Genomic DNA, 144,179 nt, shown 5'->3' with positions numbered 1-144,179 from the left:
AGAGGGGCCCAAAATAAGCCACTTTACAGAACTGTAAAAACCCTAAAAACAAACATAGATATGGCTAAGCTCTTATGCAAGAAAATGGGCCAAAAGGTGGCCAAAGAGGCAAGTGGTATATGCAATGCCAAAACTGAAAAATTCCCTTCTACAACATTGAAGAGGGACCAAAAATAAGAATATTTACAGAACTGTAAAAATCCAAAAACAGAATAAAAACATGCTAGAAATGCAATGCAAAATGAGGCTCAAAAAGAGGCTATAACATGAAGTATACAAAATATTCCACAAATGGTCAAAGACCCTTAATGAAACATGTTAAGAAGGTCAAAATAATACTATTTCTAGGCCTGTAAAAAGACCAAAAACAGAAGCATGATAGGCTGCCAAAGCATGCAAGAAAATGGCATTCAAGGAGGATATTGAAGCAAGTGCAATATGGAGGGCTCCAACAGGGTCGAGCCCTTAATGAAACAAGAAAATGAGCTCAAAAAAATGGCCTTTTCAGTTTTGGTCGGAGCTCAAATCAATAAGCATGTATGGCTAAGGAAAGATACCAAAATAAGCTCAAAAAAGGAAGAACACTACTTACCCTTGAAGGCTTGACTTTGGTTGCCTCTTGGCTTGAGTTTGTGGTTCCCTTAGGCCTTGGAGAACACCTCCTTGCTGCTGGAAATGGAGTGGTGGTGGCGGAGCTTGGTGTTGTAGAAGAAATGGTGGTGTAGGGCTTGGAGTTTCTTGCTTGAAAGAGAGGGATAGAGAGAGATTTTTGTATGTAAGTTTGAAGATGAATTTTTCCAACCCCTCTCACCAATGCCACCTACTGGTTATATGGACCAAAAGGAGAAGGAGCATGAAAGGAAAGGGTGGGGGAAAAGGACCAAGCCTTTCCCCCACAAAAATATCCCCCCGGATACAGATCTTTTCTAGGGGAAAAGGCTACACAGCTGTAAAGTGTATCACACAAGGAACATGGCCGGCCCATTATTGGACTTGGAAGTGGCCGGCCGGCCACCCCCCCTAGCCGGCCGGCTAGGGGTCAAAAAGGCCAAGTAGAAATAGTAGCCGGCCACCACATATTGGTGGCCTCCCAGGTCTCCTCTTCACAACCCTGTGGTTTGAATTTGGAAACTCTAAAACAGGAGAGAGAACAAGCCATTTTGAGGAGGGGTTCAAAAGGTTCAAATGGAATTAATGGCCGGACATAAACTTTTAGGGTCCTCCCATGTGTGTACAACACAAATATGTAGTTTGGGGTTGAAGAAAGTGGCCCCAAGGTGTTCAACATTGACTCGGAAGTGAGAAAAACGGGCGCCGGAGGGCGAAAATGGAATATAACTGGTTGCTAAGATAATTGCTGGACTCCCACCCTTCTACGGCCTTCCTAGTGATGAAACAGAGGCACCTGCCAAAAATGAACGAAAATCGATGCAAAACGAATGCTCGGGGGCCAAAACACGCAGTTCGGGGTCCCGAAAATGGGCTGTTAAGCACCGAAAGTGGCATTCGGCCACGAAGTGGGTTTCTCAGACCCCAGTGTCCCTCAAAAGGGAGTAGAAAGGAAGTATGCCAAAAATCAGAACAAACGGAGATGGTTAGGCGGTCCTGAACCGAGGCACACGGCCAACGGTCCAAAAAATCGGAAACCGGACTCCGAAATGGGCAAAATGGCCTACGGCCACAAAACGTAGCCCACGGCCACTGAGAGATGGTCTACTGGACCTCTCCCTTCCCTCAGGAAAAGAAACCAAGAAAACCGAGTCTGGTTCGCAAACCGAGGCAAGGCACGGAAGAGGGTTCGGAAGTCCGGAGGCGGGGCTCACGGCCGCGACTCTGAGACTTCTGAACAAGCACAACATGCAATATCACCAAGTGCTCAACTGGCGACGTCTGAGTCTTAAGGTCGGTCAAAAATGGGGTGTCTACAGTTGCCCCTCTTTGACAGAACTCGGAAGTCATAAGTGACGGGAGTGAATGTCAAAGCCCAGAGACGACCCATTTTTGACAAGGCCGAAGACTTAGACAGACATACAAGATAAACAGAGAGGTGCCCGCAGGCATGCCCGCAGGCAGGGGGGGCAAAATGCAACTGACAATGCAGGAAGCCGAAGGTAACTCAATGATCGTGCAGATGCAGCAAGCTGTAATGAAACAAGTATTCGCAAATAGATGCAACAGTTTTAAGCATGAATGTAAAGCAACAACTACATTTCATGCAGTTAAGAATGCGGAGGATTATTCAATCCCCGCCACGTCTCACACGGAGAAGATACGATACCTGCGCGATTCGTCTGGTCGCACCAGCCTCAAATGAACCGTACATACAATATCGTGCCCGATGGTGCTGGGGATCTCTCGCTTCTTCTTGGTTGAACCACAGGTACTAATTTTCTCCCTGACTATGGTTGCAGCTTTCCTTATTCTCCAATAGGGTGACAGACTAGGTTGGATCAGTATCCAGAATTGAGGTGCATACAGATGCTATCTCAATCTACAGGGCTGCCATACAGATTTCAAGCCGAGGATACACCCCTAGGTATTTAAACCAGACTTTAGTCTCGGAAATCCCGAACCTTTGCGTTCTAGGCATAGGCCATTCGAACTCTAGTTTCCACCGTCTCAGTTGGTCTCCTAGGAACTCACTGCAAACACAGGCAGGTGGCTATACCAGTCCACCAGAAGTCGTTCGGGCACGACAAACACCAAAGGAATTGCACCTTTAGAGGATTTGAGGTCTCCTAGACCAGGGAGTGCACAAGACAGTGCGATGCAGAGTGAATGCACAAAACAGTGCTAAACAGATAAGGTGCGCGAGATAGCGCGATACCATGCACTAACAAGTACAGGTGAGATGCGCAAGATAGCGCGATGGAATGCGTGCAAAATGCAAGTAAGGCGCACAAAACAGTGCAATGCGCAAGAAAGCGCGAGTGATTTGAAATGCACAAGACAGTGCGAGTGAGGTGCGTAAAATAGCGCGAAATGTAAACTGCACAAAACAGTGCGATGCCCAAAATGGCGCGAGTGATTTTTGAAATGCACTAAACAGTGCGATACGCTAAACAGCGCGATTGAAATGCACTAAACAGTGTGATACGCTAAACAGCGCGATTGAAATGCACTAAACAGTGCGATACGCAAAACAGCGCGATTGATTTGAAATGCACTAAACAGTGCGATTGAGGTGCGCGAAATAGCGCGAGGAGATGCATGCACAATGCAAGGCTTAGCATACAGCTTACGACATAGCATTCCATTCAATTGGCACACAGCTCACAACACAATATTCTGTTTAATCTGGGCACACAGCTCTTTCGGGCACACAGCTCATTTTGGGCACACAGCTCGTTTTCGGGCACACAGCTCGACTCTGAGCACACAGCTCATTTCGGTTTGCATTTTTGAACACACAACTCAAGCACTTGAATTTCTGAACACGCAACTCAAACATTGATTTTCTAAACACACAGCCCGAATTGAAGGTGAACACGCAGCCCACTCTGATTGAAAGTTGAACACGCAGCCCAAACTCTGATTTTCCGAGCGCGCAGCTCGAATTGATGGCGAACACGCAGCCCACACTGATTGAAAGTTGAACACGCAGCCCAAACTCTGATTTTCCGAGCGCGCAGCTCGAATTGATGGTGAACACGCAGCCCACACTGATTGAAGGTTGAACATGCAGCTCAAACTTTTGATTTTCCGAACACGCAGCTCGAATTGAAGGTGAACACGCAGCCCACTCTGATTGAAAGTTGAACACGCAGCCCAAACTTTTGATTTTCCGAACATGCAGCTCGAATTGATGGTGAACACGCAGCCCACTCTGATTGAAAGTTGAACACGCAGCCCAAACTTTTGATTTTCCGAACACGCAGCTCGAATTGATGGTGAACACGCAGCCCACTCTGATTGAAAGTTGAACACGCAGCCCAAACTTTTGATTTTCCGAACACGCAGCTCGAATTGAAGGTGAACACGCAGCCCACTCTGATTGAAAGTTGAACACGCAGCCCAAACTTTTGATTTTCCAAACACGCAGCTCGAATTGATGGGTGAACACGCAGCCCACAGTTTGAAAGTTGAAAGTTGAACACGCAGCCCAAACTTTAATTTCCTGAACACGCAGCCCAGATTGATAGGTGAACACGCAGCCCACAGTTTGAAAGTTGAAAGTTGAACACGCAGCCCAAACTTTAATTTCCTGAACACGCAGCCCAGATTGATAGGTGAACACGCAGCCCACAGTTTGAAAGTTGAAAGTTGAACACGCAGCCCAAACTTTAATTTCCTGAACACGCAGCCCAGATTGATAGGTGAACACGCAGCCCACAGTTTGAAAGTTGAAAGTTGAACACGCAGCCCAAACTTTAATTTCCTGAACACGCAGCCCAGATTGATAGGTGAACACGCAGCCCACAGTTTGAAAGTTGAAAGTTGAACACGCAGCCCAAACTTTAATTTCCTGAACACGCAGCCCAAATTGAGTAGTCTTTTAATTTCGAACACACAGCTCATTCTGAACCTACAGGATGCGATGACAGAACTTGCAAAAGTTGAAACAAACTCAGATGTCCGACATCTTCCTCTTTTCCTTTTGCTTCGAAGTTTGGAACTTATATAGCTTCAGATGGGTTCTAGCTTTACTGTTCCCACATGACTCAAGTTGAACCCTGTGGTTTTTGAAAGAACAAAATCTTGTTTTGTACAATGTGGAGAACAACACGGCACTATGAGCGCAAGACAATTTTTTGAAATTAAGAAATGTGTTCTTAACTGGGCATTGAGCCTACGACTGAACACAGCAAAAAAGATTGAACAATGGAAAAGAAAAGGTAAACAACCTAAACGCATCGAGACACACTCGGAATGACTCAAAGCAGGAATCGAGACAAACAAAACAAAAGACACGACACACAGACGTGTTACAAAGACGAGAGACCTCTCAGTACGCGAGGAGCCAGTTTCTTCGGGTATTGTTTCCCACCCTTTCTCAATTGTGATTCTCACATCACTCGGCCCTCAAGCTCTGTTTTTGCTGAAAAAGCCCTTTTCCTCACTTTTTCTCTCAGCGCACATCTCTCTATTCTTTAATCTCTCATTTTTTATCCCTCCCCTGGGTGGTTGATGGATGAACAGGAAGTTGCGGGCTCACACCCAACATAATTAGCTCGCGGCTATTTCCTCAGGTGACATCTGTCGATGCGTCGGATGAGGGAATGGGGCATCTCGATCCATTCCAATTCATGCTTCGCACTCGGCTTGATACCTCGCTGCTTGGAGGATGCAAGAGCTTTCAACCCTTTGTTGTTAACTTCAGTTATCCCCTTTTCTGGCGGGTAGAGTGCCCTTCTTGGCAAGTATGTTGACAATAGGAAAGTCAGGAAGCCTGACTCAACTGTGCCCCTAGTTCATCATTTTGACCATTTTTTCGTTTTAGTTTTCTCCTAAAAAATTTTGACCAAAATGAGAATTAGATTAACATGCTTGTTCAATTTTCTGATTTAAAATCATGCAAGTTAGGCTGTGAGCACTGAAAATTTTCCTCTTTTGGGTCCAAGAAATGGTCCAGTTCTGAAAATGGAATACTTTTCGAAAAGGTTAGTCAACCTCAGTAAAAATTCTCAAAAACTATTTTTGCAAACGACCACTGCTCAACGAGCACGGAACCTACTCTCGAGATGCACAACCTCGGATTCGAAGGAAGATTGCCCCTTGCTTAAGGGGAACTGCATGGCAACGGAAAGTTGCCCCTTGTTTGAATGGCACCGTGGCGCATTTGAATGGCAACGGAAAGTTGCCCCTTGTTTGAACGGTACCGCGGCGCATTTGAATGGCAACGGAAAGTTGCCCCTTGTTTGAACGGCACCGCGGCGCATTGAATGGAGTCCTCAGAGCGACGAACACAACCCGACTCTCGGATATAGAGAAGGCAAAGATGACCAAGACCATCGCATGGACACGATCGAATTTGAAGTGTTTTACGGCTGGACTTCAGAATGAAGTTGCCTACGTATCCCAAAGATGGGAATCAAGCCTTACGTAGTTCGGGGTTAAGGTACACTCGGGTATTAACCTCTCATTTTTAGGCTCTAACTTTTGCCAAGGCGCCCGTTGCGGGTTTTCGACCTTGCGAGCTTTGTTTTTCTTTTCTTTTTAATTCTTTTCGTTTTTGATTTTCTTTTCTTTTGTTCTTTTCTTTGCATTTTCCTTCATTTTTCTTTTTTTTTGTTTTCTTTTTTTTCTTTTGCATTTTTTGCTTCTTTTTTTTTTGTATTTTTCTCTTGCTCTAACTTTTGCCTGGGTCGCCCTTCCGGGTTTTCGGCCCAGCGAGCCTCTCAAAGGGTAAAAGTGTAATGAGTCCATGCCAAATGGTTTTGAGATCCTGGAATTATCTGAATCCAGGAGAATGGCTGCTGTTCTAGCTTCTCCTGATGAGATCTAATCTTTTTGATCTGACTTTCCTGGACTCTTGTTCGAGGGCTGCTTCAAATCTGGCCACACAGGCCTCACGTCGTAGTTGACCGTTGAACCTTCTGAATTCAAGTTCAAGGTTTGGAAGCAAAGGGGTTGAGTCTCGAGGCTGAGAGCGATCCTAGGCTGCACAATCTCAAGAGCGATTCCACACAGGTCTTCGCAGGACTGCGCAAAACATTTTGTTTTTGAAAGTTTTTAAGAAAGCGACAAATCGCTCGCGCTGAAGATAGTGTGAAACCAGTCTAATCAAGACAGGGTCCTTCTCAGTACTCATGCTAATAAGCATGATTTCATTCATTAAGGGTTTAGCACGCCTCTCTTTCTCTCAATTGATCAAAGTTTTGCAAATCCCGAGGAATTCCTTCCTCTTTGTTTTCACTGCGGTGTTTTTAAAAAAAGTTTTGAAAAACTTAGGTCAATGCAATGATTTCGGGGTGCAGAAGAGTAGGCGAAAAGTACTGCCGTTTCATTCAAACTTTCTGGCACAATTGGCACATGGCCGAGGCAAACACAAGATCGTGAAAAACCACTGCTATTTCATTCAAATCTGTTGGTGTAACTGGCTCCACGGCAGAAACAGACTCAAAACGAAACGAAAAGACAAACATAAAACAAAATGGTGACGCCCGAGGTAACACCCCCCGGAATCACCCAACTCCTATACAACAGGACTGACTCGATACGATAAGACAGACCCGAAACAAAAGAGACTGACTAAAAACAAAAGGACAGACTCAAAACAAAACAACAAAACTGACCCAATACCCAAGTCAGCATGTACAAAAACCAGCATTCACAAATGCTCAAAACAGTGCGTGCCATACGCCACATCCAAGGTAAACCGCGTGCCGCCCGCAGGTGGTCCAACCCCTGATCACATACTTGCATTACCCTCGAAATCCACCAACCCGGTGGCGACAGATTTTGCCGAGCTTGGAGGGAGGATAACTTCATTATCAATCAAATCTTGCACTTCGTGGCGAAGACGGAAGCAATTGTCGGTGCTGTGACCGGTTTGCTGATGGTATGCACAGTACTGGGTACCATCATGCTTAGCTGGAAGAGGACTCGGGAGAGGCCGAGGCTCGAGGGGTTTGAGATGCCCTTTTTTGACGAGGATTTGAAGGGCCTTAGACAAAGGCATATAGAGGGCATGGAAGACTCTGCGACCTCGGGGCGGACAATTCGAGGCTTGTTGACTTTTGCTGGACGCACTCGAAAAAGGGTCGGCAGGTGCTGCCTTGGCTCTCTGATCTCTTCTAGGTGCAGGGTTAGGATTGGAAGGAACTGCTCTGGCACGACGGTCCCCATCTTGATTTTCCCTCTGGCTTAAGCTGCTCTCGGCCTGAGTGGAGAAGACGCCATCTACAGTTTTCACAACAACAGCGAACACCTGCTGTTTATTCAATCCTCCGGCTTTCAAAGCCTCAACAGCCCACAGGAGTTGTTCGTAGGGATCGGTGTCCACCTTCATTTTGTTTTTACCACTCGCCTCGGCTTGGTAGAAGGTTTGTGTTGCTACATCTGAGCGGAGCCCCGTTGTTGTCGACATGCCATTGCCGGAACTTGGGACGGCTTCAGGTTGACTAAGTTCGATTACAATTCGTCCCAGTAGCGGGGGCTCCTGCGGTATGAAATTTCCAGCATACGATGCATTTGGCGGCGGAACCGACATTCCACAGGCTAGATCCGCCACGGATCTTTGAAGGTCACCAATCATTCCCATCAACTCGAATGTGGTGGGCTCACGGGTTTGAAATAACTGGGGTTCCCAGATCGGATGTGCGGCAGGTGACCTGGGTGGGTGTGGCACTCCACCATCGGTATAACCTTGCAATGTGATTCCTTGATCCAATGTGGCTGCCATAACCACAATTTCTTCCGAATTTTGTGCCATTACGAGTTTTGCTGAACTGAACAGAGGTGATGTGACTGGTGACTGACGGATCAGACAGATCGTGTTGGTGACTAATGAATCTGAAGAACCAATGAGCTTTTTCCTGTCTTGCCTCAGCAAAGGGGAACACTGGTTGCTCTGAACCGAGTCTTTGAACTGAAAGAGAAAATATGCAGCATCTCAGCCCAATCCCACCAATACAGGCATGAATATAACTGAATAACTATATTCGACCACTGATCACTGTTCCCAAAATTACTGTCCCCAAAACTAAACTTGATACCCGCAGATATAACTGATTTCCGAAAATACTGAACTGGTGCCCGCAGGTCTGATGCCCAAACTTGCAAACTGATACATGCATTCCTGTAGAGACGCACTCTAAAGCACATAGCAGATAAGCGAGAGCCAAAAAAAAAAAAAAAAAAAAAAAAAAAAAAAAAAAAAAAACACCCCTATGTTGGGGTAGGGTTTCCCTGCCCTATTTTGTCAGGGGCTAGGGTTTCACTACGCACACAGCGGTTTCAAACAACCTATAAACGGGTAAGCAACCTGTCTTAGTTTGGGATGGTCACTATGGACCCGAATATGCACTAGGTCGAATGGTCAAAGAGGGTGCCCCGGTAAAACCGGGGTTTGTGTTCCCATACTGGCAGAGCCCACAACCGGTCAGCCTTATGGTCATGCCTTGACAAGACAAGCCTCCAGGAAACCGTTCAAGAATAGCAGATGGCAGACACGGTGTCCTAGGCGCACCAATGCAAATGCAATGCGAAGAATCACACAAGTGTAGTCAAAAACAGATATCACGAGTTCGAGTCAAGTTCTCTAACTCCCCAGCAGAGTCGCCAGAAACTGTAACCAGCCCGCGGGGGACCTCGCTACAGCTCGGACTCGATTTGTAGTCACGGTTCTAAGTCTGAACCAAAGAGTCCAAATCCGGCAAATCGTTTTGAGAAAACAGATTTTTGAAAGAAGTGCCAAACATGGACTGCTTTGCCAGATACAGAGTCGCCACCTAAATATTTTATTTTGGGAAATTTAGGAAACCCTGACTCGTTGCCTAAGGCCACGTGTCCGTCATCACCAAAGTTGCCTCGGCTCGGGAACTTGGGTACGATTGGGGAAGGTCACTTCGTGAGCACCCCCGCTCGCCCGGTCAGAGACCGGCCTCTACTAACCATGATATCTATTTTTGAAAGCATTTGTATGTTCTTATTCCGGTTATTAGCCTAGGTTACTATGTGATGCGCACAGCATACAAGTATAGACTGAATCGCCTGAATTGGAACAAAACATTTCATGTTTGTTTGTTTGAAAATGGTTTGATGGTGCTACCCGCAGGTAGGCTTAAAACATTTGATGATTTATTCCAATTTAAGTAACCCAACCTTCACCCACAGGCATTTAGGCAGTTATATCATATAAGCATATTGCCTCATGGTAAGCATGCTATTCATGGCAGTCACTCACATGCATGCAAGGATGCTAAAGCATAAAACTTACCGAGTACTCCAAGCCAAAACAGAAATTTCATTAGAAATCATGCATGATCCTAAGTATACAGAAATGTCTAATGCAACACATGCAAGAATGCAACTATAGCGGGCTCGGCTATTCTAAGATGGTATATGGAATGCTATAACTATCATGTATTCAATTTGGAATTGAAAAATACAATGCAGTTAGTATGATGCGCCGAGCCCGGTGCATGTAAAACAGATGAATGAATGCAAACATGCTATCATACTGTATGCTAATTGAAATATGCCCTAATCTAACCATCGTAAGCTGGTAAATGAAAGGGAAGAAAGACGTGGGGTTGGAAGACATACATCACACACACGCACACTTATTACAATTATGCCCTCGCACAGAGGGTCCGAATAAATATACAGTCCTGAATAAAAGAATATTACAGTCCAAATAAATATTACAGTCCAAATAATATACAAATTCCTAATTAATTAATGAATCAACTAAGAAAATAAATAAAACTGTAAAACTGGCGTGCAAGCCAGGGACTGCCTTGCTTCTGATGAATGATGCATGTCTGGGCTGCCTTGCGCGGAAATCCACCGGGATGCCCCAATTAGCCTCTGTTTAGCAGTTATTCTTGGAATGCGTGCCGAGCTCCGAAAAGTTGTTGATTCTTCATTTTGCTGCAACAGAGAGCAGGAAATGGGCATAGCAATGTATTTTCACAAATATATGCATACCTCGATCCTCGTGCCACCAATCACGCATACCGAGGCATGATGGCCGAGGAGCGAAAATGCACAATTCAATATAGAATGAATGCACATGAAAACATAGCTAAAACCTAACTCCATCATGGATAATCCGGAGTGTCGGTGACTGGGGAATTGAGACGCGTTCCGTCACTCGGAGTACGAAACGCACCTCGTTTCCCGTGCCCGGGCTAACTCCTATTCCGAACACGATGCAATATGCATGACATGCATGAAATGCAACTAAGATACAATCTTAACATGCACAATGTTATGAAATGACATGCCTCGAAATACGTGCACACAGGCACGCAAACTGAGAAAATGACAGAATGCGATCTAAGATACAACCTAGTATGCACTATGCTGTAAAAATGAGATGCCTCGAAATGCGTGCACACGGGCACGCAAACCGAGGCAATGGCATATGCAATGCAATATGGCATGAGATGGCATATAGAATGCAACATGGACTTATACTAACATGAGAGAGCCTCAGCCACACTCACATAAGAAGCCGATGGATGAAAATGAAGTGCCTCGAAATGCGTGTACACGGGCACACAAACCGAGGCAATGGTATATGCAATGTAATGGCATGGAAATGGCATATAGAATGCAACATGGACTTATACTAACATGAGAGAGCCTCAGCTACATTCACATAAGAGGCCGGTGGATGAAAATGAAGTGCCTCGAAATGCGTGCACACGGGCACGCAAACCGAGGCAATGGTATATGCAATGCAATGGCATAGAAATGGCATATAGAATGCAACATGGACTTATACTAACATGAGAGAGCCTCAGCTACACTCACATAAGAGGTCGGTGGATGAAAATGAAGTGCCTCGAAATGCGTGCACACGGGCACGTAAACCGAGGCAATGGCATACGCAATGCAATATGGCTAAAATGGCATGGAAAATGCAACATGGACTTATACTAACATGAGAGAGCCTCAGCCACACTCACATAAGAGGCCGGTGGATGAAAATGAAGTGCCTCGAAACGCGTGCACACGGGCACACAAATCGAGGCAATGGCATATGCAATGCAATGGCATGGGAATGACATGAAAACATGTTAATGGATTTTCAGCAATGAAATGTGGGGGAAAACAACCCCGAAATGAGGCGAAAACACACCCGATGCATGGAATCTCTCCCGAAATGCAAAATTAGGCACATAGAATGAACTATAGCTATACAAAGCATGCATAATTGGTACATGGAATGAAAAGACAGGAGCAAGAAAGCCTCAAAATAAGCATTTTTCCAGTACAAATCATGGCCAAACAGCAAGCAAGGATAGGGCAACAATGGCATGCAAAAATGGCCCTAAACATGAGGTTATGAAGCAACTCACAGCTGCTGACCCCAAACAGGTTAGGGCCCTTCAACAACATTGAAGAGGGGCCCAAAATAAGCCACTTTACAGAACTGTAAAAACCCTAAAAACAAACATAGATATGGCTAAGCTCTTATGCAAGAAAATGGGCCAAAAGGTGGCCAAAGAGGCAAGTGGTATATGCAATGCCCAAACTGAAAAATTCCCTTCTACAACACTGAAGAGGGACCAAAAATAAGCATATTTACAGAACTGTAAAAACCCAAAAACAGAATAAAAACATGCTAGAAATGCAATGCAAAATGAGGCTCAAAAAGAGGCTATAACATGAAGTATACAAAATATTCCACAAATGGTCAAAGACCCTTAATGAAACATGTTAAGAAGGTCAAAATAATACTATTTCTAGGCCTGTAAAAAGACCAAAAACAGAAGCATGATAGGCTGCCAAAGCATGCAAGAAAATGGCATTCAAGGAGGATATTGAAGCAAGTGCAATATGGAGGGCTCAAACAGGGTTGAGCCCTTAATGAAACAAGAAAATGAGCTCAAAAAAATATCCTTTTCAGTTTTGGTCGGAGCTCAAATCAATAAGCATGTATGGCTAAGGAAAGATACCAAAATAAGCTCAAAAAAGGAAGCACACTACTTACCCTTGAAGGCTTGACTTTGGTTGCCTCTTGGCTTGAGTTTGTGGTTCCCTTAGGCCTTGGAGAACACCTCCTTGCTGCTGGAAATGGAGTGGTGGTGGCGGAGCTTGGTGTTGTAGAAGAAATGGTGGTGTAGGGCTTGGAGTTTCTTGCTTGAAAGAGAGGGATATAGAGAGATTTTTGTATGCAAGTTTGAAGATGAATTTTTCCAACCCCTCTCACCAATGCCACCTGCTGGTTATATGGACCAAAAGGAGAAGGAGCATGAAAGGAAAGGGTGGGGGAAAAGGACCAAGCCTTTCCCCCACAAAAATATCCCCCCGGATACAGATCTTTTTTGGGGGAAAAGGCAACACAGCTGTAAAGTGTATCACACAAGGAACATGGCCGGCCCATTATTGGACTTGGAAGTGGCCGGCCGGCCACCCCCCCTAGCCGGCCGGCTAGGGGTCAAAAAGGCCAAGTAGAAATAGTGGCCGGCCACCACATATTGGTGGCCTCCCAGGTCTCCTCTTCACAACCCGGTGGTTCGAATTTGGAAACTCTAAAACAGGAGAGAGAACAAGCCATTTTGAGGAGGGGTTCAAAAGGTTCAAATGGAATTAATGGCCGGCCATAAACTTTTAGGGTCCTCCCATGTGTGTACAACACAAATATGTAGTTTGGGGTTGAAGAAAGTGGCCCCAAGGTGTTCAACATTGACTCAAAAGTGAGAAAAACGGGCGCCGGAGGGCGAAAATGGAATATAACTTGTTGCTAAGATAATTGCTGGCCTCCCACCCTTCTACGGCCTTCCTAGTGATGAAACAGAGGCACCTGCCAAAAATGAACGAAAATCGATGCAAAACGAATGCTCAGGGGCCAAAACACGCAGTTCGGGGTCCCGAAAATGGGCTGTTAAGCACCGAAAGTGGCATTCGGCCATGAAGTGGGTTTCTCAGACCCCAGTGTCCCTCAAAAGGGAGTAGAAATGAAGTATGCCAAAAATCAGAACAAATGGAGATGGTTAGGCGGTCCTGAACCGAGGCACACGGCCAACGGTCCGAAAAACCGGAAACCGGACTCCGAAATGGGCAAAATGGCCTACGGCCACAAAACGTAGCCCACAGCCACTGAGAGATGGTCTACTGGACCTCTCCCTTCCCTCAGGAAAAGAAACTAAGAAAACCGAGTCTGGTTCGCAAACCGAGGCAAAGCACAAAAGAGGGTTCGGAAGTCCGGAGGCGGGGCTCACGGCCTCGACTCTGAGACTTCTGAACAAGCACAACATGCAATATCACCAAGTGCTCAACTGGCGACGTCTGAGTCTTAAGGTCGGTCAAAAATGGGGTGTCTACAGACACCGTTGATTTTGGGAGTTTCATTTAATTTCTTCTTCAAAACTTGAGGTAGAGATTTTCTTAGAGTTATATATATGTTTTTGCAAGATCTATATGATTTTCGAAATCGTTTTTCGATAGCTTTGAAAATTGATTGTTGATTCAAGAAGTTGAGCGATTTTAAAAGTGGGTTTGTCTCTTGTTCTTTTAAAATGATCTTATGGGTTTTGATCTTCGTTGATTGAAGAAAAGATGATTTTGGAAAGTTTTCTTTCAAAAGATTTGAGTTGTGTAGTTTTGGTGAGAAAACCTGAAATTTGGAGATTTTTTTTAAGAGTCTGAAAATTCATGAATGATATTGTTATATTTATTTTGTGTGTCAAAATAAATGAATGTTTAGAAAATTTCTTATTTATATTTATATAAATGATAAATTTCAGGGAATATGAGAATTATTGTTCATTTTAGAAATATTGTTCAAAACGTTAAAATAGTCTTAATATGACTAATTGTTGAGGATACTTGAGAAGAGTGAATTTTGTTATTCATTGGATGATGAATTTGAATAAAAGTATTTATATTCATCTTGTGTTATTGGCATATCAATTCATTTGATTACATTAAACTTTGAAAGTTGGTTTGAAAACTTGCATTGAGAAAAGAATGTTGAGAAAAAAGTTTTCATGAAATGGTTTTGGGGTAAATACATTGGTAAGTCTTGATATGTGGTGTAGATGATATTGAATAAGTTGGCCTGAGAGTTTGGGGTGAAAGACCAAAAACCTGCGAGGATAGGTGTCGAGCCTTTCGGTTAATACCAGTAAAAATGACAAATTCGTAGTACTTGTATAGTCTACTTGCAAACACCGACCTAGGGATTACCAGAGCCGTATTTACCGCTCTTGAAATGAATTGTTAAGTTTTGAAGAATTGAAATTGCATGACATCATTGAGCACGAGGGTTTTCAAAGATGAAGATGTGATTTTCTTTCAAAAGAGCATAGCATGACATGTGCATTTCATCTCTTAAGACTTGTATAAAATGTAAGGATTTCCTACTGCGTTTTGTGCTCACCCTACGGGAATTTTGTGCAGGAAAAGATGTGGTGATGCCGCCTAACTAAAGGCGAGGAAATGTGTGTTGAGAGTACGAGACTCTCATTTTGCTGTGATTCTGTATGTAAGCCAAGGGATGTATATGTGTGGGTTTGAATAATTGTTTTGTGTAATAAAGTTCAAGCCTTGGAAACTTGTAAACCCTTGGGGGTATTTATTTGTTTATTTACTTGTTGTTGGATTAATGTATTGTTGCATGATGAATTTTTGTATCATGTAATGTAAGTTTGAAGATTTATATTCAGTTTTCCTTGAAATAGTCATGATTGTTGTATTATCATTTGGGTTAAAAATTTGGGACATTACAATTTATATGTTTATATAAAAATAATTTAACAATCTCATCACTAACTATTTCCCATGCTATTATAAAAACAAACACACTTTTACTTAATCCTCTTACTAACAATTTCTATTGAGAGGGAGATTTGTACCGAACAATGGGTCGAGCTATACCAACTCAAAGTATGGTGTTAGGTCATGCTAGACAAACACGAAATGTAGTGTTGGGTCGATTTGTACCAGTATGGAGTTTGGTGTTGGGACGGGCTATCTTGGTCGAGCAACATTAGCACGGGCCCTGGTCCAAGACCGGGCTATCTTTTAGGTGTAGAGGCCATGTCAACGTCGCAAGATCGACCAAATTAGGCCTGGTGTAGTATGGGCATGGAGAATGTGCAATGTGCTATGGGCACGTTGTGTAGCCGAGATAATTGTCTGCGCGTCCATGGCTAACCAGCCTAAGAGAATGCCACCAACATATTGACGGAGTGCAGCTCCATTCCGAAGGTCAGCATGGCTTAGCTCAGCATTGGAATGATCAGAGGCAATATCTTTGATGGAACCTAAGTAATAGCACGATTAGGTATTCCACGTGGACCAATGAAGAGAAAACTGCTCTAGGTGTGTGTCAATGCCGTTTGGCAATTTGGCCTATACTATTTGGAAGTATTTACATATACAAGTATAAGGGATTGAAAGTGCAGTACAACCATACGTCTAGTAAAGGACAACAAAGGTAATGCACACATAATCTGGGGCTGCATGGCCAGCCTAAAAAATGCGGCGTGAGTAGACTCAGAGGGGTAAGCAACCTTTAGCCACTCTCTCTACAATGCTCTGTATTCCCTTTTCTTCTAAAGAAGCTAATTCAATCGTTGAAAGGGTTTTCTAGCAACCCACCCGCCAGATAGCTCACCCTTGTTTATTCGCAGTGTAACGGAGTTCTATCGGAGCAAACCCAGCTTGGTCGCAACGAGTACGGAAGACGACGAATATTTTTCACCCCTACACCTACATTAACAATGTCTTCACTAACCATTCTCTCACTAATAATTCCATTCAACCAAATCTGCCAAATAAACGTGACCTAATTGATTTTATAATCCTACCGTCAACCAAGGCAACCTAATCCCACTGTAATGTAAGATTAATAGTCTCCTTGAAATAACAATCCAAGAGTCCACAAATCAACGAAACAAACAATCCACTTCTTTTATAGTCCAATTCCACCTGTGAGTTTGGCAAACAAACATGGCCTAAACAAGATATAACCGGGATTCACTTCCTTTATTGTCCAATGCCGCTTGTGAATCTAACAAATGGCCTAAGATAAATCCTGCAATGGTCCAACTTGTCTCCAGTTAGTGATCATGACTGGATCGTCTAGTGTGGCCTATGGGCTCATTTTTGGGGCTCGTTTCAATAATTTAAAACGTTTAATGTGTAGAACTCGTGAAGTACTATAATTTTGTAAAAAATCACATTGATCGGATATCGATAGCTATTTGATCATATCAGTTTTGTATTAAAAAAAATGAACGATGAAAAAATAAACGGTTGACAGAAATTTGATTCGATCAAATAGTTATCGATATTCAATTAATGTGATTTTTTACAATAATATAATACTCAACGAGTTCTACATACTAACAGTTCAAAATATAAAAAATGAATCCAAAAATAAGCCAACAGATTAGACTAGACGGTCCAATCTTGATCTCAAATAGGAGACAAGCTGGACCATCCTAAAAAACTTCATTCTTACGTTCTGATCTCTTTTAGTGGATCTGGTTGAAATTTGGAGCGTGTGTTTTCTTATTATTGTTATTATTTATTATTATTGTTATTGTTTTAATCAAAGTGTTTGGTGAACTACCATGTGAAGTTTCGTGCTAATGGTTGAAAGATTTTATAAAGAGTTACGCACACAAAAATAAATGGGAAAATTATAATAAAAAAAAATCCAATTAATCCTTGTAAAAAATTAAAAATTTAATTTTATTAATTTTAATTCTAAATTTTTGATTTATTTTCAATCTAAATTATTTATCTATTTTTTGTTAAGTAAAATTAATAAAAAAATCGATATTTTAATCATTAAACATAATACAAAAAACATTTTAAACTTTTTATGTATGTCTACATTGAGTTTAATAACTAAAATATTATTTTTTTGTTAATTTTACTTAACAAAAATAGACTAATGTTTTAGATTGAAAATAAATAAAAATATTTAAATTTAAATTGACAAAATTAAAAATTTAAGGTTTATTTTGAGGCTCAAAGCCGTAATTATCCCAAAATAAATTTTATTGTAACAAAATTATGGACATTTACACTTATTTTATTTAAAACAAAAATATTGGTTATTTATTTCATAATTTTAATCACTATCATTGCGAAATAAATCTCCGTGAATTTCTTTAAAAATATATATTTGATTCATATTTTACTTTAATTTTTGGCAAAATAAAACCATCAATTTTCAATCCTAGTATAAATAAAATATTTTACAAAAATAATTTACAAGCCTTATGCATATATAACAACTATTTCACATGAATCAACAGCTATTGAAAATATTGTCCCAAAAGCACCAAATTCCATCTCTACATGTACACGCGTCATGTTTAAGTTTTCTTTCAAACAACCAAAGAGTAAGTGCATCTCCCACATACTAAGTATATAATACTTGTTGATCAAATCTCCGACATACTAAGTATATAATACTTGTTGATCAAAATGTCTAACATTACTCATTTTTTTTTAACTTCAATGTACTAAGTATATGATTAAGCATTTTAGCTCAACTCATATTCACTAGCTACATGTAGCTAGCTTTCAAGGTTAGGTAAAATGTATTTAATCATTAAGATTATTTCTCTCAATCTTTGTTGCCGATGTGACATTCTATAAAATTAATAGTATTTGGATAAATAGCTAAAACACAGAGCATGGTTGGAATAGAAACATGAAACAGTTGATAGGCAAAATAAAATATATACTTTATAATAATGTTTAGATATGTAAAATGCCTATTACAATTAGAGATGCTCTAAGGGCTAAAGATAATAAATAAATAAAAAAAAGCATTATTGATAAACTATTCTTAAAAAATATTATTTTAACTGATAAATTATAAATTGTAGTCATAGTTTATAGACATATATGTGTATGCCTTTCAATTTCTTTTTTTTTGGGTATGGCTTCTGTTCAGTCCGAGATCGGACTGGACCGTGCTGTTGGACCCGTGGAGGCTCACCACGGGTCCTGTTTTGATAATTTGAACCGTTCAATGTGTAGAACTCGCCAAGTACTATATGCCTGTAAAAAATCATGTTGATCGGATATCGATAGCTATATGATCAAAACAATTTCGTATTAAAAAAATTGGACGGTGAACAAATTAACGATTGACAAAAAACTATTTTGATCACATAGCTATCGATATCCGATTAACGTGATTTTTTACAGGCATATAGTACTCGACGATTTCTACACATTAACGGTTCAGATTATTAAAACGGGACCTTTGGTGAGCCTCCACAGACCCAACAGCACAATCCAATCCGATCCCGAACTGAACAAAAGCAATGCCTTTTTTTTTCACCACCGCATGGAGATTTTTCAAGAATTTAATATTCAAAATAATTGCCGACCCAACCCGATATTTATGCAAGTTGTTAGTGTTTTGTATTGCTTAAGTTTGATTTTTATGAAAGAATTGTATTAGGCAAACCAATTTTTATCAATCAAGAATTTTTTGATAAAGTCAACTCAACTATTATCCATATATAAGTAAAGAAATTTAAAATTTTATACAAATAATCTTATCAAAATGATATATAATACTTGCATTTTTGCAACTAAAAATCATATTGATTGTTTTTTTGTATTACTTTGATAACATTAGTTTCTATTTAATAATCCCTAAATAAATAGCTTTTTGACTAAAAAAAAGTAAAAAGTAATAAATAAAGAGCTTTTTCATTATTATTATTACTAATAGCAAACTCGTGCTATAGAATGAAAATTTTATATTTTTTTAATACAAAATATTATAAAGTAAAAATAACTCATCGTATGTATTTGAACTCTATAAAGTAATTTTTATGAAAACAAAAATAGTTGCTATTATTTTAAAAAATATTATTTTAAAATGTAAACAGATAGAATGTTAAGAATAAATTATTTCAAAAGATATTGTTTAGTTCAAAGTACAATTTTCTTAAAAAAAATTATTAAAGAAAACTAAAATAAACCAAACTCATAATTTTGTAACATTTGCAATTAAAAATATTAATGTTAAGGCATGTTGGTTAGGGATGGGTTGAGGTTAAAATAGACACAAAAAGATAAAATAGGTTTTTTAGTTGTAGGTTAAAAATTGTCACATTCAAACTATAATCATTTCATTTTTTTCTCACAAAATTTAAAAAAACTAAAAAGTCAATCCCAAATAAGGGTATTTTAGCCTGGGCTAAAATAACCAAAAGATTAAAAAATTAAAAACCCAACCCACATCCCAATCGAAGCCATTACACAAATATTTGCTAAATTCGTATATGTAATTTATTTATTTATTATTTTTATAAAGGTGTGACTTATGGTATTTGAAATTCTAAAGTTCATTAATGGGTGGTTTGGCCTCGGCTAATATAGCCAACTTTTTTAGCCAAAGACTTTTTTAGCATCGTTTGATTTTTGTTTTGGGACTTTTTTAACTTTTGTGAGAGAAATAAAACAAAACTCATAATTTTGTAACATTTGCAATTAAAAATATTAATATTAAGGCATGTTGGTTAGGGATGGGTTGAGGTTAAAATAGGCAAAAAAGATAAAATAGGTTTTTTAGTTGTAGGTTAAAAATTGTCACATCCAAATTATAATCATTTCATTTTTTTCTCACAAAATTTAAAAAAACTAAAAATTCAATCCCAAACAAGGGTATTTTAGCCTGGGCTAAAATAACCAAAAGATTAAAAAATCAAAAACCCAACCCACATCCCAATCGAAGCCATTACACAAATATTTGCTAAATTCGTATATGTAATTTATTTATTTATTATTTTTATAAAGGTGTGACTTATGGTATTTGAAATTCTAAAGTTCATTAATGGGTGGTTTGGCCTCGGCTAATACAGCCAATTTTTTTAGCCTAAGACTTTTTTAACATCGTTTGATTTTTGTTTTGGGACTTTTTTAATTTTTGTGAGAGAATTAAATGTAATGATTATAAGTAAAAAGTGATATTTTATTTTATTAGCATATATAACTTATTTTATATTTTTTTTGTACTTTTTTAGTCCCAAAATATTAGCGAATCGAGCACTAGTAATGTAATCTGATTATAGAAAAAGACAAAAAAACAAAAAACAAAAAAACAAAAGTGGCAAGATCATAACCACTTTGGTTTTCGAACTCAAATATATATATATATATATATATATTCATCTAAAAAAACAAAAATATAATTTTTAATTTTTTCTTTTTGTTTTTTTTAATCTTTGTTGTAAATTTTTTCAAATTTTAATATTTTTTAATTTTTTTTTAAATACACCTAGTCTAGATACACAAAAAAAAAAAAAAAAACTTTGTGAAGAAATATGAAAACAGACCAGTAAAAATGAAAAAGTAAAAAAATAAAAACAAAAAAAATGACATATTTTTATATCTTTTGTCTATAGTATTTGAAAAAAAAAAATCATAAGTGTCTTACTTTTGGGGAATTTTTTTTAAGGTCCCTGATATTAAGAATTTATAACATAAAAGACACTCAATATTTTCATAATGTCCAAGGTCCCTCAACATCAATCCAGAGAAAATTCGATCCAGAGAAAATTCGGTCCAGAGAATTTCTCTGGAAAGTCCAGAGAAAATTCAGATAGTCCAAAGAAAATTTAGACATCCAGAGAAAATTCAGATAGTTCAGAGAAAATTCACACAATCCAGGAAACTCTGTATCATCGTGCATTTTATATGTTCTCTTACAAATATCTTTTCATGAACGGTTGCTATCAAAATTCTGTTTGCTAATCCTAGTGCTCTTTGTAGATCAAGTCCAACAAGATGAGGTGGTTGACAGTAAGATCTTGCCATACATTAGCATAGACAAGAAAGAGAATAAGTCATTCCCTAGACTTCCAGAGAAAATTCAACTTCAAAGATAAAATTAGTCCAGAGAAATTCCCATCTCTGGACTTTCCAATTTCTCTAACATTCCCTAGAATTCCCACTGTAAATTTCTCTGGCCTTCCATTCTCTCCAGAGAAATTTCCCTTCTCTCCAGAGAAATTGTAATGTGCTTCATCTTGTTTGAATATGCTATATTGTTGATATTGAATCAGAATTTCTACAATTGTTTGGGAAATTCCTATCATTTTCTTTGAATGAATTCAATAAATTTTTGTTGTACTTATCTACAAATTTTTCAGGGTATATCTATCCTCACCTAATTCCAAATTTCTCTGGACTTCTTTTCAAATTTATCTAGACTTCCCACTATCCAGAGAAATTCTCGCCAAATTTCTCTGGACTTCTCTCCAAATTTCTCTGGACTTCCCACTGTCTAGAGAAATTCTCGCCAAATTTCTCTAGATTTCTCACTCTAATTTCTTTGGACAAAGTAAGTTCAAGTCTCATCTTAGCCTAAACTCTCTCTCACTCTCTAATATTTTTTCTTTGGATATATGGTTGCAGAAAAAGCTTCTGATTCTCCAAATTTCTCATAGCCATTATTGGTCATTCAAAATCAAAGAATTTCTCTAGTTACCTACCAGGAAATATTTCTTAGTTATCTAAACTTCTTTATTATTGGTCATTCAAAATCAAACCAAACCAGAGAAATTTGGGCTACCTAGAAACAAAAAAACAATCATAATTTTCTCTGTGTTTTGAACAAACTAGAGAAAATTGTAATTGTTTTTCTTTATGATTATTTTTCTAAGAAACATTTTATCAAACAAGTTAGCTTCAAAGCTCATAGCTATATGTTTTACAGTTCTAAAAAGAGTTTTGTCAAACCAAATCTCACAGTTATGTGTTTTGGAGTTCTAAGAAGCATTTTGTCAAACAGTTTAACTTCATACTATATACATAGATGTTTATATGTGTATGAGTTGTGAGAGAGAGAAAGAGAGAGAGAGCAATCTCCTCTTGACCAGTCAAGAAGAGGAGGATATCACGCTCAGGTTCTGTCAAGTGGATCTCTATAACAGTGATTAGAGATATATCTAGGTAGTCACTTTTCTGGCTATTTGGTGCAGAGTATCTCCATCGGATAAGTTCTTCCAAGAATTGTAAAGATATTGCAGTTAAAGGAATAACTTGAAAATTTCTCTGCATTTAATGCGACAGATGTGACAATCAATCGAAGGTCAAGTCTCCTCTTTACAAGCTGTTTCAACAATCCAAAAAGGACATCAATGTGGATTGTCCTCTCATGAGCTTCATCAAGCATTATAACTGAATACTGAGATAAATTCTCATCAATCAAAATTTCTCTCAGAAGCATACCATCTGTCATATACTTGATTACTGTATCTGGTCCGGTCCAGCACAAATGACGACGATGAACTCCGATGATGGAGGTAGAGTTCGTCGGAGAGAGAAGAGCAAAGAGAAAAGAAAAGAGAGAGAGGCAGTTTGATTTGAGGGAATCAAATTTCTCTGTGATATATGGGCGTTGGGGATTGAGGGACCTTAGACATCATAAAATAATATTGTGGATCTCTTCCATTATTAAAAATGGGAGAGGGACCTTAGACTAATTTTCCCCTTACTTTTTAGGTGCATTTGATTAAAATATGAAGAAAAACAATTGTTAAAGACAAAAAAATACAAAAAATACAAAAAATGAAAATTCAAAAACAATTTAATTTTGTTACATATGTACTTTCTATATAAGAATTTAAAATAAAATTTTAATTTTTTTCCAATATTAGTGTTTGGAGAAATATAATTACAGGAAAATTATAAATTCATTATAATATACTCCACTCACATATTAATGTATTAATTTAAAATTAATTTTATTCTTAAACTGATTTTTGTAGATGTTGGTTTCCTTTTCTAAATTAAGAATAATTTACAAATAATAAAAAATAATTATAATTATGTTAACATAATTAAAGAAAAACGACATTGATGACAATGTAATTATGACAATATATTTTTAGGGGAAAAAAATTATGATAATATTTAAAGTGATACCTTTAGAAAGTTTAAAATTTAAACTTAAAATAAATCTAATTTTGGTAATCATTGCAAGACATAATGATATGTAGAATTTTAGAAAAATATTTCAAAAAGTGAAAGGTAAAAGCATTAATCTTGTTTTTTTAATATCATTATCTTAATTTGAGCATGACACTACTCACCTTGCTTGTTTTTAATTTTTAAAAAACACTTTTTAAAAAATTATACTTTCTTATTTTTCGTATTTTTTTGTTTTTACTGATTTTTTAAAATATTTTTAGCAATGTTTTTACTTTTCAGACACACCTAACATAAATACACCTAAAAAGTAAAAAAATCGTAAAAAAAATCTTTTAAAAATTCACTAAATACCAAAAATATAAAAAAAAATACAAGAATTCAGTACATTTTTTTTATATTTTTACGTATTTATTAATTTTTTAAAATATTTTTTCATAAATTTTTTACTTTTTAGATACATCTAAGTAAGGTGCATCTAAAAAAGTAAAAAAAATGTTTAAAATTTTAAAAATATTCACTAAAAACAAAAAAAATACGAAAATCAAAAAAATCAATTTTCAAAAAACTTAATCCAGAAAACTCAAACCAAACACACTGACTATTTTTATTTTTTAGATGCCAAATATTACACAATTAGGAAACCAAAACACTAATACAGTGAATAAATAAAATGAACTAAATTTATATGTAAAAAATCTTAACTGAGACAGTTTATATGCTACATTTTTTATCATGTGTTGGGTTGAAAATGTTTCAAAGTAGATGTGTATAAAAAAAAAGTTCGTAACATTATTAAAATTCTATTTAAATTTCAAATAAGATTTGTCTTAAATATTTTGACCATTTTATCTAAATATTTTAAAATTTTAAATTAGATATAATTTAGATGACCCAACATATGTATAAATTTTAATGTTAAACTTAACCTATTAAGAATTTTCAAATTTCATATGATTTATATATCATTACAACTTTATTTTAGACTTTCTATATAAATATTTTCAAAATTATAAATTTAATGGAGTAGATGAATGAGTTATTTTATCACACATGCATTTCTTAATTTTTTTAAATTGCAAAATTAAAAATCAGAAGATTAGTTTTGAAATTCTCTTAATCTTTCTTTTTAAATTTTTGTGAGAGATGATACATGTTCGCAAAAAGATGTAGAAGATTATTTTATCTTTCCTTTGTAAAAAGTACAAATCATAGGATAATTATTATTTTCATAATTATTGGTTTAATGTATTAGCCTATAAGTTTTTTTTTTTAAAATTATATTTTAATTTAAAAATTCACAAATATTGTTAAGAGTTTTGAAACTCACACAAGATTCCTCACAAAAAATAACTTTGCTATAATATATAATACAGATTTTTTTGTTTTTCTTTTTTATAATGTCAAACACGATTTTACATTAACAAATGTTCCACAAAACCAATAAGGGTAAATAGTAATTTCTGAGAATTTTTTTTTAAATGATCCACAAAAATTTTCTATAAAAAAATAAATAAATTAAATGCATCGAATTTTCAATAATATTATGAACTCATAAATTATTAAAAATATAAATATGCTGTTCAAATTCGTTCTACACATGAATTTCACAAGATACACTTTTAATATCTGCTGCACATCTTTCTTGACCCAAATTTAGGACCCAAAGTTTGGGTGCCTAGACTTTGCCTTTGTTTGGGAAGTTAGTTGATTTTTTGACATTTTAATTTTTTGATTATTTTAGCTCAAGATAAAAAAACCTCATTTGAGATAGGCTTTTTAGTTTTTATTTTTTATTTTTGTAAAAGAAAAAATAAAATTATTATAGTTTAGATATAATATTTTGTCTTATTAATTTTTTAACTTATGTTATTTTTCTGTGACTAAAATAGCTCTGAAATGACATGCCAAATATAGCCTTTCTATAAATTATTTTAGATTTAAAATAAAGATTACTAAAAAATCAATTAATAAACCCAATTTTATTCTTTAAAAAAATTCCACCAATTAAATGGTTGTGACTATGAGTCAAATTAAAAACAAGTTGACTTTTACCTTTAATAGAAGGAAAAACAGCTCATCACTCTTGACTCGTGGCAATTGTTAGGCCATCTGTGTTCAAAGCCTTAACCACCAAATAATATGGGTTAATCAACAATGTGATTGGTTTCCATTGAATGGTTCAAAATGTTCCACACATATTTCCGATGATCGTTGACCGTTGGATTGACCTACCATCTTCCACTTGCTGCCTCTACAAAAAAAACAAAAATATGTATTTGGTAGAGTTTTGTAAAATTAATTCAATTCTTACATTCTAATGTTATGTTTGGTTTGAGTTTTCAAATCATGATTTCAAATCAATTTAAAAAAATATTTTGAAAACATGTTTGGTAAAGTAGATAATTTTTGAATTTTTTGTCTACCCGGTCGTCTGCCTAGACATCCTCCTGAATGTTTGGTTGGTTGACCAGAACAATACATTTTTTTTTTCAATTGTCAATCGCCACTTGTTATTTTGAAAAAAAATAATTTATATTTGCTTTTGATAGTTTTAAATATATAAATTATTTTTTAAACCATAATGACAAATTATTTTTTTGAATTGAATTTTAAAAATAGTTTGGCTATAAGTTTTGAATAAAATTTTTAGGGCAAATTACATATACCCCTTGAGGTTTGGCTAAATTACAAACACCTCCCTGAGGTTTGAGAAATTACAAATTCCCCATGAATGCTATATTTGCATAACAAATTAGGGGGTAATTTGTTATGAAATATAAACCTCAGGGGGCAAATTGTTATGAAAATACAAACCTCAGGGAGCGGGATGTTATTTTGGAAATCTCAGGGGTATCTGTAATTTAGCCAAGCCTCGAGGGAGGTATATGTAATTTGTCCAAATTTTTAATAGAGTTTTGAGTTATGTGTTTAGTTATGAGTTATATGTTTTTCAATTAAGTTTTGAAAACTCTTTTCAAAACTCACAATCAAATAATTTTTCTCGTTTCACGTATCACATCAAAAATTCAAAACTCATAACCAAATAAATTTTCTCTTTTCAAATCATAATTTCAAAACTTACAAACTCAAAAAAGAATTCTATTATCAAATCATAATTTTAAAATCCTACCAAACACTAATGAGTTTTTTTTTTTTGGGCCCCATTAGTCATAATATCAAAATTTTAAATAGATTATATTCATAGTGGTGCTAGGCATTCTCACTTATTCTTTGAGAAAATATATGATAATGATAACAAAGTAAGTTAACATAACAAGACCTATATTTGTTTTAAGTAATCGTGTTTATTTTTGTTGCACCATCTATGAAATAATTTTTTTGATATATTTTACACTAGTAAGTGTGTCCATTGAAGTTTAAATAAGTAATTTAATAAAGTAAATTGGAAGGCTTATGAATGAAACATTTCTTCCTCAGATTTACAGTTACATTATTACAAATTGAAAAATATATATATATACAAAAAAAACTTGTATAGGAAATAGTTTTTGATTTGCATAAATAATTTTCTATGAAAACAAATAGTGTTTTCATAGCTTAGCTCCCATTATATTTGTTTCTTAAAAATTGAAAAAAAAAAAAATGATTGTTACAGCAATACAAAAAATTATAATTTTTTTTTGCAAATCTTATCATTCACTGCCTGTCTCATTCAAGGGATGTAAAATTCAAAAAATTGACTTATAAAATCAAAGTTTTTATTTTTCAAAGAAGATAGAGGATATGGATCATTGAAGATAGAAGCTACTACACGCTAGGAATATTATGGAATCCAACTATTGAGTTCCTTCCACCTGCACTACCAAACAAAACCTAATCTCATTTCTCTTTTCAAATAGAATAAAAAAAGAGAAAAAAAAAAAAATGATTATATAGGGATCAACCAAAAAGGGTGAATTGGTGGTTACCATAGGAAGGCCAATAAGAGATGCCCAAATAGAGCCAAAGGGAGATAGAGATAGGATAAGGTATTATATTTATACTATTTCATTTTTTTTTATTATTATTTTAGATTGTTTTTACATTTTAATCTCCTTAATTATAAAAACTGTTCATATTGTTACATTTTGTCCTTTTTTTTTTTTTATAGTTAAAGGGATTAAAATATACAAATTCATAAATACACTAATAAGATGATAAATACAATGATTAAAATGTAAGATTCTTAGTGTAATTAACTCAACAATCAAAAAAAGGTTGAGTAATGATTCATCCCCCTTTTCCCCCCACCCCCTTTGACCCCCTCTCTCTCTCATTGGTTACCTTTTCTTTTTCTTTTTCTTTTTTTTCCTGCTCCACCAATCACCCCCTGCCACGTGACAAAGGGGGTGAGGGGGTGACCCCAAAAGGGGGTCCCAAGCATTATTCAAAAAGGTTATCAATCCATTAGAGAAGATTGACTTTAGGGCTCAACTCATAAGAGTTCAATTAATTTTGTAATTTATAAGTATGTCGGTAAGATCCAATTGAACCTTTTAAACTATCACTCACCGTCAATTGAGGAGTCGTGAAATTAATCATTACTAAAAATAAAAAATTTGATTGATTTGTCATTTTATTTTTAAGAGCTATTTTTTGGATTTCCTCCCCCTCTATTATTATATATATTTTTTCTTTATTAATGTTATGATTGTTGATGTTAGAATTGCTGGTAGGTGTTGCTAGATTTCCTTATATAGTTGATGTTCTAATTCTTTTAATATTCATAAATAATCTATAAACCAATGACAATCTATTATTATATATATTTTTTCTTTATTAATGTTATGATTGTTGATGTTAGAATTGCTGGTAGGTGTTGCTAGATTTCCTTATATAGTTGATGTTCTAATTCTTTTAATATTCATAAATAATCTATAAACCAATGACAAAAAAATAAAATAAAATGTTAGTTAAGAGATGCTCAAATGACAGCTTGCAGTGGGACTTGGAAAGAGATAAGACCTTAAGGCCATGTTTGTTTGGGCGGACTGGATTAACATTCCCATGACTAATAGTCCTAGGATTACGAATTCGTTGGATTATGTATCCTATCTTAACTAATAGTCAATTTTAAAATAATTATTCCGTACTTCAATTGTTTAACCAAATATCGGATTAATAATTTTATTGGATTATTAGTCCAATCCCAAGCTCATGTCCACATAAACAAACATGACCTAAATTCATTGTTTATTTCACAACAACAATAATTCAAAACACTAATTTTGGTGCGCTAATGGAATACTACTGACATGGTATGGAGAAAAAGAAAAGAAAAAAAAATCAAAATCAAAACATCACATTACAATGGATAGGATCTATTTCCAGTTCATTAGAACTGGTTTTAGAGCTCAATAATTAAAGTTCCAAAGCGTTTTTCATTTCACAATTTTGTGGATATCCCTGTGGCAATCTTTCACCCTGGGCTAGTACATTTGGAAGGGAGTAAATCCCAAAACAAAAAAGAAAAGAAAAGAAAAGTAAATTATCAATAAATCTTAATAATTGAATTTAATTCTCATCAAGTTTTATTAAATACAAGTTATAGTAAAATCATTGTTAGATTCTTTTTTTGGTGATGATTTTTTGCATATGTCGTTAAAAATTGACAATTAGTGATTTTTTTTGTCATGATTTTTATAAATTGTTCCTAAAACTTATAATTAGTGACATTTTTCTATAATGAATTTTTCAAACCATCATTGAAAATTAAAAGTTAATAATGTTTTTTTTATGACGATTTTTTTAAACTATTGTTAAAATTTATAATTGTATTTTTTTGTAAAAAATTTTTTAAACTGTCACTAAAAATTAATAATTAATAACTTTTTTAATAATAATTGATCAAAAATGTCATTAATTTTCACAAGACCTATTAGTTAATAAGATTACCTATTAGGATTTAGCCCCCCCCAAAAAAAAAAACACAATCTCAATAAGACAAGGAAAAAAAAAAGAGAGAAAGAAAATCAACCAATAGGAGCGAAATTGAATAAAAAAGCATAAAGGATGCTTGATTAATCTTCTAAAGAAAAGGGCCAAAAAAAAAAAAAAAAAAAAACCCCTAGATAAAACTTAACTACCCCTTTCAATTGGATTGTGTCAAGGTATTCATTCAGGAATGCAAGTCACCAAAGTTACATTTAGGCATTATTTGGTATAAATTAAATGAGTGCACTTATTTAGGTTATATCAACTCTTTATTATTTTATACATTTTTTTTTTGTAAAATGTCAAAAGATACAGTTATTTAGATCATTTCAAATAATCTCATAAAAAGTATTAGGTTCATTCAGATTGTGAAGTTGACGAGTGGATTAAGGGCCGGTTTAGAATTGGTTCTCAATCATAAAAAAAATAAATAAAAACAAAAGTCTTAGAAGAGTCTAGAGTTATCCATGCAGGAGGCAATGTGGGCCAAGCCCAAGTTCGTGTTGTGGTCCATTTAGCCTTGGCATATATATGGTCTCAATCTTTTGAGCCAATGGCTCATACCTCTGGATAATCCAAAGCCCATGCAGGTGAAAGGCCTAAAATTGTATATAGTAGAACAACAATTTCAATTGATTTATTTTAAACAATTTTGGGCTTATTTGATTCAGCACTTTTATCTTTTAATTTCCATGTAATAAGAGCAGGGTAGGGGGATTCTCTTTGAAGACAAAATGTCTTAGTATGTCTAATTTAAATTCATAAATTTTAATTTCTGTTATATCTTAATATGAATTTACTAATAAGAATAATACATATTAAATCCTAAAATAATTTTTTTCCCTCATGATATACCCCAGTTATTCCTATTCAAATTTCTATATCTTCTTTTCCAAGAGATCAAAGCTATTTCTTTTTCTTCTTCATCTTCATCTTCATCATGCCTCTAAAACTCCAATCCATCCTACCAAAACTCACCATCATCATCAACGTCATTGTTTTTTATTATTTGAAACCCTAAACCCTAGAATTTTTTTTGAATAAAATCAAATAATGGATGTAAATAATAATCAAAATAATTTTTTGAAACAACCCATTAAAAAGGAGGTGAGTATTCATATAAAGGAGTTTCACAATCTTTGTAGAGCACCATCAATTATTTTCTATATCGTTTTTGGACAAAAATTAAAGGGTCCATCAGTTAGATTAACAATAACATATTATTGGAATTGTTCTTATTTTATCATTTAAATAGTACATTATTTGATAAGTACTCTCTCTTGTTAGTGCATGATGCCTATGTGCTTATAAGTTTGGTTTTTACTTTTCCATGAACATTCTTATGAATAATTTATAATGTAAAAGTTTGTTTGTTTGTTTGTTTTTTTTTTTTGTTTTTTTTTTTTTCCCTATATTGAAAAGTTTTATAATGCTTATGTAAAAGTTTGGTTTTTTCTTTTGTTTTTGTTTTTGTTTTTTGTTTTTTTTTCTATATTGAAAAGTTTTTGAAATAATTTAGTTTTTTTAGTTTGTTTATTATTTATTATTGGGGAAATTACATAAAAAATCGAAGGGTCTAGCGCATTTTTTCAAATTAAACCCCAGGTTTCAAATTATGACAATTTGTGCCCCATCATTCCACCCGTGTTGCAATTCGATCCCCTCGTCCATCTCCGTCTCTAGTAGTTAACGGAAGAATGATTTTGGTGCCAAAATTGCCCTAATTTTCACGAGTTAGGGCAAAACACACCCCTCCATTATGATTTACAGCTCCATGAACTCGCAATTGAAGCCACGCATTGAAGGAAGACTGCAATTCCATAGTTGATTTTCTAAAAAAGTCTTGGTCTCTGAGACAAAGGTAAGAAATGGTTTCATTTTTGGTCGTTTTATACGATTTTTCCCTTTCTTTTTTCTCTATCGTTGACCTTCTTTTTGTCTCCATTGTTGATCTTTATTTTCTCTCCATTGTTGACTTTCGTTGTCTCTCCATCGTCATCCAAATTGTTTTCTATTCCATCAAAGTGAAAGACAAAAATGAGTGAAGGTAATAACTGGGGTGGGAACAATTTGGGTGAGTTGACTCGCTGCAGTTGTGGGTTAAGATCGAAGATCAAAACTTTGTGGACTCCTGGTAATCCTACTAGGAGGTTTTTGGGTTGTCCTAATTATGGAGTTAGTGTACACAAGTTTCTAGTAAAGTCAGTTAACAATTTATTAGTATTTATAGAAAATTGAGAATAAAGTAATATGTTCAATTCGAAGAAGATAACAACTTTATCGAAGATTCACCCAAAAGCAACTGCTTATTTGTTTATGTTTGATTGCAATTACAAAAAAAATGGGGCTTGTGGTTACTTTTCTTGGTGCGATCCACCAACATGTGCTCATGGTAGACAAGTGTTGCCGAAGTTGGTAGATAAGGTTGCAGCACTAGAAGAATGTGCAAATGAGGTTGCACAATTAGAGGATGCTGTTTAACGTTATCATGAACGACAGAAGTGGCTTGTCATTGCCTTGATTGCTACATTGCTTATGAATGGACTATTTGTACTCCAAAATAGTGTTTAGGCTTGCTATGTAATTGATAATATATGTTTTGGCTGGGTGCATTACTTCCACAATGTGTTTTGTAATTGCAATGCTTTTGTTAAACAATGGCAATGTCAATTGTGTTTGATTTGTAATGGGGAAATGCTTTCTGCATTGTTGTTGTTTTGTAATGGTCAAATGTAAACAAAATGTTTGGTTTGAAATGGCTTGTGAAATGCTTTTGTTTTGTAATTGCGATGGTTTTGTTATCAATTGGTGAAATGGTTTTGTTTTGTAATGGTGCAATGGTTTTGTAATGGTTTGTCCTTAACTTCAGCATGGTGCAATGGTTTTATCATTTATGTACAATATAAGCGTGGTCAAAATTGATAGCCATACAAGCATATAATACCTGGTTTCACATAACCATAATAACCACAACAAAGCAAGCCAACCAAAGAAGCATATGAAACTTGGTTTGATATAAGCATAAGAACCTATTATTTTCATGAATGAACTTAGAACATAATTCCCATTTTAACCCGACCTTTATTGTATTCCGAACTCGGATTTCGTGGCTTAAGATTGTTATCCATGTCTTCTTCCTTCTTTTTCCTTCCCTATTTGAGTATTGGAATGTCTTGGGCATGTTTGGGACAGGTTGGTTATTAGTTGGTCCAGAATGCTATTGCCTAGATTTTGGCTTTTTTGCTCGAGCGAGCTTTGTGAACTCCTAGCATTTTTGCAGAGTTACAGAGATTCTAGGAGGGTAGTGTTCTTCGCTCAAGCGAGGCTTCTTGTACTCGAGTGGCGGTGTGCGTCTGTAAAATTTCTAAAGGTATGTATTCTGCGCTCGAGCGGGGTCACTTATTGTGTCTGGTCGCTTGAGCGATGACTCCTTTGCTCGAGCGAGCTTCGCGTATATGGGTTCGCCGCACTTTTTGGTATCTTTTCTCACAAAAACCCTAAACTAGCTTCTTTTCTCTCTAAAATTCGAATTCTCTTTACAAATACACCTAGATCTAAGGATCTCTACACCCTACGTTCTTTGATAAAGAGTTGAAGCATCTTAAGAGCTTCCATTTCATCCGATTAAAGTTTGATTTCGTCATTCTTGAAGTTCCTTCTCTTCTCCTTTGAGCTTCTACACTTGAGGTAGGGATATTCTACACTTTGTTATGATTTTTAACCTAGGTATTTGTTGTTATATATAAATGATGAGATTTAGTAGTGTTTTGACAAAACCTAGGGTTTGAGGTCAAGTCTAAAAGAGGGGTTTCCATGTGATGTTATGTAAATGACTGTGGGGTTTGGATGTGAGGGCATCTGGTGTTAAAATAGTTGATTTTAGCCTTTGGAGTGATATTTGAAATAGGGGGAAAATTTGCCTAATATATGTATACTAATTATTTTGTATAAATAATGGAATTGAGATGAGGAATGTGAAATTGGGTGGACGTATAAATGAATGGCGTAGTTGGATTTGTTTAATCACTCATATATCAAAATTTAATAAATTATCTGTTTAGAAATATATGTATTGGGCTATCGGTAGAGGATAACTATGATTATTGTAGAGATTGCATGAGGATTAGGAGAATTGAAACTAATCATTTACTTATGTCATTGAATATGACGGTGTTAAGACATTGAATATGTGTAATTGAATGTCATTGAATATGACGATGTCTTTAAATATATTGTATATGTATAATGTTTGGGGAGGAGAAAGGGTATGTGCTTTATGTTTTGAGAGGAGATAGGGGATGGACTCCATTGAAAATTAAGTTGGCTGAAGTGTCCAATGTGAAAGTCCCAAAATATTATGTATACATGGATGCCGATCTCGTGAACGAAATTTCCGTAAAATGGCAAGATTAAAGTGTTTATATGATTGTAATGTTGATTGAAAACCATTGAGTTGTGGTCTCAGTTGGGTCATTTGGAAAATTATACACTTGGCATATAAGTTGAAGTGAAATGAATTAACCTGAAATGAATAAATGGAAATGGATTGTGATATGAGTTTTAGTATTGAATATTCATGAGAAGGATGTACGTTGGTCATAAATATTGAATGTGTACTTGACACTTATATCTTAGTTAAACCTCATATATTGTGATAAACTGTTCCTACTGGGCTTTGGTTCACCCTAATTGGAAAATCATTTTCAGGTATCGGTGATATGCTTTCTCTAAGGACATAGCTTGGGAAGACTTAGGAGCTAGAGGCTCTATTTTGTTATTTTATGTTTAAATGTTCATTCAAGCCAAGGGTTTTATATGTATAGAGCTTATGACTCTCTTTTTTGTTGTAACCAAGTAATGTCTTGGAAAGATGTAAGTATGTATGGCATTTATTTTGTTGTTATTAGTTGGTGTTACATGCTATAGATTCAGGATGAATATTTATGAATGTATAATGCATGTAAGATCTTTTGTAACACAAACTCTGATGAATGAAAATATACTAATTCTATTATGCTCACTTCTCTCATGAGTAGGATTATTTGTATTATTTTGTGGGCGTTACAATTCAACCATTGCATTGAAGGATAATGACCATACAAGCATTGTTCAAGGTTTCATAACCCATATGTACAGCATAATTGTTCCAAAAGCCTATTTTAATTACAAAAGTGGTGAGTAAGGTAAGCTAAACCATGAACATTCCAAAAACCCCATGAATATTGCAAAAACCCTATTTTAATTACAAAAGTGTTCAAAACACTTGTTCACACTACATTGGCTGCCCATTACTTGCTTGTTGCTAATGTCTGTTGCTACTGATCTTGTCATCTTCCTTGGTTGCCCGTCAGTTGAATCTTCAACACCACTTATTGCTGCTGGCCTCTTCCTAGATTGACAACCACTTACTGCTACTTGGCTGCTTCTCTCTTCCCTAAATAATGCAGCTATCCTAAAGCCCATGAATGTCTGCAAAAGAAGTTTGTAATTAGTAACATTAATAATTTATTACTAACACAATGTTTATTTACTTTCATTCAATGGAATACTTACACTACTATTGGATTTCCTAGAAGGTCCACTTGTCTTTCCTCTCACTGGACCCTTGCAAGTCCTTTGATTGTGACCATAACAACTACATTTAGTGCATTTTAGGGTAGACTGCCTCCTCTGCAACTTGTATGGATTCTTAGCTTCATCTGGGTCCCTAACTCTATGTTTGGAAGGCCTACCAGTTGGTCTTTTAAGCTTAGGAGGTAGAAGAGAGTCACAGCCTGTTTTAGGCCACAAATCTGGCCCATTCACTGGATTAATCAATGCCTCATAAGTCCTCAAAAAAGTTTCCTTCTTGAAATATGCATGAACATAATCTTCAACCCTCTCATTTTGAAAAAATATAGCAGCTAGGGACAAGAGATTCCAGTGAGGTCCCATTTCAAGCATGTGCATGTCCTATTCTCTAAGTTCATTATATACTCATCCCCTCCATGTTTGACTTCAAACTCAGCACCTCCTGACTATGTAGGTGTCCATACTCTGGACTTCAGTTTCCTCTTTTCAACTTTGCGTTGTATCTTTCCACAAATGGGCCCTTTATACTTCAGCATGCTGTCCCTACATTTATGTATCCTCATCATCAAAGCCCTCCTTATCATCTCCATCATGGTAAGGATGTGTTTGTCCCTAGCTTGTATCACCCATGAGTTAAAGCATTCAAAGATGTTATTGAGGAGCCCATTGGATTTGGTTCTTGGACTAAACCCATGCCTAGACCATTGGATTGGGTTCACTCTCATCATCCAGTCATATGCCTTACTATCTACTGCATGTAGCTTAGTCATATGCCTTTCCCATTTAACCCTTGTGTATGCTTTTGCTGTCTTCCAAACATAATCCTTCAACTCTTTCCCTTTAAACAATTTTTTGAAGTTTGCATACAAATGTTTGAAACAAAACCTATGATTGGCTTTAAGGCATACCAATCTCAAGCTTGGAACAAGTCCCTATAACAAAAAACAGATAACATAGCCAAACAATTATTTGACAACATTCTTCTAGGAATGACATGATGATAAGAGTATTTGAAAACATAAGGAATACATAAAAATATTTACCTTTTGTTGATCAGTCATAAATGTCCATCCATGTTCTTCAATTGGGCCAATATCTTGTAACAAGTTGTGTAAAAACCAAGTCCAGCTCCCCTTACACTCTGCCTCAGTTACAACATAAGCTATTGGATACATTTGATTGTTTTCATCCCATCCAATAGCTGTAAATAACTGCCCTTGGCAAGGTCCTTTCAGAAAACAAGCATCCAACCCAATTAATTGTCTTACACCAGATACAAACCCTCTCTTAATTGCACCAAGGCATACATACATTCTCTGAAACCAAGGTTTAACTTCTAATTGAGGCCTCCATACATTTATGCTAACATTAGTATCCTCATTGGTTTTTTTCAACTCAGCTGCATAATCCCATATCCTACTATGTTGTTCAGCATTGGTTCCCTCAATCTTCTGAATTGCTGCCTTTTTGGCTCTATAAGCTTTCATTGTTGACACACTTACAACAAAATCCTCTTTGATACTTTCTTGAAACTCATTCACTTTCAATGTTGGGGTGGTCCTAAATTTCTGGACATACTTCTCTACCAACCAAGAACTTGTCATTTGTCTATTCTTGTAAGTTCTACAACAAGAGTGTTTAAGTTGATATATTTTTATCCACAAAGTGTTCTCCCCAGTCATCTTGGATGCTTACAATCTCCATTCACACCCAGCACTACAATTCACTTGAACCTTCTATTTTTCACTCTTAGTAAACTTCACATCATATCCTTATTTTACTGCATATTCCTTGACAGCATCTTTGAACTTATTTGCAGTACTAAACAACATTCCTAGTTTGAATTCTATGTTCTGCATATCAACCTCATGCCTAAATTCAGGGTACTTAGACTTGTTGTTATTCTCTTCATCATCAGAGCTTGTAGGGGTAACTAGTTCTTCCTCAGATGAATCTGCATCATTCATTTCACACTCATTACCTTCTTTAAGCCCTTCTTCATTGACATCTCTCTCAACATTACTATCAAACATGATGTCATCAAGCTCAGGATCATCATCATCACTACTATCTGAGAAATCCCTGTCTGATGGGTCATCATTGCCATCACTGTCAGTGTTTGAGTCCTCTTCACAGTGATCAATGTTGTGATTTCCATCATTTTCCACATCTTTCACTGGTACATCAGTAAAGAATAACACAGGATGAGCAATATCTACATTATGTGGCTTATGATGATCAATAAACAGCTCTAAGGTATTTGTATTTTCCAACAAGCAATACATTTCTCTAATATTATCATCATTAGCCAACATTCTTAACCCTAAGATCAAATTTTTGTTAGGAATCCTATAGAAAATATGCTTGTAATAAAAAACACCCAAATCCTTCAACATGTAGCTAATCTCTGGGACAGATAATTTATTAATATCAACTGCATCAAATACATCCACATTACCTCCAACATAACTCTTTCATCATTCTCATAAAATAGCCACTGTGGTGTATCAAAACTTTAACAAAAGTTGCCATTACTACATCCATACATAAACAAAACAATAATGACAATAACTATGGGTTCACTTGCAAAACAAAGCATATTAAAAAAACAAAACTCTCATATAAAGCAACTTGGCCCACAATTCTCCATCTATGGAGACAAAATATGACAGAAAAGCAGACACAGAAGACCTTACAAAAATAATAGAGACCTTGGGACCACAATGTATTCAGTGATACAGAGGCATGCATATAATCGGAGACAAAAGCAATGTCACAAAGCAATAAACAATAAGTGTGCACCAACAATGGAGAGAAAAACAATGTCATAACGAATAAATAATGTTAACAATGGAGACAAAAAGAAGGTCAACAATGGCGAAAAAAGAAGGGGAAAAATCGTATAAAACAACCAAAAATGAACCCATTTCTTACCTCTATCTTAGAGTCCAAAGCTTTTTGGAAAATCAACTATGAAATTGTAGTCTTCTTTCGATGCGTGGCTTCAATCGCGGGTTGAATTACCAGGTGAGTTATATGGAGCTGTAAATCGCAATGAGCGGGCGTGTTTTGTCCTAACTCGTGAAGATTAGGGCAATTTTGGTGCCGAAATCATTCTTCCGTTAACTACTAGAGATGGAGATGGACGGAGGGATTGGATTGCAACACGGGTGGAATGGTGGGGCACAAATTGTCACAATTTGAAACTTGGGGTTTAATTTGAAAAAGGCGCTAAATCCTGGGGTTTTTATGTAATTTCCCCTTTATTATTTGGGTATACCTTGAGGGTAATTTGGAAAAAATAATAGGATGTAATGAGAGTAAAATGAAATTTTAAATAATTAAACAAGGTATACTTAGAAATTAAGAGTATAATAATTTTTTTTTGGTGTAAATAGAATCCCCGGGCTAGTAGAACTCAACAAACCCAATTCATAGAAGTCCAATTTGGAGGTTATTGGATTCTTTTTTGCACCCTAAAAATTACGCAATTGAATGGGCCAGGTTGAGAAAGCCAGGCCCAAGTCATAATCTTTTATGATTGAATGAAATTTGGCTTGTGGCTGAGCTCTCTCTCTCATACACATACGAATAATTATTGATGAATGAAATACAAATAGAAAATTCATACAAAATTATATAAATCAATATGAAATTTTCATTTAAAAATAGAATATTCATGAAAATGACTTTTATTTATAATATTGACATTGTTACAATATTTTTGTGATATTTTCCGTGTAAATTTTTTGTATGGATAGAATTTTTGCATGAATATTAGGCATAAGTATAACTAATTTATGAGAAATTTTATAATGTGGCAATTGGGTGCCCAGATTAAAATGTTATTTTCATTAGCTTATTCCAGTAAACAATTTTTTGTTGTGTCATTAGCTTATTTTACCCTGTGAAGTTTTTTATTTATTTTTTATTTTTTATTGGTTTATTGGTTGGTGGATGTTTAATTGCTATGCACTACACAAGGGAGAAAATGTGGTTATGGTTTTTTGGGAGTTTGAGTAATATAGTTTCTATTTTTAATTTATAAAATTAAAAAAATTATATATATATATTTTTTTTAACAATCAATAGAAGGGAAATAAGAAAAAATAATATTCAAATTCAGACGTCACGTTTGATAAGGGAGTCCTATATTCACTAGTATCATTTCTTAATCATATATAATTCCAAAGTTGGAGAGGAAACTTTTTTGACTTAATTATTTAAATTATTAATTTTTGATTGCTTTAAAAAAAAAAAAAAAAAAAAAAGTGCACTAAATAATCAAGGACAAAGTTTATTGCTTTCAATAGTTGTAATTATTATCATGATTCGAAATGAAAGCACAAAATGTGGTGTGAGAAGCTTTGCCAATTATATCATAATTGTTTTTCTTCATTCTAAAACTGTGCCAAAAACAAAAACAAAAACAACTCAAACAAAAATGGACCATGTTGATTGATTCCCTTGCCTGCCTGCCTCACATTTCATGCCAATCCTTAGTGGATTGACTTGACTTGACTTTGGTGAAGTCTTATTTAATTCCACAGAATCAATATATTACTTTATTTAAGCAGAAGGTTTGACACATTCTGATGATTGTATCATACAATTTTATTTGTGTGTTAGAGTGTGACTGAAAAAACAAAAAAAACACTCAAAATGAGTGAAGGAGGTTGTTCAAAGCCAAACACATTTTTCTATATAATGACACCATCCATATGAAGACAGCCTTGCATCATCAAAAATAGGTATGCTATTGTCACCTATTATGTCATTAAAATTAATATGTTGTTATTTGATTCAAAAGTCTTTGTCCGGTTTAAGTCTATCAAATTGATTAATTTTTAGTGGGTTTATCTCAAATTATTTCGTTATTATTTGATTTAGAAGTCTTTGTCCAATCTAAGTATGTCAAATTAGTAAATTCTTAGTGGGTCTATCGGATAAGGTTGGGTTAGGGTTAGGGTTAGGTTTAGCCATTGGTGTTCAGCTTATAGACAAGTGTTTCTATTAAATTTTATTAAAAAAATAATAAAAAAAAATCACAAAAAATAGATCTTAAATATTGGTCCGTTGACCTGTGAGAGGCAACTTATTGGAACGGCTTGAGAGCCCACTTGGACCACATCTATTGGACAGGACTTGGGCTTGGCCTGCAAGTAGGTTTGAGCTTCATTTTCGGGGCCGAACTCAAACTGATGCTAACCCTTGGATATGTATGAGTGAGATGATTAATGGAAATTTTGCGGGGCCATTGTAGAATCAATATAGAAAGTAACAAGAGACTAAGGTAGTGTTTGGTAATTATTTTTTTAAAAATCAAAAAAATAAAATAAAAATGATAAGCTTTGATAATCGTTAAAAAAATTAATTTTTATTAGTAAAAAAGTTTTGTAGCATTTCTAGCTCAAGGCAAACAAGTTTAAAAATTTCACTCAAATTTGTTCATTTAACAAAAGGCGAATTATACTAACAGTCCTTATAATTTGGAGTTTATATCACTTTAGTCCCTAACTTTTTAATTGTGATACATTTAATCTTGAATTTTGAATCTTATTCAAAATAAGGACAATTGAAGATATTTCCTTTGAAAACGGGTCATTTCAATGGTAAAGTCGTCTTACAACTTATTTTGTGTTAGTTAATTTGTTTGTTGTTTGAAATGTAATGACTTTTTTTTTTAATTTTTTTTTATGAATAATGTTGAAACTATATTGGATTTAAAGTTTTGTTTTCAAAATATATTTTAAAAATAAATAAATTAAGAAACTAAAAATTTAATTGGTGAAAAAAAAAATTAAAAAAAAATCATTTTATATAATTTTATCTTTTGGGAGGGTAGAAATAATTTTTTTAAATAAATTTTTTGGATATTTATTTTTGTTAAATTAATTTCTATTTTTTCAAAAGTCAAACATGGTGATAATTTTGATATCATTATTCAATCAATCTATTAAATAAAAAAAAATCTAAAACTAAAAAATTTCATATATTAAATATATGGATTATATATTAAAAGCTTGATAACCATCCAGTACATGATAATCATAAAAAAATATCTGTTAATAACAAATACAAGAATCTATTACATGATAACTATCAAAAAATATCAATAAAAACAATAGTCTATTACATGATCGTCATCCAAATACATACTAAAAACAAATTTGGTAAAAAAAATAAAAATGTAAAAATTTATCATTTTTATATAATTTTATCTTTGGTGAGTAGAAATAATTTTTAAAAATTCAAAAATAATTTTTTGACATTTATTTTTTTATCAAATTAGTTTATATTTTATCAAATTGATAACTTTGCCCATGAAATGGAGCAACAATATCTTCAATTGTCGTTATTTGAACCAAGATTCAAAATTTAGGATCAAATATATCACAATTAAAAGATTAGTAACTAAAGTGACGCAAGTTCCAAATTATAGGAATTGTTAATATAATTCGCCCTATAACAAACTAGTCGAAATATATTATATATACTTAAGGTTTCCAATTTCTTATTTTTTGACAAAAAATTGGAAACATGATTTTTTTTTTTTTTTAAAATATAATGTTTGGTACACATGTTTTCAAAACATATGAAAATAAAAATTAAAAAAATATATTTGGTGAGTTATCATAGGGAAGATGAGTATAACTGGAGAGGTGGTGGAAGGAGGAGAAAATAAAATTTTATTTTGAAAATATTTTTTTGAAATTTTTTTATTACTTCAAAATTTTAAAATGAAAACAATTCAATCGTATTTGTTTCCATTTTTAAAATTTTTTTATAACAAAAATAGGAGAAGAAAAAAGAAAAAACCCAATAGCATCAGTAAACCTTCTCTATTAGTGCATTTGTAGTTCAATGTGAATGGATATTTGGATCTAATTTTCGTGGGTAGGATTTGGGAGGCCTTGCCTTGCATGCTTGTCATGTCATTTGTTTTACATATTTCCATTGGTGAGTGTGAATTCAAAGAAGAGATACAATTGCAAATAAAAGGAATCGTTGGTATCCAGGAGTGTGACACTGGAACTAGAAGAATCTACTTTGTTTGTTAATAAAGAAAGAGAAAATATGAAAAGAGAAAAAGGAGTAAAAGGAAGGAGAAGAATGTGTTTTCTTTTTAGAAGTGAAAGTGAGCTGTGAAGTAACGAAAATCTCGTGTTTATTGATTATCTACACTATTATATAAAATTAGTTATTGAGTTGGTGTTGATGTCTTAACTTTTTAATTTTTAAAAACAATCGTCCAATACTAGTTATATGAGCAATTATGCCTTAAATTTGGATTTTTTTATTTTTATTTCAAATCTGTCAATTGCTGATTTTTTCAGATTCATAAAATGTTTCATTTTTTAGATTTTGAGTTCTATCATACACTTTATAATCTTATTTTTCTAAAATAAAATAATCACATAAGCATTACACCACTTATAGTTATTATTATATTTGATGTGAACACTTGACTTTGGTGTAGTGTTATGGTAAATTTTATTTTCTCCAAAAAAAAGTCATAAAATTTGTTTGGCAAACTATTTTTGAGAACTATTTTCGAACTATTTGTGCAAATTATTTTTGAATTATTTTTGAGAAAACATATGATAGAGTATCTCGAGATATAATCTTGTGAGTGTTAGAGAAGAAATAGATGACAAAATGTTACATCGATGTCATTTGATATATGTATGAAGGTGTGGTGATCACTATTAGATCGCCTGCCGGAGAGATGAGTGAATTTCCAATTACTGTGGGGTTACATCAAGGATCAACCATAAATCCTTATTTTTTCACTTCAATTATGGATGAGTTGACGCGCAATATTCGGGATGATGTATTATGATGTATGTTTTTTGCAGATGATATCGTGTCAGTGGATGCGACTATAGAAGAAATTAACACTAAGTTGAAAATTTGGAAAAAAACACTTGAGTATAAAGAATTTAGGATAAATCGAACTAAAATAGAGTATATGAAATGTAATTTTAATAACAATCACAATGAAAGCAGAGGAGAAGTGAAAATTGAAAATCGAGAACTACCTAAGAGTGAACATTTTTGTTATTTAGAATCGGTTATTTCAACGACGGGAGATATTGGAACGGATGTGGTCCACATAATTAAGGTGGGGTGGTTTAAGTGGAGAAGTGGGTCTAGAGTATTGTGTGATAAATAAGTACCCATTAGACTAAAAAGGAAGTTCTATAGAACAACTATTAAACTAGTGATATTGTATGGGACAGAATGTTGAGCAACTAAAATATAACATATAGATAAGATGAGTGTTGTTGAGATGAGTATACTGAGGTGGATGCGTGGCAAGACTAGAAAAGACAGAGTTAAGAATGAGTATATTCGAGAATGGGTAGGAGTAGTACCGATAGAAGAGAAGTTAAGAGATAATAGATTGAAATGGTTTGGTCATATACAACGGAGACCAACAGAGACAGTAGTGAAAAGATGTGATATAATGATAGTAGATGGTAGTGTTAGGGGAAGGGGTAGACTTAGATTGACGTGGACTAGTGTAGTAAATAGATATATGAATCTACTTAATTTAACTAACGAAATAACCTTAGATAGAGTCGAGTGGAGAAGAAGGATTCATGCAATCGATCCCATTTGATGGGACTTAAGTTTTGGTTTGGTTTGGTTTGGTTTGGTTTGGTTTACTTTTTAGAAAACACTAAAATTGTTTTCAATTTTTTTAGAACTTTCATACAAATTAAAGGGCTATATAACCAAATAAAGTGAGAGATTATAAAGCTTTTACTTTCATATTCAACCTTGATACCCAAACTAGAAGGACCAAAAGCAATTTGGTAGTTCTAAATATCTTATACAATTTAAAACTTATAATTCATCCATTATTATAAAGCTTTTACTTTCATAATCAACGCTCATACCAAAACTAGAAGGACAAAAAGTAATTTGTTGGCTCTAAATGTCTTATACAATATAAAACTTATAATTCATTCATAATGATATGATTAAAGAGTTGAGTCCTATATAGTTGACTTCGTGACAAATTAAAAATTGACACATAATTTATCACGTCATTATAAATAAAATTAAAAGAGATATTTTTAGAAATCTCAATATTTTTTCATATATTCTTGGAGGATGAAAATCTTGAGAAGGAATAAGAATTCCTAATTCAATCCGTTGTAAACACATTACGAAAGTGAATTAGGAAAGTGATTTTTTATTATTTATTTCAACAGTAAATAATCACATTGACAAGTTAGGTAAAAATCTGATCCTCCATTTCCCCATGTGAATCTCACATTCAAGAATGTTTGCTATTTAAGAGTAAAAAAATAATAATTGAGTCAATAATATTTATTTATTTTTTCATTGTTCAATAAGCACACCTAAATAACATTGACACATAAATTTCAGTACTAATAATGACATTTCTACTCTCTCTTAAATTCAATCATCTTCACATGGTGAACAAATCTCCTTTATTTTTCCTCCCATATTTAAAGTTATTTGAACATAAAAACTTGTGAACAAACATTACTAAATTGGTCATGTTGTCCACGACCTCATTGACTTTAATGAAGTCTTTCAGTTCATCACGTATAAATAACAAAGGGCAAATTACATATACCACCCTTGAGGTTTGGCTAAATTACAGATATTCCCCTGAGGTTTCAGAAATTACATCCCGCCCCCTGAGGTTTGTATTTTCATAACAATTTGCCCTCTGAGGTTTAAATTTCATAACAAATTACCCCCTAATTTGTTATGCAAATATAGCATTCATGGGGGAATTTGTAATTTCTCAAACCTCAGGGGGGTATTTGTAATTTAGCCAAACCTCGAGGGGGTATATGTAATTTGCCCTATAATAAAATATTTCTCCCTAAAAAGTAAATTTTGAAATAAATTAGTGTCTAATAATTTATTTTAAACTCAGAATAGGTAAATAAATAATTTATTTTAAACTCAGAATAGGTAAATAAATATTGTTTTAAATGGTAATATCTATCTAATAATTAAAATATTTATACGTGTTTATATAATCTACTTATAAAACAAAATCTAGTCACACATGAAAAAACATTGTGAAGAATAAAAATTGTAAATTTTATTTTTTTAAGTATAAATAATAAAACCTTCTTTTTGCTCATTTTCTTTTTTATTTAAAAATTTTATCATGTAAAATTATTTTAAAAAATTATAAAAAAAATCTTAAGATTTGACCATTGTAACAAAATAAACTTTGTGTTTAAAATTTTTCAATTTAAAATCTATTTTTTTTAAAAAAATATTTTTAATCCAAATTACCTGCTTATTTTAAGTAAAACTGTATTTTAGTCATTAAATTTGACAAAAAATGGTGACTAAAATATCATAATAGTGTTAGTAACAAGATAGATAAAATGATTTAAATTAAAAATAAATAAAAATATTAAAATTTAAATTGATAAAATAAAAAATTTATTTTATTATAAGAGTCAAATATAAATTTTTTCCCCTAACTTCTCAAAAAATTTAAAGATGAATTGATTATTAATAATTCATTAATGATTAAAGCTATATACAAAAGGCAAAGTGTAGAAGATAATTATTTGAATTACAGAAAAATGTCAAGGCGTTGTGATCAAGTGACATATAGCTGCATCTTAAGGTACGGCGAGTGTGAAATGTCTGAAATTCAAACTTTTAGATTAATAATAATCTCTTTAAATTATAACATAATTTTATTAACATAGAAAAATAAAAAATTGGAGAAAAATAGAAGACACGACATAACACGTTCGAGTGATTCACATCTCTTTTTTAAGGATTATTTGGAATAATCTAAAAAAATGTATTTTTTAATTTTTTATGAAATATGGGATGAGTTTGAGTTGGGTTTGAAGTGATACGTTGGAGAGGTGATGTGATTTAAATAAGATGATATGACTTAAATAGAATAGTGATTTTTTTCAAACATGCCAAACCAACTCTTAAAATCTATAATTTTTTTTGAATCTCAATTATTGATAGTGTAAATTTTACATATATATAAATAGATTTCACACATACATCAATAATTAAGATTTAAAAAAATTATAAAGGTTCTCAAAAAAAGAGATCCAAACATTTTTTAGCACCACGTATGGTTTCCCAACATAACACGTTGGAATGATTCACATCACATTATCATTGACTCTTACATGAGACGACGTCACGCACTTGTGTATGGCATGCGTCACTAAGACCACGTATGGTGTCATCATCAATACTGAAATGCTATGGTGGTGGTGGGTGGCATGACGAATGACTTTTCAAAAAATGTTTTTCTAAGAAAAAATATCATAACCAGCAGCAAAAGTGAATTGTCAATTCAAATGAGGTATTTTATATTTTATTTTCAACATGTTTCATTATTGTCGGAACATAATTTTTGAATGATAACACGTAATCAAGGTATCACCGAAATACTAATTGAGGTGTTACGTGTCCTGATCATGATGCCGAGATGATCTCGGTTAGGCCGAGGTTATTAACGAGAATATCGGAATCCGAGATAAGTGGATAAAGAACAAGAGTCCTAGAATGGGAGGAGACTTTAGTGTGGGTAAAGATGAGACTCTTAGAGAGCTTATCCTAATCCTATTGGGTGTCCAAGATTAGCAGTAATCCTGAGTCCATTGGAGTTAGGCTTCCATTGGGACTAGGATTGAGTTGGTTATAAAAGAGAGGCAACAATATGGGTCTAAGGTATGTCTTTTTATGCTCAAACTAGTGAGTTTAGCATTATTGATTATCTTTGAGAGATATTGAGTACTGACTTGATCGTCGGAGTATCCCCAGGTGGCGAACCACCACCGGAGTCTTCTCTTTCTGTTGCAGGTTAGTTAGGTGCCATCTATTCCGCCGGTGCTCTCCAGCTGGATACTAAGATTGCAGTGTGGTCAGATTTTCACCCACACAATTTGGCGTCGTCTGTGGGAAAGAAAGAAGAATAGATGGCCAATGAAAGAAAGAATAATAGATGGCCAATGACGGACAGAAGGATCAGATTGGAGACAACGCTCCTGCTGGGAGTGGGAGACCTATCAACCTCGACGTTGAAGGAGACGACCGCAACACAGAAACTCGTGACTAGAGTCACGGAGTGAAAGATGCCGGCCAGAGAGGTGACGCACCAAAGACAACAGATCGAAGCGGATACTACAACGAAGATGACCTCCAGGTATGGAAAGATAGATACCTGCGGAGGAACGAAGACCCTTCCAGAAAGGATGCAAAGACAGGGGCATGAGCGCTCCCAAGGAGATAACATTCAAGTATAGAAGAACTCATCCTAAGTGAGCAGATCCCGGATTCCAGATCCGATATGATGTTTACCACTTGTTGAAATTTGTAGCAATTTACAAGTTGGTTAAACCGATATAATGTTTACTACTTGTTGAAATTTGTAGCAATTTACAAGTTGGTTAAACTGATATGACGTTTACCACTTGTTGAAATTTGTACCAATTTACAAGTTGGTTAAACCGATATGATGTTTAACACTTGTTGAAATTTGTAGCAATTTACAAGTTGAAGTTAAATCGAGATGATATTTAACATTTGTTGAAATTCTATGTGAATTTACAAGTTGAAGTTAAACCGATGTCATATTTAACACTTGTTGAAATTCTGTGTGAATTTACAAGTTGAAGTTAAACCGATGTGATATTTAATACTTGTTAAAGTTCTGTGTGAATTTACAAGTTGAAGTTAAATCGAGATGGTGTTTAACACTTGTTGAAATTCTGTGTGAATTTACAAGTTGAAGTTAAAATCGAGGTCATATTTAACACTTATTGAAATTCTGTGTGAATTTATAAGTTGAAGTTAAACCGATGTGATATTTAACACTTGTTGAAATTCTATGTGAATTTACAAGTTGAAGTTAAACCGAGGTTGTATTGGAAGAAGATTGGTTTAAACACTTATTGAAATTCTGTGTGAAATTACAAGTTATGGTTAAACCGAGGTCGTATCGGAAGAAGATTGGTTTAAACACTTGTTGAAATTCTGTGTGAATTTACAAGTTGAAGTTAAATCGAGGTTGTATCGGAAGAAGATTGGTTTAAACACTTGTTGAAATTCTGTGTGAAATTACAAGTTATAGTTAAACCGAGGTCATATCGGAAGAAGATTGGTTTAAACACTTGTTGAAGTTCTGTGTGAATTTACAAATTATAGTTAAACCGAAATCATTGTTTAACATTTGTTGAAATTTGTGGACAATTTACAAGTTGAAGTTAAACCGAAATCATTGTTTAACACATGTTGAAATTTGTGGACAATTTACAAGTTAAAGTTAAACCGAGGTCATTGTTTAACACTTGTTGAAATTTGTGGACAATTTACAAATAGAAGTTAAACCGAAATCATTGTTTAACACTTGTTGAAATTTGTGGACAATTTACAAGTTGAAGTTAAACCGAAATTATTGTTTAACACTTGTTGAAATTTGTGGACAATTTAAATTTGTGGACAATTTACAAGTTGAAGTTAAACCGAAATCATTGTTTAACACTTGTTGAAATTTGTGGACAATTTACAAGTTGAAGTTAAACCGAAATCATTGTTTAACACTTGTTGAAATTTGTAGACAATTTACAAGTTAAAGTTAAACCGAGGTCATTGTTTAACATTTGTTAAAATTTGTGGACAATTTACAAGTTGAAGTTGAACCGAGATCATTATTTAAACAATGATTGAAACTTGAGAAAAATTTACAAGTTGAAGTAAGACAAAAGATATGTCTTGTACTTGTTAAAATTTCTGATTAATTTACAAGTCAAGACAAGGTTATACTGAAAGAAGTATCTACATACTTGCCGAGATTACCATGTTGCCAGGACTTGAAAGATAATAGAAGACAGAAATCTTAAGAAGTAAAAGAAAAGTAGTGAGTTTTGAGCAACACTTGTGAAAATATTTGTTACAATGTTTTCAAGTGTTAAACCGAGTCTGAAATAAATCGATTAGTGGGTATAACCGAGGTGTTACACTGCGGCATGAAGCCAACTTCCATAATGTGATCCTAAGTGCAACTTATGTAGAAATAAAGTATCGAGGTTATGTTATCCGAGGTGTCAACCTGATGATAATTCCGAAGCGATGCTTATCCGAGGTGTCTACCTGGTGATAATTCCGAAGTGATGCTTATCCGAGGTGTACTACCCCGAATTGATTTGCAGGATATATTCGAAAAACGTTGAAAAAATTCTAAAGTATGGGGAAGCATACAGGCAGTAAGCAGAAGAAAGCATTCAATACTCAGAAGAATACAAACATGCATTAAAAGAAGCACTTCGACCTGGTAAAGTGATTTCTTGTTCAAATACAAAGTAGTGGCGCATCGGCGAACAACAGACATTATTCAGAAGCAAAGAAGTTACATATGCAAAGAAAACAAAAGTACAAAAATGAAGACCCTAAGAACTAGGGACTAAAGCGAGAACGTTGGATTGATCTGCTTCGATGGTTGCCGGTGGTTTAGCTTCGACAGTCAGTTGGAGGAGTTTCTCTACCGTTATCTCGACATTTATTTCAAGAAGGGACGTGGTTCTAAGACTATGCGGAAAACAGAAACGAGGGCAAGAATCTGGAAATACAACAAGAAAAGACAAGAAGAGAAAATTTAGAGCCAAGAATAGTGGTGAATCATCAAAAACACTGTGACAGAGTGTATGCAAGGGTACAAGGCCAAGAACAATGGCAAAAGTGCAAGAAAGTTGTGAACAGTATGTGTATTCAAGACTTGGGCAAAAACAAAATCATGAAATAGACATACTGAGATACATGATTCATGAAATCGAATACTTGAGCAAAACAGTAATGGCAACAAGTAATGAGGCAAAAACTCTTGAAGAGCAACAAAAATTGAAACCAGGAGGAATAGTGGCTTACCAGAAAAAATGAAGCTGGTATGAGGATCGCCGAAATCAGACAACGACAGCAATCGGAAAGGATCAGCAAAAGCCTCACCGGAGGGAGAGAGTGAAACTGGTTGTAGAAAGCTTTGCAAAAGCAGCAAATGGAAGATTTGAGAGGGTTGATTTTGATCAAAAGTATGAAATGGCGGCAAAATGGCAATTATGGTGCTTGGGACGACGTGCTTGTCAGACAGCGCAAGTAAGTACAAGACGACTTAATGACGCATATCAGACACAGCTCTGTAGAGGAAAGATGCGTGACGGTTTCGGTTGAAATATTGTACATGCCAGTTCATACGCGTGGTGAAACACTTGGAGTTTTTGATTTAATGAAACAAATACCTCGGCTAGGAGGACGGTTTCGGTTGAAAAACTTGGATGAACTTGGTTGTTGGTTCCAAAGTATTGATGAAAGCAGATTATAGGTCTCGATCATATTGAGCCAACGAGTTCTGACTTCGGCAATAGATGATGAAGTAAGCTTAGCCGACGTGCTAAATGGAGGGAATGATATAGGTTCCATCACCTCAGGATGCCGAGGTAATAGAACCTAAGGGGCAGTTGTGGGACATAATTTTTGAATGACTACACGTGGCCGAGGTGTCACCAAAGTGCCGGCCGAGGTGTCACCAAAGTGCCAGCTAGGGTGCCATGTGTCCTGATCATGATGCCGAGATGATCTCGGTTAGGCCGAGGTTATCAACGAGAATACCGGAATCCGAGATAAGTGGATAAAGAATAAGAGTCCTAGAATGAGAGGAGACTTCAGTTTGGGTAAAGATGAGACTCTTAGAGAGCTTATCTTGATCCTATTAGGAGTCCAAGATTAGCAGTAATCCTGAGTCCATTGGAGTTAGGCTTCCATTGGGACTAGGATTGAGTTGGCTATAAAAGAGAGGCACCCCCTGGGTCTAAGGTATGTCTTTTTATGCTCAAGCTAGTGAGTTTAGCACTATTGATTATCTTTGAGAGATATTGAGTACTGACTTGATCGTCGGAGTACCCCGGGTGGCGAACCACCACCGGAGTCTTCTCTTTCTGTTTCAGGTTAGTCAGGTGTCATCTATTCTACCGATACTCTCCAGTTGGATACTAAGATTGCAATGTGGTCAAATTTTCACCCACATAATTAAAATATGAAAAATAAAAAGTTTGAAAGGTTATAAATATCATATTGCTATTGAATGAACTTTAAAAATAATTATAAAAAACTGTAGTGGTAATAATCCTTACTTGTAGTCTAATTTTTTAATGATGACGTACACTTTTTTTTAATGATGACATATATTCAAGGAATAAAATGAATTTTTTTAAAAAATATCATATTATAATGCATTAAATGCTTATGTTATTTTGAAACTTTGATTGTTATAATATTTTTAAGAGTACTTTATGAATAAATGTTCTGATTCAGTTAAAAATAGATCTTAGGAAATTTCAAATAAGTTTGTAGTAAAAAAGTTACATAAAATTCTACAATGATAAAAAAATAAGATGTGATTTAGATTGTTGTTGTTGTTGTTTGTTTGTTTTTGTTTTTTTAATCAAGTCATTTTCAGTTTAGCTACTATTGCCTCTTACACAAATTAGTTGAACGAAATGATCATCATCTGTGATTTTACGTAAAAATAAGGGTAATTTTGATAAGATGATGACATGCATTGTAGGGACAATATGGTCATTTTCATTTTTAGGACTTTGCAAGAAGTCGTTTAGAAAGCTACATGGACAGCTTCTTCTGAATGGCTTTTTGGAGAACGCGACTTTTTTGCTAAAGCCCATTTACAGACGCTCACCCGACAAGCATTAATTTTCTAAAAGGACTTCTAAATCCTAGAAACCCTTTTGCGCCAAACACCTTTTAAACATATCATCAAAAGTATAATCTAATCAACAAAATTTTAATAATTTTTTTTCAAAAAATAAAAACCCGTGCAAAGTGTATTGATGCTTCGACGATGATGAAACGATTATCAAAGGTAGAGCTGGCAATGTCGATGATAAATAAAATCACGTTTGAGTGTGAATTCGGCCCACAATAAATAAAAAGATGTAATAAATTAAAAAAAACGACTTCTATCACAAAATTTCACAATAAGTTTGACTTTTTCTTCTCTCTCTATCTCTTAGGGATTTTTTTTTTTGGTATGTGGTTTTGGTATTTTAATTGTCAATGAGTGTGAAAGTATACAATTTTTTGTTAATGTTTTTGTATTTTCAGAATAAAAAGTGTAGATGTTCGTACATTTTATTACATGATTTGCAATTTTTTAGTGTAAAAAAGTGTGAATGTTTACATTTTTTTTATTGAACGATTTAAAATGTAACGTTGTAATGTGTTAATAGTTTATTGATTGAAAGTGTGAAATTTTACACTTATAACTTCTAGACATGATTTTAAATGTGAATATTCACATTTATAGATTTCACATTTTTAAAAAATTTGCACTATTTTATTCATTGAAATTGTGTATATTCACACTTAATAAAATTTCACACTTAAAACAATTTATATTATTTTATTCACACTTGCAACAATTCACATGGTTACTCTATCATCATTTATGAATTTCTCTTAAAATATAATTTTTGATGCAGATTGGGTAATTTTCTTCTAAAATATATTTAGGGCAAATTACATATACCTCCCTCGAGGTTTGGCTAAATTACAGATACCCCCTGAGGTTTCAGAAATTACATCCCGCTCCCTGAGGTTTGTATTTTTATAACAATTTGCCCTTTGAGGTTTATATTTCATAACAAATTATCCCCTAATTTGTTATGCAAATATAGCATTCAGGGGAGAATTTGTAATTTCTCAAACCTCAGGGGGTATTTGTAATTTAGCCAAACCTCAAGGGGGTATATGTAATTTGCCCATATATTTAATTGCTAGTTTGAGGTTATTATTAATAATTGAGATTTTTGATAATTAATAATTGAGATTTTTGATGATTTGCATAGCTATGAGACTTTTGGATTTATAGAATAGCTTGGGACTTAATATAGTACAAGTTCTCTACACAAGACTATATATTAAAATTCTTTATAAAAAAAAGTAATGGAGCGTGTATCATTCTCCAACAACTATACATTCTAAACAAACTAATATAAGTGTATGTCTTGAAAATATAAAGGAAAATTAGAGATAAGTAGTATTTAGGGGACAATATTACAAAATAATTGAGAATATTTTTATAAATTCCATAGGAATGAAATTTTGACAAAAAATTATTTTAAATTACAAACTTATGAAAATCTTTATTTTCATTCTATTCTCTCTCTCTCTCTCTATTCAGAGATGAAGCTACAATAGGATCAGGGGGTCACGTGCCTCCTTGGATTTTTTTTATACTTCTACTAATACCCTAACGTATATAAATTATATCTTATATATCTTTTATAAAATTGTAATACTTCCCTCCTTAAAATTGTAATGTCCCTTTATTAAGGATTTTAGTTCTAATTACAAAGATTCTACTAAAATAAGTCTTTTTACCATACGCTCCCTAAAAAGGTATACCATATACCAGTTATAATATTTTATGGTGTTAATCCCATAAAGTATTATAACTAAATTATTTCCGATTATAACTAAAAGGACCATAAGAAATAATAACCAAACACCATATCTTTGGTCATTACCTAAAATAATCTCAATAGGTCATAACTAACATTACAATGAGTTATGACTACGGGTCATAACCAAAATAACAGTCATAATAAATCATAACTAAATTTAATCAATACTACAATGAGTCATAATTAATACCATAATGTATCACAATAAAATTTTAAAAAGATCATAATTGCGACATATAATACCCACTTTTTTTGCGATATGTTTTATAGAATTTTTCTATTAAAAAATATCAATTCTATCTCGATTTATTTTATTTTATAATTTTCCAATCTACTTATAATAGTTACTCTCCAATATTTTTATAAAATTCAACCTTAAATCCCTTAATTTGAAATTCATATTTATTCAAATGGACTTATAATATTTAAGTTTTGTAATCTTTCATTGTTGTTCATTAAGAAAAAAAAATTAATATTGTCATTAATTTATGTTCTCCTATATTAAATTCTTGACTTCAATACAGTTCCTATTGCCTGCCACCCTTCTCGTCTCATCCCTACCACTTAAGGACGGAACTAGGAGAAAATTATAGGGGGCCATGGCCCGCTGTTTTTGTAGAAAATATTGTTTGCCATAGTATTTTAAGAATATATATACCATTATTTATATATAATGGCCTTCAAGTATAAAAAAGGGCAAATTACACAAATAGTCCTTATAGTTTGGGACTCGTGTCACTTTGATCCATGATTTTTCAATTGTGACACATTTAACCTTGAATTTTGAATCTTGTTCTAAATAAATACAATTGAAGATACCATTGTTTAATTTTAAGCAAAAAATCGTCAATTTAATAAAAATATAAACTAATTTGACAAAAATAAATGTCAAAAAAATATTTTTAATTTTTTAAAAATTATTTTTATCCACCAATGATAAAATTATGTAAAATTGATACAAATTAATAAAAATTACATGATTAATTTTTTAAAATTAATTTTACATGATCATCATGCAAACACATAATAAAAATTAATTTGGTAAAAAAATAAATAAATGTTTAAAAGATTTATCAATTTTACATAATTTTTTTTAGTGGGTAGAAATAATTTTTAAAAATTCAAAAATATTTGTTTGACATTTATTTTGTCAAATTAGTTTATATTTTATCAAATTGACGATTTTATCCTTGAAAAATCTAATAATATTTTCAATTGTCCTTATTTGGCACAAGATTCAAAATTCAGGATCAAATGTGTCACAATTGAAAAGTCAGGGACCAAAGTGACACAAACTCCAAACTATAGGGACTATTAGTGTAATTCAACTTATAAAAAATATATATTTCATTATTCTCTCATCTTGCATTTTCTTTATATTTTTCACCAAAAAAAACTTTTTCATCCCATTAGAAGTTGCTTCTATAGTATATAATTTTATATATATATATATATATATATACAATTTATATGTCATATTGTACATATATATGTATTTGTATATGGTAAAAAAAAATTTATTATTTCTTTAATTCCTCCGATAATAAAATTTTAGTTCTGTCCCTGCATCCATTTGACATCTCGTTTCAAAGATCACCCGCCAACTCCTATCTCCTACCTCACTCAGTCACCCACCCATAGCTCTCTCTACCTTTGAAAATATATGTATTTTTTTTTTAAATGCTATTATCACTTTACTTCTTTATGATTACATGTGGTTTTGAATATAAAGGCAAATCTTGAAATGTGTATTTATAAAAAAATCTGAAACAGTTCAAATTAAGACAAATGAAATGTGAAAAAGCATCTTAGGTGGAAGAGAATGAAAGCACTAAAAGATTTTTGGCATATTATGAGAATTTTATTTTTCTCTATCTGAAAACCTCCTTTGCAAGGCAACAAACTATACACAAATCCAACTCTAAATGGGGGCCTGTCTTGTCCAATGTCAAAGAAAAAGAACCCAACTACTAGAAACCTACCCAAAAATAAATAATAATAATAAAAAGGACTTATTAAAGAAATACAATTTTGATGACCAAAAAGAAATGATTGTTGGCAAAGCATTGTGAGTGGCGCACACACCTTTGGTATTGAAAATCAAAGGACCTTTCATAGTATTGAAAATCAAAGGACATTGTTCATTATGAAATGACGTGTGCCACGTTAATATTGCATGTGTCATGGGCAATACGTAATTAATATTGTGATCTATGGCGTCATCAAACAATGACTTCTTACCATTCTTAGGGTCTACTACTAGGTATATTTTTTTGATTAGGAATGACCACATCATGGCCTAAATAGGGACATACTTTAATTAAAAAAAAAAAAGTAGATAAGAATCAAACCCTTAACTTTTTATGAGGTGTGAAAATACTTAGAAGTGTTTTAGAAAGTTGATAAAAAATTAATTTTTGACTTTTTTAATTAAAAAAGTTAGTTTTTTAGGTAGTGACTTGGATAAAAAAGTTACATTTTTTGGCCAAAAAAACTAAAAGTTAGCTTTTTGCTGGCTTGTCAAAGCAAGCCTAAGTCAGTAAGCTAGTTCTAACCTTTGATCGTTGTATGAAGTAGGGCCGGAATTAGGAAAAAATTATAAGGAACCATGATTATTTTGTGTTTGTGAAAATTATTGTTTGTTATAGAACTTTAAAAATATATATCATTTTATATAGAAAATGGCCCCCGAGTAAAAAAATATATGGCATTTTTCTTTTATTTTGGATTCTCTTTCTATTTTATACCAAAAAACTTCTTCATCTTATTAGAAATTACTTTTATGGTATTTAATTTTTTTATGTATATATAATTTATATATCATATTATATATATATATATATATATATATGTGTGTGCGCGCGCGCGTGTGTATTTTGTATATATGGTAAAAGAAATTTTTTTTTTTGGCCTCACTCATAATAAAAACCCGATTCCATCTTGGTATGAAAGGAGGGGGGAGATAATTCAATAGTAGGAATAACTAATATCATAAGAATGGAATATGGCGGTGGCTACAGGGAAATGCCATTCCAAAATTTTGAAAGTCCCGTTATATTTTTAAATTATATTAGTTTGCCTCAAAGATTTTTTTTTTTTTTTAAAAAAAAAAATTTAATGGCATTCCCCCTAAAATTTTATTTAAAAAAATATTAATGGTGATGTAAGTTTTAGTGTGCGTGGTTTTTTATTGCACCTTGATTAGAATATTGCGTGATCTTTTGGCAACATGGTAAAAAGTTGCGTTTGCAACTTGGTTCCAAAAAAGTTACATTGGCTTTTTTTTAGCAAACACTACAACAAAAAGCAATTTTGACGATCAAAAATGTAAATTTCGTCGCTGAAAGTAGGACAATTGGCGACTAAAATTGAATTAGTAGCCAAAAGTGAAGACTTTTGGCGACTAAAACAGTTTAGTAGCCAAATGTGTACTTATTGGCGACTGAAAATCAGATTGGTCGCTGATTACATGGGTTTTAGCGACTAAAACAATTTTAGTAGCCAAAGGTGAAGGTTTTTGGCGACTAAAAAAGATTAGTAGCCAAAAGTATAATTTGCCTCAAAGATTTTTTTTAAAAAAAAAAAAATTTAATAAAATTCCCCCTAAAATTTTATTTAAAAAAAATATTAATGGTGATGTAAGTTTTAGTGTACATGGTTTTTTATTGCACCTTGATTAGAATATTGCGTGATCTTTTGGTAACATGGTAAAAAGTTGCGTTTGTAACTTGATTCCAAAAAAGTTACATTGGCTTTTTTTTAGCAAAAAGTCATTTAGCAAGGTGAAAAAAAGTTATATATAAAATTACAATTATACCGTTTATATCACTTAGGGTTATACATGGATGAAAATGTAAATTTTCTAAATTGATGGAGTAATTTGATCATTTTATTGTCATGTGACATTATAAATAAATATTAACTAAAAAAAGCCAAAAGAAATTTTTTATCAATTTTTCAAATCACTTTTTAAAAAAGTCAAAAAACTAGATAAAAAAACTAAAAATCAATTTTTTACTATCTATCCAAAACACTAACTCTGAGAGTCGGTGATTCCCGTTGAAATATTAACCTGAACGATTCTACCTTAACAGACAAGAGACTCAAGGGGAAGGGGATAACGGAGCCAAACACCCTAATTTGTATTTTTCGTTCGCTCCACCCTAAAATGCTTGCTGTACTTGATGACTACCTTAGTATGTGATGTCGGTTTCTCTGATGGGGTATTTTCCCATGCAATTGAATTTGAGTTACAATCTGAAATTGAAGTCTAACCTCATTCCTCATCACCACTCCCTCCCCAACCAACCTTACTTTGTCTATTAGTATTTATAGTTAAATCCAAATCGATTCTTTCAATTCTATTTTTTTATTGTTTGGACTTGGGACGCCTATTGTGTTTGTCTAATAATACTTTCATATGTTGAGAGTGTGAATTCAAGGAAAAACCACAAATATAAAAGAAGGTGCATTAAACGATTTTTGGCTTGTTAGATACCTAGCAATTTTGAATACACGCGCAAGCTTACATGGGGTTTGAGTGTGAGACCTTTTGATCAATGCTACAAGAGTGAAATATGGAGGATATCCAAGTCATTGCCTTGTAAAGCCAATGAAGAATAGTTGTTAACAAAAATTCAATTTAGGTCCAATCGACAGTGATTGATCGACAAGTTTCAATCAATTTTAATAAACACAAAAAGATCAGATTTTGTAGTTGAGTTGTATACTTTAAACAGATTAAGGACTCCCTGGAAGTAATTAAGTAAATAATGATTTGAACTGAAAAGAATATGTACTTATTTAATTAAATTGTCACTTGTTATCGGTTACAAGAACTCTAACAAGGACAAAGAAATGAGAAATACAACAATCGATAGAAGAGAAGTGAGGGTTGGAAAAACTACCGGTCTAATCTACTTCTAAAATGACTAATTTATAACTATTCCTAAATAACTCTTCACAAGTATGATTGGTGGTTGTTGATTGATTCATTTCTTTTTGTATATCTCTTGGCCTATTTATAGGTTTAGTCACATGAGAGAAAGAGATAATCTAAATCCACGATTTCTTCAATAAGTCCATGATTTCTTCAACATTATCCATATCTCATGTTTGATAGGAACCATTTTGCAGATTTGATACTTGATTTGATCTTGGCTCTTTAATCTCAACAACCAACTTTTAAATTGCTGCAATTGTTAACTTTTTGACCCTCCATTTAACATGTTATCACGCCACGTCCTTAACACATCTATCATGCCATGTTAGCATGCCTGTCAACAGAAATAATAATAATAAAAACAAATGTAGTCAATGTTGTTATTTGAAAATAGTTTATGATTTTAACCGATAGACTATAATCGAACTTGGTCATAATTAATACGCTACAATCAACAGAAAAATAAAATGTAATACAAATAATAATTAACCAAGAAGAGGAGAAAAAAGAAATAAAAAAAATCATAAAAGTTTCGCCTTGAACTAATAGGGTTAGTCGTCCGATTGCTAGAAATTTTACACTTAATTAGGAGGTTAAGAGTTTTCCGCTCTAACTTGCGTGTAACACAAGGTGCCACCTTGTGATATTATTTTCCTTATAACATTTTCCTTGTAATTGTTGCCAAGTTTGATAGCAAATGGGCATTGCAATTAGATTAATCAACTACTTGGCTTTCACATGTTTAGTATGAGAGAAAACAATAAAGGAAAAAGTATAATGATAGCAAAATAATGAAAACAAAACTGGAAAGAAAAGAGAAGAAAAACTCAACCAATGTGGATTAATCAATTATTAAAATATTGTGTGCAATAATAATGCATAATAATAGCTAATTTTTATAAATTCAGACATAAGATTTACACAATTGATAATTTCAATGTTGTGTGGAATACTACCATACACGATTGTAAATAAATTTAATAAATTCAGGTTTCGTTTGAAAAGTTGAATTTTTAGTTAAAAAGTCATTATATAATCTTTTTGATATGAGAGTAATGAAATTGGGAGCTAAAATAGTCACAAAATAATAAAATAGACTAAAAAATCAATAAGATAAAATATCATATTCAAATTATAATTATTTCATTTTTTTTCTTACAAAAGTCAAAAAATTCAATTTAAACGAGATTTTTTGCTCTGGGCTAAAATAATTACAAAAATCAAAAAATGAATCCACTTTCCAAATGAAGCCATAAATTATTATATAACTTTTTTTAAAAAAAATTTACACATTTTTTTTTTATAAAAAATTAAAATATTAACTAAAATAATCTCAATTTTTTTTATATGATGATGTATTGATAATGACGTCACTCAGATGATGCGAGGTGTTTTAAAATTTCTTTCAAATAAAACTATTCAATTTTAGGTGAATGTTGTGTGCAGGGACCCAACCTGTTGGGATTTTAGCTGGAGAGAAAAGCCACCAAAGTTGACTCATGACTCAATCGTACTCCTCCCTCAATTAATCTTTATTTAAATTTTGATTGGTTGTTGAAATTAAGGTCAAGTTTGGCATGATTGAAAAAAGATAAAAAGTCAAAAAGTTACTATCCTATTTAAGTCACATCATCTTATTTAAGTCACATCACATTTCTAACAGATCACTTCAAACTCAACCCAAACCCAACCCATATTTCATAAAAAGTCAAAAAGTACACTTATTTAGTCTTCTCAAACTAGGCCTAAGGCCTCGGTAACATTATTTTTTAGTTTAAAAATAAAAAAATTATTAAAAAAATTAAAAAGTCAATAATTTATATCAAAAAATTAAAATTTTTATTTTTCCTCTATTTTTTGATATTTTTTCGTAAAAAATTAAAAAATTATTCTAAATATACTATTTTTTTTTACATCATATTTTAGTAAGAAAGTTAAAAAATTATTAAAAAAACTTGTTCCTAAACGAAACCTAAGTAAAAGGGAAAAAAAGTTAAAAAACCCACAACTTATGAAGATAACTAGTATACTTTGGACATGTTTGATGAGTAGAATTATAATATAGAATTTGAGTTATTAGCCTATGACCTCATAATTGTATAATTAATTATAAATTTTATTAATTAGATTATATATAAGGTGGATATTTAATTTGATGAAATTGATGATTTTTTAATGTTGAGAGGAGTTAAGGATGATAATTTCAAGTATGAAAGAAAAAAAATACATAATAAATGATTATCTCACTAATTTAATTAAATAACTAATCTTACACTAATTCATAAAATTATTAATCCTTTCGCCATAAATTCGGTTAATCAAAACAAGACTTTTTTGCTCTAAATTAAAAATATTCAAATACTAAATGGATCTGATTACGTAGTTAAAAAATAAAAAAAAATTAAAATTAAGATAAATTAAGACAACATTAAATACCTCTTAGCAAAATTTAATAAATACACTAAAATCACCTCTCTTTCTCTCTACATTCAACTTTTAGGACATCTATCTATTACCTGTTTTTTTTCACCATTTAACATCATTAGGTGTTTGACAAAATATTATTTATCTTCATTAGTTTTTTAATAATTATTTTTAAATAAGAAATCAACCATAAATATTTACCTAGCCAATAATATAAAATGAAAAAAAAAAATTCAATGATGTACTAAACTGCACGAGGTGTGGAATGAAGAAACGAAAAACATTGAAAGGTCTTTGGCATGTAAACTAGTACAGAGCAATTTTTAACAAACCGCCCAAAGCTTTATTTATTTGGAGCCATTCTTTTATTTGTGGGTTTGTTGCGTGCTTTTGAATATTTGATGTATTTTTTCATTTTTTATTTCAATGTATAGTTTGATGTACTTCTCTTTATATTATAAGAGTTCTCTTAATGATTGTCCCAAAATATTAAGTTAACAAATTTTAAAATTATTGAACATTTTTTTTAATGATATTTAGGTCTCGTTTGTCAATTATATATTTTAGTCAAAAAGTTACTATAAATTGTCAAATCATTCTCTTGACTTTTCTGCACTTTTCATAAAAAACTAAAAAGTTACTAAAATAACTTATTCCCAAACCAGATCTACTTTCATAAAGAATGAAGATTATTTCATTTTTGCCCCTATACTTTGTCACGATTTTCAGTGACCCACCAGATTACTCTTATTTTCACACGTACCCCTACTATCAAATTTGCCCCTGCCGTCAAATTTGAAACGGAAAAAGTTAAAAAAATTACATTTTGGCCACAAATTTCAAAAGAAAGATGCAGACCCACTCAATCCTACCAGCAACCACCACTTCAAGCCCTTCTATCTCCTTCGTCATAACTCCGTTTCGCTTCATTTTTATGTCATTGGATTCAACTTACGATCTAGTTTTTATATCACATCTCACACGTCTCGTTCTACCTCTTTTTGCATACTATCAGAGCTTCGAAAGTTGATAATAATAAAAAAAAGACTTTTCTTCCCGTTTTCGACTTTTTTTCGAGCCATCTTTCGGACTTCATATCTTTCTCAATTCTTGACGGTTCAACTTCATTCTTTCGCTATTCTCTTCACATCACTTCCTAATTCGCCCTACACTACCTCACTTTCTTACTTCTTCGTGTAATGGGCGATTTTGGTATGCCGAAAGTTGTCTGAAAACTAATTTTGAAAATTTCAAAACATTCATTTTTTGTTTCTTTCCTCTCTATCTTCCTCATTCTTCTTTTTCTTCACTTATAACATGATGTAGAACATGGTTCTAGGTGGTAACAGAACTTGTGATAGTGGTGGAGGTGGTAATGGAGTTCGGTGGCGGTAAAGTTGGTGGTTCAGGTAATGATCTTCTTCTTCTTCTTCTTCAATTATATACATATATATCATCTTTCCTACTAGAAATTTCTCAGTCCATTTGAATCGAACACCGTGCCCCATTCAGACTTGGATTGTAAATGAGATGCAAACCTCAACTGTTTTGCCAAGAACAAAAGAAATTTGTATTGTTAAGAAAAATCTCATAGCAAATAGCTAATTTTGTATTAGAAGAAAGGTTTTGTTGTTATAGCCATTGATGTTGAATTACAAATTAATGAGCACCTATTAATTTCTCTGTTTGCTATGACTGCTCTATTATGATATGAATCTAAACATGTCAAATAAGAGATTTTCTCTCAATTTAATATCCTCTAGGCTCTCTCTTCGAAATTACACCTATTTTCAATGCAGCACCATACACATGACAAGTACTCAACCACTTGCCTTGTCGATTGAACTCGCTAATGAAAATGTTGAAAGAAATTTTGTGGGGGCTGAACTTCCTCGACGCATGAGGACTAATATCGACAATGCCTCCTCCACTTTGCCCACGACACAAAGTGCTCGAATGACATTGTTAAAAGTGATATTCTTCGGGACATATGCAATCTCAACCATCAACTTCACCAACATCACCACCCGAACCACCAACTTCACCGCCACCAAACTGTATTACCGTCACCATGAGCATTACCGTCACCAACACCTTACAACACCAAACCCCACATTTTTCACAACCAAGTTCCATTACCACCACCATAAGCATTACCATCACTACCACCACTATAAACATTACCATCACTACCACCACCATAAGCATTACCATTACCACCTCCACCACCACCTTACAACATCAAACCCATTGCCATCGTCGAACTGCGACCATCACCATCACCAGTTCCGTTACCACTTAGAACTATGTTCTACATTATGTTATAAGTGAAGAAAAAGAAGAAAAATGAGGAAGACGGAGAAGAAAGAAACAAAAAATGAATGTTTTGAAATTAATTTTCGGATAACTTTCGGCATATCAAAACCGCCCATTACACAAAGAAATGAGAAAGCGAGGTAGTGTAGGGCGAAATAGGAAGTGAAGTAAAGAGAATAGCGAAAGAATGAAGTAGAATTGTTAAGAATCAAGAAAGATATGAAGTTCGAAAGATAGCTCGAAGAAAAGTCTTATTTTTGTTTCAATTTTTGAAGCTTCAATAATATGCAAAAAGAGGAAAAACGAGATGTGTGAGATGTGATACGAAAACTAGACCGTGAGTTGAATCTAACGACATAAAAATGAGACGAAACAGAGTTATGATGAAGGAGATAGAAGGGCTTGAAGTTGTGATTGTTGGTAGTGGTTTGCTGGTAGGAATAGGTTGGTCTGCATATTTCTTTTGAAATTTGGGGCCAATATATAATTTTTTAAAACTTTTTTTGTTTCAAATATGACGACAGGGCAAAATTGCAAAATTGATAGTAACTTAAATAGTATGGGGGGTACGCGTGAAAATAAGAGTAGTTTGGAAGAATCATTAAAAATCGTGATAAAATATAAGGATAAAATAAAATAATCTCTAAAGAATGTACAAGTACAACTATGTCAAATTTATAGTTGAGTTTTGTTAACGAATATTTGTAAGGGGGAATAACTTAACAATGGATAGAAAAAAAGAAAACTATACAATCATAGAGGGGTTTGAGTGGCACCCTATCTCAAGATGAGTTGCAACCATCGTATTGGTTGCACATTCACTCATAAAATGATTAGTTTGTTGACCAATACTCTTAAGACACTCCTAAAAAAAAAAAAAAAAAAAAAAAAAAAAAAAAAAAAAATTATTATTATTTCATAAAATTGATAAAATAAAAAAATAGAAAAAAAAAAAAAAGTCCTTGACGTATAACCTAAGAAATAAAAGCAAGGGAATGAAAGATTAAAAAATATACAAAAATAATAATTATGCAAATTATAAATAATTATTATATAAAGTGATAAGATTTATTGTGGACCCTTTCTTTTAAAAACATAAGGTCGGTCAATGTGTTAATCGCTGAGTATGATACTTTAACATCACCTGGACAAAGATTGAATATGAAAGGTGGTAATTATGTATGGGTGGAAGGATGAGGATAAAATTATATATTAGTATTGTAATAAAGGAGAAAAACAGAAAAAATAATTATAAATGGGTGGAATCCATCGCCCGAATTGATCAAATTGCCCATCATTTTCTCTTCTCCCTCCACTTTCTTCTTGTTCCCTCTGGCAACTTCAACTGGCAATCATCCCATTGGCTGCCTCCCCAACTACCCCAAATAAAATATAAGTGTGACTAATTTTTTTTTAAAGATAGTTAAAGTGTGACTAATTTGAGATATATGTATATATATATATATATAACTTATTAAATATTTTTAATACACTTGAGTTAGGGTTAGGTTTAGTGAAGCTAATACGCATTCTATCCCTAAACTTTCATTGAGTTAGAAAAAACAAATCATATTTTACGACAAGTGTGTTGAAAGTGGATAAGGCATGTTAAAATGGACATCATCAACTAGAGGGACTCTTTATTTACCGACATATGAACAATTGTGAAGTCAACAAATCAGTGTATGCTGACACACAATTCTGTAACTACATAGATTAGATGAAAATAAATTTAGAATTTTGTTTTAAGATCCCTAATATTAAGATTTTATAAGATAAATGATATAAAATATTTTCATAGTAGTTAAGGTCTCTTAACATTTTCATAGAGAAAATTCGACTTAGAGATATTTTGCTCTACTCAAAGAATTTTCAAAATTTCTCTATTTTCATTTAAGAGAAATTTTGAAATTTCTTTGTGAAATCATTAAAATTTCTCTGAATTGGGGCTGAAATTTCTCTGAGTTGAATTTTTTTTTGTGAAAATATCAAGAGACTAACGCTAAAAAATAAAAAAATAAAATTTTAAACCTCTCCTACTACATAAAATTGGAGAGGGATATTCAACTAATTTTTCTATAAATTTAAAAAGTGAATATTTCTAACGTTAAAACAATGATAATAAATTCCTATCAAATAAAATGTGATGAGGACAATTTAGAATTAAGAGTCATTTTTATAATCGATTTGTAATTCATCCACATATGGGTTGTTTTTAGAAGTTAGTAAAAAGTTGATTTTTTGACTTTTTTAACTTATTTTATTTTTTTTTTGAGTAAGTTATGTAAGAGATGATATGATTTAAAATTGACAAAAAATTAAAAGCTGACTTTTTACCAACTTTTCAAAAGAGCACTATATAATTGTTAAGTCAACAAATTATATTAAGGTCAATTTGAAAGCTTTTGCCGTCCGGATATGTTTATCACTTATTTTATTCGCCTTGACATTCAAGTCTCTTTTGAATTTCAAATTTTTCAATACCTAACACACATCTCTCTCAAAGTCGATACACATGTGAAAATATTTCGTGCAATTTTGTGTAATTTTCTACTCATTATTTGTTAGGTGATTAAGGTTAAGGTTGAGGTTGTGCTCTATTTAAAATGATGTTCAGTGATATTAAGGGGTCATTTCGAAATATTGGTTAAAAGTCAAAAGTCAACTTTTAATTCATTTTGGGTCACATTACTTCTCACATAAAACAATAAAAAAAAATTTAAAAATAAAGAAGTCAATTTTTAACCATTTTCTCAAAACACTCATAAATTACGATCTCATTTGTTTCCACATGACAAATAATTATAATTTTAAATAGCAATATTGAGATAGTCAAATATTAATTTGTACATTGATAAAAAAAATCATAATAATACCAAATGTTAAAATAATGAATAAAAAAAGAAAAAATTAGTGATAAATCTAATTTAGAGAGCGTCTAAGGGTGTATTTGATAATATGATTCAGTATTTAAAACTGAATTGATTAAGTGATAACCAATTCAGTTTGTTTGATAACCATAATTGATATTATTTAAAAATTTAAGTGCCTCTTAAAATGTAGGCTAAAATTTAATAAAATTTTAACTCATATAAAACTTACTTAATTTTAACTGAATTTATAAATATTATCAATATACACTATTATAAACTCACCACTACTACCACCACCATCACTAGTACCATCACTATCATGTCACCGCTACTATTACTACCGCCACCACTACCACTACTGCTAACAACACTATTACTACCATGCCATCGCCACCACTACTACAACCACCACCACCACCTCCTCCACCACCACCATCATACCACCGCTACTACCACCACTACCATCACTACTGCTACCACTACCGCTACTATTATCACCACCATCATTACACCACCACCACCACTACCACGACCATCACCATGCCACCGCTACCGCCACTGCTACCATCACTTTTATCACCATTGTCATTACTATCGTAAACACCATCATCATTTACTATTACTACCATCGCTACTACTACCACCACCACCTCCACCACTATGTCACTACTACTACCATCACCACCACTACTATATCAATGCTACCATTGCCGCCGCCGCCACCACCACCATCACAATATAAAAATTAAAATATATAATTTTAAAATAATAAATTTTAAATTTAATTTTATACATATCAAACAACTTATTTTTAATTCAACACCTAAATTTTTATCAAATAGCTTCTCAACTTAAAAAAATTCAATATTTAGTTTTCAATACTTGATTTTTAGTTTTTAGCTTTATCAAACAACATCTAAGGCAATGCATCCAGTGAATATTTTTTATTGGTGATAAGTCTACTTTTTGTGAAATAGTTTGGTGAGAAGTTTTTATTAGTTGTCAATGACATTTTGTTTTCAATTTTACCCTTGTTGACTTTTTTTATCTGTTAACTTTCGTTGACTATCTGTTTAAAAAAAATATCTATTCAAAATTGTTCTTATCTGTTCAAATTTTTTGACTATTTGTTCAATTTTTTGTCTATCTATTCAAATATTTTTTTATCTGCTGAAATTTTTTAACCTATATGTTAAATTTTTTTCATCTGTTGAATTTTTATAATTTGTTTTTTCTATCTGTTCTATTTCTTATTTTTTTCCCTATCTGTTTCTCTCTTAAAAAATTTGGACAGATCAGAGACAACCATTTATCTATACAAGTTTTAATTGCAAAAATTTGGTTTGCACAAATAAAAATCATATACATTTGTTTCATCATCATCATCAAGTTTTTATCTATCCAAATACAAATCATCAAACAGTTGAAATACACACACAACAACAACTATACCTATACATACAAATGGATCAATATTTGAATTTGATAAAAGAATTGGTAAAGCATTGAGTGAAAAAAAAAATCATTAAACAGTTAAAATACTCAATAAAAATAATAATTCTTTCCTATTATTTATTGATAAACAGAAAACAAGTAATTGTTCTTCTTCAGAAGCCCTAAAGAGACGATTGGTAAATCTAACACTTGTGCAATTCCTCTTCTAGATCAACGATTGGTGAATCTAACACTTGTGCAATTCCTCCTCTAGATCAGTGAATACTACTTTAGGTTATTAATTCTGACTCTTCTCTTTTCATCTCTCTCTAATTCTCTTTCAATAATGTGTCAGTTTGAACTCATTGATGTTATCACTATTTCCAAAAGCCACATATATACCTATACATACATATGGATCTATATATATATATATGAGTGAATTTCTGACCACACAGCCAACTCAGTATTCAACTGGAGAGCACTGGCAGAATAGATAGCGCATGATTGACTTGCAACTGAAAGAAGAAATTTCGGATGTGGTTCGTCCACCTGGGGGCACTCCGACGATCAAGTCAGTTATCTCTCAAAGATAAATAAAGTGCTTAACTCACTGTTCAGAATATAAATTGCATACCTTAGACCCATGGGGGTGCCTCTTTTTTATAATCAACACAAACTCAGTCCTAGTAGAAGCCTAGCTTCAATGGACTTCAGCTCAGTGCTTATCTTGGACTCTTTAATAGATAAAGATAAACTCCCTAAGAGCTTTATCCTTATCCAGGCTAAAGTCCTTCCTCATTCTAGGACTCTTGCCCCTTATCTACTTATCCCGGACTCTGATATCTTAGGAGATAACCTCGGCCTAGCCGAGATCACCTCGACATCACAACTAGGATACGTGGCACCTCAGCTGACACGTCGGCGTCACCTTGGCTACATGTTTGGTACTCAGAAAATATATCCCCACAACTGCCCCCTAGGTTCTATTACCTCGGCATCCTAAGGTGAAGGAACCTATATCAGCTCTTTTTTCTAGTACGTCGGCTAAGATCGCTTCTTTATTCATTGTCGAAGTAAGAACTCATTGGCTCGGTATGACCTAGACCTATAGTCTGCTTTTTATTAATGCTTTAGAATCACTAACCATGTTTGTTTCAAATTTCTTGGTCGAGATCATCATACAGGCCGACATGTCTTTTAAAGAACAAGAATTCCAGGAGCTCCTTCACGCGTATGAGCTGTCATGCATAATAACTCAACCGTTTTAGCCACACGTCTTCTCCCTACTGGATCATACCTGATACGCGTCTGTAAGTCGAATTTTTCTTGCGTGCGCCGTCTGACGCATACGTCGTTTTAGGAACATTAATTACCTTTTTACCGCCGTTTCGAATTTTGAGAAAACTTCCTTCCTTCTCCCGTCTTTTCACTTTTACCATCGTTTCTGAAGCTTTTTCTCTCTCTAGCTTTTTCCCAAAGATCCGCCATTGTTCAAGCTTTCCTACCTCTGCAACTTGCTGTATTCTCTTCCTCCGGTGTAATTTTCACCACTTTGTCACTTTTGCAACCATTGTCTGACTTCAGCGATCCCCACTCCGGCCTCACTTTTTCTGGTAAGCGACTGTTCCTCCTGATTTCAGTTTCTTGAAAAAGTTTTTTCTTTATTATTCGTTACCATTGTCGTTCTGCACAAGTTCTTGACTTATGAATCATGTATTTGAGCATGCTTATTTCATGACTTTGCTTTTGTCCAATTCGTATTTTGAATACACACATTGCTCACAAACTTGTTCATTTTTGCCACTGTTCTTGGCCTCATATCCTTGTGTACACTTCATCACAATGTTCTTGATAGTTCATCACTGTTCTTGATTCTGAAACACGTTCTCTGTTTTCTATTTTCTGTGTCTTTTCTAGATTCGTGCCATCAATCTTTGTTTCCATAGATCTAGGTTTGGGATTTGTTTATAGAACCCACAAATTCTAGGAAGAACTGAAACGATCCTTAAAAATTCTTACCCCAGCTCACATTTAGGTTTCATCTGAGGTCCCTATAACCCTTTCAAAACACCTTCTTTCTGAAATCCAGCCCCTCCAATTTAAGCCGATATCATGGGTATGTGGGAGCATAAGGTAGACACCCCGACCAAACTAGAATACTTTAGGTGAGAGTTTGACATCCCGGCCGACGTTCATTTGAGGTTGGCTGGGGAGGATGACTCCATCATGCCCGATGTGAACCTCATGCATTTCCCAGTAATGGCTTTTATCGAATGCGGACTTAGGTTTCCACTTGATACCTTTTTTTGATAAGTCCTTCATTTCTATAAATTGAACCTAATGCAACTTGCCATCAATTCTTACCGAATTATCAACGGTACAATAGCTTTAGCCAAACAAGAGAATGTTAGGGTTACTCTTGCCGATTTCCAGTACTGTTACACTATGTGTCGCCTGAAATTGAAAAAAAGGCCACATCTATTACCTCAAGCTGAGGTCCACTGAGTACAAGTTCATTGCCGACCTCCCAAACTCAAATAAGGGTGCTGGAGACGATTACTTCATTGTCTCGGGCAACTGAGAATTTCAGCCCAATGATGACCTCCATCTTTATCCTCTAAGCCGAACAGTTTTTGGGGAAGGAGATGGTAAGGGCCATGTGTCACTTTTTCTTACTCTCTTTTCTAAAGTTCTCAATACTTTGTCCTAATGTCTGTGCTTTTCTTTTTGCAGTTCTTCCTCAGCCACCAAAGGGCTTTCGCTAGTCTTTCTTCCCCAGCAAAAACTTAAAGAAGCTATTGGATTTGCCAGTCTACAAACGGAGAGCCCCCCTGTTGCTTAATTTCATTCCTACCTACAAGTTGGTTCTTCTCGACGTTCCAAAGAAGAAGAAAAGCCTTTCTCCGCCTTCCGCCACAACTCCTCAAGCAGCCTCCTCATCTTCGCCAGATCAAGGGTCGACCTCTGATCCAGCAGAGCAGCCGTCAATCTCGGCTCCATATCTGATCCTTCCATCTCAACGTCGTCGTCGACGCCGAACTGCTTTTGCTGCTGAGATGGGACGCCAAAAAACAGTCGCTAAGGATCTTTTGGCCAACATTCCTGACTCAGTTGATGCTCAACCAGCACCGTCTCAGCCAAAGCCGAAACAAAAAAGGATAAAGAAGGCTCAGCCAAAGGCAATAGTGACTCAGGTTGATACTGAGGACACCTTGCCAATCTCCAAATTGACTGAGAGCGATAAGTCTCATTCTGCTGCCGGGAAGAGGCCTGTCGAGGCCCAACCATCCGAGTCTACTAGATCAAAGAGCCGAGGTCATCCTCTACAACCACCTCGGGGTCTCTAAAGCACGATTCCCCCTAGGCCCCCCAAATCACACTAGAAGACAGGCCAGTGAGGGCTGGCGATAGTGCCGACGATGTTAATGTAGGCGTCGCTCTTAGTACCGCTCTACTACTTCCTGGCGATCTCGACCAAAACGCCGAGATGAGCGAGTATGAAAACTTTGCTCTGATGCTCCAGCGCTCTGTTCAAGTAAGTCTCTTTATTCGGTAATTTTTTCTTTCTTTCTTTTTTTCCTACTTAGAAAATTTTCTAATAACTTCTGCTCTGTCTATTTTTCTTTAGGCAATCTAGCACGCCCATTCCTTCTCAATGCAATCTTTTGAGACAAGGAAGGCGTTGGCCGACAAGACTAGGGAGGCTACTAGTATGCAGAAGACTAATAAAAACTTGCAATAAAAAATGAAGACTTTGGCAAACTAGGCCGAGGCTGCTGTCAAAGCCAAAGACGATGCCGAAGAAAAAACGGATGCCGCCGAGACCATAAACAAGGTCCTTGAGGCCCAAAAGAAAGAGGCCGAGGATAAGACAGTCGAGGCCTAAAAGGAACTCCAAGATGCCTTGGCCACCAAAGACGCCGAGCTCAAGGCCGTTGATGAGAAGGGATACAATGAGGGGGTGGCCGATGTCACGGTGGACTACGAGAAACAGGTGAAGCAGGCATGCAACAAGGGTTTCACCCTTGGTTGGATGACTTTACTGAAAAAGCTCGAAATCCCTGAAGACTCCCCCCTCAGGAACACCGACGTCCTCGCCCTGCCATTCCCTCAAACTCCAAGTCAATCCGACGACGATTCTGAGTCTGAGGAGGAAGCTTTGGTGAGGAAGTGAAAGGAAGCTACTAGGGCCAAGTCCCTTACTCCAAATGAGCAAGTCCTGGACTTGACTCAAGATGAGGAGAGTAAGGAGGTTCTGGACGTGTCTCTCGCCGACAAGAGCCTCGATCAAACCCTTCAAGAAATAGATGTCGAGCTCGCGGCTGAGAAGGCTGCCGAGATGCCCTCCCAGCAGTCTTCTGAACTTCAAACCCAACCAACCATCTGGTGTTGCCGAAGAGTCTTAATTTTGATGTCCTTTTTCGTTGTATTTTGTACTTTTGTTTTTCTTCTTTTTGGAACAATTGTAAACTTTGGCCAACATGTCATCTTTTGAATGTTAATACAACTTCCTTTCCTGAATACTTGTATCTTTGTCTTCTCTTTACTGCCCTTGTATGATTCCATACTTAGAATATTTCACATATCTTCAATGCACACTTTAACTGTGTAATTTTCTCGGGGTGAAATACCTTGGCTATACCCATCAACAGTTTATATCGGCAAGTACATAAGTACTCAGTTTAATACAACCTTGGCCTTAACTTGTAAATTTTTTTACAAATTTCAATAAGTGTTAGACATAACCTTAGTTTAACTTTAACTTGTAAATTTTTCACAAATTTCAACAAGTGTTAAACATGATCTCGGTCTAACTCAACTTGTAAATTTTTCTCAAATTTCAACAAGTGTTAAACATAACCTTAGTTTAACTTCAACTTGTAAATTTTTCACAAATTTCAACAAGTGTTAAACATGATCTCGGTCTAACTTCAACTTCTAAATATTTCTCAAATTTCAACAAGTGTTAGACATAACCTTAGTTTAACTTCAACTTGTAAATTTTTCACAAATTTCAACAAGTGTTAAACATGATCTCGGTCTAACTTCAACTTGTAAATTTTTCTCAAATTTCAACAAGTGTTAGACATAACCTTAGTTTAACTTCAACTTGTAATTTTTTTACAAATTTCAACAAGTGTTAAACTAATTTTAGCTTGTACATTCTACCTTGCCAGGAACCATTTTCCAACTTTTTGCCCCTAATGTGAACTTAAGTTCTACTTGGGTTCGCATTATGCATGTATTCTAAAAACATCACCAACTATTTTATCAGTCACAAGTGTAAAAAATCAAGCTTTATTCATTACTTCGGCTAATAACAAAGAACAAGAAAATTTAATGATAAAAAAACTTAAGATTGCACGTATTCCAGGGCCTTGGCAACTCTTTGCCCTCATTATCTTCAAGCCGATATGCCCCATTGCCCAGTACCGAGATGATTCTATAGGGTCCCTCCCAATTTGGGCCAAGCTTGCCCTCTCTGGGATCCTTCTTGTTACCGACGACTTTTTTCAAGACGAGGTCACCAATTTGAAACTCCCTTGGGTTGACCTTCTTATTGTAAGCGCTGGCAAGCTGCTGCTGGTATGCCGCCAACTGAATCGCAGCTCTCTCCCTTCTTTCTTCTAGCAGATCCAGATCTCGGGCTAATAATACATCGTTAGTTCCGTTCTCTACTCCTTGAGTTCTGATCCCTAGGATGCCAACTTCAAGAGGAATGATTACTTCTGTGCCGTAGGCCATGGTAAATGAGGATTCCCCAGTTGATCTTCTCAGCGTAGTTCGATATGCCCAGAGTACACTTGGTAGTTCATCTACCCACTTTCCCTTTGCTGCTTGTAGCCTCTTCTTAATCCCATCCAAGATGACTTTGTTGGATGCTTCTGCTTGTCCATTGCTTTGAGGAAAGCTTGGGGTTAAAAAATAATTCTTGATCTTGAATTTTGCACAGAAGCTCTTGATTAGCTTATTGTCAAATTGTGTTCCATTGTCGGCAATTATTGCTCTTGGAATCCCAAATCTGGTGATGATGTTTTTCCATATGAAGTTCTTCATGTCCACATCTCGGATCTTGGCAAGGGGCTCAGCTTCTATCCATTTGGTGAAGTAATCTGTTGCTACCAGCAGGTACTTCCTTTGCCCAGTTGCTTGGAGCAGTTTTCCAACAAGATCCATGCCCATTGGGCAAACGGCCAAGGACTGGATACTGGGTTCAGGTCTGCTACTAGCTGGTGTATCAGTGGTGCAAACCTTTGGCACTTTTCACACTTCTTGACATAGGCCTCTGCATGTTCTACATGTAGGGCCACCAATACCCTTGGGTAATGGCCTTGTGGGCAAGTGATCTGCCCCCTGCGTGGCTTCCACATATTCCTTCATGTATTTCGTATAAAAAATCTTCAACTTGTAAATGATGTACACACCTCAAAAGGGGTCCAGTGAAGGATCTTCTGTAGAGATATCCTTCTGCTGTCAGACTAAATCTTGCCGACTTCAATCTGATCTTGTGTGCCTCCTTGTGATCATTTGGTAGTTTTCCTTCTTTCAGGAATGCTATTATTACGTCCATCCAGATTGGTCTCATGTCCACACACATTGCCTCACGCTCTGTGGTCAGTGGTTCGATGCTCGGGCCCGACAAGTAGTCAACCATTATCGTCCTTGCCATTCCAAGTTGTATTTCACTAGCCAGGTTGGCCAAGGCATCGGCGTGACTGTTATCATCTTGGTTAACCTGCTGTAGTTGGCAATTATGAAACAAGGCCACCAACCTGCCTACTTCCTTTGCGTATGCCAACATTCGTTCATCTCGGGTTGCGAATTCGCCTGCTTTTTGGTTGACTGTAAGCTGAGAGTCACAGAAGACTATCACCTCATCTGCTTCTACTGCTACTGCCAGTTTTAGTCCTGCAATCAGTGCTTCATACTCTGCTTCATTGTTTGAGGCCTTGAATCCCAAACGAATGGACTGTTCTAATATCTGTCTATCTGGAGATACCAGTACTACTCCTGCCCCCGCTCCTTGTCGAAAGGAGTCACCGATGTAAATGCTGTAGGGTCTTAGTTTTTCCTCCTTCCTTTGTTCCATTGCCCTCGGCTGGGCTCCTCCTTGCTTGTTTGGACATCGTTCACCTCGGCTCAATGGAGCCCGATGTACGATAGATTTTGGCATGAACTCGGCCACGAAATCGGCCAAAACTTGGCCTTTGATTGCTGTTCTGGGTCTAAACTCCAGGTCATACTGGCCCAAGGCCACTGCCCATTTGGCTATTCTGCCTGTCAGATCTCCTTGCTGTAACAGGGACTTCAAAGGGTGTTCAGTAAGCACCACAATTTTATGGGCTTGAAAGTAATGGTTCATCTTCTTTGAAGCCATTACTAAAGCCAGCGCCAACTTTTCTAGGGGTAAGTACCTGGTTTCTGCGTCAGCCAAGGTTTTGCTCACGTAGTAAACAGCCATTTGTTCCCTTTTTTCTTCTCGGATTACTACTGTGCTTACCGCATGATTCGAAACCGCCAAGTACAAGAACAGTTCCTCTCTAGGTTCTGGATTTGAAAGAACTGGAGCTGTGGTCAAATACTTCTTCAAGTTGGCCAAAGCGGCTTCGCACTCCTCGGTCCATAAGAAGTCTATGGCTTTCTTCACTAAGTTGAAGAAAGGTTTGCACTTGTCTGAGCTTCTGCTTATGAACCTATTCAGGGCTGCAGCCCTTCCAGTCAGCATCTGCACCTGTTTTGCCGACGTCGGGCTCTTGATCTGGCCTATGGCCTTGACCTGATTTGGGCTGGCCTTGATCTGATTTGGGCTGGCCTCAATGCCCCTTTTGGTAACCAGGTATCCCAAGAACTTACCAGATCCGACTCTAAATGCACACTTTGACGCATTGAGTCGGAGCCGATATGTTTTAAGGATGTCAAAGACTGCTTTTAGGTCGGCCAAATGACCTTCAGGTTCCTTGGTCTTCACAACCATGTCATCGATGTAAACTTCCACTGTTCAGCCAATCAGGTGTCTGAACATCTTGGTTACCAATCTCTGGTAAGTTGCTCCTGCGTTTTTTAACCCAAAAGGCATCACTCGATAGCAATACAGCCCTTTTGGGGTGATAAACGCAGTCTTCTCTTCATCTGGGGGTTACATGGCTATCTGATGGTATCCCCTATAGGCATCCAGGAAGCTCATCTTTCCGTGCCTTGAAGTGGCATCCACCAGTTGGTCGATCTTGGGTAAAGGAAAACTGTCTTTGGGACAAGCCTTGTTTAGGCTGGTAAAGTCCACGCAGACCCTCCATTTACCATTCTTTTTCTTTACCACCACTGTATTTGATAGCCATGTCGGGTAATCTACCTTTTGAATGGCTTTGGCTTCCAGAAGCCTGTCTACTTCCTCTTCCACTGCTTCAACTTCTTGCTCGTTGGATTACAGGTTTGGCTGACCTGTCTACGTTCAGTTTATGGCAAGTGACCTCGGGGTCAATGCCAGGCATTTCGTAAGGCGTCCAGGCAAACACCTCAATGTTTGCTCTCAAGAAGGCCTCCAACTCTTTTTCCTCTTCTCGGCTAAGCCCAAGCCGAGAAGGAAGAAGCATTCATCATCCCCCTGCTGGACGAGGATTTTCTTCAGTGCTTCTTCACTCTTCTCGGCTGGCTTCTTGCCGATGTCATCTGGGACCTTCACGTCCTCGTCTTCGATCTCTGCCTTTTCTGGCTCTCATATGCTATAAGTAGACTTTATTGCTTCCACGGAGCAGTTTTTTTCCTGCATCTGATCTCCTCTGACCTCATCTATCCCATGCTCTGTAGGGAACCGTAACAGTTGATGCAATGTTGAGGGAACAGCTTCCATTGCATGCAACCATGGTCTTCCTAGGATGACGTTGTAAGGGGAGGGTGTGTCGATTATGGTAACTTCTGTCTTTATCTTCTTGGTGCCAGCCTGCACCTCTAAGCTTGCTGCTCCTAGTGGCCACGTCGGCGTTCCATTGAATCCGATCATTGGGCCATTGGATTGCTCCATATCGTCTGGGTAAAGACCAAGCTCCTTGTAACACCTGACGTACATGATGTCACAAGAGCTGCCTTGATCGATTAGGATGTGCTTCACTTGGCACTCCCCAACCTGGAGGGATACTATCAAGGCATCGTTATGTGGATGCTGTATCATCTCAAAGTCGGCTTCAGTAAAGGACATTACTGGTCCTTGGCACTCCTCGGCCTGATGTCGTTTTTTCCTGACCTGGTACACGTGCTGCAAGAGCTTTACCTTGTGGGTCTCCCCCCGTACTTTGTTTTCGTTGACCTTCGAGTGGATTACATTAATTACCCGAGGTCCTCCTGCCTGCGGTTGTTATGCTGGAGCGGATGGAGCTGCTGGTGCTTGAGGCAATCTTGCATGCTCTTCCCTTGTCCTGGCCTCATCTATAAGGTCCCTCAAGTGGCCTTGCCTTACCAGGTCGTATAGGTGTGACTTCAGGCTCTGCAACCCTGAGTTAGGTGCCCATCCTCATTATGGTAAGCACAATGCTTACCAAGGTTTCTTCCCATGAATTCTCATGGTACCCTAGCTGGTGCTCTGAAATAGGGCTGGGATCGGATTTTATCCAGGACTTTGTGAATTGGGATTCGGAACACAGTTATGACTGCCTATGCAGCCCTCAGTCCTATCTCTTGCTTGTTGGATCCGTTGTTACCTCGGCTTCACTTCGGCCAGCGTTTCCTTTCTCTTGCTTTGTCTCCTAGGCTCCTGATGTGTCTTCCTCGGCTCTGGCATACTTCTCAATTCTGGCCATGAACTCTTCCATGATTTTTGGCAATGTCTTTGCCAAAGACTTTCGTAGTGGACAGTCATCTTTTAGGCCGTTCTTGAAAGATACGACCGCCACCTCTTGATTGCACTCGGGTATTCAGTTAAACACTTCATAGTACCTTTTAACGTAGGCCCTAAGGCCTTCATCCTTACTGATCCTCAGAGCCATCAAGGCGTCTATCCTTAATAGCTGTAGTTTGTTTGTCACGAACTTGGTCACGAACATCTCGGTCAGGCCTTCCCAGGTCTTTACACTTCCCTTTGGCAGTTTGTGAAACCAATCTGATGCAATCTCCCCGAAGGATGAGGGGAACACCTTGCAGAGCAACAACTCGTTCTCGGTGTATAGTGCCATCGAGTTCAGGTATAATCCGACGTGAAAGTTAGGATTCGACTTTCCGTCGTATATCTGGAACCTCGGCATACTGAATCTTTTTGGGGCCTCAAATTTATCCAACTCTGCCGAGAATGGTGTTTTCGGCTTAACAGGGGAGGTTACCTCGGCATCTTGTTACTTCCTCTTGAGATAATTTCTCAAGTCCTCCTTTGTCCGCCCAGGAGCTCGGCTATCTCCTGATTTCAATCTTTTTGGTGCACTACTTTTAGCTTCATTGTGAGCCATCTTCGACCTTTCTCCATTGGTTGTGTCAAAGCACAGCGCCTGCCTTTGAACATGCCGATGTTCTTTGGGGTCTGCCTCCTTGGTGTGATGTGTCCTTCGAGATTCTTCCCTCCTCGACTCTCCCCGCTCGACCTCGCTGAAAGCCGGTGAGAGTGTGTCACGACCCAAACCCGCCTCTATGGGTTTAGCACCGTAACCGGCCAGTAATCCAAAATTACCGAAGGCCTGCTTAACAGTAATACTGTAAAACAGAGTACAGGGGCCTGGCGGAAGTCAACACAGTAAATAAACAATGTCCAATGAGCTGTGACGGTCTGTATGCAAAAGACTTTTTCATACCTATATGCAGTTAGTGACAAACAGTATGTACATATATACAATCATTCAGTCAATACAGTTATACAAAACAGATACAGAGATAGACTGGGAATTTAAAACACCCCTAAGCCATAACTTGGCAGGCTCGGAACCTCGTAGTGAGGCACAGTAGTTGGCTCGACAAAAAGGGGAGTCTAACCCACGCTCCTAGCTCCGGTCTGGTGCCTGAACACCTACATATATATATAAACAGTGAGCTAAAGCCCAATGAATAACACAATGCGTAAAGAGGTTAAGAATGAATATCATTACAGTAATGAAAACAGTTCCTTGATTCAGTATATCAGTCATTCAGTCATATATGGTACACTCATTAGCATAGCAGTACAGTAAACAGTAGGTCTTAAAAGACCGAGCAGTCAATGATGGCCATCAGTCAGTAAACAGTAGTGGTTCCAACAAGGGAACCGACAGAGATCTCTGTAACAGTAACAGTAAACAGTAGTTGCTAAGAATGCCACAATACAGTTCAGAATATAGGACATACATTCATTCAATTAACAATATCAGTTCAGAAAGCAGTACAGTTCAATTGTTCAGAAGATAACCATTTTGAACATATCTTTACACAGTTGTTACTCACAGAGTTCTGGGTTACAGTAAAGCTAGAGCGCGTCCCCAGTCGCCAACCCTACACAGTTACAGATTGAACACACAGTAAGCTACACAGTTGGGAAAGATAACAACTTAATCTCTAATTTTCCTCGGTGTGTTCTACATCTATATTATCATTAAGATGTCTTAAACTAGGCCTAAGAATGCCTAGGATGGGATGAGGATGCAAAGATGCACTTTAAAAGTATTTTCAGAATTTTCAGAAAATAGGAGTCACGCTCGAGCGTATGTTACTCTACTCGAGCGGGCATGCAGACAAAGGTTTTTGCTCGAGCGTAGACTTACCCGCTCGAGCGTTCTGCAAAACAGTCAAAAATGCTGGATAGGTGAAAATCAAGCTCGATTGGGCGCTCGACACCCACTCGAGCATGAGACATAAAGTCCCGCTCGAGCGTCAATCATTACGCTCGAGTGGACTTCAAAACAGTGCAAAGTACTGGGAGCACGAATTTCACGCTCGAGCGCCAGTCACCCTGCTCGAGCGTGAGTTCAAAATCTGAAATTCCCAGATTTGAACCTCAAGCTCAAATTCGACTTTTAAAACATAAATTTCGATCCTCTTGGGCCAATTTTCCAGAAAACATCCCAAAACTCATAGTTTAACATGATTTCAAAGCTCAATTGTAAAATCAAAGCCCAAGGGTGTTTCAAACAACTCAATTTCAAACCAATTTTTCATGAACATGCTACAACCAAGACATGCATGAAATCCAAATCATTTCAAAGCTTCAATTTGATGCTCTAATGAGCCAATTGTTCCCAAAAACAAGATGAAATCATGGACTTAAGCTTAATTATGAACATGCATGTGACAATTTGCCATGAAAACAACTTAAAATTCATCAATACAACCATGCATGCATGAATTAAGTTATAATTCAACATGTGAAGCTATTTCATGACTTAATCCACTAAATTTGACATGAATCATGTAAGAACAAGTTCAATTCACAAACAAGAGGGTAATTACACTACCTTAGGTCTTGTATTCAAGGTCTAGGAGCTCAATTTGACAATTCTCTAACAATTCCTTCAAGTTTTCTAGCCAAACCTCAAGATCAAGTCAATTCTCTCACTCTCTCTATACCGTCGGTTGTAGAAAACAAATGGCTGATGAAGTGTGTTTGTGTCAAAAGTATGCAAGCCTCTAAATGTGTGAGATAGTGGCCACTAAGTGGCATTTTGGCAATTAAGTCCACCTAATGCAATTTAGCTTAATTTAATCTAGTTTAATCATACCAAATCACATCTTAACTGAATATGCCATAAAATCACATTAATTCTAAGGATCACAAATCATCAATCAATTTCAGATTCGGCCGCCGATAAGGCCTTCAATTCGCAATTTAAACACAAAGGCATGAACATATAATCAAACAGTCAACAGATAGACATATAATTAAACAGATATACTTAATCAATTCAGTTCCAAATTTCAGTCAGTCAGTTCAGTACTTCAATCAATTCAGTTACCAATTATAATCAGTCTCAGTTTAGCAGTAATCAGTGGTTAATCGGTAAACAGTGATGAGGGTTATTACAGAGTGCCTTTCACTCCTAGTGTGCTGGGAGACTATAGGGATTGTTTTCTGCCCTCCCTTCTGGGCATTGGCCGCTGGAATCAGCGTGTCCTATAGCAGGAACGGTGGCTACATGACGTTGTTTTGCATCATAAAATTAACGACCGATTACAGGTCTGCCAATTTGTTCGTCATCTCTTTCAACTCTTCGTCCCTTCGCAAGCATCTGTCTTTCCATACCTGGAGGTCGTTCTCATTGTAATACCCGCTTCGGTCCGACTTCTTTGGTACGTCGCCCTCCTGGCTGACGTCTTCCTTACCGTGATTTTGGTCCTGAGTCTCCTCGTTACAACCATCTTCCTCCATGTTAGGGTCAACGTGTTTATCATTCCCAGCAGGGATTTCGTCCCCAACCTTTTCCTTCTGTCCGTCGTTGGCCATCTATTCTCCTTTCCTTCCCACAGACGGCGTCAAATTGTGTGAGTGAATTTCTGACCACACTGCCAACTCAGTATTCATCTGGAGAGCACTAGCAGAATAGATGGCGCCTGATTGACCTGCAACTGAAAGAAGAGAGTCCGGCGGTGGTTCGTTCACCCGGGGGCACTCCGACGATCAGGTCAATTATCTCTCAAAGATAAATCAAGTGTTTAACTCACTGTTCAAAATATAAATTGCGTACCAACTCAGTCTTAGTAGAAGCCTAGCTTCAATGGACTTCAGCTCAGTGCTTATCTTGGACTCTTCAATAGATAAAGATAAACTCCCTAAGAGTTTTATCCTTATCCATGCTAAAGTCCTTCCTCATTCTAGGACTCTTGTCCCTTATCCACTTATCCTGGACTCCGATATCTTCGGAGATAACCTTGGCCTAGCCGAGATCACCTCGGCATCACAACCAGGACACGTGGCACCTCGGCTGACACGTCGGGGTCACCTTGGCCACGTGTTTGGTATTCAGAAAATATATCCCCACAATATATATAAATAAACACATATTTATATATGAAGAGAGAAATAAATGAGAAAATGTGTATAAATAAATGTATTTTCTTGTGTGTGTGTATGTATATATATATATATATATGTCATATGTGTAGAAGAACTAAGAAAAGAAAATGAAGAAGAAAAAATGGAGAGGAAGTTTCCATGCGGCGGAGTCTAGATTTGAGGGCGACAGAGTCCAGATCTGGTATATCGAGTAGCTTTAGTCATGAAGGAAAGTGAAGGAATCCAATGGCGCGGAGAATGACTGATTCTCAATGGCAACGACAATCTGAAGCCAAAGATTCTGGTGCACAAGCTATGGTAGCGATCGGCGATGGAGTCATAACAGCGATGATGGGACTCATGGCTGGAGTGAGAGAGAAAGGAGGTCAATGGCATGAAAGTGAAAGAAAGAGAAATAGGTGCACGGCGGCGTCGAGGTTGGAGGTGGAGGTAGAGGTGAAGAGGAGAAGAGAGAGAGGAGCGGCGACGGAGGTGGTGGTAACGGCAGTAACTGAGGCGACGGCGTGTGCGAAGCGGAGGGGGGAGATAGAGGAGAGTGAGTGTTTAGGGTTTGGACAACATTGTATGTGGTTTATATGCAAAAGGATGTGTTAGTCATTTTACATATACTTGTTCTTATATACAAAGAAAATTAGCGCCAGAATCTTTAGACCAAGAAAATTTGAAATTGGATTTCTCAATCGAGAACCTACAAAAAAAACATAATACGCTAACTTAAGTCTTGTTTGGAAAGTATCAGTTTTAGTTAAAAAATTATTAAAAAAATTAATTTATACTAAAAAAAGTTAAATATTTTTTTATTCATTCTATTTTTTGAACTTTTTTTTAATAAAAAATATTCTTATTTTAATTGAAAAACTACCTTTAATCACGGGCACATCTGTTACATGAAACATTTTTTCCACTATATGACATCATATACTATGGACATAGCCGCCGCGAGAGTGACGATTAAAAATGCGACGTCATATTTGATATGTCTAAAGGGACCTCTATTTCGTGCCACTTTCCACAATCTACCAAATCCCTGAATAATAGTACGAATTTATCGTTATCAATTCAAACTACTTAAAATTTTCATTTTATAATATTATTTTACATATAAATATTATATCACACAAATTTAGGTTAAGTTTGACCTACTTTATATAATTTATCTTTTTATTTTTTATTTATCACATTATCTTTCTATTTTTATATATATTTTCATAAAAAAATAAAAAATATATTTATATAGTTCATCCCAAATAATCTCTTAATCTCACCGTAAAACCATCCACTCAAAAATTCTAAATGAGTTAGGTTTTTTTTTACAGCGCTGCTTCAGACTCCAGTGACGTAGCGCGCTGCCATTCGCTGAAACAAAAAAAAAAAAAAAAAAAACAATTTTTTTTAGACCAATCACAGATACCCCGCCGAGGGTCTTAGCCATTTTTCTTTTTTTTAATGTTACCAGATCTGGAAATCTGAGTCCTAGAATTTTCCCCAAACCCATAGACTTTACTTCTCTCTCTCTCTCCCCTAGGGCTGAGCAAGAAATCCGTAAAATCCGTAATCCGATCCAGTCCAGTCCAATCCGATAGGTTTGGATTGGTTTTTCGAATTCGTGGTTCGGTTCCGGATTGAAGAATTAAAAATCCGTAGTCCACGGATTGGTTCCGGATTGAACCTCACGGTTCCGGATTGGAACCGATCCGGACCGTATACAAATAGTCTATATTTTTATTATACATCCTCCCCCATAGTATCTTCTCTTATTCTATATAAAATCTAAACTCAAACCTAAACCTCGTATAATATCTTCTTTTATTACTTTTATTTTTTAGTTTTTAGTTTTAATTTGTAATGATCTAAATACTTATGATGAAATTAGTTTTTTTATGATTGTTTAAATTCTAGAACATTATGTCGCTATTATAAAAAAACATGTTGCTATTGTAGAACTAATATAGCGCTATGTTTATATTTTTATAAAATTAAAGTATTATATATATATATATATATATATTTTTGTTATTTAATTATGTGAATCCGTGGTCCTAAACCGATCCAATCCGTGTTGAAATGGATTGGTTCGGATTGGTTCCAAGATTTAAACGGATCGGATTGGTTCCGATTTTTCAGGAACCGTAGATAACGGATTGGTCCTGGTTTTATCCCAATCCGGTCCAATCCGGACCATGCTCACCCCTACTCTCCCCCCCTCTCCTATAAGTATTTCACCATTCTTAGCTTTCTTCTCTCATTCACTTGACCAAAACAAAAAAGACACAGAAAATCTTTGTTTGTGGGTGCAATGGAATCAAGAATGGATTATACAAGTCTCAACCTCAACCTCAACATTAATCCTCAAGACAACATTGATGAAACTACAGTAAGTTGAATGAATTCAATATGCATTTCATATGATTACCGGATTCGTTTTTCTTGTTTTAATTGCTTCCATGAATTAATTTAAAAAACTTCAAAGTTTATTTATTTATTTTTAATTCTTTGTTAAATCAGAATAGAGAGTTCCAAGTTGATATGATTAATTCAGAAACCAAAACACCAATGAAGAAAGAGGTGAGTTAAAAGACTAAAAACTATATATATCAAAATTTTCATTCAAAAAAAAAAAGATGATCTTCTTCTTCTTCATATCTCAAACAACTACAGTCTTTTCACATGCAAGAGGGAAGACTATATACATAAGAAACAACCCTGTAAACTTATGATTTTTAATTAGGAAATTTAAGTTTAATTAAAAATCATATGTACGGAGTTGTTTAAAAAGGCAGTATCAGTGCACGAGACCATTACCCAAACACAACAAACTATCTAGAAGTTATAATTTTGTTGTACTAAATCAAAGTTTCAATGTTTTGTAGGAAAGTGTTTTGATGGAAAAGTTGAACAAGATGAGTAGTGAGAACAAGAAGCTAACAGAGATGCTGTTTTTGATTTGTGAAAATTACAATGCTTTGCAAGGCCACTTAGTGGACTTGATGCAAAAGAACTCTGAAAATAATAACCACCAAAGTACCAAATCAAAGAAGAGACAGTGTGAAGGTGGTGAGAACTCTGGTGGAGCTAACAATGAGAGCAGCTCATGTAGTGATGGAGGTTCATGTAAGAGGCCAAGGGAAATCAAGACTAGTGTTTCAAGGGTTTGTGTGAAGGTTGATTCATCTGATACAAGACTAGTAAGTCCCCAGTCACAAAATTATATAAGTGGAAAACAGAAATCGCTACGTACCCAAAAAAAATTACTTGAATTTTGAAATATGTAAAATAGATTTATCCTGAGTTTGATGAGAGAATGTCTAGAATTTGAAATGTGTGGATCTGATATGCAACTTTTAACTCCAAAATATGACAAAATGATGGAATAGAAAGCAATCCCTCAAAAGTACTAAAAGAAACCTATTTTTGTGTCCTTGGTTTGAATTCCACAGATAGTAAAGGATGGATATCAATGGAGAAAATATGGACAAAAGGTCACTAGAGATAACCCATCTCCTAGAGCTTACTACAAGTGCTCTTATGCACCAAGCTGCCCAGTTAAAAAGAAGGTAGGCCAAAGCTCTTGGTTCTGTTTTCACTTTCTTCGTTTTCGTTTTTTCTTTCCACTTATTCTTCGTGTTTTCAGAAACGAAAACAATGAAAGGTTCAAAAAACAACAAGTTGATTGTTTTTAATTTGTTTTGGTTCTCATCATGTATAGGTGCAAAGAAGTGTTCAAGATCCCTCAATAGTGGTAGCAACCTATGAAGGAGACCACAACCACAGCCACCCATGTCAAGCTGAGGTGGCTCTGGGCTTGAACCAGTTTGTCTCCCCTACCATGATCACTTCAGAAAGCCCTACTACTACTCCAAATCCAAATCCAATGATTATTGATTCCACACAACTAGGACTGTTTGGTAATGCCAACAAGTCTATTCCAGAGATTGATCTTCCTGCATTTCAAAATCTTTTGGTTGAAAAAATGGCTAATTCTCTAACAAAAAATCACAGTTTCACTACAGCTCTTGCAGCAGCCATTTCAACCAAGATTCTAGACCTAGAGGGTTGGGAAAACAGAAGTGTCTAATTTTGAGTACAATTTTCTTTTTCTTTTTTTCTTTTAATTTTTAAATTTCATGTAAGAGTATTGTTTCTGAAGATATGAGTAGGGTCACTATCAACTGAAGTGAATGTAATTTTATGTAGAAATGCAAAAAATTATATTGTCTTCTCCAGTTTTCATTTTGGTAATCCATATGTGTCGTGTGACTGGTGTTTAAACTTTTACACAGTCAGTGCCAAACCTGAATTAAGAACAAAGTTGTATTGTTAGGTTGTCCTAACCTAACAGTTGAAAAAAAAAGGGGACTCTATCCTGTTTGGCTAGCTCTTTGGTCATCAAGTCTCTATTAAGGGGAGGTCTTGAATTTTATTTTTAGAAGTGAAATGGGAGGGCAAAACTTTCTTCTAAGGTGTATGGTTGTAAGTTTTAATTCTTCCAAAATACTAATTTAACAACTAATCACCGACTTTTGTTGATCGAAGAAAAAAAAAATTGACAGTCAACACATAAAAATTTACATTAATCTCTTATGAATATTGTAATGGCATCTTTAATGAGCCATGGTTAGATATTATAATCAACCAAATCGTGATATGAAGCAGACAACCGATCTTTCTAGCACATAATCTTTGTGCTATGAAAAATGATCTTATATATTTTAACATCATTTAAGTGCTAATAATTTATATATATTTATACATACAATTCAAGTCTTGATTGTTTGCATGGTCTGGTGTTTTCCTTCTAAGTCCGGCCCAAAGTAAAACTTCTTTTTTTAGAAATGATAATATCACCGATTATTTATCAATCTTCTGTATCACCTTCTATATGAATACTTATAATTAATTCTGTTGTTCGATGATAATTATTAAGAAATTAATGAGATATAACCTTTTTTTTATTCTAAAAATATCCTGATTCTAATAATAAATAATGATGATGTTAGTCAAAAATTCACACATTTAATATTTGAAAGATAAAATTAACACAATAATACCAAACACAATATCATAAGATTTACAGATAACTACAAACCAAAATTCAGTTGTTGACAATGCAACCCATGATGACTCATCTCCACTGAACCATGGTTAGATATGGATGCATGTTTGTTGGTCATCTGTTTACCAAACCATGGTGTCTGGTCTGATCCTGGTCTATTCACATTTCTAGAAGCTTGTCAAAATTCTAACTGAAAGGGAAGAGAGTGTTTTCCAACATTTCAACATGAAGATTCAAGAAATTTGATGAGTCACTGCTAGTAGTGGATTCATCATTTTCATTGACTAACAAGAATGCTTCTAAAATTCTCTACTAAATTCTCCACCTTTTTTCTTTTCCACAAAATTCACTTTCAATGTTTAATTGTCTAAAATTTTATATTATTTCTTCACTTCTTTAATTTCTTTTTGTGTGTATGCACATCTTTGATATATTTTATTCTCATTTTTTATATTAAAAAAAAAACATGTGATTGTTTTTTAAATCATTAATAACAACAACAAAATAATTGATTAATTTTAGCATATCTCTGAATATAACTTTCACATGACACTAATTTTTAGGCTTACCACCAAATAGAAATTGAATTCAGTTATTGTAATTTTTATTAAGATTCTATACTCATCATCAAATCCTGACTCATTGAATATTTAAAATAATAATGAATCTTATTGTATAAATTAATCTTATTTTAAAATATTGCATGAAAAATATTTTATAAGAACCTAAAACTTTTTCAAAAAAATATAAATTGTCAACAAATTTAACAAAGAGGTTTCTAGGTGTGAAAGTTGAAGGCCAACCAACGTTATACACGCACACACCACATAGTATTTACACTATGTTTGCATATTTAGGAGAAAAAAAATTGTCAAATTAAGATAGAAAATAAAAAAAATTTAAAAAAAATTCTCCCTCTTGTTTGGTTAAATTGGAGAGAAAAGAAAAGAAAAGAATATATAGTGATTTTTTCTAATCTTATTTAAATAGACTACATAAAATAAAATAAAATAAAATAAATTACAAGTTATTTTATCAAAATAGCCTTTTATGTTTTTATTTCGTTTGTAGGTAGATGGATAATTTTGGTATTATACAAAATTAGTAATCTTTCTATTTCTTTTCTTTCTCAATCTCTCCAATTTTGAAGAGATTCAAAAAGTAGATTATAAGAAAATTCAATTTCTCTCTATTTCTTTTCATTTCTCCTCACGCCTGTTTAGTAATTCATTTATGTTCACTCCAAATAACTCAATCCAAACGAGGTGTTAGTGGGCATTTGGAATTGATTTTTTTAATAATTTTTACTTTTTAATTAATGCATTAAGAAAGTATATAAAAAAAATCTTTTATGAGCAAAAACAATTAATGTAACATTTAACCTTTTTTAGTTCAAAACAAATAGTTTAGTGACTTTTCAAATTTTTTTTAACAAAAAATAACATTTTTTTAACATGTTGCCAAACGCACCCTTAAGTAAAAACATGTGGAAGGAAAGGAAGTCCATGAAAATTAATTGAAAAAAAGTTTGGAAAAAGTCAGTTTCAGTTGGTACCATACATGTTGGGACAGTTGGTTTGGTGGGTACGATTTCAAAACCGTGTGGGCATATCACTTTTTGAGGAGTCGTGTAGACTAACACCACCACCACATAAGATAAATCAAACTTTATTTGGTTTAATTTTTGAAAGATATTTTTTTGAATTTTTTAAATGTTTATGTTTTAATGAATTTTTTTATATATATTTTATTCAAAAAAAATTTAACTAAAATATATGTAATTTTATTTTTAAAAAAAAGTTAATAAAAATCGAAGGTGAAACCCTAATAAGAAAAGATTAGTAGAAATTTTTGTAAAATAAAAAAAGCCTTTAAAAAACTTACTCATGACATTTAAATTTTTGAATTTTTATAGTTTATTAAAGAATTTAATTCATTATATGTTTCGAGGAAAGGTTTCCAAAATTTACAAATAGTGTCCAAGAAGTGTTTTATTGAAAATTTTCAAATCACTCCCATGTTTGGAAGATTTTTTTTTTAATATTTGGTACAAATCTCTCGAAGTGTTTATACAAAGTTTCTTATAAATTTTTGCTTAGTTTCTTCGGAATTTCCATTTAATTTGTTTTAAAGTATCTCCAACGTGTTTTTAAATTTTCACAACTCATTGAAAATACATTTGAAATTGATCCATACATGCTCAAAAATATATAAATCTCATAAATAACAGGCGAAAGAGATTGATTCTTTTCGAAATTTTGCTTTGCTTTTGACAATTATAATCATCTGCCAATCAAAATACTACTTTAGTAATCTTTTCCTTGACATTTGGAATGTGATAACTTTGTTTTATGTGGGGTTTGAAAGAGAGGATGACAACTTTCTCTCACCTCATTTTGTATCTTTCACCATGTTCACATATGTTTTTCTTGTCCTAATAAGAAAGCGAAGTGAGAATGAATTTTCCTCCGCATGCATCTAAAACATTAAAATATTTTACTTAACCCTCATTTTTATTTTTTTATTTCTCATCTTATATTTTTTAAGTCTTATTATTTATAAATCATTATCCGTAATATACTGTATTAACTTTTTATTTTAGAGCACACTACCAATAGGTTCTAAAAATTAAACTCAATTCCCATCAAGTCCCGTTAAAAATAAGACTCAGTAAAATTGTTGTTAAAAATAATTTTTTATGACGATTTTTTACATATGTCGCTAAAAAATAATAATTAGTGACTTTTTTGTCACAATTTTTATAAATTGTCATTAAAATTTAAAATTAGTAACATTTTTCTATGATAAATTTTTTAAACTATCGCCGAAAGTTAAAAATTACTAACAGTTTTTTAAACTATCGCTAAAACTTATAATTAATGATATTTTTTGAGACAATTTTCAAAATGTTGCTAAAAGTCAACAATGATCTACACATAAGTCTTTCTTATTTTTATTCCTAAGATTATAAATTTAACCCGTACAATTAAGCAAGCATTTATCTAGCAAACACACTCCCTTCGTCTCATGTTGTTTGTTTATCTTTCCATTTTTGGATGTTTCAAAAAGATTGTCCCTTTGAAAAACCGAAGCAGATAAGTTTTCAAAAACTACCCCTTATAAAATAATGCCTTTAAAAAACTAAACGCAAGTTTTTTTTTAATTTTAAATAAAGCCTTTAAATTTGAATTACAATGCATTTATTGCACGTTCTATTAAAAATTGAAATCTCCAAATTGAGTTAATAAATAAATAAAAAGCAAGCAATGAGGTTCATAATCCCTAATCACTTCAAATCTTTGCAGCTTTAAGAAATGGAAACATTGTACTGAAATTTTATATTTAGATTCTTACATCTGTATAAATTAAAATCTACAAATTGAGTTAATAAATGAGCCCAAAAACAAAAACAAAAACAAAAAAACTAGAAGAATAAAGTAGGACTAAACTACTAAACATATCTTTACAACAAAATTTTGGTAAACTATCTTACAGTTGGCTCGGCAAGCAGGATTATCGACTCCATCTGTGCTTCAGAAACAATAAATCAGATTAGAATTGGTATGCATAGAATGCTTTTAGAAACAAATTTGAGGGGGAAAAAAGGCATTAAAATGCTTACCACTCGAAATGAGTATATGCAATTGCATTAAATCCTCAGCCGATCACTAGATTTAAAATCATCCCCTTTGTCAATATATCTCGTTCTTCACAGGGTCTCAAGCCATTTAGGAAATAATTTTATGTACTGGGAAGCAGCAACCACTAAACGGTCGATCAATAGAGCAAATTAAGAAAATCACTTGATTAATTGATTTTACAATTCTTGATGGGTGCTTTTATGAAGATCTCTCTGCCTCCCTTTTGGGAGCACTTGTCTTCATTTTCTCATTTATTGGTTCCTTTTTTGGGAATGCCTGTCTTCATTTTCTCATTTATTGGTTCCTTTTTGGAGGGCATTTGTTTTCATGCTCTCATTTTCTGCTCCCTTCTGTGCCTTCTTCTTTTCCAGCTCAAGCTGCTTGCAATTTTCATCGTGGGCTCGGACAAACATCTTCACAAAATTAAGCAAAGTAGAAACAACTGCAGTACACATTCCAAATAAATTCAAGATCAGCATAAGAGAGTGGAGCATGAACTAGTAAATGAATACAGATTGGAATGCTTCAATTTAAGAAACAGAGTAACCAAAAACGAAATGGCATTTACAAAATACATCTCAGAAACTGGTACACTTTCAAGCTTAAAGAATCATTGAACAGAAAATAATGGAAAGAAAACTTATTGCAAGAGGACTAACTCTTTTTCCCAGAGATCTGTTTTCAATAGCTGAGATGGCAAGAGTAGAGTTGAAGGACACGACTGTTTGGAAATGTTTTCGAACATTAAGCTGAAAATCTGAGCTCACAAGAAACTTTTACAAACTCATGAGCAACAATCTAGAAACTCATAAGAAAAACCCTTGGTAGAATTTTCTCAATTGTCCATAATCTGAAGCTCTTTTTCAATAATGAGTTCCAACATTCTTATAATTTTCTTCGATCATAACCTAATCTCAGTATTCTGCTGATTATGCTAATGTTAAAAAAAAAAATTCCCTCAAAGTTTTTGTGAGTTTATTGAACTTCTAATATTGTGCCCCATTTCTTGCTTCCCATTTCCTAGGATATTTTTTACTCCAGTTTCACCCTTTCATTTCGCTCAACATTTCCCATTTCCACTTCCTTTTTCTGGCAACTATGCTTTAAAGCAACCCAGGCTTTCATTTCCTATCTGCTTCTCAACTTGAGTATTGGCACAATATTGCTCAAATGGATGCCACCAAACAGTGCAAACCCATACAACAAGGCAACTATTGAACTTCTAATATTGTGCCACATTTCTTGCTTCCCATTTTCTAGGATATTTTGTACTCCAGTTTCACCCTTTCACTTCGCTCGACATTTCCCATTTCCACTTCCTTTTTCTGGCAACTATGCTTTAAAGCAACCCAGGCTTTCATTTCCTATCTGCTTCTCAACTTGAGTATTGGCACAATATTGCTCAAATGGATGCCACCAAACAGTGCAAACCCATACAACAAGGCAACACCGAATTCAAGTGTTGCTTATCTGCATTGAAGCAATCCGTGTTTTATTTCCCTAGGTAATTAAGCACTTAATTTAATAGTTTACAGGTATATTAATGGCATAAACTGCATTATCTATGCACACTTGACCACATTGCATCTTCATTATATGATGATCATGATTCTAATTTATACATTATGATCACCCGAGGAAAAAAAAAAAAGAAGAAGAAAAACATGTCTTTTAATTGAAATTCCCAGGTTTGCTATTAATTTCCATCTTTTTGTCTCAACAAAACAATTAATTATTTGATATCTGTTGATAATTCTATCATATGTCTGTATTCTGAAACCTCAATATGGCAGTTAAAATCAGTAATATTTCCACTGGGTGCTGGTGGATCAACTTATTCATCAAGTCACTTTCTTTTGCAAAACTGGAACACTACAAATGTTAATCCACTCAAAGTTTTTAACCTAAAACCTTGTATCTCACTCCATGGACAAACTTGAGGATTAACATCCGATGACTGTCAGTGGGTGCAACACATATATGTAATTAATTGTAAGAAAGAAATAATGTATAGAGAAAGAGAGAGAATAAATTGTATGTATTATTATTGATTGATATATTGATATGGTTACAATGATTCCTATATATAGGAGAGGGTGAGTGTGTAGTAGGTGAGGAGTAGGTGAAGTGGAGGTGGTAGTGGTGTAGTGGGTTAGGTTTAGTGGAGTAGGTGAGGTGGTAGTGGTGTAGTGGGTTAGGTTTAGTGGAGTAGGTTTAAGTGGGTGAAAGTTTAGTGGAGTAGGTGAGGTGGTAGTGGTGTAGTGGGTTAGGTTTAGTGGAGTAGGTTTAAGTGGATGAAGTAGGTGGAGAGTAGGTGGATTTTAACAGCCCCCCGCAAACTCAAGGGGGATAGGAACTAACCAACTTGAGTTTGGAGAGAGTAACAAAATAAGAAAATACATAAAAATAAAAGAGGATAGGTGACACTGTATGGTCGTGTCAGACCATTGGTGAAGACACTGGATGGTGGTGTCATAACGTTGTAGAGGACACTGTATGGGGATGTCATAACGTTGTAGATGACACTGTATGGTGGTGTCATAACGGTGTAGAGGACACTGGATGGCGGTGTCAGACCGATGTAGAAGACAGTTTATGGGGTCATGTCGGACCGTTGTAGCAGATAATGCTGTGACAGTTGTTGTGACAGTTGTTGTGACAGTTTACGGAGTCTTGCTGGACCCTTGTAGAAACTAACCGGAATCAATGTCGGGACAGTTTACAGAGTCTTGTCGGACCCATAAAGGAGCTAACCGGAATCAATGTCGGGACAGTTTACAGAGTCTTGTCGGACCCATAAAGGAGCTAACCGGAATCAATGTCGGGACAGTTTACAGAGTCTTGTCGGACCCTTGGAAAAGCTAACCGGAATCAAATGTCGGGACAGTTTACAGAGTCTTGTCGGACCCTTGAAGGAGCTAACCGGAATCAATGTCGGGACAGTTTACAGAGTCTTGTCGGACCCTTAAAGGAGCTAACCGGAATCAATGTCGGGACAGTTTACAGAGTCTTGTCGGACCCTTGTAGAAACTAACCGGAATCTATGTCGGGACAGTTTACAGAGTCTTGTCGGACCCATAAAAAGTCGCACCCTCAAAAGGTGTGCCCAATCGGTCAAAAAAGGCGTGCCATCAAAAGGCGTGCCTAACTTATCAAAAGGTGTGCCGGGCATGATGGTGAGGCACGTGAGCGCCTTGGCTAGCGCGCCCGTGTTGTCGGCTGGCGTCGCGCGATGCGCGTGTCTGCCTTGGCTATATAACCAAGACGAAGGCAGAGGCTGAGGCAGAGAAAAAACTGAGAGAAACCTCTGAAAAATCCTTCGTGTTGCTGAGAAAGATAGTTCCGTTTGCTGAGAGAGAATCTGTAATACTCTGTTGCCCAGAAAATAGTCTGTAACACTTTGTTGCCCAGAAAATGGCTTTGTCCTCGTCTTCCCGTGGACTGCTCACCCTCTTTCCCGACCTCAACGAGTCAACAAGAGAGAGAACTGGTGCGGTGGCACTGGAATCTCAACCAAGCGCCCCGGAGTTTGCTCCGTTGAACTTTCCGATGCGGTCTGTGGAGCAAAGAATGGCAGTGCAGTCGGATGTGGAGGCCAATCAGTATACCTTGAAGTCATGTGTGGAAACCATGACTGCGGTTACAAATTTGTCGAACCGGCTGCAGAGTAGGACAAATGAGGTGCAGCAGTTAAACGCCCAACTGGCTCTGCTCCAACGCATGTATAAGGATGCGCGAGCAGAGATAAGTGTGCTAAAGGCGGAAAACAAGGAGCTGAAACGGAAGGCCAGTTTTATGTTCCGATTTGGAGGGCCGCCATATGCTGCAGTGGAGGAGCAGGGAGTAGTGATCATGCCCAGTGGAGTGGGAAACACGGAGGCAACACCGGCAAGGGCCGCCCAAGACGGTGGCAAGAAGAAAAGACCGGCGGAATAGGCGAGAAGAAAAATCCCACTGTTCCGATTTGTGTTGGTTGTGTTTTGTTTTGTTTTGTGTTTTTTTATTTTTATTTTTTTTTATTTTTTTTTTTTTATGGTGTAAAATGCTGATCGGGGTTGATCCCCGGCATGAAGAAATGACAAGTTTGTAAAATGTTTTTTTTTTTGTTTTTTTTTGTTTTTTTTTGTTTTTGTTTTTGTTTTGGGAGTGTTTTGTTGAAAAAATAAAAATAAAATGAAAGAAAACAAGGGAGAAAGAAAATAGATAAAAAATATTTATAGATGGATTATATGAAAAATATCAGTGCGATTGTTTCAAAATAAAGTGGGGTATTTAAAAAAGAGGAAAAGTGACTTGGAAAAAATAAATAAAAATAAGTAATTTTTGAAATCAAATGGAGGAGAGAGAGGGACAAACCCATGTGATAAAGTGGAGAGAGAGTCGGTGAGTGGGGTGCAAAAGGTGAAGGAGAAATGATGGATTGAAAATGGTTTGGGTCAAAAGTGGACACTGTTAGTGGGGAACATGAGTGCATTGATTATTTGATATAATAATAATAATAATAAAAATAAAAAGTTAGAACAGTTGGAGAGAATGAGTGGAGTATGGTAAGGGTTTCATCCAAAGCCAAAATTCCTGCAGCGAATCACTTCGCAAATCCTAGCATGAACTTTTTCTCTTTCCAGGCTTATTCATGAATTTCCTGGTGATTTCAAGAGCCTCTGGTGGCATTGTGGCAGAGAACACCCCAACCTGGATTTTGGGTGGCAGCAACTGAGAACACCCCAACCTGGATTTTGGGTGGCAGCAACTGGAAAATATCATAGATCTGATTTTTAAAAAACCTCGTGACAGCATTTCATCAGCTTCATCCAAGACAAACATTTTGATGTAAACAGGGCGAAGTGATTGTCTCCGCAACATGTCAAACACACGACCAGGAGTACCAACAACAACATGAACCCCACTGGAGAGAATGCGCTGATCTTCGCGCACACTAGTCCCTCCAACACAAGCATGAACCTTCACACTTTGCTGGGCAAGTTCAAGAGTGGGTGGAAGAACCAAAGCTTGGCACTCAACCAAGCTATAATCTAGCTGCTGCAGAATTCCAGAGCAGAATGTTGCAGTGTTTCCAGTTCCAGACTGTCTCGTCATATGAGGTGAAGAATTCTTCTCCATCAGCCTCACACATGACTACAGTTGCACAAATCTTTGTTGATTTTATCAGCGGAATAGGTTGAGGTCCGGCGGGCGGCTAAGGTGAGGTTGCCGCCCGCCGGGGAAGCGAAAATACTAGGTTTTAAACCAGCTCTGATACCATGTAAGAAATAATGTATAGAGAAAGAGAGAGAATAAATTGTATGTATTATTATTGATTGATATATTGATATGGTTACAATGATTCCTATATATAGGAGAGGGTGAGTGTGTAGTAGGTGAGGAGTAGGTGAAGTGGAGGTGGTAGTGGTGTAGTGGGTTAGGTTTAGTGGAGTAGGTGAGGTGGTAGTGGTGTAGTGGGTTAGGTTTAGTGGAGTAGGTTTAAGTGGGTGAAAGTTTAGTGGAGTAGGTGAGGTGGTAGTGGTGTAGTGGGTTAGGTTTAGTGGAGTAGGTTTAAGTGGATGAAGTAGGTGGAGAGTAGGTGGATTTTAACATTAATTTTGGTATGTAAAAGTGAATGTGGAAAAAAACTAGGCTTTCTGTAAAATTTATTTTAGTTTCTTTTCATTTTCAATAAGCAATTAGTTTCTTTACTAACATGTTAATGTTTACAGCAAACTAACAAACCAGACTACCTTGTTCAAATGGAGTACGGGCTGGATCTTCTCCGAAGTAAAGAGCCAATGCATCAGCATTCCTTCCCTGGAATCATCCCCAGTGTGTTCAATAATGAGATTTTAATCTTGTAAGCAAAACAAGAATGTTAAAAAGAAAACATTGAGACATACCACTCCAGAATAAAGTGAAGCCAAAGATCTCACTTCACCTTCAGCAAAATCAAGAAAGTCCTTTAAAAGCTGAACATTTAAAAATAGCATCAATGATCAGAAAGGGAAGCTACAGAGACATTTTAACTACTGGACCAAATAAAACAAAGTAGATTCTTGTTGCACTTAAAAGATAGGGTAAATTACACCGATCACCCTTGAGGTTTAGAAAAAATACTTCCGTTTTAGTAAATATAAATGTTGGTGTAAAAGAGATGACACGATCATTTTTCCATCTAGACGACTAACGAATTACTGATAAAAATGGGGCAAAGTGTTATGTAAATTACAATTTCAGGGAGCCCAATGTAAATATGTCAAACTTGTGAGGCTAGATGTATTTTCTCCATACTTCAAGGAAGGTTAGTGTAATTTACCCTAAAATATATGAGCAGCTGGTAAGTAAGTGTATATCTGAAATTAGCCATTTAATTTACTCATGGTTTTTTTTTTTGGATAAATAAATAGACTTTATTAGAAAAGCATCAAGACGATGCAAATAATAGAAAAACCACCCCCAAAGGACCAAAGAAAACTATCTAAGCAAATCCTCCACAAAATCTACAAAAACCAAAACACTTTGTTAAAACCTATCACCTACTTCACCCACTTTAACCTACTCCACTAAACCTAACCCACTACACCACTACCACCTCACCTACTCCACTAAACCTAACCCACTACACCACTACCACCTCCACTTCACCTACTCCTTACCTACTACACACTCACCCTCTTCTATATATAGGAATCATGAATCATTGTAATAAATATATAACATTATATCAATCAATCAATAATACATGTATTTTAACATGGTATCAGAGCAGGTTTAGAACCTAGTATTCGCGCTTCACCGGCGGGCGGCAACCTCACCTTAGCCGTCCGCCGGACCTCAACCTAGTCCGCTTATTTTCTACACATACCTTCCCATCATTGCCCAAATCCTCTCTCCCTCGGATGTGTAACCATTAATTTGCTCAACATCTTTGGCATCTTCTTCTAATGCCCTTCTCCTTGCAACATTGACGTAGTGGTCTCTGTGTGTAATTGACACTGGCCTAACCCTTTCAACAGTAGCTCCAACGGCTTCAAGTATTTGAGATTTCTCAATAGCAACGTCATCTGGGATAACCACACGGCATTTGCATCCATAGGCCGGAGCCACAGTTGCACGACTGATAGCTGTGCTCCCAGCACTCCCCTCTGTAACTACTCCACCTTGAGCCATCTCATCATGATTCTGATCAAAGGAGTGTTGCCAATGGCGTCGATGAGCCCATTTCTTGGTTTCTTCTTCGGTGTGGTTGTAGCTGCGGCCTCCATCGCCACCGTACTCCCCAGTTGGGACATTAGAATTTCCGCCGCTACATTTAAATCCCCATCTGCAGCTGCCACTGCAACTTCTACCTGTGTCCTTTCAAAACCCATTGCTACAAGATTTTGGATCTCTTCTTCTGAGACGACTGAGCCCTGATGGTGTGCAAGGACTCCAGCAGCTGTAGCTGTGGCACCATCGAATGCAGACTGCCTTCCATTTACAATCTGCTGGTCTGCACCAGTTGCTGTTGGATGGTTGGGGCTGCCACCATTATCCAACAGTCTAGCCTCTAGGCTTGAATCAGAACATACAGTGGAAACTCTCTCTCTCGAGGGAGTTGTTCTCTCTCCCAACCTGGCTGATGATCTGTTCTTGTTCAAAGTATTCATGGAGTGTGGTGTTGGGCTCTTCACCAAGACTGCTGCAGCGTATCAAAAGCGACAAGAAAATTTTTTTAAGGAGCTGGAATTTGTGTTTTTGCGGATGTGGTGATGGCCATTATTGCAGATTTCATGCTTGTCTCCCTCCCTGCTCCTACTGTCTCTCTCCACTCAAGGACACCCTCATAAAATAACATAAAAACATATCAGCAGCAGAGGAAAAAAGGCCACCCACACACACACAACAACCACGTGATTTCCCACTTTTCTTTTCTTTTAATATATATATATATATATATATTTTTATTATAATATATTTCCCCCAATATATTTCCACCATCCTCTAGAATAATAATTCTTCACACACTCCCACTTTGACCCATTTATTTTTTTATTTTTTTATTTATTTTCGATTCCCTTCTTTTCAAAAAAAAAAAAAAAAAAAAAAAAACAATTTCCAACTTTGCACAACAACCCATATTTTATTTCTCTCACGGGTCTCACCCCGATCACCATGTTTCCACATACAAAAACACAAAAAAAAAAAAAAACACAACACAAAAATAAAATAAAATAAAATAAAATAAAATACAAACAAACACCCACATTCACAGGTGGGATTTTTCTTCTCTATTCTGCCGCCGGTCTTTTCTTCTTGCCTCCGTCTTGGGCGGCCCTTGCCGGTGTTGCCTCCGTGTTTCCCACTCCACTGGGCATGATCACTACTCCCTGCTCCTCCACTGCAGCATATGGCGGCCCTCCAAATCGGAACATAACGGTGGCCTTCCGCTTCAGCTCCTTGTTTTCCGCCTTTAGCACACTTATCTCTGCTCGCGCATCCTTATACATGCGTTGGAGCAGAGCCAGTTGGGCGTTTAACTGCTGCACCTCATTTGTCCTACTCTGCAGCCGGTGCGACAGGTTTGTGACCGCCGTCATGGTCTCCACACATGACTTCAAAGTATACTGATTGGCCTCAATATCAGTTTGCACTGCCATTTTTTGCTCCACCGACCGCATCGGAAAGTTCAACGGAGCAAAACAAGAGGCGCTTGGTTGAGGTTCACTGGCCACCGCACCAGTTATCTCTCTTGTTGACTCGTTGAGGTCGGGAAAAAGAGTGAGCAGACCACGGGACGAAGAGGCCATATTCTGGGTAGCTGAACGGGAAGACGAGGCCATGTTATGGGTTGCTGAGTGTTTCAGAGAAAGGTTGGTTACAGAATGGCAACAGAGTGTTCCAGAATCTCTTTCTCAGAAACGGAGGAGTTTTTTCAAAGGATTTTCGGCGGTTTCAGACTGGTTTGCACAGCCTCCGCCTCAACCTTGGTTAAATAGCCGAGGCCGACACGCCACTCTGTCGCTCACGTGCCTCGCCGCGTCTCCGGCTCACCTTTTGATGGCTCGACGCTTTCTGTCAGGCACGCCTTTTGATGAAGTGGGCGCGCCTTTTGAGGGCGCGACTTTTGAGGGCTCACTATATATATCCATATATATATATATTTGGGCAGCCTATATACACCATCATACAGTGTATTTTTTAAGGGTCCGACAAGACTCTGTAAACTGTCCCGACATTGATTCCGGTTAGTTTCTCCAAGGGTCCAGCAAGACTCCGTAAACTGTCACAACAACTGTCACAACACCTTTTGAGGGTGCGACTTTTTAGGGGTCCGACAAGACTCTGTAAACTGTCCCGACATTGATTCCGGTTAGCTTCTTCAAGAGTCCGACAAGACTCTGTAAACTGTCCCGACATTGATTCCGGTTAGCTCCTTCATGGGTCCGACAAGACTCTGTAAACTGTCCCGACATTGATTTCGGTTAGTTTCTACAAGGGTCCAGCAAGACTCCGTAAACTGTCACAACAACTATCTCAACATTGTCAGCTACAACGGTCCGACATGACCCCATAAACTGTCTTCTACATCGGTCTGACACCCCCATACAGTGTCCTCTACAACGTTATGACACCCTCATACCGTGTCCTCTACAACGTTATAACACCACCATCCAGTGTCTTCACCAATGGTCTGACACGACCATACAGTGTCACCTATCCTCTTTTATTTTTATGTATTTTCTTGTTTTGTAACTCTCTCCAAACTCAAGTTGGTTAGTTCCTATCCCCCTTGAGTTTGCGGGGGCTGTTAAAACCTATCACCTACTTCACCCACTTAAACCTACTCCACTAAACCTAACCCACTACACCACTACCACCTCACCTACTCCACTAAACCTAACCCACTACACCACTACCACCTCCACTTCACCTACTCCTTACCTACTACACACTCACCCTCTCCTATATATAGGAATCATGAATCATTGTAATAAATATATAACATTATATCAATCAATCAATAATACATGTATTTTAACAATCAATAATACATGTATTTTAACACACTTGGATCAACCGAACCCGTAATCCAACTATGCAATACCATCAACAACCGACAAGATAAGGAAAAACCTCCTACCTCTTTCCCCTCCTTCACCAGCACCCGATTATCCCACCACATGAGAACACCACCTGCCGCCCCTACAGCTGGTTGGAAAGCCCAATCCACATGCCTACTGCCCCATATATCCCTTACTACATCCAACCCCACCCACTCCATTTTGGTTTCTTGAAGGCACACCACATCCGCTCTAGCACTCTTCAATAAGAATCTAACCACTGCCCACTTTCCTTTATCATTTAAACCCCGTACATTCCAAATCAATATTTTCAAATGCATGGCAACAACAAAGGATCTTCATGCCCTTTCTTCACCCTTCGACCATCCCCAATCCTCTAACTATCATAATTGATGGAACATTCCAATCTGCGTATCCCGTCCTCCTCTATCCTCCTGGCCCATGCTCTGTAACTCCTGCCCCCTCGGCGCACCCCCTCTTCATGACATCTCAGTGGCAAAAAACAGTTTAAAAGCCTTTTCCTCATGTCCTTCAAAAGAAACTCCCAAAAATTTACTAACCTCAGCAATCCGAGTCAATACCCACTCAGAAACCTTTCCGATGTCAATGGATGCTTTGCCTAGAAATTCACCTCCAAATCCTGCTCAGTATCTGACTATAGGTTGGCCAACACCATATTCCCAGCTTCCACTGCCAGTGGCTGGAGTACTAAGGCTAGTCCATCACCCATCTCTGCCCAGCGAGCCTCTAATTCTGCCCCCCATTCCTCACGACCCTCCTGACGTACATGCTCTACCCCACTAAGCTCCTCCCCAATCGGCAAATGTACTGGAGGTTGAGAATCTGACCCACCAACCGCTATGTACTGCCCGTAGTGTGACGGCAGCGTTAGAGACTTCTCATCCCTTAGAGGCTATGTCGTGTCTTTCGTACCTGACGTTGATTCCTCACCACCATTATTGCGGCGAACCGACCCAACACCAGCGTATAACGAAACGAAAAGCCATTTAATAGTTGGATTCACCTGTGGGCCCACCTCCCTCACTTGGCCAGTTGGCCCTTAAATAAGGGCCTGAGGAGATTTAAAAATCCCATTGGGGCTCTCGGATTGATTGCCAGCCAAAGAAAACTAGCCCATATGCAAAGGCACCCAAGTTGTAAGGCCCAAATCCCCCTGTCCCAACTTCTGGACTTGGGAGTCCACTAGGCCCAAATTTCCCTAGCCCAACTGTTTGATTAGGGAGTCCACTAGGTCCACCTCCGCATCCAACTGAGCCACCTCCTTTCTGCTTACATTCGGTCTGCCCTGAAACCCAGCTCTATTGCCCTCCTTCACAAATCTACGATTTTCCCCAAATCTTCCATTCCCCTAAATCCGCCGATCATCATGCCTCCATACACTGGTTTCCTTAGTCTTCCAAAATTCTCCATTTGTTACTGCCACCGGCTGGGAAGCTTCAATTTATGGCCCTGACTCTGGCCAGGTCGGTAGCGAGTACAGCCACGACTCCCAACAGAGTAAAACCCTAGCAGGAATGCTTCTGTCTCTTCAAACCGGCAACTGAACCATTCCCAGGTCCGTTGACTATTCATCAGCCTCCACAAAACCCCCACACCGATGGCCAACCGCCAACCACCCGATATGTTGCTTTTCTACGAAGGTGTAAAGGTATTCCCATCACCCTAGCCCACTTGTACGTCTCCGTGACCAACGTCTTCCCCTTGTCACATAGAACACTCAGTGACCACCATCGCAAAGGCAAATCGCGTCCATCAATCACCCATCGGTGCCGCGACACATCCTCTACCTCACGCCGGAATGGAAAAACAAACAAGAAGGGCTAGCTCCCTATCGGGCGAATCTCCACTTGCCCAACCCGCTTCCACCAATGACCAACCCATTCCACCATAGATGAGAACCCAACTCCTCTACTCCCCACCTCTCCCACTTGACCCACCAGCGCCCTCTCCAACAAATCAAACCACCCCTTCTTCGTCACGCCCTTCACCACCACATCACCTACCTCCATTGATTCAATTGCCCTCTCAGCCGAGTTAGCAAATCTCCTCCCTTTCGTCACCCTCTTAGCCGCATCAATCCAGGCCACCCAACCATCCCCTTTAGCAAATCCTTTCAAAACTAGTGCCACTCCCTCCCAGCCGTCCCCAAAATCCGACATGGAAAGAAAAGTCTGAGTTCTTTTACCCTCCAAGGTAATCACAATCTGAAACATAGAACTACCATCTTCCTCAACATGGGTCCAAACTGCCACGCTACGCCGTTTCCTCTCTAACCCACCCACAAACGAATGACGGCCTTGATTCCGTGACGCCCACCACAGCTTCGCGCCTATCCATCACACTTCAAATCCCACCAACCTCACTTCCCTGCGCAAGCCTTGCCCTCGCTCCACTATGGACAAACACGGATGACCCCCAAACATCTCTGCCATCTCCTCAAACTCGAAGGACCGCCCCCCAAGAAAAAGGATCCGCTGGCATGGCCCAATCTCCTCCCTCACCGGAAGCATTTCAGGTAATTACCACATCCCACCGGAAATCTCTTCTAAATATGGAAATAATTAGAGAGTAATTTACTCATGGTTTTAAGGTCAAGCTAACCTTATGCCAAACACCCTCATTTTGACAGATGCAATGACATTTAACAATGGTGGCAATTTTTAGAGATCTTTTTTTTCCCTTTCTTTAAAATTTTTTATTTGTATTAAAAGAATGGACTGCATATTTCAATTTACAGAAACCATATTTCTTTTATGGTTTTCTGTTTCAGGAACTTTTTATTTTTACCAAATCACGGTGTACATGTAGAAATCATGTGTATCTATACATACATATCATAGAGAGAGAGAGAGAGAGAGAGAGAGAGTAGTGTTATGGTGGAAAAACAGATAACATCAAACAAACACACCTAAGAGTTTATATCATAATGCCAAGAAAAAAAGTTTATATCATAAGACAAAAGTAAATACAAAAGAAAATAAAAGATTACTTCGAGAGACAAGTTATCTACATTCACATTTTCACTATATATATACAGACATGTAGATATGTATTTACAAACTAATGAAATAGCACTAATTCCATAGAAGAATCACATTTTAGAATCTTATCAAATTTGAGAAATCATTGCATGTCAAAAGAGGAAGGCAAGGCCCCTTGTCTAGAATAAATAGGCTCAAATGGCTGCAAGCCACAAAAAAATTCCAGTAAAACCCTGTGGAAAATTTAAGCAAGATGCCAATACAGAAAAACTTCATCCTGAACGTGATAAAAGATTGTTGATGTACATAATTACCTTGCAAAAATTTTCAGATACAGTACCATCATTTTCTGAGGCGGTTAGTTCCTGAACAACTTTCTCTAGGCCTTTGCTAATCGCTTGCATTTCCTCTGCCAAATATTTCAATTGTATCTGCATGATAATCAATCATTTATCCCAATGTATGACAATTGAATGAAAGAAAAATTCATGTTTACATGGAAAAATGAATACCTTTGTTGAAGCCTCCAAGCTTACGAGGTCTTTCGGGAAATCTAACAGTTCTGGTAGTTTCTCAGCAAGCACCTACAGATTGTCAGAACAAGTAGTTTCAACATGTTTGAAAAGTAGATAGTACGGAAGATCTGTTCTCTAATGACAAGGCAAACATATGTTGAGACTCAGAACAAAATAATTTTTTCCTACTCTTTTCCATTTCTTCCCTTTATACATCTCTTAAAGTGTTCACTATGAACAAAATGGAAGAAATTGACTTCTGCCAAATAGTGTTACACTTGCAACCATATCTCCCAACATGTGAAAAGGAGAAGAAAAAAATAAAAATTTGAATCCACACTTGGAATGGCTTAAATATCTATACCATCTAATTATGCAAAAAGAGACGGTTTGCTCAGTGAGAAAGGAAGTTCATATCTGTTAGCCATCTTGCACCAAATTCAAACAATAACCATATTCCATCATATGTGACAGCTGATTATGTTTCTAGCACAATTTATTGTTTTATAAAAGCATTGAACTTGGAATGCATTTTTTCCAACATTAGTTTGTCATGTCAACCATTTGGGAAGTTTTAAATTATAAATGGCTATAAGTTTAGAAAAAAAGCACAGAACATTACTTCATAGCCATATGCAGTATGCATTATTATATATATGCATGAGAGAACACACAAATGCATGGGCAAAATGCACCATGACTTCACAAAAAGGGAAAATAAATTAAAATGGAGGACATTGGCATCATCCAACACCTTTGCAGGATTTGAAGTTCAGTTAATTTAAAACCACATTTGTTGAACAAATTTGACAAGAAAATACGCATCATCAAATTAAAAATTTGTACCTTGCAGAGATAGTGCATGAGGGTCATCTTGTTGTTCCTGGCTCGGGTATCAGTAAGTTTAAGAAGACTATCTAATCGAAATCCAACGGCAGAACCTACAGGGAATGGAACTCTGAAATCATGCCGAAACCAAAGCAAGGTACAATTGTTATTTATAAAAATAAAAAATTAAATAAACAAACAAATCAAGGTACATTTGTAACAAAAACAATAACAATTAAGTCATTTGTCTCTTTCTCATCCCCACTACTACTAGAATTTTACAATTTTTTTAAATGCTTTTTTTTTTTTTTATAATGGAAAACGTATTCCACAACTAAGCCTTTAAATCTTTTGTTTATGACCTTCTAATACTCATAAGCCTCAATATGTTCAACTATGTAATCATTGAAAATGTATTAACATTTACATAGGCTTTAGTTTTTGTTTCCAAAGATTTTTCAAATGTTTTCAATTTTCTTTTTCTCATTTCCTTTATGTTTCTGAAACATTTCTGTTTCCAACCTAATTGAAACAACATATTGGAACAAAATTTTGATCCTTGATGTTACTATGTTCATTCTGCAACCTCCTAGGAACCAGTCATCAGTGATGCCAGAGGTATCATCATGGGAAGAAGAGCCTGCCACTGCCGATTCCCTTAAGCTTAATATCTAGGTTCACAAGTATAATTATTTATTGGTATAGTGTTTTCCTTTTCTTTCTTTGTAATCAAGGTTTTAAAAAACGGCCGCAACCGTTACATAACGCCGTTACGTAACGGTTTTGGAGTTTACCGCCACCCGTTACGGCCGCTTTTGCAGTGTGATTGAGATTCACAGGTGTGTCGGCCGTAGCGGCGGCCGTAGCGGCTGCCATAGCGGTCGTAACGGCCTGTTACGCACCGTTGCGTAACGGTTTCAAACTGTATCTTTCGAAAAAATACACAAAAAAAAACTAAAAATAGGGGAAGAGGGATAGAGAGAAGAGGGAAGATAAAGAGAGAAAATGGAGGAACAAGAGATAGAGAGAGAGAAGAGGGAAGATGAAGAACATGTTATTGATTTGTTGAAACTGTAAGACCTATGCTATTCTATTCAGCTGCTATCACTAAACCATTTTGTTTGTGTGTGTCTATCTATTTATTGTTTGAAAATAATAATAATAATAAATGTGGTCATTATCTATTTAGTTTGGTTAAAATATGTATATATATTTAGGCTCTTATTTATTCTCTTACTTTTGTCATTATTTATCTTATATATAATAGTTAGTAATTGATTTTTTGTATAATATAAAGTTATTAATTATTAAAATAAAATGTAAAAAACTCAGTTTATAATGATTTAAAAATATGAAATATATTGGATCATACTTAAAAATTCACAAAAATTGATCAATATTTATTTTTAACCCAATAAATATGATCATGGAAAAAAAATATGCGTATCGGTAAATTTTTTTCAAATTGTGCGAAAAATAAAAAAATTCACGGTTTCGGTTACCGCAACCGTTACACTACGGCCTTTACACCCCGCAACCGCAACCGCGTCACCGCCACCGTTACTGCGACCGCAACCACTTTTCAGAACCTTGTTTGTAATCTTAAATTTATCCCATTTTATTATAGCAAAAATCATAAGACCAACTCGTACATCACCTTGTGCTTGTAATACTAATATACGTGTACATCTTTAGAGGACAAGATCGAACATTACACTTTGTGTAAAATAAATTGATAGAGATAGAATATTGTATTATTGATTTATATGTTGATATATATTACAATGATTCATGATTCCAATATATAGAAGAGGGTGAGTGTGTAGTAGGTAAGGAGTAGGTGAAGTGGAGGTGGTAGTGGTGTAGTGGGTTAGGTTTAGTGGAGTAGGTGAGGTGGTAGTGGTGTAGTGGGTTAGGTTTAGTGGAGTAGGTTTAAGTGGGTGAAGTAGGTGATAGGTTTTAACAGCCCCCCGCAAACTCAAGGGGGATAGGAACTAGCCAACTTGAGTTTGGAGAGAGTAACAAAACAAGAAAATAGACGAATACATAAAAGAAAAGAGGATAGGAGACACTGTATGGTCGTGTCAGACCGATGGTGAAGACACTGTATGGTGGTGTCATAACGTTGTAGAGGACACTGGATGGTTGTGTCAGACCGATGTAGAAGACAGTTTATGGGGTCATGTCGGACCGTTGTAGCAGACAATGTTGTGATAGTTGTTGTGACAGTTTACGGAGTCTTGTTGGACCCTTGTAGAAACTAACCGAAATCAATGTCGGGACAGTTTACAGAGTCTTGTCGGACCCTTGAAGGAGCTAACCGGAATCAATGTCGGGACAGTTTACAGAGTCTTGTCGGACCCTTAAAAAATACACTGTATGATGGTGTATATAGGCTGCCCAAATATATATATATATGGATATATATAGTGAGCCCTCAAAAGTCGCGCCCTCAAAAGGCGCGCCCACTTCATCAAAAGGCGTGCCTGACAGAAAGCGTCGAGCCATCAAAAGGTGAGCCGGAGACGCGGCGAGGCACGTGAGCGACAGAGTGGCGTGTCGGCCTCGGCTATTTAACCAAGGTTGAGGCGGAGGCTGTGCAAACCAGTCTGAAACCGCCGAAAATCCTTTGAAAAAACTCTTCCGTTTCTGAGAAAGAGATTCTGGAACACTCTGTTGCCATTCTGTAACCAACCTTTCTCTGAAACACTCAGCAACCCATAACATGGCCTCGTCTTCCCGTTCAGCTACCCAGAATATGGCCTCTTCATCCCGTGGTCTGCTCACTCTTTTTCCCGACCTCAACGAGTCAACAAGAGAGATAACTGGTGCGGTGGCACTGGAACCTCAACCAAGCGCCCCGGAGTTTGCTCCGTTGAGCTTTCCTATGCGGTCTGTGGAGCAAAAAATGGCAGTGCAGTCGGATGTGGAGGCCAATCAGTATACATTGAAGTCATGTGTGGAAACCATGACTGCGGTTACAAATTTGTCGAACCGGCTGCAGAGTAGGACAAATGAGGTGCAGCAGTTAAACGCCCAACTGGCTCTGCTCCAACGCATGTATAAGGATGCGTGAGCAGAGATAAGTGTGCTAAAGGCGGAAAACAAGGAGCTGAAGCGGAAGGCCACCGTTATGTTCCGATTTGGAGGTCCGCCATATGCTGCAGTGGAGGAGTATGGGGGAGTGAACATGCTCGGCGGCGTGGAAAACACGGAGGCAGCACCGTCAAGGGCCGCTCAGGACGGAGGCAAGAAGAAAAGAACTGCGGCAGAGTAAAGAAGGGATAAGGAAAAAATCCCGCCTGTGGGTGGGTGTTTGTGGGTGATGTTTGTTTGTTTGTTTTTTTTTTTTTTTTTTTTTGGTTGGGTGTGTAAAATGGTGATCGGGGTTGATCCCGGAGATGAATAAAATATGGGTGTTGTGCAAAGTTGTAAATTGTTTGGTTTTTTTTTTTTTTTTAAAGAGGGGGAACACGCCCATGTGATAATAATAAAAATAATAAGAATGATAAGGAGAATTTGCTCATTGTCCAGTAAAGTGATGGGAGATAGGAGGAGAGAGAGTGTGTTTGAGTAATATATTATAATAAAAAAAAAAAAGATATATATATATATATATGTATGGGACAGTGGAGAAGATGGGTTTGAAAATGATGATGATAAATAAGATAAAATAAGTCTTTGATGGGCGGTGGGATCAGACAGCTGCTTTATTTGAAAGATAAAATGTAGTGGATGTGAATATTAAAATAAAAAGAAAGGAAAGAGAGGGTTAAAAGCAAGTGGAAAGATGAGAGAGAGACAATGGTGAAGTACTCAAAAGAGCCTGACAATCCCATCCCACCAAGTCCTGCAAAGCCAGGGGCTCAGATCTCATAGTCCATTTCAAGAACACAAGAGAGACAGCACATGCCAGCAGGAAGCTGCCTTTGGCGAAGGCTAAGAGGTATTTAGAAGATGTTCTGGCTCACAAGCAGGCCATACCTTTCACGCGTTTTTTTTTTTTTTTTTTTAGGGGTGTAGGACGAACTGCTCAGGCAAAGAACAGACATTCAAATGGACAAGGACGTTGGCCTATCAAATCTGCTGGATTCATACTCGACTTGCTTAAAAATGGTGAGAGTAACGCCGAGGTGAAAGGCTCATCAAGGTGAATCCAAGCGGTCCCGGTAGGTGGAGACGGGCTCGGATCTGGCCGGCGAGACGGGTGTTTGAGAAGAGGCCGGCGACGGAGATGCGACTGCGTGTGGTTGCGGTGGAGATCTGGATGGCGGCAACGAGGTAGTGTTTGAGCTCGATACGCTACAAGAAGAAAATGAGAGTTTGCTCGATAAGCTTCGATTTGCAGAGGAAAGGTGTGATGAAGCAGAGGCAATAGCCAGGCAGCTTGAGCAACAGGTTGCGAATCTTGAGAAGGTGTATCCCTAGAAGCCCGATTGTTGTCCAAGAAGAAGGCAGCCTTGCAGCAAAGAGAGGCTGCTTTGAAAGTGGCAGCATAAACATATAGTGGCAGAGGTGAAGGGAGGTTTGAATTGGTTGAGATCCGGCGGGTGGTCAAGGCAAGGTTGCCGCCCGCCGGAAGGTGAAGAACACCAAGATCTTTAACCTATAGCTCTGATACCATGTAAAATAAATTGATAGAGATAGAATATTGTATTATTGATTTATATGTTGATATATATTACAATGATTCATGATTCCTATATATAGAAGAGGGTGAGTGTGTAGTAGGTAAGGAGTAGGTGAAGTGGAGGTGGTAGTGGTGTAGTGGGTTAGGTTTAGTGGAGTAGGTGAGGTGGTAGTGGTGTAGTGGGTTAGGTTTAGTGGAGTAGGTTTAAGTGGGTGAAGTAGGTGATAGGTTTTAAAACTTTGATTCTGATGGATTAAAACCCAAATGCAATGATATCTTACATATCTGATCCGTAAGCCTATAGAGGTACATTGGGAGAGCAAAGCCAACTCCTTTACTCACCTCTTGCAGTTCCATGGTTCAAAGCATTTCCCAATGAAAGAATAGTTTGCATGATTCTTTTTAACTTGACTGAATTCCTGATCTGATAAGCACGTTATTCAAAATGATTAAGCAAAGATAGTCTTCAAAGTAACGCCTTTGTCAAGAAAAACAAGAAAAGAAAAAAGGCCAATTATCTTACCTCTTCAGCTACAGAATTTACAATATTCAAATTATTTCTGAGGTCAGATACCTGAAGAAGAGCAAGAAAGGAAACATATTGGTAACAACAAAGAAAGAATAAAAGAAAACAATTAGCAACATTGCTCTCTGACCTGTGTATGAAACTGTATTTTAAATGAGAATACTCTTAGTTTACACTCCACCCGTGGCACTTTCATCAACTCTAAGAAGAACTGTCACAGACATGTTAAAAGCATGTGAATCAGAACAAAATGAAAAACAAAGCAGCTTTAGACACATATGAAGTAATCCTCCCTGAACCATATAAGGCAGTTAGGACCACAATTGTGAAACAGGATGTTATAATTGAAGATGAAGGAAAACAATCTGACTAACCTTTTCACATTTTCCTAAGTTCTCCTTATCGCCATTGTAATTCTGATCATGAACTAAGGTTAGAATACGGAAAAAAAGAGAAGGGCACACCCATATTTCAATAGTTGACAATCTACTTCTACAACTGGAAGGTATCTAATAAATGGTGGGGTAATATTAAAATCCCATCATCTTAGAGAAGATTCTAAAAAATGGCAGATTAAAAATATTCAGAAACAAAGTTCACTTACCTTGAGAACTTCCATTTCTTCTTTTGTTGGACAGAATTTTATCAGATTTTCAACTTGATCAATGTCCAGTGCGGAATCATCCAAAGCAAGGACTGAACTCTGTAGGAGATTTGTACCAAAGCAACAATTAAAGGGAATATTTATTAAAAGCAATATTTTTATTTTTAAATATATATAAAAAAATAAATAAATAAACTGTATCTCAACCACGTGTGCAGAGCTGCAATTGGAACAGAAACATAATTTGGCACATAAATATTGATATGATAAATGGATATCAGCCCAAAATTTTCAAGACAAGGGTTCCAGCTACATGGACATGTATTTACGAATGCGACTACTACTATGTCCTGACTTGTCTTGGAAGAACCATAGAGAGTATCCTACAATAGTAAAGTAAAATAGATTTACAATGGAAACAAATAAAATGATCTGTAATCCTCAAGCTAGTGGAACATAAATTATCAAAACAAGAAGTTATAAACTCTTGATGAGAACAATATATGTATACCAAACCAAACTAAGCCTTGTGCACCAATTAGGTGGGGTCGGCTACATGAATCATATGCTCAAAAAGAAAAAACTGTAGTTGTGATTGTATCTACAAATTTGGTGTCGACAGACATTGTTAATTCCAAAGTGTTATTATCTTTTGAAAATTAAATATCTGGGGGAGGGGAGATGTAGCACAGAGAGGGAGAAAGAAGAAGAGGAAGAAGAACAACGGTCACTGCCCTAACACAAAACAGCCACAGCCTTCAATGCTCAATATTATTCAATGCAAATCCTAATATTTGTAAGTCAAAAGAAACCTAATCAAAATAGAAACCTGAATCCTATTATTATTTGGAAACTTAATAAAAAACTAAATATTGCTAATATCTTAACTATCAATAAATCAAAATAAATAAACATGAATATTACAATTTAGAAAATTATAAATAAAGTTTACAACCAAAATTTGAGTGTGTCCATTCAACATCAAGGGGTCTCATATTAAATCTAAACATATATCTATATATTACAAAGCCCATTTCTAACCAGAACAGCAAAGGATCCATTTAGTGTGCAGGGAGAAGAGCTTTAAAAACAAGCAAGCAGACAAAAACAAAACAAGACATAGACACAAAAGGTTTAGCTTACCATCAAATCACTCAAAGGAACCTTAACTTTCGTAAGCATGATTTCACAATTATATGCCCGTCTGAGGTCTATCTGCAAGGACAAGAATATATTTTATGATAACAAATCAGAATTTATACTTTGCAAATCATAACTGTTCAATCATGAATACAAGAAAAAAATTAAAGAGTAAGACCATGCAATACACACTAGATCCTCATATTGAATGATGCAATCCTCAGATTCAGCAGAAATGTAGTATGAAAGTTAAAAACCTATGTGACAACAATGAGACACATCACATTCAACATTGCGAAATAGAATTAGACATGGCATTTTGCAAACATTCACAAAAAATGAAATTATACTCTCACCCATTATACCCTCTAACCAACAATAAATGGAATTTTGACAGAATGCATTCTAACTCCAATTAACTGTGTGTGTGCGCGCGTGTTCTGGCACCCATGTGCATGGGTATGAACATATACATGTTACACAAATGTGCATATACACCTGAATCTATATTCCTTGTATAGATGGAAATTTGGGAACATATTTTGAACCACATCTAGAAACCCTACAAACTTTCTTCTCCACATAAAACAGTAACCTATAAGCTTTCTATAACCAAAAATCACTCCAATTCCTACTGTAGGCAGCAATACTCCAAGTTTCCTAAAGTTATCCTGCTTCACGACCTACTGAGGAAAATGCCAGCCCACACGGAACTGCCAAGATAGAAGGGTGGACGAATGATACAGACAGCTCTAATCAAGAGTAAAACAGGATAGATAAACCAAGTAAACAAAACAAATAGGAATGCTACTAAAAGGATAGATAAACCAAGTAAACAAAATAAACAGGAATGCTACTAACTGCATGCCCTATTTTTTATAAATAAGCACTAAATTACCAGATTAACTTTGTCAGATTTAGTTCTCAAGGCATGACGATTTGATCTCCCACCTGTGCTTCCATTATTCGAATTGGGAACAGTGGCCGCAAAAAGACTCTCAAGTTCAGACATATCAAACTCTGGAGCCCTAGTGCAGACAAAACAGGAAGAGAAATCATGCCAATGTAATTGAATATGCAACCATATTTATTTTTGAAAAAGAAAATTTAAAAAATAAACAAATAAAAAGAAAGAAAGAAAGAAGGAAATGAGAGAAAAGAAGCTGAGGAAAATCGCACATACTTGGAAGCTTCATCAGGTTTTTGTGGCTCAGCCCATAAGCTTCCTTGCATGGCCCTTGTTAACTTCAGCCAATGATATGGCTTCAAGTTAGCCCTCCTATCCTGATTCCTTGGACATGTGCGTGAAGACAACTTTCCCTTCATGCTGAAAGGTGGTGCAGGAATTGGAGGTACGTTTCCATTACTGCCTGCAGAATGAGATCGTGGAGCGGTTCCACCAGTTTTTAATAACCCATTGGAAAATGGAGCTGGAGGAGGTGGTACAGGTGGAACATGTGGAGAATTCTCAGACAAGGGATCCTTTGAAATGTTGGGAGGAGGGGGTGGTGGTGGCGCTGAGGATGCAATACTAGGGCTTGAGGCTGGCTCCGAACATAGAGGAGGTGGAGGAGGGCCAGCCACATCTGATGAAGAAACTGGGACAGCAGCTGATGAAGCAATCCTAGAGAGTGGAGGAGCTGGAGGGGGAGGGGGAGGGGGAGTCGTTGAGAATGAGTTCTTAACAGTGGGAGATGGAGACGGCCATGAGGAAGAAATGGGTGGAGAAGGGGGAGTGGGAAATGACTTCCTGATAGTGGAAGATGGAGCTAACCCTAAGACAGATGGAGGTGGAGTAGGTGGAGGGGGTGGAGAAGGGCCAGCCACAACTGCTGAAGGAACTGGGTCAATAGCTGATGAAGCAATCCCAAAGGGTGGAGAAGTTGAAGGGGGAGGAAGAAGAGAAGTTGAAGATGAGTTGTCAACTGTGGGAAATAGAGCCAGCCCAGAGGAAGAAGTGGGTGGAGGAGGAGGAGGAAGAGTGGCAAATGACTTCTTGATAGTGGGAGATGGAGCTGCCCCTGAAAAAGGAGGTTGAGGGTTAGGCAGAGCAGAGAATGATTTCTTGACTGAGGGCAATGAAGATGCTCCTGAAAGAGAAGTGGGTGAGGCCGGAGGAGAAACTGATGATTGTTTCCCTTCACACTTTACTGAGGTTAAAGGGTGTTGGGAAAATAACGACGATGATAGTCCTGAAGCTAATAGGGGATGAGGAGGAGGAGGAGGAGGAGGAGGAAGGGAGGGAGAGGCAGGAGGAGGAGGGGTTAAAGAAGTTGTAGTCATAGTTGCAGAAACCGCCACACAAGGTTGTAATGAGGGAAACGGCTGTGGTGGCTGCAGTATCGAGACGATACCGGGCTGAAAAGGTTTAGACAGCCTTGGAACAGGATCTGAAGCCACAGGAGTTAGAGATACCTGGTGAGTGATTTCTTTGTTTTCAGACTCTTTATGGTCATGCAACAAAGCTGTAATGCCCAGAGATGAGGGTGCACTATGATATCTTGAGATAGACACAGGTGAACCTTGCAACAAATTGCAATATGACACTGGAGAAGATAGAGAAGTGTGAGGTATTCTCTGGGATATGATATTAAGATGAGCAGGGCGCTGAAGAGCAACCTGCAGTTCTTGGGGCTCAATCTTCTTCACTGGTGAGTTCACATCTAGAGATGCCTTTGGAGAGGGCATAATAAATTGTTTACCCAGAACAACTGATGGGGAACTTTTAAAGTTGTCATCTGATTCATCCAACTTTGGTTTCTCTACAACTCTTTCAGGACTTGGTTCCTGCAACAGACGGCTATTTTTCTCACATGAGGGAGGGCCGGACTCCAAATTTTCTAGAAGCATATCAATTTTCTGAGGTGTCGCAGGTTTTGGTTTCTCTATAAATTCCTCACAATATGGTCCTAAGAACACACTGATCTTTTTAGCACTGCGGGGAGAGGCAAACTCCATTTGTTCTTGGAGAATATTGATTTGCTGGAGCATACTTAATGCTAGATCCACCTTTGGATCTATCCAATCCACATTGCTGAACATCTCTTGAACTTTAGCAAATGCTTCAATAGGAAGACCTTTCTCTTCAGTACTAGGCAAATCAATTGAAATAAGTGAAGATTCCGCATCCATCTCTGAGAAAAGTACCTTCAGCCAGCCAAAAGAAAACAGAAATTTGGTTCTTAAGAAAACAGACACTGCATTGCTAAAGATTATTGAAAAAATGGGAAAAGGATATATACCTCTGCTCTGAAGTCCTTGGGAAACTGGTCCTTGGCATTCCATAAGATATCAATTTCATCACGGTTAAGCATCAAGATGTTTGATCTAATAAAAGCGGTGTTGAACATGACCCGGAACATCATTGCCTCACATTCCAATTCATTATCCAAGCTAATGCACTCGAGCACAACATCGCCTTGAGTATGGCAATGAATGTCGATTTTAACAAGTTCGCAATCTGCCTGCAATAAAATATGAAGGATTTCCCAGGGAAAAATATATATAATGAAAAAAAATATGCATTAAACTAGATTAACATGAATGCACTTCCAAATTAGAGAATAGAAAGTAAAAAAATGTTTCCACGAATTGTTTTCTGTACTCAATAAATTCCCAATCACTACAAAGAACTCCGTACAATAGGAGATGATTAACAGATAAATGCACATTTTTGTTTTGGTAAAAAAACCAGTTGGTCTTTACTATTCCATCTGGCAAAAATTAAGTCCGCATAGCCAATATAACATTGACAATCCAAAACATTGTGAAGTACCTTACAACTAGACAGGATACAAGATAGATATCAGGATGGGATATGCTGCCTGACACATTGTTGTTGGATACACAGTTGACAGGCATACCAAAAAGGAGAGAAAAAAATATTTCCAAACCATGAAAAGTTCCATGAGTTACATTCTGATTAATCTCCTAATCATATAGTTATATGAACACAATCGTAAAATAACTATGCTCAATGCTCAATGCTGCATTTAAACTTCAATTTACACTAGATGTTAGTACTTGAATAATTGTAATCATGTTTCCAGTCTATGAAACACGGACACTCCATTTTAGCTGCCGTAACAATGTCGAAAACATGTCGGAAATTCCATGTATCGTGTAAAAAAATATATATATGTGTCCTATATGAGGGCACGCCACACAACACACTAAGGTTTATATTATAATTTTAGAAAGGTGATTTGGTGGTCAAAGTATAAATTTGGAAACAAGAGGGTGAAAATTGGAAAAACAAAAATGTTCCACTAATATGTTCAATCTTCGATGTCTCTAATCTATTCCTTTTATTCTATGCCCTAAAGTTCATCTGAGAGAGGTGGAGAGCATATCTCCTTGAAAAAATCAGTTGCCCTTCTCATCTTTTGCTAGTGTTCTTATTAGCCATTTACCCTCATTGTAGGGAATTTTTGGTGCAGACTTTTGGTAAATGTTAACTCTGTATTATTACTCATCAAACCAAATAGTGGAGATTTATGTATTTTTTTACGGATGATCTATTCATTATTGAACCAAAATGCTTTTGATATTTTGTGTTATAAATTTATAATGGTTTGTGGTTCATGAAATAGTAGTATTTTTTATGTTGAATAATATTCAAATTATAGATTGAGTGGTATTTTCATGTTGAATTAGTATTAATTTTTCTTTTTCTTTTTTTGGTTGTTTGTGGATAAAAATTAGCAAATAAATAAATAAATATAATTGTTGTATCCTTGTTGTGTCCATAATTTTTGTTTTTGAAAATTGTCATGTCTCATGTCAATGTCCGGGCCCATATCCATGTTGGTGCATCTTACTTACTAGTTCAAATGAACCCAAAGTTGGACACATTCATCAAACAATATGCATACCCAAGTCCATTCAACATGATACGTAGTCAAAATGAGCTGCAAACTCCTGTTTCTTTTTCCAATCAGATTTGGATTGTGTCCCATTATCCAGAAAACTACTGCCAGTTAAGTTTTTTTTTTTTAATTTTCAATTGATAATGCTGCCAGCTTAAAGTTGACCATTCACAAAACAAAACCAAAAAAAAATCAACAATACTCCGGCTTCATCTTCTAAAGCAAAACTGAACACCATGACTAAACTAATCCTATATTCTACTACAATATTATTTACATAGGTTCAATCACATTGAATAATGGTAAGAAAAATAAATCAACAGATCAGAACATATTGATATCGATGTAAAAAGATGTTATTTCGTGATCTGGCAAGAACAGTGAAAACCACATATAAAAAAAAAATGAAAAAGAAAGAATTCACATAAACAATAGCAAAAGAGATTAAATGTCACCTGCTTGTAATGCCGAACAGTTTTGCTATTCTTAGGTGTTGAAAAAAGCACCTTAGGAGTCCGATCAGCAACCATGAAGGGATCCTGTCCATATATCCTAAACATTGGACGGCAGCCTCCCTCTCCATCCATGTTAGGAATGAATCTAAGGATGATGCAATCCAATGTAAGCGCCCTATCCAATGGTGGCCACACCAAACCCACATTCCTTCTTGAGACATATTGTAGGTACCTCAATTGTGAAGGTAATGGATTAAGTGGCGAGATCAGCTGCAAAAGCTCACGAGGTGCTTGTCTATATATCATGTCCAGAGTTTTCTGTTCCCCTGTGAATTGCTTCCTATAAATCAATAGGGCAGCAAGCACGAAAGCCAAAACTGGCCATCCACCACACTCGCAATGCATTAAGAGTACATTATGCTGACAAAGTGAAAGCCAACTCTCACTTGATCTTAGAAAGTGATGGATCGTCTCCATGGTGAGTATTGGGCAACTTTCATACTGGCGAGGATACTCCATCACAGTCATGTCATACTCAGACAATACTTTAGCAATCTGGCTTTGATTCTCTCCCTCTCGGAAGTTAAATACCATGAATGAAGCATCAAGGGAGTATTCACGAAGATTGTCCACTATGCCACTCACGTAGACTTTGTATTCATTCTCTTCCAAAACATTAGTGGTAAAGCAGCAATCGAAGACTACACATTTACAAAGGAGCAAATGCAAACATATAAGTTCAACACATTTATAGGTGCTTTTACAGCACCAAGATGCAATAATTACTATATAATGCATATCATAATTCCTTTCTTTATGCAAGCAAGCTCATACACCAAAAATCAATGAAACTAACTAAAATGCGTCAATTCCATCTCCAAAGTATTAAATGCGAGTTAAAGTGGTCTCCACAATTGATGCCATCAGTATTCATCATACAGAAAAGGGGTATTTTTTAACAAAAAATTACACCTCAACAAAAAATAAGGAACATTTTGGCTTATCGATGATTTTGTCAAAGAAGGACTTTCATGAAAAGACACCATAAGAATGAATGAATCAAACCCACTTATTACACGCATTTGGAGACGATGAAAAACCATCAAGCAAAGACAACAAAGATGCCAACTCAAGAGTTTCTCGATCATTAAGATTTCTAATAAAATTGATTTTCCATGAATCGGTGCCAAACTAGAGTTGGATAGCTTGATATACATTGTTGGGTCCACTTATTAACAGCTTAGGCTTGGATGACTTAACATAGTATCAGACTCAGGTTAGAAGAGATCTTGGGTTTTTAGCCCCTGTTTGCATTCTTTCTTCTCGTGTTTGCATTATTTCCTTTCTCTATATATGGATCTCTGCATCTCCACGTGCAAGATGGGGTTGCACGTGAGGGAGGGTGTTGGATAGTTGGGCGCATTTCCTAGTAGCTTAAGCTTTTAGGACACTTGGTGACTTACGACTAGAGCAAGCTAAAGTAGCAATAGAAGCATCATAAGAACTAGCCACTTGATATAAATGTGGGAACGCCACATCAAAGGAAAAATCACCCAGATTTAACAATACTCTTAGGGGACAAAATTGACACAATTGAAACGTTGGAGACCAATGACACAAAATGCATACTTTAAGGACCACAAGTCTAATTAGCTCTAAATAAAAATATACAAGCATGCACACATGGACATGCCCTATACACGTGCAAATCAAGTCAAACGGGGATAGTTCCCTCAGCCCACCACCACTTGGCCACATGTGAGTGCACGCAAGTCTTCAAAGAACCCCTCCTAAGTTCAAATTTGAGCAATAAAAGAACTGGTGTGTTTAGATAATTACAATCACATTGTAATCTCAAAATATCCAAATTATTTCCTCTGTTTTGGATGGCCTCCAAGACTCCAACAAAATTTCTTTCCCCTAGACTCATGTCTACGTATTTACCTTTTCTACAGCCTTGTACGGCCCAACAGCAACTGGACAAAATAACCAGCACCAAGAAATAAGGACAAAAAGGCTCAAAATATCTCCTCATAGAAGATGAAATCATTATCAAATACACTCAAGGCGTAAAAATATAAAAATTCGAATACAAGTGCCATTCGGATGGTTTATATTCAAATTATATGTATTGATGTACTCAGTCAAGGTTCGATGCATACCGTCACAAGAATGGTAAAAATCATTTAATAACTTATAAAAAAAAACAGTAACATTCATTAAAGGCAACTATGCTTATTATTCAAGATTCAACCTTGTTTATCATACTGAACGTAAGTATAATTGCCGTTATATGTGTGTATGCTGTTATAATTGCTATAGGTATGTATTTGTCTATGCTTTAATTATTTTACCATGTCTGAATAGTCTACTGTCAAAGTAACCCTACTCCATCACAGGTAGAGCACCCAATAAAGGTTTTGAACCAGAGGAGCAGTTGCATCTGAAGAGATTTTTATATTAAGAACACTAACATAATTAGATTCAATTATTTACCAATTTGAACATAATTAAATATGTTTTAGATCTGAGAAAACTTCCAAATTTTTAAGTTGATATTTGTGATGAGGTGAACTTACAAATTAGCAGGGTTTTTCATAACCGATTTAACCAAACATATCATCGATTGAGTTTTCATGGGAAGCAAAATCCACCTCACTGAATGCACACTAGTTTTGTTGATGCTTCCACAAAATCACATAAAATTCGTAAAGCAGTTTTTGGTCTTCCCCTAAAACATTTTAACTACACATTAACATTTCTTTTTTGTTTTCCCAAAAAAGAAATGTAGGTGGCCTCAAGGCAGTGTAGGCATTACATGAGCATTCCACGCTTATTCATTTCTTAATTCATGCATTATCCACCAGAGTCTTGTAAACTAGAAAAACACAACCCAAAAACACCAAGGCAAGATATTCAAAACACATCAAAACCCACGAATCTTCAAACTACAAAGGATCAAAATTTAATAAAAATTGTTCGATCAACACTTACCAAAAACCCTTTCAGAAATCTCCAGAAGCCCTTCAGGTGGCTTCCGGTAGAAAAATTTCCTAAACAACGCCATTGTTGCTGAGATCCAAAGCAGTCACCAGCAAGAACAAACCCTAGAAAAGCTCCAATACAACCCACATTGCTTCCAAACCCCTAGAAACGGTCCAATACAATCCTCATTGCTTCCAAAACCAAACCCATTTCAGCTCAAAAACAGAGGGTCCCAAAATCTCAACACAAACAAACATATATACACACGAAAGAACATGTATGTAACGTGTAATGATTGGATCACAGAAGAGAGTGTGGATTCAGGAACCACCTCAAGTGTGGATTTTGCTGGGGCTCTAAGGAACACTTTTTTTTTTTTTTTCTTTTTCTTTCTTGAAAATGTCTTCACATTCACACTTAATCCCAGAGAGACTTGGCTTTCAATGGGGGAAACCAAAGCTATGGAGGAGAAAGAAAGTGGTGGGGGAAGAGGAGAGAGAAGATTGAAGGGTCAGATGTGGAATTTGTTGGGGAAATTGAGGAATAGTGGGAATATAGGAAGATCTCAGGCTTGTCTTGTTGGTCTCTGTTTTGTTGGTGTGTGTCTTGTGTATTGTTATTTGGTGATTTTTTTATTTTGTTTTTATTTTTTTGATTTTGGTGATAAGGTAATAACATAATGACAATGATGTCCGGTTGTTCCTTTCATTCTCATTCTCTTTCTCTCTCTAATCTCTCTCATCATCTCTGCTATGTTCCTTGTTTTTCTCTTTCTAAATTAGACTATATTCGGCACGTGTGTTCCCCCCTCAACAGAAAGTAACAAAAAATGTATTTCTATCCCTTGATTAAGGGATGTTTGGGATAGATTATTGGGGTGATTATTAACTTATTTTAATTTAAAAATTTATATTAAATTATTTGATGTAATTTCTATTTATAATTTTTTAGGTAAAAATAATTTAAATAAACTAAGAAAAACTGATTATTTGTGTGTTTCTTCCCCCTTCAGCAGAAAGTGACAAAAAGGTACTTCTCACCTTTGATTAAGGGGTGTTTGGTGTAGATTATAGGGATGATTATAACTTATTTTAATTTAAAATTTTGTATTAGACTGTTTGATATAACTTATGTTTATAGTTTTTAAGGCAAAAATAGCTTAAATAAGTTTAAAAAAATTGATTATTTAGAAGCTGAGGAATAAGTGCTATTGATTTCTGTTTTCTGATTATCAGTTTTTAACCTACAATAAGCTGTACCAAACAACATAAGATTGTTTAATCCAATTAATTTCGCTTTCAATTTTTATTAATTTATTATTTTGACTTTTGTTACGAAAATTAAAAAAGATAAATTAAATGGATCTCTTTGAGATTTAAAAATAAATTTTAAAATTTTTGAATAATTACATTAATTTTTTTAAGCTAAAAGAATTATAATAGATGTGAACAATGTAAGGATACAAATATAAACAATATAAAATATATATATATATATATATTTTATTTTTTTTTTTAATATAAAAGATACTAGGATCTCACTTGTGCTATGTACATGATTAAATAATAATTAATAAATTTATTTTTAAATTAATTTAAAAAAATTTAAAAATAAATAATATTAAGTAAGTTTTAACTTTTTTAACAAAAAGAGTATTTGAAATTAACTTTTCAAGTGATTTTTTGACTTTTTTAAGATATTAAGAATTCGTTTGGTAATAACTTTTTTAATTGAATTTTTGATTTTTTTAGCCTAAAACTTTTTTGTTTGTTTAGTTTTCTTATTTGGTTTTTTTTCACTTTTTTGCTTTGGAACGACAAACTTTTTTTTGTTGGCTTTTGATTTTTTTGACTTTTTTGACTTTTTTTTTTTTTTTTTTTTTTTTGTCCATATGCATTATTTAACCCAAAATGTTTACAAACCAGGGCTTGATGTATTTATGAATGGACTTTTTAATTGTATGGGAAACTACAAGTATTTTTGTTTATAACTTAAATTTTCAGTTTTGCCCTTCCAAAGATTTAAACACTTATGAACTCAGTCACAATAATTGTTTGTTCTTTTCAAAGTGGTATAAAGATTTTTGAACAAATTTTTTTTTTTTTATTGTATATACCAAACACATTTTAGCACTCTTTAGTTTCTTAACTTTTTAATCAAAAAAATAACATCCCAAAAATGGCATGAGTTACACAAATTTTATTTTATTTTGTTTTTTGTTACTATTAATTTTTGTCTAAGTATTATATAACAAATAGATATATAATAATTCAATTGGTCAAGTATGCTTTCGGTCAAATATAATTACATTATCAAGTATAATTACAAATAAAATTTTGGAGATTTTTTTTAGGGTCCATGATATTAAGATTTTATAACATAAATGACATCTAATATTTTCATAATGTCTAAGGTCTCTCAAATTGATCTAGAGAAAATTTGATCCAGAGAAATTCTCTGGACTTCACAGAGAAATTGACTCCCAAAATTTATCCAGACTTTTCAAAATTCTCCAAAATCTAGAGAAATTCTCTCCAATTTCTAGCTCTCTACTCATCTCTCAAACCCACTTCATCTTCTTCACCATCCTCATCACAAACCTTCAACCTAATAATATTCAAATTTTAAGTTTCATTTCGCACATTTTCTCAACAACCAAACACTCAACTATCGATACAACGTCTAAAGAAATTTTTTCCAGAATTTCTCTGAACTCCCCAAACCTAGAGAAATTCTCTCCAAAATCAAAGAAAATCCATTTTCTAGCTCTCTACTCATCTCTCAGACCCACTTCATCTTCTTTACCATCTTCATCACAAACCTTCAACCTAATAATATTCAAATTTTAAGTTTCTTTCCATTTCATACATTTTCTCAGCAACCAAACACACAACCACTGATACAAAGTCTAGACAAATTCTTCTTAGAATTTCTTTGGAATCTCCAACCCAGAGAAATTCTCTCAAACCCAGAGAAATTCTCTCCAAAATCAGAGAAATTCCATTTTCTGTGATTTCTAACATCTCTCAGACCCACTTCATCATCTTCATCACAGACCTTCAGCCTAATAATATTCAAAATTTAAGTTTCTTTCCATTTCACACATTTTCTTAGCAACCAAACACGCAACCACTGATACAATAATCAACTAATCAGTAAAGCATAAAAAACCCAATTGCGTAATTTTCACAATGACCATTATCATCATCTAAAATAACACATAAATTCGTCAATCTTCATAGTTACATATACATATATATATATATATGTGTGTGTGTGTGTGTGTGTGTAATTTACCTAAAAATAGGGCAGAGGAGGGAGGAGGATTAGTGGACCCAAAGTTGGGGATCAAAGAAAATCGCTGCTAATTCACTCACTGGAAGAGTCATTGTCGGAGAAAGAACCCAACGGGTAGGTCTAGGCTTGATATAAGGCCAACCCGAACAAGACTCCGGCCTCTCAAACCCACTTCATTTTCTTCATCACATAGCTTTACTTCATCTACCTATGCAAAGAAAGATTACAACCGCTGGAGATGGAAGTTTCTAGTGAGAAGAGCAGAAATCGGAGATGAGCATGGGCATGGCGGTGGGAATGGGGACAATCTAGAAGATCAAGACTGTTGCTTTAGAGAAAGAGAGAGAGAAAAAAAAATGAGGTTTGATTTGAGAAATTTCTTTGTGATATATGAGTGTTGGGGTTGAGGGACCTTAGACATCATAAAATAATATTGTGGATTTCTTCCATTACTAAATATAGGAGAGAGACCTTAGACTAATTTTTCCTAAAATTTTATAACTCATTTTATTTTTACATTATCAAGTATAATTACATTTTATTATTTTATTTTATTTTAAAACAAATAAAATCTTTAAAATTACAAAAAATTATACTTTCAGTCAAGTATAATTACATTATCAACAAAATTCATAATTATAATTCATCTATCACAGTTTGTAAAGTGATATAACAATCTTATATTTTTTTTTGTCTCTCTGCCACTCATCTCCTATCTCTCTTTATTTTTAAGACGATGTAGCAAAAAATTGAAATCTAATATTTAAATATATTTCAATAAGTCCATTAGGAAAAATATTCTCATATTAGTAAAATTTGTCATTTGATAGAGTATGATAAATTTAAGTTGACCGTAAAATGTAAGGGCACTTTCAATTTTTTTTAAAATTTTATTAGATGATTGAGGTATCTAACCCATGTTAGATTGATGCCAATCAACACAAATTGAAGAATCACTAGACCAAGTTGTTTATGTACAAAAATTTTAAATTGGTAAACATAAATCATTAGTATTAAAAAAAAATCATAACAAAATGTACATATTTATGCATATTTAATAGTTCTAAAAAAATAAATTAAATGTAATATTTTTTTATAGTGTTGTTATTATGACTGTAATTTCACTTTAATTTAGACAATTGTAGATATTTTTATAATATTTTTAAATAAAATTAAACAAAAATCAATTCAAACGAAGTAGCACTTCAATTCAGACAAAATTAAATAGATATTTGTTTATGTAAATATTTTTTGAATTGATATTTTTAAACAAATCAACTGGAGATAAAAATATTAAAGTGAATTTATAAAAATATTTTTTAAAAAAACTATTGGATACTTTTGAAATAATGCTCTACACCAATTGTCAATTAACACATATCATAATATCACAAAATATTAAAAGTAAAAAATAAAAAAGAGTAGTGATATAAAAACATAAAACCAATACAAAAAAAAATATTAATAATGATTTGGTTGAATTTTGATCTATCACTTTATAATAAAAAGTCTATTGACATATTTTTTATTATACAAATGACATTATCACATCATTTTAGGGTAAAATTTAAATAAAAATTCTAATGAAATAATATTTTCCAACAATTTTTTATTATACAAGTGACATTATCACATCATTTTAGGGTAAAATTTAAATAAAAATTCTAATGAAATAATATTTTCCAACAAAAAAATTTATTATAAGTAAGAAAAAAACAAAAAACAAATAATGGTCAGAGTAGAGGGCCAAATGATACATGAAATGTGAAATGCAAAAAAAAAAAATGGTCAGAAGTTTAAAAAAAAAATACTTGAAGATGAAAGAGTCTGTTTCAAGAATTCAAGAGACTAAATATTAACTAACCTTCAATTGTCTTATAAAGATAGAGAAAAATAATGAGGTGCCTCTATTTGCACACATCAATTCCACTCTTTGCACACACTTAATGAATTTTATTTTTATTACAATTTTATCCCTAAATAAAATTACCATTATAGACATCTCACACAATTCAAATAAACACACATCCTCTCAATACACACACAGACGTTGCAAGCAATGCCTCTGCTTCCTCATTTTGCTAAATAATCCACACACACACAGACTCCATACCAGAGCTCCAAAGTTACTCCATTCTTCATTAGTGTACACTCCTTGCACAAGCTCCACACTCCTTCCACAAGCTGTCTTCCTAATTCTTCCTTCCTCATTCTTCATTACTTATTTGTGATGGAGGATTTGTCTTCTGAAAATCAGCAAATAAGTATTCATGTGAAGCAGAGCGAAGGAAATGTGAGTTTAATTTTTTTTTTTTTCGCAGCGTCGTTCGGATAACCAGTGCCGAATTTTGTTATTTTGTTCGGAAATGTACTACCGAAATAATTATGTATTTTCGGAAGTTGATGTCCGAATAAATTGATAAATTTCGGAAGTTGTTGTCCAAAACATATATATAAATTCGGAAGTTGTTGTCCGAAAAATGTTAACTTATACAACATTCTACTTCCGAAATTTGGAAAAACATTCGGACAACTACTTCCGAATGAAGTAAATTTTTTTTTTTCCATTTTATATTCCAAATTTGCAAACTACATACCAAATTTACAGTTTCAAATTGCAAATTAATCTTTATAATGCCATTAAAAATTTGTAATGTTATACAAAACATGCAGGAATATGTGTCAACTCAAGGGAGTCAGGTTTGCGCGAATTTTGTGTTAGATTACACCACTCATTTCACAACTGAACAGGTTCAGTCTACGAAATTATAACGATTATGTTTTGAATTGCTCACCAAATGTAAATGTTTGATAATATTTATTTAACTTTGTTGGTATTCAAAAGTAAGGATGAATTGCTCAACTGGGTACGTGAAGTTGGAAAGAGAAATGGTTTGGTCATTGTAATCAAAACATCAGACTATGGTGGAGGGAAAAAAAGACCCAGGATGTATCTTGCTTGTGAGAGAAGTGGCCAATATAGAGCAACAAAGAAGTTAAAACATGATGGCAACAATACATCAAGAATAACCGGTACGAAGAAGTGTGGTTGTCCTTTTGATATGAGGGCTCACAGGTTTACCACATATGATGAATGGACATTGACTGTAGTATGCGGATTGCATAATCATCCACCTGCGGAGCACCTCGAGGGACATTCATATGCGGGGAGGCTATCCAAGGATGAGAAAGCATTGTTAATGGATATGTCAACGAGCATGGTTCGGCCAAAAGAAATCCTAGTAACCTTGAAACAGTGAGATGCCCTCAATGTAAGCACACTTAAAACCATTTACAATGTACGCCATCGAAACAGGGTGGTACAGAGAGCTGGAAGATCACAGATGCAACACTTATTGGGTGAATTGGCCAAGTATAATTACATTGAGCGCCATCGGTCTGAAGAGTCCACGATGACTGTGATTGACTTGTTTTGGGCACATCCTACCAGTTTGGACTTATTTCGGTCTTTCCCACGTATATTAATTATGGATTGCACATATAAAACCAACAGATATCGGCTTCCTCTTCTTGAAATTGTGGGAGTGACATCAACTGAAATGACATTCTCTGTAGCTTTTGCATACTTACAGTATGAGAGGGTCGATAACTATGCGTGGGTGTTAGCCACATTACGTGATGTCATGGATGGGTTTGTTGTGCCAACAGTTATTGTTACTGACAGAGAGCTAGCCTTGATGAATGCCATACAGAAGATATTCCCGAGTGCCAGACATTTATTATGTCGTTGGCATATCAGTAAGAATGTGTTGACGAAATGCAAGAAAATGTTTGAGACACAGCAAAAATGGGAGAAGTTCAACCATGAGTGGAACTCTGTAGTGTATTCATCTTCTGAAATTCAATATGAGGAGCGTCTTAAATCATTACTTAAGGAATTCAGTAGTTATCCTGATGCAGTCAAATATGTCATGGATACTTGGTTGGTTCCTTACAAGGACAAATTTGTGGCGGCATGGACAGACACGTGTATGCATTGTGGCAATGTTACAACGAACCGGTAACATTACTTTTGTTGAATATGTTATTAATAACTGCCGTGTACTTGATTTTAACTTGACTTACATTTAATTGAACAGGGCTGAGAGTGCACATGCAAAACTTAAAAGACAATTGGGTTCATGTCAAGTCTCATTTCAGGCATCATTTGAGAAAATACACAGTCTGCTTGAGTTGCAACACACTGATATCAAGGCTTCATTTGAGAAAAGTCTAACTATTGTGCAACATCAATTTAAACCTTCTCAATTCAGGAAGCTACGGGGGAATGTGTCTATCTCTGCATTGGAGTATTTGCTTGTCGAGAGTAAGAGAGCCAATTCCATTGGTATTGATGTTGAAGCTTGTGGATGCGTCCTTCGCCACACTCATGGTTTACCTTGCGCCCATGAGATTGCTGACTACATCAGACAAGATCGTCCTATACCACTTGCTACCATACACTCACAGTGGAGGCAACTTCATATCTCCATATGCAAGAAAGAAGAGGAAACAGAGGTGACTTGTCATGCAGAAGTAGAGTTGTTTGTCAACAAGTTTAATGAAAGTGATAGAACCATGCGATTGGAGCTTTTGAAGAAGTTGAAAGAGATTGTATATCCGGAAAGCACTTTTCTTGTTGAGCCGGAGGTGAAGCCCAAAACACGTCCTCGGGATCATAAGAAGATCAATGTTTCTACCCGTCGTGACCCGTGTGCATTTGAGTTAGTGCAATCTGGACATGATTCCTTCTCACCTAGGGACACTCAAATCACTACATTAGCTTCTACTCTGCAAACCAAGAAGAAGCGACATGTTAAGGGAAAGGAGAAGGTGAACCCGAAAGGGAAGGCATACATTACTAGAACAGTGAAACCTGGTGCATATGTTGATGCTTTCCCTACTGGGTTAAAACCATATATTAAGTTTGTCAAGGATGTAGCTGCAGATGGGAATTGTGGTTTCAGGGCTATAGCTGCTTCAATTGGTCATACAGAAGATGATTGGGCTCAGGTTAGGCGTGACCTATTGGGTGAGCTGCACACACACAAAGAGGAATACATTACACTTTATGGGTCCTATGAAAGGTTTGAAGAATTGACAAGTATATTGTCATACTTTGAAGACAGTCCTGGATACTCATATTGGATGATTATGCCAGACATGGGCCATCTTGTTGCATCGTGCTACAATCTTGTGTTATACCACTTGTCTTTACAGCAATGTCTCACCTTTTTACCTCTTAGAACCGTGCCAGTACCTCAACTTGATAGACGTGAGATTGCCATTGGGTTTGTCAACGGAAATCATTTCGTGCAGGTATAACAGAAACTTATCAATTGCGTTTATGCATGTAGAAGAAGTTATGAGGTATGACCACTAAGTCAATTGATATTTGGTGCAGGTTTTGTTGCAGCCAGGCCATCCAATTCCTCCTATTGCCACTAATTGGAGAAAATACCGTCACCCTTGCGCTGTGGACTGGGATGATGCATATGTGCGTCGCATTCAACATTTCAAGGACATTATTCATGATAATGTAGCTACTCGAGAGACTTTTGATGTTGTTGATGTCGCATGACACATGTATGCATTTGACAATGTTACAATTATGGAAGAAATTAATGAATGTGTTTTTTATGTTGATGTGTTATATTTTGCAATGTGGATTGAATGTTATCGACCATGGTTACCATTCCATTGTAATAAGAAAATATCATTTACAAAATCAACGACCATTGTTACCATTTCATTCTAATAATAAAAGGTCATTACAATACCATTGTTGTCATTCCATTCTAATAAGAAAATATTAACCACTGTTACCATTACAACAATGTCATCTTACAAAAAACACCAAACAATATTCATCAACTAACAAAATAACATGTAACAACATAACATGTCACGAATCAGCTGTATGCCTACGCCGAGGCCTACGACTGTATGTCAACGTCGAAGATGGAAAGCGACCTCCAGCAGAACTAGGTCCAGCTTCGTCAATGTGCTGACCTTCAAGAACATGTGTCATACTCTCGATAGCCTGGTAAAGTCGATAAGGATGGCGAATCCCCTCCTCATAACCAGCGTCAATAATAGGAAGTGAAATCTGCAGTGCATGTGCAATACGCTGCATTTGAAAAGAATATCACATTTTAGGGAACATATCAAAAAAAAAAAAGTAAGTTGCATATGCATCAGAGAGGATAATAGATTACATCCGCATGTTCGCTGAAATCCTGATGGTCATGGACACGCGGTTCATCAGTGTGCTCGACATATAGGTGCGTGATATTCTTATACCAATCCATGTAACCCGGTACACATTGCCAAGGCTGACGAACTGGTGTGCTCCTCCGTTGCGCAGACAACACGTGGTTATCCCAAGCCTCCCACATCCTATCCAAGTATCTGTACATGACGGTATATCGTGCAGATATGTTGCCTCGTGCACCACGACTAGGAGCTAGCGGTGCATCTGGGATGGTTTGAACCCTGCCAAACTGCCTCAAAACTCTATCTGGATGATACGGTTCGACAACGTCTAAGCACTTTAAGCATCCATGGTAGAACGTAACCGGGTTACATGGATGCCGGTCTCTGCAGCTGTGGTATGGATCCCAAATAACCTGTAAACATAAAAGTGTTATTGCATTAAAGTACATAAAGGGTAAGATAAATGGAAGTCTTAAAATTATCGCAGGATGAGTAAACTTACATCAGTAACTACTAAACTGTCAAGCTCGGCTCGAAAAGATTTCAAATGGTCAATGGAGGAACCCGCCTCTCTCCTAGATGCCCAATGGTACACATGTGGCATGTCTTCAGTGTAGCCCATGTTCTGATGAGGTCGGAATGCTCGGAAGTGCTCATAAATCCACGTCTCCAAAAGAGTCATATAACCACCCATCTGCTTAACCCCAGACCGGCTAGCAAACCCCAACTGTCGATATAAAAATGCTAATGCAGCAGCACCCCAGGCATAAGTATGTATGGATCCCAAATCCATCAACAAGCCGAGGTAAACAACGGGAACCCTGCCGCCACTCTTGTCATTGAAGAGTGTACATCCCAACAGAAACAATAAATAAGCTCTTGCAGCGCACTGTATAGCCTCCTCGGGGTCTGAATCTGTGACACCAGCAAACTGACTTCGCAACCATTCAAGCCTGACTGAATTGCCACCAGCAGAAGAAACCTCTTCATATGCTGCACGTTCAGTAATCCCCAAGCCATAAACGAGTAATGTAACTCCATGATGATCTGTCACATCTGGTATGCTGACTGATTTGCCTACAATGGGAAGGCCAAGAATAGTGCCAACATCATCCAGGGTCAAGGTCATCTCACCAACTGTCATGTGAAATGTGTTCGTCTCAGGTTGCCATCTCTCAACAAAACATGAGACTAGAAGCTTGTTGACGAACCGATAAGTGCAACGAGCTAACTGTGACAGTCCAGACTGCTCAATAATGGCTTTGAATCTGGTGTTGTTCTCTACTAACCACCATGGCCATGCAAGGATCTTGGAAGAGTGATTATGACACTTTAGGGGCCCTCATTCCTACAACACAAATGATATCTCATTACAAACTACCATACAACACACCAAAAAAAAAAAAAAACAACTTATATACAAATGAATTTCAATTTTACTGAGGAATGTTTACCTCCCCGTGCCAAATAGCTGCAGCCACATGACTATTGAAACTCCGCAGTATTGACGGATCATTCGGTCCACCTGGAAAAGCATGAGTAAGGTACTCTTCCTGGACAGGAGGAGAATCAGGTAAAGAGGTATCCTCCACACCAATGTCAGGCATATCACAACCTTCAACTCGTCTTTGGCTTCGGCCCCCACTTTGGCTGGCACTGGGAATATCATATTCTACCGAAACTGGATCACGACCTCGACCACGACCTTGATCTCGTCCTCTCCCATGCCCTCGTCCCCGTTGATGGTCTACATCTAATTCACGACGTCGTCTATTTGAAGCAGTAGGTGGGACACGTTGTTGATATTCAGAATCCATATTATCTGCAAAAAATACTAAGTATGTGTGTGTAAATAATAACGGTCTGTGTGTGTAAAATTAATGAGAGTGTTTTAAAATATAAGTGTGTGTAATGAGTGTGTGTGCAAAATTAATGAGAGTGTGTGCAAAATTAATGAGAGTGTATGTGTAAATAATAAGTGTTTTAAATTATAATGAGAGTGTGTGTAAAATTAATGAGAGTGTGTGTAGTGAGTGTTATAATTAAGCGTTTTAATTAAGTGTTAGAAGGAAAAAAAATATATATATTTTCTGTTCGGAAGTTGTTGTCCGAAAACACCTATTCTGTTCGGAAGTTGTTGTCCGAAAATACCTGTTCTGTTCGGAACTTGTTGTCCGAAATTATAGCTCATATTCGGAAGTTGAAAACCGAAAAAAAAATTTATTTTCGGCACTTGAAAGCCGAACCAAATCAATATTTTCGGAACTATAGTGCCGAATGGAAGCATAAATTTCGGAACTCTACTGCCGAACAAAAACAAAAATTTCGAAAAACCAGTGCCGAATGAAACACGGCAATAACAGTGGACTGAAAATTTCAAAAATGGTAAAAATTAACCCTACATTACAAATAAAATAGGAATGAGAAGATTATAATCTGTGTAAACTAACCTAAAATGTGAAAATTTCAATGTTCTTCAATGCCCTTCAATGGCAAAACTTCAATGATGCCAAAACTTCAATGAAACAAATGGATGGATGAAGCTTTTGGAGAGGAACGGTGGAGAGTGTGAGAGATGGGTGTGTGTGTGAGAGGGGTTCTCAGATGGGTGTGTGTGTGAAAGGGGTCTCACGGGTGTGTGTGTGTGAGAGGGGGTGTGTGTGTATGATTTACATTTGAGGGTATATGTGGAATAATAGGTGTGTGTAGTGAGTCAAATATATTAGGATTTATTTTTTTAGTGTGTGTATTAAGAAAGATTTGTATAGAGAGGAAAGGGTGTGTGTATATAGAAGCTCCCATATCATTGCATGAATGTAATATTTATAAGACGAGGAAGATGTAAGTGACTTTGAGAAGATATAATGTATGACGGCTAAGGTCTTGAGGTAGGAAAAAAAATTAGTTAGAAAAAGGGTCCACAAAAAAGATCTTTTCCATTTTTCCTTATTTAAACCATAAATCATGATTTTTTTATTTTTAGATTATTTTTTAAACTTAAAAACTCACAAATTTAGAATGAAAAACAGTCAAATCAGTTTATTTAATTTATTTATAGAGAAACAATTTAATTATAGAGAAATAACCAAATAAGTTTTCCAAACTAATTACAAGGAAATAAAATCAATCAAACGAAACAATTTAAATTCATTTTTGTTTAACTTATTTTAAGGAATGAAAGATTTAGGTAGAGATTTTAGAAGATAGACAAATAAATTGGAAGGTCAACGAATCGTGTTTTTATATTTGATTTTAGAAAATGATCATCTTTTAGGCAATGATTTTAAGAGATGGACTGAATATTTTTTAATTCAAAAATTATGTGAGACATATGAATAATTTATTATTTTTTAAAATTGAAAAAAATTGAGATTGAGCATGTGAAGCTTTCACATTCCTTCTCATTAAAAATCTCTTTTTCCTTATTTACCATGTGAGTAGCGAGTTTTTAATAAGACAAGGATTAAGTAATGTGTGAAATTAAGCATTGAAAGAGTTTAATATAATTATATTAAATATTTAGAATTTAGTGTATTTTTATCAAATTTTAAGAGATTAATGTAATTTACCTATTTATAAAGAGTCTAACCCACCTCGGCATGGGCCTGCCTCAATTAGGGGTTGTTTGTGATGTTAAAAAAATAAATAAATAAATAATTCTCTTATTTTTATTTTACAGTAGGGGGAGTGGAGGGAGGTCCCAATGTTCCTTAGATGACAAGAAGATTGAATTTTATCATTACATAGATATTGTGCTTGAATATTTTTTATTTTTTAAAAATAAAAGTTTATAACATAGATTTCTATCCCAATGATAAACTTTAAAATGATATGCCAATTGACAATAAAATAAAAGGCAATAAGTATAAATTGATGAAAATGAATTATCAAAAAAAAAAAAAAAAAAATTGAAATCAACCATATCTTTTTGTCCAGGGAACATTCTTGCTAATTAATTGGCTAAATGTGAGTCCTATTTTCGCCAAAACTAGCTTTTGGGTCAACAAGTTATTGTATTTTACGCATAAAATTCAAGTAGTGTTTTTTAATATACTTAGAATTGCAATTGCATGTTGTGGCAAAAGCCAAAATTTGGTTATCACATTAAAAATAAAGTAATTTTGATTAGCTAAAATGTAACTAGAATGCAATTTAATAATCATATTATTGTCTATTGTCATATTTGGTTTACTTAAAAATTATTTTTAAAAAAAATGTATTGCAAAAACAATATTGACGTGGATAGGCTCATAAAGCCCATAACCCACTATGAACAACCCGAGCCTACCACTTAGGGCCCAATGCATAACCCAACTGATAAGGTCCCGCACAGTTGGAAGTCAACATGACATGAAGGACCAATGATATTCAGACACGTGACAGGTAAAGGGCAAGCCACCTCAGTAAATAAAGATCTGCAAAGTTATTGGCACTGCACATCACCATTAATGCAGCCCCTCACAACATTTATTACGACAACACCTCTCCGTCGGGAGAGCACGCCCTCACCCTGAACAAGGTAAGCTACAGCATAGGCTTTTGGCCAAGATGACAGGTCGGACGGGACAACGAAATGATTACCAAAGGATATAAGTAGACGTTGAAGATAAGAAGAAGGTTAAGTTTTTCTATCTCTCTAATCCATATCTCTACATTCCACTTCTCTCTCTCTAACTTGCTCGTCGAAGGGTTCGCTGGGGACTTCCCGTTCCCCGTTGAACTCCTGTGCAGGTTCTCAGGTGGGCTTGCCATTCAGATATCGGTTGGAGAAACGTGGACTAGTCCAACCCATTCCCTCTGAAACCCGTTGTATCGTAACTGTATCATCAAATATATTATTCATCATTGTATAATGACTATTTCATTGCATTTTATCTTAATTTCAGTAAATATTTTATAATTTATAAATGTCATACATTTAGAAAAATACATATATTCAAAATCTACATTTATTATGTATATTTAAACTTAGTATGATGCAAGTCAAAATTTTGATTTATGAGTTTTTTTATTTTTTATTTTTTATTTTAACGTTGTTGCTTACATTTCTTTTCTTCTACATATTTTAGTTTGTTTAAAACACATAAAAGTAAACTATTTATGACAAGTTTTTAAAAAGTTTACTAAAAAAATTTATAAAAAAAATGATTTTTTTTTATCTAGTAAACAAATTAAAATTTTCTTTGGATACATTTTATTTATTAAAAAATGAATTGAATGGAAATTGGCGGCAGCATATTCATTTGTTTTTTCGCAGCGCCTCGCCAAAACAGACGGCGTGAAGGACTGCAAAAGCGCATTATCTGTGCTTTACATTTTGCTCGGGAGATATAAAAAGCAACTTTCTTTTGCTTTATTTCCCAAATGTCGAGTTGCCATCATTTTACAGTCCCCAAGTATAGGCATTTACACATATCTTTACTTAAAGCACCTTTATGGGATGTATTTGTGTGTTAGTGTAACATGTCAGCATGAATGAAATACAATCTAACGCTGTTACAGGATCCGAATATTTCAAGCTTAAATTTGTCTCGAATTCAAAATAACGTCGTTTTGAATTATCATACCGATAAGAAAATTGTAATATATCTTATCGGTAAAAAAAATTTATTACATGTTACTAATAAGAGAATCTAAAACGACGCCGTTTTGAGTTTCGAATCAATTTTGAACCAAATAATTTCGGGCCCTCAAATATTTTTCTTAATTTTTATTGCTCCAATGAATGTATTTAAGTATAAAGCGTTTAAGGTAGGCATCGGTTGGTTTATGAAATGAAACTCAAACTCCTTTGTGTATACACAATGTTTTTTTTTATTTTTTATGATGGTCTTAGATTAAGCTGATCAATTGGCCAATATTTAGGTATAAGCATTATTTAACGAGCTTGATCTAGAGGGACTTGTAATCACGAAAAATGTTAGAGGTCTCAAATTTTTTACCAAATAAATGACTAAATGTCTCACATGGGTGTGGGGTCCAAAATTGCGGACCCCACACCCATGTGAGACATTTGGTCATTTGTTTGGTAGAAAATTTAGTGTCCCTAACATTATCCTGTAATCACCTCTCATATATTTTTTTTCTAGTCAATTTAGTTTGAACGAATTAGCTCATCGGTTGGGTCAACAGGTGGGCAATGGATTGAGCCTGTGGCCAAGATTCAAAAGATTATTTTGTAGTTTATTTTTTTTGCTTTTTTCTTATTTTTTTTCATAATTTATGATATGCTCACAATCTTGTTCCACTGATGGCTCAACAGTCTAACTTGGACTTCAAACCAAAAGGCCAAGCCTAGATTAATCTATTTGGAGTAGACACTTGTGTGCGGTAAAAACCAACAAAGTTAGACTGTGTTGGGTTTATTTTTGAAATTATGATTTCAAAGATAAAATTTTTAAATCACTTTTTAAAATTCATAATCAAATACATAACTTAAAATTACTCAAAATTTAATTTCAAAACTCATAATCAAATACACAATTCAAATTTTTTTTCAAAACTTAAAATTAAATTCTTTTCAAAACTCTATTTTAATGCTGTGGTTGGTTAGAGAATTTGAGGAAGGATTCTGAGAGGATAATTTTTGGGAAAAATTGGGCCGAGCTTCGAGTTGGGTTTTGAGGCCCAAAACGCAGAGGACTAGGTAAAAAGGCCGTACTGAATACTCCGGCCTAGATGGCAAGGTTACTCCGGCCTTGGGGAGACAAAGTTACTTCGGTCCAAGGAGGTGAGTTTATTCCGGCTCAAGAAGAGATAGTTGCTTCGGCCCAAGGAAGAGTAAGGCTACTCCGGTCCAGAGACAACTCGGAGTAGGGCCGGTCTTAGAGTTAGTCCGGTCGCAGTATGTTCTGGGAAGACCGGTTTCGGAATTAGTCCGGTCGTGACACACTCTGGTTAAGTCGGTCAGAACTTGTTACTTGGAAGTTTGATCTAAGCACACCAAGGTTGAACAGGGGCAGCCGAAGTAATGAGTTAAAGGAGAAGACCGAGCTAAGGATAGTTCGGCCTTCTCTGTGGCTCAGCATAGCCAGTGTTATTTCGGTCGTGTGGTAGTTCGGCTGTGGAGAAAACCATCCCACTTGGTTTAAGCAGTGGGGGAGGGTGTAAAAGGATAAGCATTATCCTTAGGAGAATGAATCCTAGGAGGACTCTGCATGGAGAAATACAAGTCCTATCAGGATTGTGCCACGGGAAACTTATAAAAGCTCACAAGCATCACTTTGGAGGAGGTAATTGAACACAATACTTTTGGAGAGCATAAAACTTTGTCTATTTGTCAAGCTTACTGACTTAGGCATCGGAGAGGTTTCCGGCACACACCCGCCGGCTAGCTCACGTTTGTGTTTTCAGGTGACAAAGCGACGTCGTACGGAGGAGCGTGGACTTGGTTAACAGGATTATACGAGGAGAATTATTTCCTCCCCGTGCAATTGGCGCCGTCTGTGGGAAGAACAGACAAGAACAAAAAACCTCTTGACTGAGCTTCTCCTTTTCTCATTCAATGGCACACATTGAAGACTTGCCGCAGTCCGCCGTCGACGGACTAACTCCAGAAGGGGGCGCAAGGCGTGAAGGATTACCTGCCGTCCCTCCCATGGCGGACTTGGAGCCCCAACAACATAATTCCAGGAGGAGTGGCAGGGGAAGGCGGAATGGCAGCCCTCGTCACTCTCAAAGTCCCGACAGGCAAAGGAGGAGGATTGATCCTCAAGCCCTGGAAGATCGCGTAAAGGAACAAGATGAATTAATTCGAAGGATGGCGGCGGACATGGAAGCATTAAAACGCCAGATGAAGACCAAAGAGGTGGCGACAAGAGAGGGGCGCAAGCACAAAACGCCCCCTCGCCACTCAGAGAATCGTAGTAGGAATACTACACCCTCCCAAGGAGAGAGCAGAAGCCTCAGGACAGGCGACACTCACTCCTTATCTTCAAGAACTCGTCACTCCAGGTCTGAGAGGACGAGATCCGAAAGATCATACACTGAAGGAAGCACGTATTGGCCTTCACATTCACACCAAACCAGATCCAGACAAACAGAGCTGCCCAGGTCATCCGACTTACGAACCGTGCTAGAAGAGAAAGCACGATGCAAGGAGGATACCAGGGCAAGAGATCCACACCGAGTTTCGGCCTTACAACGGTTGGCTCCTCGGACGCATGGAAGCGTCGAGGTTGGAATGCCAATACCGCGACCGGCCTACGAACCAACGGACAAGGCGTTGGCAAGACTACAGACTTCGCCGTTTGTCCCAGCGATCGAAAACGCACCCCTACCATCAGGCTTCCTTCAGCCGAAATTCAATACATATGAAGGGAAGACGGACCCGTATTCACACTTGAGCCACTTTCGCCAAGTCATGGCTGTGTACAGGCGAAACGAGGCCTTAATGTGCATACTCTTCCCATCAAGTCTGGGCGACCTAGGCTTGACTTGGTTCGAAAACTCCCAGAGGGCAGCATAGCCTCCTGGGCCCAATTGGCAGAAGCGTTCGTAACAAGGTTTCGGACAAATACTAAAACACCGGTGGAGATAGACCAGTTACTCTCCATCGACATAGGTGAAAAAGAGACCCTCAGATCTTACAACAGTCGCTACTGGGAGACATTCAACCAGATTGGAGACTGCCCCACCAATCTAGCCATCGCGCAATATAAAAGAGGCCTACCAGTAGGGAACCGACTAAGAGATTCAATTACCATGACGCCACCCCTCACCATGGAGGCCCTGATGGAGAGAGTGCATCAGCACATCAGGGTAGAAGAGGATGGCGCACGTGCAAAAGCAAAATCTAGCACGACCGTAGTACCAGAAAAGAAGACCTCAGCAAAGGTCAATACAGTAGATCGACAGAATAAAAGCGGGCGTGGCAGACGAGATAACGGAGAAGACCCAGACAAAAGATGGTTGAGAATCCGCACTGCCATAACAACGGTGTTCAAAAAACCAATATATCGGATTCTGAGCGAAATAAAAGACAAGCCTTTTGTCAAGTGGCCAGCCAAGCTAGGGGAAGGTCAGAAAAATTACGATGACAGATCACGGTGCACCTTCCACAAAGAAAAGGGGCACCGAACCGAGAATTGCACGCCACTGAGACAACACTTGGAAGAATTGGTGACAGCAGGCCACTTGGACGAATACATTGAAGGAGGAGCGCAACCGGCCCCCCAAGATCATAATGACCATCCCAATAGAATGCCAATCGATGCACCACCTCAAGGCATTATCAATGTAATTCATGGAGTTTTTGAACCCGAGCGCGTATGTGAGCTCCGAGGTTCAATCAAGAAGGCTGAGCACTTTAGGGAAGTATTAAGTGCCCAACCTGCCATCAAGAAGGGGAGGACAGAGGCAACAAACGTCATGACCTTTTCAGATAAGGACTTAGAACGAATTTACTGCCCCCATAATGATGCCCTGGTCGTCACTCTCCGAGTCAAGGATTTTGACGTCAAGCGGATTCTGATTGACCAGAGTAGTTCATGTGAGATCATGTATTACGACACATTCAAACAACTAAAGCTGCAAGACAAAGACTTGGCACCTGCAGTTTCTCCCCTGATTGGATTCAACTCCATGCCTGAGTGGCCTGTCGGCAAAATAATCCTTTCAGTCAGAGCAGGAAGTGTAACAAAACAAGTGGAGTTCTGGGTATTGAAGGTCCCCTCCACCTACAACATCATCCTGGGCAGAACATGGCTGCATGCCATGCGTTCGGTAGCGTCATCATATCATCAGGTAATGCGATTCCCCAATGACGCCGGTATCATTGAAGAAGTCTATGGCGATCAGATCATGTCAAAACAGTGCTTCGCCACAGCGAATGGAAGCCGAGCTGCCAAAGGATACGTTCATTCGGTGGAAGAACCAGAAAGTAATGAACTATTCGCGGACGTCGGCAAAGAGGCTGATCAGAAAGCGGTGGAAGACTTGGTGGAGGTAAAAATAGATGAGAAGAACCCGGATAAGTTCTTCTTGCTTGGCTCATCATTGTCCAGCGCTGAGAGATTAGAGGTCTTGGAATTCTTGACCTCTAATATCGAAGTGTTTGCCTGGACACCTTACGACATGCCAGGCATTGATCCAAACTTCATCAGTCACCAACTCAATGTCCACCCATCCGCCAGACCAGTCATTCAACGCACACGCAGATCGGCACTCCACCACGCCGAAATAGTGGCAGAAGAGGTAGGCAACCTGCTGGAGGCAAGAGCGATAAGGGAAGTGCACTATCCAAAATGGATCTCCAACACCGTCGTAGTGCCAAAAAAGAATGGTAAATGGCGTGTCTGCGTCGACTACAAAACAGTCAACAAGGCGTGCCCAAAAGATAGCTTCCCTCTACCAAGGATAGATCAACTGGTGGACCTAACGGCAGGACATAACCGACTTAGCTTTTTGGATGCATACAGAGGCTACCACCAGATCGCCATGTATGAACCAGACCAGGAGGTCACATCCTTCACAACACCAAGGGGGTTATACTGCTACAAGGTCATGCCCTTTGGCCTAAAGAACGCAGGGGCGACGTTCCAAAGGATGGTCACCAAGATGTTTGAACCATTATTAGGCAGAACAATGGAGGCTTACATCGACGACATGGTGGTCAAAAGCAATGATGAGAATGACCATCTGAGAGATTTGGGCGAGATGTTCCGGATCCTGAAAAAACACAAGCTGCGCCTTAACGCATCCAAATGCGCATTCGGAGTTGGATCTGGCAAATTCTTGGGCTTCCTGGTGACTAACCGAGGTATAGAAGCAGACCCCTCTCAGATCAAAGCAATCCAGGAGTTGGAGAGACCAAACTCAGTCAAAGAAGTGCAGCATCTCACTGGTATGGCGGCTGCACTCAACCGGTTCATAAGCAGATCGTCGGACAGACTACGACCGTTCTTCCAAGCTTTAAAGGCCAAGTTTGAGTGGGATGAAGAATGCGACCGAGCTCTGGAAAGCTTGAAGGAATACATGTCTTCCCCACCACTACTTGTTACTCCAGTACCTGGTGAAGAACTCTTTTTGTACCTGGCAGTCTCTCAACACGCAGTCAGCGCAGTGTTGGTTCGTGCAGAAGGAATACAACACTTGCCCATCTTTTATGTCAGCAAGACATTGTTGGGAGCCGAAACAAGGTACTTGCCGTTGGAGAAATTAGCATTAGCATTAGCATTAATGATGGCATCCAGAAAATTAGCGCATTACTTTCACGCCCACACCATAGTCGTCCTCACAGCCTTTCCACTAAAAGCTCTATTTGAAAGGGCGAACTTTAGTGGGCGAATCTTAAAATGGGCAGTAGAGTTGGGACAATTCGACATTAAGTTCCAACCCAAGACCGTAATAAACGCCCAATCTCTGGCAGACTTCGTCGCAGAGTTTACTCCTGGAAGTCATCATATCTGCCCAGTCGACCTAACTGACACAACCGAACTAGGGACGGAAGTTGACGCCGGAATAGCGCAACCCCTAGTGGAAGGTAATCAATCAAGCACAAAGGCAGACCATACTAAGGACAAAAAGGAAGAGCCAAACAAAGGCTCACCAGCAGTTCAAACAGAGGACGAAGGGCAGACAGCCAACCTGGACTTTGAAGAAAACACCATTCCTAACCTCACGACATCATCTGATCCTTCCACTTGCTGGAAACTATTCGTTGGAGAGATGTGGAAGCTCTTTGTGGATGGAGCATCCAACCGACATGGTGCAGGGCTTGGCATAGTCCTCATCTCTCCAGACGGCCTGGTTATAGAGCAAGCAATCAACCTTGGCTTCCTAGCATCCAACAATGAAGCGGAGTATGAGGCGCTTCTCGCAGGACTCAAGTCAGCACACTTCATGAAAGCAACCGAAATAATGGTATACAGTGACTCTCTGCTGGTGGTAAACCAAATTTCTGGCGAATACGAAGCAAAGGACGACAGAATGGCCAAGTACCAAGAGTTAGTCAGAACGGAGATCAAAAAGTTTGATGTGGTAAGGATAGAACAAATTGGTAGGGAGGAAAACAGCCGAGCGGATGAACTAGCAGGCCTGGCCTCAATGGCAGATACATCAATCCCTCATCCATTACTCATCGACTTCTTACCAAGACCAAGCATAGAAGACCCCGAAGCAGAAGAAGTGTGTTGCGCAGAATTAGGCCCTTCTTGGATGGATCACATCATCCTGTTCCTAAAAGACGGCATCCTACCAAAAGAAAAAAAAGAAGCCAACAGAATAAGGGCAAAGTCGCAGCGATTTTGGCTATCTCCATCTTTGGCATTATACAAGAAGTCGTTCTCTGGGCCTTACCTCAAGTGCGTTCATCCCAGCAAAGTAGAAGCATTCCTGTTCGAAATACATGAAGGGGTATGTGGAAGTCATCAAGGGGGAAGGTCGCTCGCTTACAGGGCTATTTCACAAGGATATTGGTGGCCATATATGCAAGCAGACTCAGAGAAATATGTGAAGAAGTGTGAAAAATGCCAGAAATTCGCGCACCAAATACATCAACCAGCAAGAGAACTCCTACCCTTAACTAGCCCATGGCCTTTCGCAATGTGGGGCTTAGACATAGTAGGACCACTTCCAACAGCACCCGGGGGCAGAAAATTCTTCCTCGCAGCAACAGACTACTTCACAAAGTGGGTGGAAGCAGAAGCATTGGCGTCAATCAAAGAAAAAGATGTGAAGAAGTTTGTTTGGCAAAATATTATCACTCGGTTTGGCATACCAAAAGCACTGATCTCAGACAATGGAACTCAGTTCGACGGCAGAATCTTCAGAAGCTTTTGTGAAGAATACAAGATAGAGTTCTACAATTCCACACCGGCTTATCCTCAAGCAAATGGGCAGGCTGAAGCATCAAATAAAGTCGTCTTGGATGGACTAAAGAAAAGGCTAAAGAAAGCAAAAGGCAAGTGGACGGATGAACTTCCTCACGTCTTATGGGCTTACCGCACCACACCTCGGCGATCAACTGGAGAAACACCATTTTCCTTAGCCTATGGCATGGAAGCAGTGATCCCACTAGAAGTTGGCCTCCCCACAATTCGAAGCGAAAATTTTGATCCAGACTTAAATGGAGAAGCCATAGCCTTAGAACTCAACCTTGCAGAAGAAAGAAGAGAAAGAGCGTTGGTCCACATCGCCTCATACCAACGAGAGTTAATCAGAAAATACAGCAAAAAGGTGCATCCAAGACAATTCAAGATTGGGGATTGGGTACTACGCAAAGTAATGGGAAACACCTTGGTCCCAGGAGACGGCAAGTTAGGCCCAAATTGGGAAGGTCCTTATAAGGTGGTTGGGTTAGCAGGCAAAGGGGCATACCACCTAGAAGACAAGGATGGCAAGGCAATCCCTAGGCCATGGAATACGGCCAATCTCAAGATATTTTACTTTTAGCTTTTCTTTTTCAAACATGTAATTTTCTCTTCCTTCAATAAAATGAGAAATTCTTTTTTAGCACAAATTACTCTTTGTAAAAGTTAGCTTTCAAAACTTAAGTATATTGCAAACATTCTATTCTAAGTTAGCTGGAAAAACTAACTTAGAGGTTGGCTGGATTAAACCAACACCCTTCCTAAGCCCAGGATAAGGATCCAGGCTGCAGGACATTTGGTCGGAATAACCAAATACTATAAGTTAGCTGGAAAAACTAACTTCAATGGTTGGCTGGAATAAACCAACTCTTGTTACTCTTCAGCCGAAGTAAGGGTAAGGCTGAAGAATGGTTGGCTGGAATAAACCAACACTTTGTACTCCTTAGCCGAAGTAAGTGCATGACTAAGGAGTGGTTGGCTGGAATAAACCAACACTTTGTACTCCTTAGCCGAAGTAAGTGCATGACTAAGGAGTGGTTGGCTGGAATAAACCAACTCTTGTTACTCTTCAGCCGAAGTAAGGGTATGACTGAAGAGTGGTTGGCTGGAATAAACCAACTCTTATTACTCTTCAGCCGAAGTAAGTGTATGGCTGAAGAGTGGTTGGCTGGAATAAACCAACTCTTGTTACTCTTCAGCCGAAGTAAGGGTATGGCTGAAGAATGGTTGGCTGGAATAAACCAACACTTGTTACTCTTCAGCCGAAGTAAGTGTATGGCTGAAAAGTGGTTGGCTGGAATAAACCAACTCTTGTTACTCTTCAACCGAAGTAAGTGTAAGGCTGAAGAGTAGTTGGCTGGATTAAACCAACACTTAGTACTCCTCAGCCGAAGTAATTATGTCGGCTAAGGAGTGGTTGGCTGGTAAGTATAGTTTAACCAACCAAAACCGAAATAACAGTTGGAGTAATAGAAGACATTACAAAATACAGGCATACACATCAAAACCGGAATAAGAGTTGCGTAAAATTTTCATTCAACAAGAAGTCATTACATGGGCATACTTCGGTTACAAAGAAAAAAAAAAAAAAAAAAAAAAAAATTTAAGAGAAAAGTTCATCTATCTCGGCGTCAAAGGCAGCGTCACCATCAACTCGCAGACCGGTCTCAAGAGGAAGCTCACTCTCGGCTGCCATGATTCCTTCGGTTGGAACCACGTCTTCATTCGGCTGCTCGATAGGATGGCCCTCTACCATGGGTTCCAACCGAAGTGACGGGTCGGCACCAACAACCGGAATGTCTTCTGGAGCAGAGGAGTCATCAGTGTCTGAGTCCTTCAAAAACTCTTGTTGCAGAGCGTCTGCATACGCCGCAAGGGACTTCGGTATGAAGTATTCTGGAGGGTTGTAGACCTCGGCCTGTTGGTCATGACCGAGCTGCTCAACAGCCGCCCTCCAGCCACATTTGAAGAACAACTCCTTGGCAGCATCACATTGTTTCACATAGGCTTCCTCCGCCTCTTTGTAACCCCGCTTGTGCCCCTCCTTTTCG

General features: G+C 36.3%; 5 protein-coding genes and 3 long non-coding RNA genes across 13 annotated transcripts; 5 read left to right on the top strand and 3 right to left on the bottom strand.

Annotated features, from left to right (window-relative positions):
• Nucleotides 1-35,489: 35,489 nt before the first annotated feature.
• On the bottom strand, nt 35,490-36,647 carry LOC145805197 (uncharacterized). Its single transcript, XM_082900257.1, has 2 exons — nt 36,087-36,647; nt 35,490-35,975 (listed from the first exon to the last, which is right to left on the bottom strand). Exons 1-2 carry the CDS (start codon nt 36,645-36,647, stop codon nt 35,490-35,492), a joined length of 1,047 nt encoding a protein of 348 aa, XP_082756383.1.
• Nucleotides 36,648-83,700: 47,053 nt separating this feature from the next.
• LOC114283150 (putative WRKY transcription factor 40) lies at nt 83,701-85,730 on the top strand. Of its 2 annotated transcripts, XM_028225983.2 has the most exons (5): nt 83,707-83,881; nt 84,013-84,072; nt 84,378-84,692; nt 84,945-85,061; nt 85,214-85,730. In XM_028225983.2, exons 1-5 carry the CDS (start codon nt 83,804-83,806, stop codon nt 85,580-85,582), a joined length of 939 nt encoding a protein of 312 aa, XP_028081784.1. In that variant the 5' UTR covers nt 83,707-83,803; the 3' UTR covers nt 85,583-85,730. The 2 variants fall into 2 exon arrangements, with proteins under 2 accessions (XP_028081789.1, XP_028081784.1); XM_028225988.2 differs by lacking the exon at nt 84,013-84,072 and having other exon boundaries at nt 83,701-83,881.
• A 4,102-nt stretch (nt 85,731-89,832) lies between these two features.
• LOC114283123 (formin-like protein 18) lies at nt 89,833-120,605 on the bottom strand. 5 transcript variants are annotated; one of them, XM_082901369.1, is made up of 18 exons: nt 119,816-120,605; nt 116,822-117,522; nt 114,741-114,962; nt 112,682-114,645; nt 112,397-112,526; nt 111,502-111,573; nt 110,359-110,457; nt 110,129-110,170; nt 109,885-109,965; nt 109,752-109,802; nt 109,571-109,652; nt 104,617-104,728; nt 103,768-103,839; nt 103,570-103,686; nt 96,090-96,158; nt 95,937-96,003; nt 90,183-90,643; nt 89,833-90,086 (listed from the first exon to the last, which is right to left on the bottom strand). In XM_082901369.1, exons 1-12 carry the CDS (start codon nt 119,886-119,888, stop codon nt 104,712-104,714), a joined length of 3,534 nt encoding a protein of 1,177 aa, XP_082757495.1. In that variant the 5' UTR covers nt 119,889-120,605; the 3' UTR covers nt 89,833-90,086; nt 90,183-90,643; nt 95,937-96,003; nt 96,090-96,158; nt 103,570-103,686; nt 103,768-103,839; nt 104,617-104,711. The 5 variants fall into 5 exon arrangements, with proteins under 5 accessions (XP_082757495.1, XP_082757494.1, XP_028081758.2 ...); XM_082901368.1 differs by having other exon boundaries at nt 89,833-90,091; nt 104,617-104,711; nt 119,816-120,597; XM_028225957.2 differs by having other exon boundaries at nt 104,617-104,711; nt 119,816-120,597.
• LOC145805927 (uncharacterized) lies at nt 90,650-95,549 on the top strand. Its single transcript, XR_014348232.1, has 2 exons — nt 90,650-92,413; nt 92,444-95,549. It is a non-coding gene; the product is annotated as an uncharacterized LOC145805927 (long non-coding RNA).
• On the bottom strand, nt 92,225-95,797 carry LOC145805925 (uncharacterized). Its single transcript, XR_014348230.1, has 2 exons — nt 94,931-95,797; nt 92,225-94,893 (listed from the first exon to the last, which is right to left on the bottom strand). It is a non-coding gene; the product is annotated as an uncharacterized LOC145805925 (long non-coding RNA).
• LOC145805926 (uncharacterized) lies at nt 100,974-107,223 on the top strand. The gene is made up of 3 exons (XR_014348231.1): nt 100,974-102,789; nt 104,624-104,755; nt 105,192-107,223. It is a non-coding gene; the product is annotated as an uncharacterized LOC145805926 (long non-coding RNA).
• Nucleotides 120,606-125,055: 4,450 nt separating the features above from the next.
• Nucleotides 125,056-128,684, top strand: LOC114293089 (PKS-NRPS hybrid synthetase cheA-like). Its single transcript, XM_082900254.1, has 3 exons — nt 125,056-127,124; nt 127,204-128,422; nt 128,508-128,684. The coding sequence occupies exons 1-3, from the start codon at nt 126,448-126,450 to the stop codon at nt 128,682-128,684; spliced, it is 2,073 nt and encodes a 690-aa protein (XP_082756380.1). The 5' UTR covers nt 125,056-126,447.
• LOC145805196 (uncharacterized) lies at nt 126,052-126,363 on the top strand. Its single transcript, XM_082900256.1, has one exon. It carries the CDS (start codon nt 126,052-126,054, stop codon nt 126,361-126,363), a length of 312 nt encoding a protein of 103 aa, XP_082756382.1.
• Nucleotides 128,685-144,179: the final 15,495 nt, after the last annotated feature.

The sequence above is a fragment of the Camellia sinensis genome, chromosome 13, assembly GCF_055761805.1.
Source record: "Camellia sinensis isolate YWXY chromosome 13, ASM5576180v1, whole genome shotgun sequence".
NCBI classification, from domain to species: domain Eukaryota; kingdom Viridiplantae; phylum Streptophyta; class Magnoliopsida; order Ericales; family Theaceae; genus Camellia; species Camellia sinensis.
Note: the sequence above shows the minus strand (reverse complement) of the source record. Positions and strands in the feature narration are given on the sequence as shown.

What these genes read in the sequence shown, in the direction of transcription:
- LOC145805197 (XM_082900257.1), bottom strand. Translation starts at nt 36,647, where the DNA reads ATGACAAGTTCTTGGTTGGTAGAGAAGTATGTCCAGAAATTTAGGACC. An exon ending in TTATGACTGATCAACAAAAG is followed by an intron (nt 35,976 to 36,086) that starts GTAAATATTTTT and finishes TTTTTGTTATAG; the next exon opens with GGACTTGTTCCAAGCTTGAG.
- LOC114283150 (XM_028225983.2), top strand. Translation starts at nt 83,804, where the DNA reads ATGGAATCAAGAATGGATTATACAAGTCTCAACCTCAACCTCAACATT. An exon ending in ACAACATTGATGAAACTACA is followed by an intron (nt 83,882 to 84,012) that starts GTAAGTTGAATG and finishes TTGTTAAATCAG; the next exon opens with AATAGAGAGTTCCAAGTTGA. An exon ending in AAACACCAATGAAGAAAGAG is followed by an intron (nt 84,073 to 84,377) that starts GTGAGTTAAAAG and finishes AATGTTTTGTAG; the next exon opens with GAAAGTGTTTTGATGGAAAA.
- LOC114283123 (XM_082901368.1), bottom strand. Translation starts at nt 119,888, where the DNA reads ATGGCGTTGTTTAGGAAATTTTTCTACCGGAAGCCACCTGAAGGGCTT. An exon ending in CCAAGGACTTCAGAGCAGAG is followed by an intron (nt 114,646 to 114,740) that starts GTATATATCCTT and finishes GGCTGGCTGAAG; the next exon opens with GTACTTTTCTCAGAGATGGA. An exon ending in TCATGCACTATCTCTGCAAG is followed by an intron (nt 103,840 to 104,616) that starts GTACAAATTTTT and finishes GACAATCTGTAG; the next exon opens with GTGCTTGCTGAGAAACTACC.
- LOC145805196 (XM_082900256.1), top strand. Translation starts at nt 126,052, where the DNA reads ATGTATCTTGCTTGTGAGAGAAGTGGCCAATATAGAGCAACAAAGAAG.
- LOC114293089 (XM_082900254.1), top strand. Translation starts at nt 126,448, where the DNA reads ATGCAACACTTATTGGGTGAATTGGCCAAGTATAATTACATTGAGCGC. An exon ending in GGCAATGTTACAACGAACCG is followed by an intron (nt 127,125 to 127,203) that starts GTAACATTACTT and finishes TTAATTGAACAG; the next exon opens with GGCTGAGAGTGCACATGCAA. An exon ending in ACGGAAATCATTTCGTGCAG is followed by an intron (nt 128,423 to 128,507) that starts GTATAACAGAAA and finishes TATTTGGTGCAG; the next exon opens with GTTTTGTTGCAGCCAGGCCA.